The sequence below is a fragment of the Eschscholzia californica genome, unplaced genomic scaffold (genome assembly GCF_041429995.1).
Source record: "Eschscholzia californica isolate CP2 unplaced genomic scaffold, dmEscCali1.0.p SCAF_2, whole genome shotgun sequence".
Lineage (NCBI taxonomy): Eukaryota > Viridiplantae > Streptophyta > Magnoliopsida > Ranunculales > Papaveraceae > Eschscholzia > Eschscholzia californica.
In genome coordinates this window covers 19630640-19774818 of record NW_028238309.1, presented here as the reverse complement: position 1 = coordinate 19774818, position 144179 = coordinate 19630640, and the positions used below count along the sequence as shown (strand labels likewise).

The 144179-nt window shown below is 36.2% G+C and overlaps 8 protein-coding genes, 5 long non-coding RNA genes and 1 other non-coding gene across 19 annotated transcripts; 9 read left to right on the top strand and 5 right to left on the bottom strand.

Moving 5' to 3' along the window:
• The first annotated feature begins 12427 nt into the window (after positions 1 to 12427).
• Positions 12428 to 20815, top strand: LOC147556750 (1-aminocyclopropane-1-carboxylate synthase 7-like). 2 transcript variants are annotated; one of them, XM_086657684.1, is made up of 4 exons: positions 12497 to 12647; positions 19103 to 19131; positions 19234 to 19538; positions 19656 to 20520. In XM_086657684.1, exons 1-4 carry the CDS (start codon positions 12497 to 12499, stop codon positions 20518 to 20520), a joined length of 1350 nt encoding a protein of 449 aa, XP_086513810.1. The 2 variants fall into 2 exon arrangements, with proteins under 2 accessions (XP_086513811.1, XP_086513810.1); XM_086657685.1 differs by lacking the exon at positions 19103 to 19131 and having other exon boundaries at positions 12428 to 12656; positions 19222 to 19538; positions 19656 to 20815.
• LOC147556751 (uncharacterized) lies at positions 17146 to 18791 on the bottom strand. Its single transcript, XR_015233553.1, has 2 exons — positions 18284 to 18791; positions 17146 to 17902 (listed from the first exon to the last, which is right to left on the bottom strand). It is a non-coding gene; the product is annotated as an uncharacterized LOC147556751 (long non-coding RNA).
• Positions 20816 to 68608: 47793 nt separating the features above from the next.
• LOC147556749 (uncharacterized) lies at positions 68609 to 69628 on the top strand. The gene has a single exon (XM_086658698.1). The coding sequence runs from the start codon at positions 68609 to 68611 to the stop codon at positions 69626 to 69628; it is 1020 nt and encodes a 339-aa protein (XP_086514824.1).
• Positions 69629 to 77228: 7600 nt separating this feature from the next.
• Positions 77229 to 80752, bottom strand: LOC147556748 (putative F-box protein At1g32420). Of its 2 annotated transcripts, XR_015235197.1 has the most exons (2): positions 79032 to 80466; positions 77229 to 77453 (listed from the first exon to the last, which is right to left on the bottom strand). XR_015235197.1 is itself a non-coding variant. In XM_086663953.1 (1 exon), exon 1 carries the CDS (start codon positions 80482 to 80484, stop codon positions 79153 to 79155), a length of 1332 nt encoding a protein of 443 aa, XP_086520079.1. In that variant the 5' UTR covers positions 80485 to 80752; the 3' UTR covers positions 78917 to 79152. The 2 variants fall into 2 exon arrangements, 1 of the variants encoding a protein (XP_086520079.1); XM_086663953.1 differs by lacking the exon at positions 77229 to 77453 and having other exon boundaries at positions 78917 to 80752.
• A 6003-nt stretch (positions 80753 to 86755) lies between these two features.
• On the bottom strand, positions 86756 to 87679 carry LOC147556747 (uncharacterized). The gene has a single exon (XM_086658697.1). The coding sequence runs from the start codon at positions 87677 to 87679 to the stop codon at positions 86756 to 86758; it is 924 nt and encodes a 307-aa protein (XP_086514823.1).
• Positions 87680 to 91083: 3404 nt separating this feature from the next.
• On the top strand, positions 91084 to 92642 carry LOC147556746 (uncharacterized). 2 transcript variants are annotated; one of them, XR_015233550.1, is made up of 4 exons: positions 91084 to 91267; positions 92119 to 92236; positions 92386 to 92444; positions 92548 to 92642. It is a non-coding gene; the product is annotated as an uncharacterized LOC147556746 (long non-coding RNA). The 2 variants fall into 2 exon arrangements; XR_015233549.1 differs by lacking the exon at positions 91084 to 91267 and having other exon boundaries at positions 92092 to 92236.
• Positions 92643 to 93805: 1163 nt separating this feature from the next.
• On the top strand, positions 93806 to 95625 carry LOC147556745 (uncharacterized). The gene is made up of 5 exons (XM_086657678.1): positions 93806 to 94713; positions 94835 to 94984; positions 95079 to 95328; positions 95421 to 95486; positions 95560 to 95625. Exons 1-3 carry the CDS (start codon positions 93847 to 93849, stop codon positions 95235 to 95237), a joined length of 1176 nt encoding a protein of 391 aa, XP_086513804.1. The 5' UTR covers positions 93806 to 93846; the 3' UTR covers positions 95238 to 95328; positions 95421 to 95486; positions 95560 to 95625.
• On the top strand, positions 95284 to 96574 carry LOC147556744 (uncharacterized). The gene is made up of 7 exons (XM_086658696.1): positions 95284 to 95328; positions 95421 to 95486; positions 95560 to 95625; positions 95698 to 95805; positions 95899 to 96179; positions 96270 to 96360; positions 96467 to 96574. The coding sequence occupies exons 1-7, from the start codon at positions 95284 to 95286 to the stop codon at positions 96572 to 96574; spliced, it is 765 nt and encodes a 254-aa protein (XP_086514822.1).
• Positions 96575 to 99205: 2631 nt separating this feature from the next.
• LOC147556743 (uncharacterized) lies at positions 99206 to 100906 on the top strand. Its single transcript, XR_015235122.1, has 3 exons — positions 99206 to 99994; positions 100174 to 100296; positions 100805 to 100906. It is a non-coding gene; the product is annotated as an uncharacterized LOC147556743 (long non-coding RNA).
• Positions 100907 to 102689: 1783 nt separating this feature from the next.
• On the bottom strand, positions 102690 to 102760 carry TRNAG-GCC (transfer RNA glycine (anticodon GCC)). Its single transcript has one exon. It is a non-coding gene; the product is annotated as a tRNA-Gly (tRNA).
• A 1321-nt stretch (positions 102761 to 104081) lies between these two features.
• LOC147556741 (putative F-box protein At1g32420) lies at positions 104082 to 105887 on the bottom strand. The gene is made up of 2 exons (XM_086658695.1): positions 104742 to 105887; positions 104082 to 104135 (listed from the first exon to the last, which is right to left on the bottom strand). The coding sequence occupies exons 1-2, from the start codon at positions 105885 to 105887 to the stop codon at positions 104082 to 104084; spliced, it is 1200 nt and encodes a 399-aa protein (XP_086514821.1).
• Positions 105888 to 117838: 11951 nt separating this feature from the next.
• Positions 117839 to 121305, top strand: LOC147556740 (uncharacterized). 3 transcript variants are annotated; one of them, XR_015233547.1, is made up of 8 exons: positions 117839 to 118208; positions 118286 to 118335; positions 118675 to 118783; positions 118872 to 118917; positions 119419 to 119522; positions 119628 to 119779; positions 120184 to 120325; positions 120919 to 121305. It is a non-coding gene; the product is annotated as an uncharacterized LOC147556740 (long non-coding RNA). The 3 variants fall into 3 exon arrangements; XR_015233546.1 differs by lacking the exon at positions 119628 to 119779; XR_015233548.1 differs by lacking the exon at positions 119628 to 119779 and having other exon boundaries at positions 117874 to 118145.
• A 1497-nt stretch (positions 121306 to 122802) lies between these two features.
• On the top strand, positions 122803 to 128691 carry LOC147556738 (uncharacterized). The gene is made up of 5 exons (XR_015235451.1): positions 122803 to 122870; positions 122963 to 123091; positions 123180 to 123296; positions 128435 to 128512; positions 128597 to 128691. It is a non-coding gene; the product is annotated as an uncharacterized LOC147556738 (long non-coding RNA).
• Positions 127371 to 128342, top strand: LOC147556739 (uncharacterized). Its single transcript, XM_086664262.1, has 2 exons — positions 127371 to 127480; positions 127578 to 128342. Exons 1-2 carry the CDS (start codon positions 127424 to 127426, stop codon positions 128340 to 128342), a joined length of 822 nt encoding a protein of 273 aa, XP_086520388.1. The 5' UTR covers positions 127371 to 127423.
• Positions 128692 to 144179: the final 15488 nt, after the last annotated feature.

Sequence of the window (144179 nt, the reverse complement as noted above, 5' to 3'; positions counted from 1 at the left end):
TGATTTATAAGGTCAATTGTAAATAAGTAGGATAACCAACTAATGATGTATTAACTTAAGTTGTAATTTCATCAAACGACCCCATTATTGATAAGAAGTCGTCAAAATCGTCTTTTACCTTGTTTAATGCCTACAACTTACGGTAGACAAATTAAGAAACAAATCAGAGTTATGCTCAAGATCCAAACATGTGACATTGTAGGTGCGAATGGGTGCAAAATTGTTAACCTATACAACTACTGGCCTCCGGATGTGACCAACTCACTAGTTTAGCTCAACAGAAATGTAAATGGTTATTTCTCATATGGCCCCCAACTTTGTGACCAGCTTCCTGTCTGGCCCCCTAAATTAGCAAAAATACCCATATGGCTCCCTTCTTCCATTATCTTTAACTTTCCGTTACTCTCTCTCCTCCATCTCCCAAGTCACCTATCACGCCACATCATTATCTTCTCCGGCAGGGGTCGCCGGCCGGCGACCTTCAAACATTAAAAAAAAAAAAAAATTATTTTCTCTCTCCTCTCTCTCTCCAATTTTTTTTATCTCCTTTCTTTCTCTCTCTATATCTGGTTCTTGAAGAACCAGATCTAGAGAGAGAAAGAAAGGAGAGAGAGAAAAAAAATTAATTTTTTTTTGGAGAGAGAGAGGAGAGAGAAAATAATTTTTTTTAAAAATTTGAAGGTCGCCGGCCGGAAATTTGACCGTCCGGCGACCCCTGCCGGAGAAGATGATGATGTGGCGTGATAGGTGACTTGACAGAGAGAGAGTAACGGAAAGTTAAAGATAACGGAAAAGGGAGTCATATGGATATTTTTGCTAATCTAGGGGCTAAGCAGGAAGCTGGTCACAAAGTTGGGGGCCATTTAAGAAATAACCCAAATGTAAAACACCTTTTCTTTAATATTTTTTCTTTCAAAATTCTCTATTCCTTTGAACCAAAACACTTATCTTTCTCTCATATATTGGGTAAATGTGCCTAAAACTATCTGAACGACCATACCAACTTTCCATTTATTCAAGATAATTTCTAATCAAATAATTACATCTTAAGAAATTTCCAAGTGCTTTTCTTCTGTTTTTTTTTTGTTGAACTTAAGTGCTTTTCTTCCTTATTTGGAAAGGTATTTTCTATCTAACTAGGTTTTAGTGATAAATATGAACTTTCCTAAGTAGGTTTTAGTGATAAATATGAACTTTCCTAAGTAGCTTTTAGTCCAACCCAACTAGTTATGTAAACTACCCCACATTTTCCAAAACATAAAATATGATCATTTATTATGTATGGATAGAGATAATTATTCTTCAAAAAACTATTATACACTAATAAAAAATAGTATATTGTTTTGAATTTTCGAGGCATTCCATCACATAATAAATTTTAATATTTAATTGTCTCTTAATTAAATTATTTTCATGATTCCCAATGGGAGAAAAAAAAAAAAATTCATGACCAAGCGTGTGGGTGGGTTGGCAAGGAGCTGGAAATTTATATAAAAATAAAACTTCACTATAAACTCAAAAGAAATAAGATTTTGGATCTTCTATGATGGAACCAATCTTACATGTGGCTACTCATGAATCACATCTTAATCTCTATCAACTACTAATTTTTCTAGAAAGATTCCACAAATGAAAACAAGAAAGAACAAAAAATCAAATAATATATTTATGTCAAATATAAGAAAAAAACAAGGAACCAAGCAAAATGAAAATAGAAAAAGCAAAATGAAAATAGAAAAAATATCGCTTTTTCTTTATGGATTTCGTCAATTTGAAAAAGAAAAAAGAACCAAAGATCCTTTCGAAGATCCAAAGAGAGAAAATTAAAGGTCTAATAAATAATTTATTATCACATTTCTTTTTCTATATATATATATGAATGAATGGTAAAAATGTTGACTTTTATAATGATCTCATGAGTTAACTAAGAGAAATCACTTGCCAAAGTAAAGTAGTAAGTTAAAATAAACTTAGATTCCAACCCATTTTTCTTCGTAACAAAAAAAAGTTAAAATAAACTTAGAAAATAATCAGACACGCATGGAAATAGACCGTACCGTTACTTTGTCCTTAATTTTTTCCATAATTATATTAAATGTTTAGGAACTTTCTAAGCACATACTTGGTTAAGTACAACCTTAATTAGTCAAACTTAGTAAGTACTTAGCCTACAGCTTGTGTTTGCCCAAAAACACAAGCTAAGAATCTTTTATAGAATTGTGTTTAAGTGCACAAAATTAATATATTAACCTAACATATTACACGGTCGTGATAAGCACTTGATTAGTATTAGCCATCCACATGGCATTTTCTTATAATGGCAGTGGACATAATTCATTATCCTCATTAACTAGCAACTAATTTTGTCCTAAACATTAATTATTGATTATTAGTGAAGTATATAAGTAGTTCCCTAGATGGAATATTCATTCTTAATGAAGTTTATGAAAATTAACTTCTGGGGTTAGGATTTGATCCTACATTGGTGGATCCGGTGCGATCCCATGGGAACGCATGTTTGATTTTGGTGTCAATATATCAATTAAATCGATTAATCACCGTCTTTAATTTATCGTCATAACTTGCACACTAGCACATGCCTAGGGGTGGGAATCGGATGGGTATGGATGCCTGCGGGTAGATTTGCATCGGTTCGTGCAGGTTCGGGCGGGTCAGACAAGTTACGAGCTTGGCTATTAGGATAGTCGGGCGAATCAGGGGAGTACTTTTGAAAATTATTCTGCCCATAGCCCGCCCATTCACATTAATAAACTCGGGCGTCCCAGGTTCGAGTCAACCGGACAACAAGTTGATCATTGGCAATAGGGTTTAACTAGCCTTAACTTGATAAATGAAAGCTTTACGCTCCTACCCTTATATAAAAGCCTTCATTCTCATTCTCCCTTGTAAATGAGTGATATGAGACTATGTAACTTAAGTTATCTTGAATTTTTTTTTTTTGGTGAAGGATAATAACATTACTGAACAAGCAATTACATAGTTTTTAGCGTAAATCAGTAATAAAATAGGGTATTACATTCCACACTTTCTTTTGATCATTTCTTCTGCCCCATTTTGCTAGTGCATCTGCCTGAGCGTTGCAATCCCTAGGAACGAAGGTGAATATCATACCGTCAAATTTGTCTTTGAGTTCTTTCACTTGTTGCATAATCTTTTTGGATTGACAGTGAAGGCCAACATTTTGACCGTTGATGAAGAATATTAGAGCTTGGTTATCACTTTCGATATGCGCATGGGTGATGTTCAACTCTATGGCCCATCTAACGCTGAGGAGGATAGCGATACTTTCACCTTCTTCCGCATTCTGACATCGAACTGAGTCTGCCGCTGCTATAATAAAAGCAGAGTCTTCATCTCTGATGATACAACCTATGCCGGCTGGTTCTGTGCTATTGGAAAAAGATGCGTCGACGTTAAGCTTTATGAATGGTGTCGATGGAGGTCTCCATGTTTGTTGCTTAGTTTTCCCCTGCATTTGTTAGTGATAATAGATTCAATCTTAAGAGGCGTAATAGAGGTGGTATTTATCCTGTCTATCATTTGTCTCAGACTTTGTTTCTTTGTGGTGAAGCAATTTTCACAACGTGCTTTCCATATAAACCAAAGTATTTTGGCATATAGTAGGGTCAGTTCTTCATCTAGATTGTTCCATTGATGGATCCATTGATTGGTAGTAACTATTTGATCTGTTTTCACCTGAAAGTGAAACCATATTGCTTTCGCGAAGGTACAGTGAAGCATGACATGATCTAATGTTTCGTTTTCGTTACAATTAATACAAGAGAACTGGTTTCCAATGTATTTACCTATTTTTGCCTTTACTGGTAGCCCATTTGTGCAGCATTTCCACAGAAATAGTTTTACTCGAGGGATAGTATTCATATTCCATATAAAAAACCAGTCGTTTTGATCCTGCATAAGATTTGTATTACCTGTTCTCAAAAAATTATACATAGATTTAATCGAAAAATTACCTGATTTTGTTAGCGTCCACGTGAAAACAAAGAAGAAATCTTGTATGAAATTGGAGAACCAATTACCCCAACACTAGAATTCTTAAGAGGCATTAATTCAATATAGTGGCTTCTTGAGATGTGAAAAATAGCTCCTAGTTGGCTTATTTAATCCCAGTTATTGAAATAATAGACCAATTATTACGGGCGTCTGTCGGACATTAGCATGCAGGCTCGGGTGTCGGTGAAGGAGATATATTCTAAGTCTGAAGGTATGACCTGCTTGGTAGAAATATATCCTAAAGGTCTGAAGGTATAACCTTCCGAAGGAGTGTCCTTCGACCAAGATGGGAATGCGTACGATTTGGCTTATAGGATAATGATGACCTTATTTGGAAGATCAATCAATCTGGTTCAATTAGGAGTCGTAATGCTTAGCTAGAAGCCGCTTACGATTGTCAGATCACTTCGGTTATCCACGGCTAACACAGACCGGATCCTACAACGGGTTACACATAAGAGTGGAAACTTGAATAGTGAGAATAGACTGATGGAAACTAGTATATAGATGGATATGATCCAGTCTGATAATACTTCAGAGATAGAAAAGAATCGGGCTCGAAAGAGAAGCCTGAAAAGGGCAAAACCCACTTTTTGGGCCAACAAGGGATTCCCATAAGGGGAGATCCCTGGCCGGCCTAATAAAAGGGGTGGGCCGGATAGACTAAGCCCATTGAGGGCCAGTCTGGCCGACCATAGCATAAGGAAACCCTTATTAGGGTTTTATCCCTAAATAGGAGTTTCAGTTAGATTAAACTCTAACTTATGCTAATCTTTTCTGAGGGACTTTTAAGATTCCTTATTTGAGTAGAACTCTACTAAGGTAATGCCTATATAAGGACCAGTTATGACTTTAGAAAAGGTGTTGAATTTTCTTAGAAGGAAATCATTCTCTTCACACAACTATTAGAGAGAGAGGATTTTTAGAGAAAAGCTTCCCATTCTATCTATCAAGTCTAGAAGAAGGAGTTCTTCATCTCTACCTTCAAGAAGGTCCTAGCTGAATGAAAGGAGGGAGGTCAAGTTATACATTCGGTGTCTCAAGTAGAGGAGCTACACTTGAAGCTCTTTATCTTCTGATTACTGGTCAGAATTTAGTTCGAGGGAAATCGAATAAAGGTATTCTTCTTCCTTTTAGTTCATAGGTTAGTTCATGTATAGATCCTGGACAACATAGTGTTAATCATATGATGATTGAGATTCCGCTTACAACACTAGTAACTTGATTAGGATATGTATTAGATACATGTAATTCCCAACTGTGAGTGGGGCTCAGGTAAGTCTTTTCACCCGAGCCCTCTCCCCAAATTATTACGTGCACCCGTCGGACATTATCATACGGGCTCGGGTGTGGGCGGGGGCTCGGGAAAGCCTTTTCCTCCAAGCCCGCCCACTAACGTTCGTCGGGTTGGGCGGGTAATGACCGTCTCGGGTATGGGGATCCACGGACCAATTCAGACACGACGCCCATAATGGGTAGCGGGCTCTCGGGTTAAAATCCCACCCCTTGCACATGGACTTTAGCTCAACCAGGGTGCACACCTCATCCAAAATCCAAGAAAGTTGGGGGTTGAATTCTTGAGACTACAACTTTACCTCTCGACAAATTTCAAGTATTTGACCAGAAGATTCATCCAACTATCTTTTACCTTTAAGTGTGATTAACACTTCCTATGTCTTCTCGATGTTATTCTTAAGTAATGATTTGAATAAAACTCCTAGCAGTGTAGCTTGATGTTCCATCATCTTGGAGAGTGCACTGTCACCGTGTTCTCCGCTTTAGGTATGTTAGTAACAGAATTTTATTTGAAAATCTTCGACGCTCTTATGTTGATTAGGTATTTTATGAGGTCACCTCATTTAGTTTCATAACAACCCAAAAACTTGATTTTGAACAAATTGAGAATCAATGAAGACTTATACCTTTGTTGCTTTCGTTCACTGAGCTAACTATACTCCCGCAAGCAGAGGTTCTTACTCAGTTTTGTTATTAGTCACTGAAAAGTCAAATTATAGAGTTTGGTAGGTATGATTTTTTCACTAGAAAAATTAGCATGCTTATGCCCCCTTCAGTGCTTCGTCGGATGCATCATCTACGTGTAATTTTCAGATCGCCTCTGGACCCGATTCTGTCATGTTAACTACATATTCTAAGATGAAGTCTTCTACTGTCTGCCCCTTGATGACTCTTCTCTGAACAAACTCAATATCAAACTCGTTGAACTCCACTTGCCACTTGAGTGGTCTTCCTGCTATATCTAACTTGTGACTAATAATTTAACCAAATGTAACTTTTTTAGAAGCGGACAAATACATAATCAGAATATCCCCTTGGAAAGGTTTCACTAGTAAAAGCAGAGACATCAAGTATTTCTTCAAATCTTGGAACTGTTGTTTTACTTCGAGAATCCATCGAAAGCACACAGCTTATTTCAATGTTTTGAAGGATCCTCTTATGCCCTTGGTAATGAGGTGTGTCATTTGCTTCGGTTGCCAGACATAAACAAAAAGATAAAAGATATGAATCAAAAGAGAAGGTTTGAGAATCAAGGTTAGGAATAAGAAATCGAAAAGACGATAGTTTTGGTTGAATGGTTCGGAAGCCCAAAAGAGTTTAGAGGCCAAAACGAATGTTATTTATAGAATATTAGGGATCCATTAGAATTATGAAGACGGATCGCCTCTGTCAGACGAAGTGTCTAAGTTGTTACAGTATGGAGAGGAAGCAAATCTAAACTATAACATTGAGGGATCGTTAGGGTTAGTGCTGTAGATCTTAGAAGAATATTTAACCTAAAATCTAGTACGCTTCTGAAGGTTGGCAGCTGTCGTAAGCATGTTAAGGAAGCGTGCTGAAGAAGCTGAGCTTGTATGTATGCCACCAGCCGATCCTCAAGAAATAGATACTGTTGAGCAGGGCAAAGCCTTCTGGTCTACTTAATGCATCACTTACTATCTATATTTTCGATTAACACAATGCTAATCTTATGTATTCGTTAACATTTTTTCACTCATGAGGGGGAGGCAGACTCGTCTTAGGGCATTATTGGGTCAACTTTGATCAAGTCAAGATGTCAACGGATTGACCTTAGCTGCACGTGTCCATTTCGTTGGCACGTACGAAGAATGACCCATCAATAGAGCTAAAAACAAGGGTGGACCAGGACAAACTCTACCGTCGAAGCCTTACACTTACCAGAGATCGGTATGAGTCTCCTAGGCTCTATGAACTCTGTTATAGTCTAAAAACAAGGTGGATCTGTGTAAGCTCTGCCACTGAGCTGTGATCAACCCGACATAACAGCGGCTATGCGGAAACACCTGATAACGCCAAAGTTTTGCTTTCCAAATTGGAGTCATTATTATACGATCGCGTTCTATGATTCTTCCCTTGCACCATGTCATGTGGTTATCTATTAACGGTGGTCGATCACCACCTCACCAAACCTATAAGTATCACACAAGTTTGCCTTACAAAGAGATTTGAATTCAATCTTAACGATCTTTTTGATTTTTATACATGCATACTAAACTGACTTGAGCGTCAAAGTGTCTTTGCAAGTACTTCTATCTCAAATCTCCATTAGATCAAGAAGAAGGAATTATCAAAGAGTTTCAGGATTACTTTCCTATGATGATGGAAAATCACTTTTCGACATTATCAATTTGGCACTAGAGGAAGGGGTGACACTTAAGCAACTCATCAATATTCGTTGAAAACACACAGATCATACATCGTCACAACTAAAAATTATAATTGTACTGATTAAAAAAAACATAAATTAAAACTTAAAAATCAAACAAAAAAAAGGGGTCGACTCATACTAGCCACACCCCATTTTGGTATGACACGAGGAACAACTGTGTCGTGTCAGTGGGTCGAGTTCTAGCTTGTTAGGCTTTGGTAGTCTGGGTATGACATGACATAGTAGGGCACACTTATTAACCATGTCTGTCATGTTCATGTTGTGGCTGGCACGACGCGACCTTTCCGCGGCCACCGCTCTATGGGGCACGGCTATGTTGGTGATATACTGATATGTATGTAATCAAGGAGTTTAACTTAGGTAAGGCAGGATGACACTTTATTAAAATTATCTATATCTCCTATCTTGAAGGTTTATAGATTATATATAAAATACCTAAAAACTGAGTAGCATTCAATACTCTTGACTTCTCTATATATGTTAGACAAGCTGTCTTGGTGATTCCCAACAAATTGTGTTTCATAAATAGTTCATTCAAAGTTACAACTACAATACAAAACAAATGTTGTCATTTACATGCAAGTTTCTGCCAAAATTTCAACTAACCAATCTTTAGCCAATATTTGTCTATCAATCTATTCATTTCTTTCTCTAGAAAATTATTATTACAAGATGAGATTGTTGAATTAGCTAGAATTGGACCTTGAGGATCATGATTCATGAGGGCCTATTATATTCAAATGAAATCACAAATATGATATATATCACACAAGAATACAAGATTACTTTTAAAAGGATCTTAAAAAGTTAAACACATTGTAATATATCTTTGTGTATGCCCATACACTGGAATCTTCATCATTGAATTAATTATTTAGATCAATCAAGTCTGATAAAGACTACTGTTTCTGATTTGTTTCATTCTGATTGGCTAAACAAAATCAATAATAGTTCTAAATATTAACATTATTATTGTTGTAATTGGAAATTCCATTGTTGTTCACCACATGCACCTTATTAATTCTACCCCATGCAAGTGATAACTAAAATTATATAATAATTTTTGAATTGTATATAGAATAGAAATATTTAGATGATAGATTGTGACAATTCGATACAAAATAGTTCTTGATGTTGTCCACAGTTTTCATGTGCATACCCATGCTTAATGAGTACAAGATTTTGTTATTTCTAGTGGATATTGTCAATAAATTTGGTATCATTTCTACATTCAAAATATGATCGGTTTAGGCTTCTAATTGTGTTTTTTTCTGTTAAATTTTGGTTACGTGGTGTGTATGTCAATGACACATGCGACTCAGGATGATATTACGATTTTTCTTATATCAACCAAGATCATGTCTTTCACCATCAATCACCACTTTCACCAACCACCACCATCTTCGCCTACATGATAGGGCCGGCCCAAGTATATCGGAGGCCCCAAGCAAAATTAAAAATTGGGGGCCCATACAATGGATATGAGAAAAAAATTAAATAAAATTTCGGCAATGCAAAGAGTAAGAATAGAACCCTTGACCTTTTACCCAAGATCTAAACTCTTTACCACTAAGCTAAACCTTAAATTATGTTTGACATTGATTTAAAGTATAATTAGTTTTTCGAAAGTTACATACGAAATAAGAAACATGAGGCCCTTGATTATTTGGGGCCCAAAGCGACCGCTTTGGTGGCTTTGGTCACGGGCCACCCCTGCCTACATCATCCCTTCTCATCTTCAAACTGTTCACCATATTTATTTGCATCACCTCTTCATGAAGATAATGGTGGCCGTGCTCGGTGAAGAGGCTATAAAGATGATGGTGGTAGTGATTGGTGACGGTGGTGATTTTTTTTTTGTTGAAAGTGGTGATTGGTGGTGAAGAAAGATAAGGTTTGGAAAGAAATTGTTGATATAAAGCCAGGTAATTTAGTTATGGCTGGCATGTGTAATTGGCACACTTACCACTTAAACGGAATTTAAGAACAAAACCCGATTGGGGTGTAAACCACTCATATTAAAAATTGAATGTGAATGCAAAACATCACTAAATAGTTGGAGGTCAATGGAGAGCTAACTCTTAATTTTACTACTTTACAGTAGGTACTTTGTCTCTCTAGTCAGAGCAGGTTTTAGGGGCAGAACTTACTCGGATCTATCTCTTCGCTTGCTTCGATGCATATATCCCAAGGTGCTAAGAAGAATCGTGCTGGCCTCCCTATAATCTCTTTGGTTACAATATTGCTTAGGCGGTAGAGCTCGTCTAACTCCACCTCTCTATTAGTTTTACCAGAGGCTTGTTCTTTGTACATATGGGCAAAGCTGACCCACGCTGGTCAAGTCAATTTGTTGACATTGCTTTTGAGATAAAATTTGAAAGGGAGATTTTATAGGGCCCCCTCATTTTTGTTAAAAGGCCTCCCCTTAGTGATAATTTAACAAGTAAAATGGTTCATGGGGAGGCCTTTTAACAAAATTGGGGAGGCCTTATAAAACTTCCCAATTTGAAATAGACAAATTGATAATATTTCTAAATATCTCACATGAGTTTGAGAAAACTATTAAACGTCCAAAAAAGTTGTCTGATTCAGCTAGACCAACTAACTGAGTGAAATCAGGCCAAAGCACTGCATTAACTTGGTCGAACATAATCCACCAAAGTCTTGATTGGTGATTTGATCGATTCTATTGAGCCAAAAATAGTGGGGACACCCCTAAACAGGACTATCACATTAATTCTTAATTAATATGAATTCGGAAGTGCTAGAATCGCAAAAGATTTTGACAAAGAAGTTACCCAGCTGATGTGGCTTTTGGGATATTCATCTCTCAACGGTCCAGATTTAGTCAAACTTTCAAACCACAACTGCCACAACTGGCGCATCAGCTGAAGATTTTTTTTGTCAAAATCTTTTGTGATTTTAGGGGGGGGGGGGGGGGGGGGGTAGTGGAGCGGGACTTTCACAGACTTTCACAGACAAAATGTCCCGTAGACATTTCAAGACATTTCGGATGAGTTATTATAGACAACATGTGTTCATAGACATTTTCAAGACATTGAGAGTTTGTAGACAAAATGTCTTTATAGACATTTCAAGACATTTGATCCATAGACAAAATGTCCTGGGGACATTTTAAGATCTTGAGTCCATTGACAAAATGTGTAATGCATATTATATTTGTGCTAATCAAAAATATATTTTTCGACTTTTGTAGACATCTGTGAATATTTGTGGACATTGATGGACATTTGGTAGACATTTATTATTTTAATATTATTATTATTATTTAATCACATGAAATAATATATTAATACTAACATTTCAAAAATATATTTTTTGACTTTCGTAAACATCTGTGAATATTTGTGGACATTGATGGACATTTGGTAGATATTTATTATTTTAATATTATTATTATTTTTTAATTACATGAAATAATATATTTATACTAACATTTCAAAAATATATTTTTCGACTTTCGTAGACACCTGTAAATATTATGGACATTGATGGACATTTGGTAGACATTTACTATTTTAATATTATTATTATTGTTTAATTACATGAAATAATATGTTTATACTAACATTTCAAAAATATATTTTTCGACTTTCGTAGACATCTGTGAATATTTGTGGACATTGATGGACATTTGGTAGACATTTATTATTTTAATATTATTATTATTGTTTAATCACATGAAATAATATATTTATACTAACATTTCAAAAATATATTTTTCGACTTTCGTAAACATCTGTGAATATTTGTGGACATTGATGGACGTTTGGTAGACATTTATTATTTTAATATTATTATTGTTGTTTGATCACATGATGGACTTCAAATGTCTCTTGTTTTTTGAAAGACATTTTGGCTTCCAAAGTTGTCCCAAATCCTTCACAAATTCATCAAACTGTGAAGTCCACCAAAGTCCGGGACATATTTTATCTACAATCGAATGCCTCGGACTTTCATAGACTCTCAAATGTCTGGATTTGAATGCCTCAGACTTTCGTGGACTCTCAAATGTCTGGATTTGAATGCCTCAGACTTTCGTGGACTCTCAAATATCTGGATTTGAGAGTCCGCGAAAGTCTTGCTCCACTACCCCCCTTAGTATTTCTCATATGAATTTGATCAGGTCATTAGTATCACATGAGAAAGTGAGTAAAACTTACTAGGGGAATTTAAAACAATTATAACATTGGGGAACAAATATGATAGGTAAAGATAAAACAGTACTTGTAAGTTATATATATCATCATCATCAACCACCATATATATGTGATGTGGATCTTTATGAAGATTGTGACAAATAAAAACTTTGAAGACTGACATCAAGGAAAACACAGTTGTCTTAAATAAATAAAAATAGATTTAACTACTACATCTGTAAAGGTAAGATTTGGTTTAGCTTCATCAGATTCAATCATTGATACTTCTTTTTATGCAGAGAATTTTTTTTTGTCATTTCCAAGTAAAAGGAGAAGACTTTTTTTTTTTTCTTTTTTTTTTTTTTGGCTTATGACTTCCTATATATACTCTTCTTTTGCCTATACTTCTCTTCAACACTTCCCAAGTCTTCTATCTTCTTCTTCTTCTTCTTCAACTCTCATTTTACACACTTTGTACATCTTTTTTTTTTTTGTGTGTGAGTGAGAGAGAAAGCATATATATATAGAGAGAGAAGGGCTTTAAATTTTTTGGAAGTAATTTTAGCAAGCTACCCATCTATCTTAATTTATATAAATGGCTATAATTGAGCTTGAACAACCATTAGCAACAGTTGAGTTATCAAGTGTTGCAATTTCTGAAACTCATGGAGAAAATTCTCCTTACTTTGCTGGATGGAAAGCTTATGATGAAAACCCTTATGATGAAACTACAAATCCATCAGGTGTTATTTGTTGTTCTCTGGTTATTAATCGATAAGTCGATTTCTCTCTGTCTTGGCTTGATTCGGACAGAGTTTCCTTTCTCTAACTTTATAGAGAGATAAACTATTAAAGAATAAAGATAAGTCAATATTCCTTCTTTCGGGCTAACCGAGATAGGTGTTTAATGTAGTCGAGGCAAGAATAAATTCTCTTTCCTTAAGACATTTTACACCCCCGTAACAGTACCAAACGTTAGGGTGAATGCCTTCGGGATACAACGACTAACCTTTCAGATTTTAAGATGGTACTTCTATATTCTGAAAGCGGGCGAACCTTTGTCAGTATTATGAGCTCTTTGACTGATGCGGATGATCTTCTAGATGCTTTGGAAATTCAGATTTCACTCGAGACTTCTTTCTTCCTTTTCCAGATATTCTAGTCTATCCAGAACCTCTAGAAAATACTTCTTTAATTAGATATTCTAGGCTAACCAGAACCTCTAATTGTTAGAAGGGAAGAGAAGAAGAGAATGAATTGAATTGATGTTCTAGACGACCTATGAAGAACTTCTTTCTTCCTTTTCTAGATATTCTAGTCTATCCAGAACCTCTAGAAAATACTTCTTTAATTAGATATTCTAGGCTAACCAGAACCTCTAATTGTTAGAAGGGAAGAGAAGAAGAGAAGAGAATGAATTGATTGAAAATTGGAGTGGATTTGGTTGGTTTATATAGGAGTTGAATGGATGCATAGTGTCTGTTGGGTTAAAAGACATATCTGTTCGGAATTAGGGACCAAACAGGAAGTATAACTGATTGTTGAAGTCGGTTATAATCTGGGACGTCGGATCTGGATGAAAATCTCGGGTGGAACGCCCACCGTCAGATCAATACCGAAATGTGCCCACAGATTTGGATGCGCGTGGTATTCGCTCAAACGACCCCTGATCTAACTTGTCCCGTTTGACGTTTCAGACCCTGACTTAACCGTTTTTTCACCCAAACTTCAAACTCGAATTTCTCATTCATCCGGAATCGGATTCGAGTAATTCTTTGCTCTAAATTTAAGAGCTCGACGAGACGAACGCAATGGCGCGTTCGGTTTCTGAATTTGACGAGTCGGGTCGAGCCAAAATTGGCTCCGATTCCAACAATCCCCCACATGAATGAAAATTCGAGGTTTACTATATACAAACATACTATACTGACATACTGACACTAAAAGAGCTCATATGCGGAACTTCGCTGCATCGGAAGAAGGTAGTCTTTCGACTTTGAACCTTTCCTAGTGAATAACTACAAGGTCTACAAGGACGGCAGTGAACTTATCGTCTTGAACTGAGTCCTGGAAATTGTAAACCTGAATAGCTATCACACAGCTAATCCCTTACCGACTTAGGTTCTCGGTTGTGTTCATTTCGGCCCTGAACATTCCCGAATTCATGTGTGCTTTAGAGAAGTCGGCCTAGACGACCTTCCCACGGAACCGGCATCAATTCACACACATATAGGTTATCCTTAATAAGGTATCCTGCTATACCTCACGTTAGAATCAAGTTCTAAGTTTTCGGATTCATTAAAAGCTTAATGCTTAGCCTCTCAATGCAGGCAACACTGTTATCATCCTAGGAATGGGTAAGAGATAGAAATCTCTTACAGTGTTACTGTCGAGTCAGGATATAGCTTCAGTTGCCCTTTGAACCTAGATCGTGGGATCTCCAGTCATCTAGGTAGGGTTTCACCATGCCTTTACTCATTTACTTTAGGCGTTTTTGCCACATTCCCCTTGATGATGCAATTTCAACTCTCTTGTTCACCCTTGTTCTTTACGGATCCGCCAGGTGACGTAGGATTGAGCATAATTAATTTATGCATTCCTTGAGAGCAATTGCTTTACGGTGCTAGTCTATTTATTTTGAATTCTCTAGACTTACCGTATTAGTGCCTACGCAACAACTACTTAGGTTTATTGCGTGCACTGGCTTCAATCACAAACAAATATCCTCCAGGAAGTTCACCTACTTCCTTTGCTTTCTCCAAAACAATGTATCCATCAAGGCCTTTAGGATTACATTATTGATCCAGCTATGCACGTCTGCCTCTGAGAATTTTGTGATATCGTAGCCCTTAGTGGTTTGTCATATCCACTGTTTTGTATCTGAGATTCGAGTGTTGTCCACATATCTTCGTTTTCTTTTATGATATGTACAACCAATTAATACGAGTCTGCTCAGATACCTAAGAACTATTTGATACTATGATAACTCTTTCTTGAATTTGTTCAAATTCAAGTATTTATGCTTATCGTGGTTTTTGAGTGGTTATTCTACCATTCTCTGTCTAACCTTGCACTTTAGATTATCAATCATGAGTAATGATTCAATCTGGAAAAACATCGAATCATATCTTCTTAAACACTTTCTTATTCCTAACTAGTATTGTCTGTTCTTTTGAACAGATGATTCACGGTTGAATCTCGTTACTTAGTTTAGGATTAGGAAGAGAAGTTCTTTCCATTTGTGTTTTTCCCAGATTTGTTGAGTGAATTTGGACATTCACGTCATCACTTATATTCACACACTTGATTTCCGACTCTTGTCACAACTTAGTGAATATAACTATAGTTCTTAACTCAATTAAACCTTATTGACCAACATTCTTATTGGTTAAATCTGGTTTCCGAGGTACTCTATAATTTCCCTCTTTTCACGTCCATATGATGTTGTATCGTCAGGAGAATATAGAGACTTTTATGCCATTTATAATCGGCATTTTGGTTCCTTTTGGTTCCCCCCACATTTCAAGAGTATTTTCTCTTATTCGTCAATTTGGGTGGAATTTTATAGTATTCCATATAGGGTACTGTTCAGATATGTAACAATATCTGCCCCCACAGTTCTAGGGTAACCATTGGATTCTCCTCTTTAACAAAACTATTTTCGTACACAATTTCTTTAGTGTAGTGTCTTTAGTTTTGTTCTATAACATGATGATTTATGATCATTAAAACCTTGAGATATAATACAAGGCGAGTTTCTCGTTTAACTCTTTCTTAAGTTATATGTCTTAATCATATATACTCGTTTGATAGACTATGATCATCAAAGTTATCATTCATTATTTTGTCCTTTATCGTCTCTAGATTTCGTTCATACTCTTGAATTGAAAATCTTACCAAGACCCTTGAATTTACTATTCGAGTCACGTCTAGACCGAATGATGTAATATTCAACTTTACGTCTTATCAACCTTAATTCTCTTGTCTATCCAAGAAGATTAGGTTGCCATGAGGATTTATAAGGACTATTCTGTAATGATACAAAACTAGGGACCTCCTTACAAAGACTTTAAGGATTTATTTATAATAACTCCTGATTTTGAGATCTTTCAGCCAAGGTCCTTCCATTTAACATATCTGAGGATTCCTTGTAATTCTTAGACAGGCCTAAGGACCTTCTAGAGAATTATTTACCGCCTGAATATGTTATACGAAATAACTTACTTTCTCGAAGACAAGTTTAATTTCAGAATTTTGCATTCTTCGTCAACTTTGTATTCGAGAGTGTTTCACGGAATTTTCCATTATCTCAGACCGATGATTTCTTTCGAACAGTTTATCGTCTCGTAGCTATTTGTATAACGAGAACATTCTGTCATCGACCTTGTCTAACCGTTTAGGTTTTGACATTTGTCTTGACATACTTTTCCGCTAACTTATGCGGTTGTCATCTTCGATTTGTCATCGAATTGAATCTTTAGGATCATGTATTCATCATTGATCGCTCTATGTATTCTCGATATACGGTTTCACACCCAGGATTTATGTCGATACTTGGTGGTCAAGGTGTCGCTTAGTTTTTCGATGTCTCTGTTATCGAGAAGATATTTTAAGAGTCATCAACTAAGTCAACATTTGTGGTCACCATGGGTTGAACCTTATTTCTGTTCTTGGCTAGTAGTAGAATTTTAGTGAAATACTTCACAAAATTCATCGAGATTAGATTGATCATCGATTTTTAATCTCCACTGATCGAGTTTTATCCCTTCTAATGTTCTGTGCTTCCATTGTACCAAAAGAGTCGCCGTTTGATGAACTATGCCATTCTTGGCGTATATCTCGGCGAAGGGAGATTCATACTCTCCATCTCAGTCGTCTCTCAAAGCCTCAATCTTTTTACAAAGTTGAGTTTCTACTTTGATTTTATAAAGCTTGATCTTTTCGATTGCTTTATCCTTATGTGTTAGTAAGTAACAGAACCAAGTGGAGTCATCGATAAAGGTAATGAATTGCCTTTTCCACCTTATGTTTGAACCGTTCTTAGGTTATAGGGTTCATTGTGAATTAAGTCTAAAGACTTTGAACAACGTTTTAGTCATTTTTGACTATACACATGTTTGACATGTACGTCTTGAGTAAATTTCGAGTTTCGGAATTTAACTCCAAGCTCATTAATGTCTTTAATGACTTATTATTCACATGTCCTAATCTTTCGTGACAAATATTGGAGGACTCAATAATATACGCATAATTATTAATTTTATTAATAATAGGTGCCTTCGGCATTACATGGGTAACATTTAATTGAAATAACCCCCCACATAAGTGGCCCTTTCCAATATACATCATTTTCTTAAATATGATAACGATATCTGACAGAAAGATTAGTCTGAACCCGTTCTCACTTAAAAGAGAACCAGAAATCAAGTTCTTCTGATTGTCTGGAGCATGGAGTACATCGGTCAAAGTCACCTCTATTTCGGAAGTGAATTTTAACACGATCTTTCCCCTTCCTTTGACTTGGGTGGTCGAGCCGTTTACCTTGAATAAGGTTTCTCCTTCGGCTACCTTTGTATAGGAAGAGAATAGGCTTTTGTCACTACAAACGTGATGATTTGTCTTAGAATCGACCCACCATCTCTGGTTGTTAACCAGGTTATCTTCATGTGCCTCTGCACAGAGGTTCATTTTATGAAGTAGATCAAACGCCTTTCGAACTCAGTAATCATTAGACGGTGATTCCGATTTTCGGTGTCTTTTGCTAATAAAGCTTGGTTATCGGCTTTTTCCCTTTGACTGTCATATGTGGAGTGACAATCTTTGGCTAGGTGGCCTCGCTTTCTACATTTGTAGCATTCGACAGGCCTTTGCCTTTTCCTCGACTTGCCTCGCTTCTGCTTCAGAGCGAAGTCAGTTCCCTTGAACATCTCTGGGTTTTCCACGTATGTGGTGTTAGGCTGAAGAACCCGTAGGGTGGTTCTTGTTCGTGCCATTTCCTTTTCTGAAACACACAGAAAGTAAGCCAAATTAATATCTTATAACCAGAGAAATAATCGCTATGTAAAATGTCTTAAGATTGTTGTTCTCTGGTTATTAATCGATAAGTCGATTTCTCTCTGTCTTGGCTTGATTCGGACAGAGTTTCCTTTCTCTAACTTTATAGAGAGATAAACTATTAAAGAATAAAGATAAGTCAATATTCCTTCTTTCGGGCTAACCGAGATAGGTGTTTAATGTAGTCGAGGCAAGAATAAATTCTCTTTCCTTAAGACATTTTACACCCCCGTAACAGTACCAAACGTTAGGGTGAATGCCTTCGGGATACAACGACTAACCTTTCAGATTTTAAGATGGTACTTCTATATTCTGAAAGCGGGCGAACCTTTGTCAGTATTATGAGCTCTTTGACTGATGCGGATGATCTTCTAGATGCTTTGGAAATTCAGATTTCACTCGAGACTTCTTTCTTCCTTTTCCAGATATTCTAGTCTATCCAGAACCTCTAGAAAATACTTCTTTAATTAGATATTCTAGGCTAACCAGAACCTCTAATTGTTAGAAGGGAAGAGAAGAAGAGAATGAATTGAATTGATGTTCTAGACGACCTATGAAGAACTTCTTTCTTCCTTTTCTAGATATTCTAGTCTATCCAGAACCTCTAGAAAATACTTCTTTAATTAGATATTCTAGGCTAACCAGAACCTCTAATTGTTAGAAGGGAAGAGAAGAAGAGAAGAGAATGAATTGATTGAAAATTGGAGTGGATTTGGTTGGTTTATATAGGAGTTGAATGGATGCATAGTGTCTGTTGGGTTAAAAGACATATCTGTTCGGAATTAGGGACCAAACAGGAAGTATAACTGATTGTTGAAGTCGGTTATAATCTGGGACGTCGGATCTGGATGAAAATCTCGGGTGGAACGCCCACCGTCAGATCAATACCGAAATGTGCCCACAGATTTGGATGCGCGTGGTATTCGCTCAAACGACCCCTGATCTAACTTGTCCCGTTTGACGTTTCAGACCCTGACTTAACCGTTTTTTCACCCAAACTTCAAACTCGAATTTCTCATTCATCCGGAATCGGATTCGAGTAATTCTTTGCTCTAAATTTAAGAGCTCGACGAGACGAACGCAATGGCGCGTTCGGTTTCTGAATTTGACGAGTCGGGTCGAGCCAAAATTGGCTCCGATTCCAACATTATTCAAATGGGTTTAGCTGAAAATCAAGTAAGAATTAATTACTAAATATCACTTCATCTCTCTTTCTCTTTTTATATCTTATTCAATTTCTTTAATATATAGTTTCTGATATTAAAGTTGATGAAACAGGTATCATTTGATTTACTAGAAGATTACTTAGAACAACAACATTCATCAGAATCAAGCAATAATTTTTCAAATAAAAGTGGGATATCTAGCTTTAGAGAGAATGCTTTATTTCAAGATTATCATGGTCTTAAAAGTTTTAGAAAAGCAATGGCAAGTTTCATGGAGAAAATAAGAGGAGGAAAAGTAAAATTTGATCCTGAAAGAGTAGTTCTTACTGCTGGAGCAACTGCTGCTAATGAACTTTTAACCTTCATTTTAGCTAACCCTGGTGATGCTTTATTGGTTCCAACTCCATACTACCCAGGGTAATTAACCACATCTCTTTATACATAATCAAATACATTTTCACTTTAACCACAAGAACATTGATTTTACAATAATGGGTTTAAGATTATAACTAATTTAATGCTATTTTTGTGCAGATTTGATAGAGATTTAAGGTGGAGAACTGGTGTAAAAATTGTTCCGGTTCATTGCAATAGGGCGAATAATTTCCAAGTTACTACTCAAGCACTAGAAGATGCATATAAAGAAGCCGAATCAATGAAAATTAAAGTTAAAGGCTTACTTATAACAAACCCATCTAATCCATTAGGTTTAGCAATCGAACGACCTGTACTCGAAGAAATTCTCGACTTTGTTACACGAAAAAACATTCATCTTGTATCGGACGAAATCTATTCCGGGTCAGTCTTTTCGTCTACAGAATTTGTTAGTGTTGCGGAAATACTTGAAGCTCGAAACTATAAAGATTCAGAAAGAGTTCATATTGTTTATAGTTTATCAAAGGATTTAGGGTTACCAGGGTTCAGAGTTGGAACTATATATTCATACAATGATAGAGTTGTGACTACTGCAAGAAGGATGTCAAGTTTTAGTTTAGTCTCATCACAAACACAAAATTTATTAGCTTCAATGTTATCAGACACAAAATTCACAGAGAAGTATATAAAGATTAATAGAGAAAGACTAAAGAAGAGATATGAATTCATTATCAATGGATTACGAAATGCGGGTATCGAATGTTTGGAAGGAAATGCAGGATTATTTTGTTGGATGAATTTGAGTCCATTTTTGGAGAATCAAACAAGAGAAGATGAATTGAGTTTATGGAATTTAATGGTAGAAGAAGTGAAGTTGAATATATCACCAGGATCTTCATGTCATTGTGATGAACCTGGTTGGTTTAGGGTTTGTTTTGCTAATATGAGTTTACAAACTTTACAAGTAGCATTAAAGAGAATACATGATTTCATGGAAGTTCAAAGAAAGATGAAGAGAAATTGATTGAAGAAAAAACCCATTCAATTATGTAATTCATCCTTTTTTTTTTCTTTTCTTTTTGAGATGAATTAATAAGCCTCATCTTTAAATACTGTAATTAAAAGATTTGTCCACTATCAACCAAAGAGTTCTTAATGTTGTGTTATTGATAGCTAATTCATCTTTCATACATTAATTAATGTTTTTCTTATAGTCATTTTAGTAATTGCCTCTATACTCAAAATTAATTTCCATTACAAGCTTGTAATATTTTATTATATGAAATAATGAAACTAATGAAATATGAGAAATTGTTCAATCTCTCTCTTTCTCTCATTAAGACTATTATGCCCTCATTCTTCCTTGATTAACAAATAAAAGTTCAAAAGTTCAAGGTTGTTTTACAAAATATCCTAAAGATTTTTGTAAATAAAGCCATAAAGGGTATATAATATATATAGTTCTAGCCATTGTTCAAGAAATGTCTAAGTATATTAAATATTGGGACTACTCTTTTAATACTTAATCAACAACTAAGACATTAATTAAGAACACACCTTCTGGAAATTAAAATTTATACAACAGCAGTACGCGATCAAAGTTAATTGATTATAGTTTACTAATATTTCCCCTGAAAATTCAATCATAAATTTGATTTTATTTGTTTTGAATTTATGTCTAACGGCTTACAAAAGGTCACTTTTACCCATTCCAGAGTCAAATTTTCTTGTTATTTGTATTAATGATAGTATATAATCAAACAAATACTTATATACTACACTATAGTTTAACAAGTCATGAACACAAAACTATTTATTAAGCTCTATTTTTTAAGGAAATTTGGTCAGACTCCTATAAATATTATGCTTTGGTTTGAAAAATAATTAATAATTTTTCTGGTCTTCATCTTCCTATGTATTTTCGTAATTTGCAATTGGTTGCAAAAGAAGGTATTTGCTTGATGCAAATAGGTGATTGTTCAGTAAATATATGGTTCACACTTATTTGTTTTGACTTATGGTTGAAAAAAAGATGAGTTAATTGATCAATACAAACAAATATTTGTTCGATAAACACTGGTGCTTGAGTTTGTTTGAAAATCGGTTATTTGCAGCATTTTAGTTAAAATGGTCTGATTCGAAAAACATGTAAAAACGAAAAGACAAAAAGAACAACAAAAATAACGGTAAAACACGAAAATAAACTATTGAAAAACATCTAAAAAACAATTGAAACCTACAGTTAGATGTTTTCGTTGCAAAAAATTAGGTCATTATAAATCAGAATGTAATGTTTTCAAGAAACATTCTGAACATGCTAACTTTGCTCAAGATGACGTAGAAGAGGGAGACACTCTTTTGTTAGCTTGCAGAATTGATGAAGATGATTATTCGGTAAGAAATGATGAATATGGAGTTTGGGATTGTCCTGTTAAACAAAATCATCAAATAGAAATTGATATTTGATGATGAGTCAATAACTTTAGAATCCCAAGTAATTGAGATTACACTTATTTCTCTCAATAATCATAATAATTCAAATACAGAATTATGTCCCAGCTCAACTTGTATTCAAATTATGTTGTCAAGGTTTAATGACTATGTTGTAAGCAATGATAATGATGGGTCTAACGAGGACTTTGCAAGTTTTGTAGCTTTTGCAGATTGTGTTCCTACCGATCCTATCACTTTAAAGACGCAGTAAAAAAATGTGGGTGGTTTTCAGCCGTGGATGATGAAATTCATTCAATTGAAAAAGTGATACTTGGGAGTTATATTCTCTGCCCGCAAGAAAAAAGTCAACTGGGGTGAAATAGTTTTTCAAACCCAAATACAAATCAGATGATTGTCAAATAGACAAATTAGTTGTGAAAGGGTACGATGAAAAATCAGATTGATATGAAGTTGTAAGTTGAAGAACAAATGGCTAATATTTTTATTAAGCCATTGAAGGTCCATTGATTTTTCAAGTTGAAGATCATGATTGGCGTTATATCATTGGAGTTTAAGGCAGGGTGTTACATTATATGTAAACTCAATTTTAATTAGTAGATTAATGTTAGTAGTCAAGAATTAGTTGGTTAATTTAGTGGTAAGTTAATGGGGTTAATAGATAAATTAGTGCGTTTCATGAATAAGTTTGTGGGATCATGTTAGTAGTGGTCATAGTTAGTGGGTAGATTTTGGTCTATTAATAGACCAGTCTTTGTAGTTTATTTTCAATGAATCAAGTCAAGTTAAATAATCAAATTCAATTCAGTTAAATATCTTCTTAATTCTTCTTTGTCTGTGCAAAATTAATTTTTCTTTATCAGTCGAAAATTAAAGTATTTTAATTTCCAACATATGCTAATTGTAAAACTATTCAACTAATTCAATTTCAATCACAAACAACACAAACACAATCTTAGAGCATCTCCAATGCTAGACTCAAACTCTAAATCTTAGAGTGCCACATAAGATTATTTAGAGTTTCTCTTTAAAATCCATCTCCAATGCAACACTTAACTTGGATCTCTATAATGAGATGGCGGTAGTTATTTTAGAGATCCTTAAGAGGACACTCTAAATTTAGAGTGTTCTCTTGAGGAACCTTAAGTGCCACATAGGTGAATCAATTAAATTTACATCAAAATATAGGTTTTTAGAGTTTCTCGTGATTGATGCATTGGAGAAGGTTTTCCGATGGAGTATCTCTAAAATCTAAATAACCAAATAGTAAAGAGACCATTTAGAGATTCGTTTTTCACACTTGACACATATGATTTTTAGAGTTTTTTTTCGCGTCTTGCATTGGAGATGCTCTTAGTTAAGATTTTTTATTTTCCTAACTAATCTAGGATGGTTACAAATATCTATCCTATTAGATTATTACAAGGGATATCCTAAATACATGAAACTCAATCTTTTGGATTCTTTTTTGTTTGAACTGTAAAATATTACTCCCTCCGTCAAATAATTAAGAGTCCCATTTCAAAAATGTGATTTTTTTTTTTCACAATTTTTACTTTTTCATTTTTACCCATATTAATTTTTAACATGTTTTTTGGAATTCAAAAGGATTAGCACTATATATAAGATTAGTTTCCATAAACACAAGTTATTCTTATCTCTCTCTAAAAGATTACGAAAATACGAATTCTTTTAATTAGGTAATAAATACATTATATATTGTCAACACGGGTATAATTGGAAAAATTAGGGATTTTATATGATAAAGGAAGAATGAGACTCTTAATTTGGGACAGACGAAAAAGGAATACGGGACTCTTAAATTTGGACGGAGGGAGTATTAATCTACAAGCGTTCGATTACAATACATATTAACTAAAAAGTAAGGTACATTTTTCCATGTCTTCGATCTATTTTTCTTGCGAGCCCATTTTGCTAGTTTGTCGGCTTGAGTATTTAGAGATCTCTTTGTGTGGTTGAATTTGACACTGTCTAATCTCTTTCTGATTTTTTTGTTTTTCTGGATGTGGAGCTTCGATTGTCATTGTATCTTGTGTTTAGGATTCTTCAGATGATGAATAAGGTTGATGTTGTCGCTTTCTATTATGATTGTTTTGTGGTTATTTTCCTCTCCCCAGGTGAGGCCATGAAGGATAGTAATGGCCTCACTCTCCTCACTGTTTCGAGCGCGGGTCGAAGTTACTTTAGCTTCTACAAAAGTAGATTGAGCATTATGAACTATCAGGCTAGTGCCTATATTAGTATTAATATTAGTAAAAGAAGCATCAACTTTGATTTTTAAGTAGGGTGTCACATGATGTTGCCATTTCTCCTGACTAGCAGTGTCAGGTTTTGCAAGAGCTTTGATGTGTTTAGGGAATGCCAAGATCATATTTATCACCGATCTAGTATTATTAATTGTATGCTGGAAGCAATGATTACATCTAGTTTTCTATATGTGCCAAAGAATGGTAACAAAGTGAATATCATTTGAAGTGTAACTGGTTTGCTTTTGATCATGCCAGGAAAATATCCAATCTGCTAATGGTTCAATATTAGTAGACAAGATATTAAAGTAAAACCAAATATTTTTCGCTTAAGGACAGTGTAAAAGTGCATGTTCAATAGTATCTATCTCAGGACAATTAGGACAATTATAATGATTACCTATATATTTACCTATTCTATCACGGACTAGGAGGGCTTCGTGCAAATTTTTCAAATGAACAGTTGGGTGCGAGGTATCGTAGGGTGAGACCATATGAAGTTCCAATTGATAGGGGAAGGGGCTTGAGGTTGATTATTGAGGTTGAGATCGTGGTACATGGATTTAACCGAGAAGTTGCCAGATTCAGTGAGAGTCCATTTCATCTGGTTAGTAGCTTCGTTATGGAAGGGAATGGTTTTAATAAGGTTTTGAGTAGGCTCATCAAAATTAGCTCCGAGACTATCATCATTCCATTGGTCATTGGTGATGAGTTGAGAAACTCGATTAAGTTCGAATTGTTGGAGTTATGAACCGGACTAGAGGTGTCAGGGATCCAATTATCTGTCCAGATATTAATTTTATCTCCCGTGTGCACTTCCCAAGTGATAAGGTTATCAAGATGAGGGTGATGAATGCCAAACCCCCTAGTTTCTTAAGTAGACAGATATATGACCAAGCCTTGGTACATATACCTTTAGACTTTCTCCACCAGAAGAACTTTTGTAAAGTCGCTATGCTTTTGCTTATGCCTTTGGGGATGGCAAAGCATTGCATCTGGTATCGGGGAACAGCTGAAGCAACAACTGTAATAACCACTGTGCGGCCCGCTTGGGAAAGAAAAGAATGGTTCCATTTAGACAACTTGTACTTTATTTGATCTATAATATTGTTAAAGACCTTAGTTTTTTTAGCTCCGATAAAGAGCTGGCCTCTTAAGTATTTTTCAGAGGTGGAGGCATACTTGACTTTAAGAGTTCGCATGATGAGTCGCTTAAATCTTTTGGATATTCAAATATCTTGAACTTTTGCCCATTGTTGGATCTTCGTCTTCTCGATCCATCACGTGATCCACGTAGCAAAATTTCCACCCCCATGGTAAAAAAAAAATATTCAACTTGGCGTCATTTGAATGAAAGCTGCTTACATCATCTTGATTGCTTGATGGAGATGAATGAACGATGATAAAATCACCAAAATTTTATTAAATAAAATGTTGAAAATTTTCAAAAGCTTGAATCAGGGTCGCAATTAAAATTTGTTGAGATACCATGTTAAATTCATATTAGGTGAAATCAAAGAGATAAACTGAAATACTGACATGATAATTTAACGTGATTAAGTGTAAGATCCAACTCATATTTATAGACAGGGGCGAAATTAGATGTTTTTTTTCGCCGCGGCTTTGAAGAATAAAGAAAACTTTCTAGGGAATAAAGACTTAGTCAATCAAAATTGACTTAGAGGACATATTTAATTTTAGTCCAAAAATTCAATTCATTGAATTGTACCACCTAATCATCTTCTCCTTTATTCTTCCCCTATCTCTCACTGATGCTCATTACCTGTCTCTCGGTCTCTCTCTACCCGCTGTCTCATGCTTCTTTTCTCTCTCTCATTGCTACTCTCTCTATCTAGACTCTAATAATAGCTTTTTATTGTTGTTGCAGAATAGTTGTAGTAATTTGATCATGATGACCATAATTTCAACTCCAACAAGTTCTATTCAGTCAATCCCCTATATCTCCACAATCTCTTCTTCAACATCAAACTTTAACATTACACTTCCTTTATCATGTCTTGTTCTTCTTTTACAAGGTTGTTTTTGTTACGGTCTAAGAAAGAGTCAAAATTAGGGCTTCTCCGATTCAGAAGACTCGATGAAAGTTGGGGTTTTACAGAGATTGATCAGACTTTGCTCTCTGAGACTATTTTGAAGTCTGAACTTCCTGTTCTAGTTGATTTCGTCGTTGATTGGTTTGGTCCATCTAAATTGATTCTCCCGCTATTGATTTTATCTTTTATATAAGTTCTGAAATTCCTCCCCATTTTTTTCTCTTTATTACTAATTTCAATGCAAATTTTGTGATTATCTAAAGATTGGGAACCAGAAACGATTCGTGGTGAAGTGCAAAAAAATCGAAAGTGAAGAATACGGTGAGATTTTATTATGGCTGAGAGCATCTCCAATGCAAGACTCAATCTTAAAATCTTAAGTGCCACCTAGGACTTTAGAGTTTTTTTTTGAGAAAAAACATCTCAAATGCAAAACTCAATTGAGATCTTAAGATGATGTGGAAGCATTAAGTTTTAAGATGTCTCAACTAGAAACTCTATTTTTGAGATCTCTTTTGAGAGTCTTAAGTGTCCTAGTCATCAAATTTAATTTTTGGACCAATAGGAAACTTTTCTTTCTCAACCACTTTTTCCTATTAAATGTATGTGTGACATGTGTATCTATTAGAGTTTTCTAGAGTGTTGCATTGGAGAAGGACTTGAATTAGAGATACTCAAATTAACCACATAGGAAAGAGAAACTCAATTGAGACTTAACACATAAGCCAAATAGAGTTTATTTTAAGTTTTGCATTGGAGATGCTCTGAGACTACAAATCTCGGGCATAGTATGTGTGCAACTTGTTTCTTTAGATCTCATTTTGGAACTTCTAATGTAGATTTGAAGTTTTATTTCCACCAACAGTTCTGTTATTTTGCCCCGTATAAAGCCTAATATTTTGCAGGAATCATTAGGAAATTACAGGGTATATTAATCAGAAGGATTGGATGAGACATTCAGTAGAGAGAGAGAGGGCCAATAGAGAAAGACTGTAACGGTGAGAGAAAAAGGAGCAAGAAAGGAAGAGACCGAGAGTGGGTGAGAGAGGAAAACAGAAAAGAGAGGGGTGAAGAAGTGGAAATTGTGGTCGGAATGGCGGTGGTGGGATGTTGTGGTGGTGAATGTGATAGAGAAGATGGAGATTTTTTTTTTTGATGAAGGGAGAAGATGGAGATTAGTGAGCAATGTTTGATAACGTGAATTTTTGGCCTAAAAAAAATGCCCCCTGAGAATGTACAAAATAACATGGATTCCATAGAGAATTTATTCTCCGGAGGTTATTCTTTATGCTCCAAAACCGCGGCTTTTTTTTTGTTAAAAGGTGAAGTTAGGATTTCATCCAAAAAGGACTAGCTTAAAGTTTTGGAAAATGATATTTAACCTATAATGAATATGTATTTCCAAAGGTAGAATTTATTTTCTCAAGTATTTTATCTTTTGGTATCATGGTGAATTCTCGCATAATAGATAAGGAATTTGTACTCAAAAGTGTACAGAAAAATTACACAACTCAATTAAGTGCTTTAATAGTGATAAGTTTTGACAATCTTTGTGAAATATTATCTAAGCTTTTTAGGTTTGAATTGCTCTATAACGTCTAACAAAGAAAAAAAACACAACAGGATGTAAAAAAAGAGAATGTGATAAAAGTAAGGGTTATTTCAGAAATAGCCCTCAACTTTGTGAACAACTTCCTGCCTAGCCCCTACTTTGTCAAAAGTACCCAGTTGGCCCCCTTTTGGAGTTTTCGTTATAACTCCGTTAACCAGTCATGTATTCTCTCTCCTCCATCTCATCACCTCTTTTTGTCACCTCATCTTCTCGCCACCTCGTCTTCACCGACCGGCGACCTTCAAATATAAAAAAAAATTTCCTCTCTCTAAAAAAATGTATATATTTTTTGGTCTTCTCTCCTCTCTCTCTCAACAGATCTAGAGAGTGAGCGGAGAGAAGACCAAAAAAAAATTTAGAGAGAGGAATTTTTTTTTAATGTTTGAAGGTCGCCGACCGGAAAAGTTGTCGGCCGGCGACCTTCGTCGGTGAAGACGATGAGGTGGCGAGAAGATGAGGTGGTAGAAATAGGTGATGAGATGGAGGAGAGAGAAATGATGACTGGTTAACGGAGTTATAACGGAAACTCAAAAAGTGGGCCATCTGAATATTTTTGACGAAGTAAGTGGCTAGACAAGAAGCTGGTAATAAAAGTTGGGGGCTATTTGGAAAATAATCCTAAAAACAAAGATGGGCTTAGCTGCATTCCTCTTCTCTAATTTGTCACAAAAACCAAATAAAACCAAAATATATAAATAGCGACAAGAGTGTTCTAGAAAATTAGTAAATTAGTACTACTAACAAGACATTTGTATTTCACAAAAAAAAAGACATTTCAAAGTCCAGATTGGACAATTGCCCGGTTTGGTCTCCAGTAAATTATGCCGCTATTTATAGAGTAAATTGGGGTTTTTGTTTCTAAGTTCCATACTAATCTAGGAAGTAAATAATACTTATCAAATAATAATGGGTTAATTCCGTTTTGGCCCCAGATTTGTGACCAACTGGCCGTTTTGGCCCCGAATTGTGTCCGGCAGTTCGTTTTGGCCCAAAAAATTTCTAAATGGCCCCAAATTTTTTCAACCTCCCAATTCTACCCCCATGGCATTTCTGTAATTATTTTTTTTCTTTTTCTTTGTCCACCTCATCTAACAATCACCACATCACTCTGTCCACCTCACCCTTCTTCTCCGGCGAAAAGTTGCCGGCCGGAATAAAAATTCCGGCCGGCCACCTTTACCAAAAAAAAAAAAAATTTCTTCATCTTCTTCATTTCTCTCTCTTCTTCATCTCTTTCTTTCTCTCTCTTCTTCATCTCCTTCTTTCTCTCTCTTCTTCTTCTTTATCTCTTCTTCCTCTTTCTAACCCCTCTCTCTCTCTCTTTCAATATAACCGCCCCTTCGCCGGAGAACCAGACCGGGATCTGGTTGTAGAAACCAGATCCCGGTCTGGTTTGAAACCAGACCGAGTCTGGTTCTCCGGTAAAGAAAGAGGAAGAAGAGAGATAAAGAAGAAGAAGAGAGATAAAGAAGAAGAAGAGAGAGAAAGAAGGAGATGAAGAAGAGAGAAAAAGAAGGAGATGAAGAAGAGAGAGAAATGAAGAAAATGAAGAAATTTTTTTTTTTTTGGTAAAGGTGGCCGGCCGGAATTTTTTATTCCGGCCAGCAACCTTTCGCCGGAGAAGAAGGGTGAGGTGGACAGAGTGATGTGGTGATTGTTAGATGAGGTGGACAAAGAAAAAGAAAAAAAGATAATTACAGAAATGCCATGGGGGTAAAATTGGGAGGTTGAAAAAATTTGGGGCCATTTAGGAATTTTTTGGGGCCAAAACGAACTGCCGGACACAATTCGGGGTCAAAACGGCCAGTTGGTCACAAATCGGGGGCCAAAACAGAACTAACCCAATAATAATATTAGATAATTACAAGAGACATCATATATACATGAAACTCAATCTACTGAAACTTCATATATCTTGAAATATTTTAATATACTTTGATTTTTTGTTGATCCTCAAGTCTTCTTATTATTGATCTGAAAGTTTATTCACGTAACTTCAATGATATAAATTCAAATTAAGAGAAAAAATTGGGTGTTATTTTTTATCGAAGAAAATTTAGAGGTCTAGCGAACCACATCATATAATCAATTTGAATTATTAGGAAGGGGTCCCAACTCTAAAGAAGTAGAAAAAAGTCTAACGAGGTGCGGAAGTTCAAATACTTCCATTATAAAAAATTTATTTAGATATTCTCAAGTCTAGGATCAGATGCGAACGAACATAATTACAAGTATGTCATAGTTGAAAGCGATAACCAAGGAATCATCAAATACCTCCAAGGACATCAAATGGAGCAGCATTGACAAGTACTTCCTTATATGTGAACGATGAAGACACTTTTTCCTTCGTTTCACAGCATCAAGTTTGATCACATTGGGTGCAACAATATAACAATAATATACCAGTGTATTTACTAGCTAAATGGGTAAAGAGTCACAACTGTGATCATACATGGTCTTATATTCCTCCATTTATCTATCACCTGTATAATCATCATACTGAGTTATTAATTTTAGGTCTCTCTTTGAACCACAAAGGTCTAGGACCAGATGCCTACAAACAGGGACTCAGAACGGTAATGGGTGGTTGACATCCGTCATTTTGTTCTATAGGGCCGGTCCTTTAGCTGACACATACTTAAAGAAATTAACAAAAACTTACAGCCAGCAGGAAAACTAAGTAATTTTAGTAGGTTATTCTAAGTGTTAGTCAAATTATCTGATAGGGAGATCTACTTAGTATATTAACATAGCCTTTTAAACTACAGGAAATTGGGCAGGAGGCCCAATTTCTTGTATTTTTTTGTTAAAAAGACAACCCATCTTTTTAACTAGCTAGGCCCCAAGTAAGTTATAAAAATAGATTTGAAGGACATTTTTAAAGGCACCAACTTTTTAAGAGTCAAAAATACCCTTCATTCAATTAGAAATACTTAGTAATAATCTAACTAATAAATCAGGAACTTGAGTTTTTCTCATGAACGAACCGAGTTGGATTGTCGACGCCGATTAAAATTTCTGGGGTTTGAATCGATTTGGCTATAAGATAGGTTAATGTTTTTAGGTTTTGGTGATTTAATCTATTTGCTTGTTGTTTGAAGAGGCTTTTAAGGGGTTTGATTTAGTTTTTGGTTCTAAATTCTAGAGAGAGAAAGTTTTATATACTTTAAATGGAAGGAGAATTTGATAGTGTTTCAAGGTATAATCCAACTTCTTCATTGCTTTATTTTCATTGAGTTATGAACGATGGATGACAATTTGTTAGTTTTGATGTTTATGTTCAAACTTATTTGTTGGATTTATATGGAAGTTGTGAAAGTATAATTGATGCAAGCAATGTGTTTGATAAAATTTAGAATTTCATGAAAGCTTTGGAAGTTTTTCTTGGACAATCATGATTGGTATTTATGTTCAAATTTAGAATTTCATGAAAGCTTTGGAAGTTTTTCGAAGAAAAGTAAAATGATGGTGCTAGAGCTTATAAAATGACTATTATGAATTTGTAGGGGTTTTAGCTAGTTTTTCGATACAACATTTTATTAGACAAAATATAATAATTTGTAACAAATTTTATGTTAAATCAATTCAAAACTAATTTGCAAACCATTTGCATGGCATTGCAAGGTGTTTGCAAGGCTTTGTAAGGTGTTTGCAAGGCTTTGCAAGGCTCTGCAAGGTGTTTGCAAGGCTCTGCAAGGTGTTTGCAAAGCTTTGCAAGGCTCTGCAAGGTGTTCGCAAGGTTGTGCAAGGTATTTGCAAAAGTCATGCAAGGTGTTCGCAAGGCTCTGCAAAGTTTTTGCAAGGCTCTGCAAGGTGTTTGGAAGGCTCTGCAATTTGTTTGCAAGGCTATCCAAGGTGTTTGCAAAAACCATGCAAGGTGTTTGCAAGGCCCTTCAAGGTGTTTGCAAGGCTCTGCAAGGTGTTTGCAAGGCAGTGCAAAGTGTTTGCAAGGCAGTGCAAGGTATTTTCTTAGACTAGGGTTAGGTTGGTCTTTTTACTGAAATTGAAAATTACATAATTGCCATTAGGGAGGTGAAGCCTAAAAAACTTTGATGAATCCTTTTTAACCAAAATCATAATTTCTTAGGGAGTTTTGGCCAAATTCCCCTTTAAACTACTTAATGGGTTTTCCAATTAATTATGTGTCTAGGGCGAGATGATACGAAGTAAACTCATTATTTTAATTGTTGGAATCGGTAAGATTAGGGAAGAAAATTGAATTTAACTTGTTAATAATAGAAAAGATATATTACCTTGTTAATAAATGACGGAGTTACCTTTGAACTTATTCAAAAGTTATTAATTAAATTAACACATGATTGACCTTTAATTTGAAATACACTTGACTTTTGAATATTACATATATTCTTCCATTTTATGGAAGAGACTACTTGAACAATAAGATTCAATGAAATTGAATAGATTTAGTACATGATTAGTGTAAATTCAGTGTCGTTATGCTGCATCTTAGAGGTACCTATACATGTTGAAACTCAAAATTATCTATTAATATTACTTACAATTGTCATGATCACCTAATTAGTTTTAGTTTAAGGAGTCATAATAAGTTAATAACTGTCTTAATTTCTTAATATATCGACCATTTTTGCTTGGACTTGACCATACCTTTGTATATATAAGTAAAACAAAAAGAAGAAACATAATATAGTTAGAGATTACTAAATATACGCAAAGTCAAAATTTTAAGGTGGGTATCCAGGTTGAGTATAATTTATTTGATTAATGAATTTATGTACATTTATATCAATTCTAATTAATAAGGATTAATTGTTTATACAAATGTAATAAAAAACCGTTTCCTCAAATGTCAAATAAGATTACAAGGTTGAATATGTGATGGTCACGCATGTCTCTTCCAATTCTTTTAATTGGAAGAGACATGCGTGTCCAACTCCCACTTGCCTAAGGTTATGGACATTATCAACAATCTAGGTTTACTGGATTTGGGTTACCAAGGAAAACCGTATACGTGGAGTAACAAGCAGTTCGGAGAGCATTTTATTCAAGAGAGACTTGACAGGGGGATGGCGAACCTCCAGTGGCTTCAACAATTTCAATCTTCTGGTGTCACCCACCTTGATACGGTGGGGTCAGATCACTTGCCAATTTTTCTTGACAATAAAGACCTCATCCAACTTAGCCCTAAACCTTTCAAGTTCATCCGAACTTGGATGACCCACCCGGACTGCCATAGTTTCATTGCAGATAATTGGAATCACATTAAGAACACTCAGGACCTTAACAACATCCAACATGATCTCAAAAAACTTAGCAGGAAACTCACTAATTGGAACAAGAAGGTCTTTGGTAACATTGAGAATAACATCAACCGGATCATTAGAAAGCTCCAGAATAGTAACACCAAAGAGGAACACAACCGCCTTAATCACAATCTTGAAGAACTCTACAACCAACAAGACCAGCCTTGTAGCGAAAGCCATGACCAGGGGTCTAAGGATATGTGCTAGTTAAACTAGTTGTGCTCAAGCCAACGAAACCAGCCCTGGTAGCGAAAGCCAGGACCAGAGGTGCAAGGAGAAGTCCTAGTTAAATTAGTTGCGCTCAAGCTAACGAAACCAGCCCTGGTAGCAAAAGCCACGACCAGGGGTTCAAGGAGAAGTCCTAGCTAAACTAGTTGTGCTAAAGCCAACGAAAAACAGCCCTAAGAGCAGCAGCCATGATCAGGGGAAAAAATCCAGATCCGAAAAGCATTCAAAGCTATACAGTTACACTAATTCGGGTTCTATTTTGCAGAAGGAATTCGTAAGCCTAGGTCATACTAGAATAAACCTAAGTTGCTCTTTTTGCAGGGGAGATCATTTGGAGCTTGCGTAGTAAGATTAGGGAAACTGCATTAGTAAGCATAGAACTAATCAAATTGACTGCTTGTTTTGCTATATACATACACATATATATAAAAAATAAAAAATAAAAAAACAGGGAAACATCATCCGTGAACAACTATAGCACATCGGAAGAAAAGGAAGGAGCAACAGGAGGACCGCCAATAACCACCGAGGCTTTGATAATCACGACAAGTAACCGACCACCCCCACGACGGCGAACCAAAAACCTGACGATCGAAAAAAGAGCAGGTTCAGAGGCACTTGTTACGCCGATTAATGAATAAACCAGGGGATAGAGAGGATGGGCTATGACCAACGCAGAAAGATTATCATCATCCAGAAGGTCTCGAGGACGAAGGATCTCAATGAAGCCTTCACCAGCCACCTCCATGCACAAGTTTTCAACAGAGGAATCATTGTTATTCAGAACCATGTAGAAAGAAACCTTAAAGTCGCCACCGGGAAGAGTTCCATTAACCATTAAGAGACTCATGGCGAGAATTGCAAGATACTCGTACTGAACTTTAAGACATATTTATAGCACGAAGGGCAGTTATGAAGGGGCACGGCCACCGAAGAGTCACGACGGACGTAAGTGAGTATAAGGCCAATAGATAGACGCGCGAAAAAGAAATATCAAGAGAAACAACATAAAGGCGAAAATTAATTCCATTAATTCTCGAGGCAGGACCTATTACAGAAGAAATTGCAGAAAAGGACACCGAAGCTAGAACAGGTAATTAGGTCTATTACAGGAGAAATTGCAAGAAGTAAAACCCTCAAAAAGAAGTCGAGGGCAAGGAAAAAACCAAAGAACGTGAGCGGCTAGAAGAGCAGTCACGCGTTTCGGTTGGAGAAAAGTTGAGAAGTTACCAGATACCCCTTTCCAAAAGAGCTGCCAAGGCAAGAAGACAACCGAGGAAAAAATAACCCTCTTGTCATCATCACCTTGCTTACAGCACCCCAGCTGGAGGCAGCACTGGTAACCATACTTCTTAGTGGAATCTACCCAAATGGGACATGGGGTTACCACGGTCATTATGGAGAAGTCCAGTCTTTACCGAGGTCATTATGAAAAAACCTCCCCCAAGCAGGTAGCTAGAATGAAGTCAAACAGAGGCCTCATCTCGGATCTTCAATGAAAACAGAAGGTAAAAAACAAATTTGAAAAGTATTTGGAAAGGAAAGACCTTCTCTGATTTTTTATGATGAGGAGTTAAAGAGCCAAGGTAGGTTATTTATACTGGGAAGGAATAGCCAGAAGGCTTCTCGAAAACAGACAAGGGGTCATTAAAGCAAAGACCGAACGATTCTCGGGAACGCAATGACTAAAAGATACGCACAACTCAAGGCGGGTCAGATTCGTAGGCATATCAGTGGGTTTCGAGGAAACACGTCAACTCCCCCACTGAGAGAACGCGACACATCCACGCATGATGACGGAACTGTCGTGCGCAGTTACCTAAAGGTGTATCGCCAAAAATGCGTGATCAGAAGATCGAATCTGTGACGTCACAGAATCGCGCATGAAAAGAAAATTAATTGCTCGAGGAGAAGTCGAAACGTGTCCCGGGAGAACAAATCACGCGTCCTTCAATACAAGACTTGAGTCCCTTCTGCTAAAAACAGCCTTAGAGAAAAGAGGTTTTACAATCATCAGCGTCCATCAGCCCAAGCCAAACAAAGCTTGAATCAGTTCTGTTTTGGGAAACCAAAAGGATGACCGAGCTTCACGAAATTGCTCTGTTCTAGGTAAAATCCTCGACTTCAGGGTCTTCAATGTTTAAAACACACGAGTTACTTCTACTCGTCAGTCTCATTACTTTCCACTAAGGAGTTGCGGGACTCATGATGATGCATAAAATGTGCAGACGTGCTAACGTCTGAAGAGTCAAGATCAGACCTGAAGTCTACTGGGTCAACCCGGCTTAAGGCAGCAGGACCGCTGAGCTCCTGATGGTCCACCCAATGTTCCCCTAACTGGGAGGTCGACCAGAAGAAACCGGCCCTGCAAGATGCCCTTTGTAGGGTTTTGTGTATCATATACACTAACTAGTGTTGTAAGCGGAATCTCAAACATCTCATGTTTAACACTAGATTGCCCAGGATCGTTATGCATAAACTAATCAATGAACTAGAGAGGGATAAATACCTTAACGCGTTTTTCCCTCGAACCATTCCAATCGCATGCAAAGATCGAGAGCTCCAACTGTAGCTCCTCTACTTGAGACACCGAGTGAATAGACTTGATCTCCCTTCCTTTCAGACTGCTAGGACTTACTAGAAGGTTGAGAAGAACTCTTCTTCTTGACTAGATTGATAGAATGGGAACTTTTTCTCTATATTCCTCTCTCTCCAATAGCTGTATATTCAGAGAGAGAGAGAGCTGTATATTTTTCCTTAGAGAAAAGTCCACACCTTTTCTGTTCTCAACTGACCCAATATATAGACAAACCCTAATTAGAATCTCATTCAGATTAGGTTTTCTATTTTCTGGGTCACAGAAAAGATAATTACCAAAATACCCTTTTTGGGGTATTTTGATAATCCCCTTAAGTGTGGCCGGCCAGGGCAGCCCACCATGGGCCTTATGTGGCCGGCCCACTTACTCTGGTCGGCCATCTCATGGCCGGCCCAAAGAGCCTTCCTTCTATCTTGTCCCGAATCTCCATTCGGACCCTTTCGGCCTTTCCAGTTGAATCCCATCCAACTTTAGCCAGTTCTCGTCTAGTCAATTCTCTCCGATCAAGTTACCACTCTTATGTGTAACCCGTTGTAGGATCCGGTCTATGTTAGCTGTGAATCAACTCTTTGATCCGACGATCGTAGTTGGCTTCTAGCAAAGCATTACGACCCCTAATTGGACCGGACTGGATGATCTTTACGTGTGGTCATCGTTATCCTAACTGACAAATTGATCGCATTGCCACCTTGGTCGAAGGACACTCCTTCGGAAGGACATCTCCTTCAGACCGAACGGATAAATCCTTCAGTCTCCCACTTGTACTTAGAACAAGTGCAATGCTCGATTCCCATGTCGCTTAGTATCTCATCTGATACGTCACACCGTTCAGACTTTCTTGATCCAGAGAACAACTGTCAATTCAAATGATTAACTCTTAATCCATTTGAGTGCGGCCACACATTTTCCAGTTGCTTCTCCTCAAGTGGCCCGGAGATACTTATTCCTAACTTAATAGGAGGACATCATCCAGTCTTGTACTCCCACTTAACTTCATGTCTATCCTGTCTCCCCAGTATGCTGCCTTTATAACCTCCTTTTATGGCGCGGCGTTTGACAGTACCAAAGTTCGACATTCCTTACATAAGATGAGTGGAGCACTCATGTTTACGGAATCTCTCCAATCATCTTGCCTATGAGAGTTTGTGACGCCTTTTTCAACTCCTTGAAAAAACTCTCATCTTTGGGTTAATCCAATGTAGATTCCCCAATCTACATCCATGTAATTGACTTAAATACCATATTCCTATAGCCCATGGAACTGCACTATCAGTCAATTCCCATGCTAGTCTTCTTAAGTCATTGTTGTCCATGCAATGACCTGGACTAGGGACTCTATAATGAATCCATTCCATGTTCACTTAGTAGGGTTCCATTTACCAGATCACGTATTTGATAAACCTACCTGGAATTCCTCATTATTTTGGACCGTCATTAAACACTAAACCATTATTTAACGACAGAAATAACTCCTTTATTTCTTTTTATTGAATGTAGCTAATTGATTACATGAAAACCCCTTTTCATTAATCCAATTACAACTTAAAGCCATTCATCGATGCGCTTTATACCTATGCCCCTTCTATGACTCTCATACTTGGGCTGAGGCAGTGGTTTAGTTAACGGATCGGCAACGTTGTCGTCCGTATCGACTTTGCAAATGACCACATCCTTTCGCTCAGTGATTTCCCTAATCACGTGGTACTTCCTTAGGATATGTTTGGATTTCTGGTGTGCCCTTGGTTCCTTAGCCTGGGCGATAGCTCCATTGTTGTCACAATACAGAGTAACCCCATTTTCTATGCTAGGAACTACACCAAGTTCGGAGATAAACTTCTTTATCCAAACTCCTTCCTTAGCTGCTTCCGAAGCGGCAAGGTATTCTGCTTCTGTGGTAGAGTCTGCTACAGTAGTCTGCTTTGAGCTCTTCCAGCTTACTGCTCCTCCGTTTAGACAAAAGACATAACCCGACTGCGATCGGAAATCATCTCTGTCCGTTTGGAAGCTCGCATCCACATGGCCTTCCGCGATTAGTTCGTCTTTCCCGTCATAAACCAAGAAGTGATCCTTAGTCCTTCTCAAGTACTTTAGGATATTTTTGGCTGCGGTCCAGTGTTTCTCACCTGGATTAGATTGGTAACGACTACACATACTCAAAGCATATGAGACGTCTGGGCGAGTGCAGACCATGGCGTACATGATAGATCCTATTGCCGAAGCATAAGGCACCTTCTTCATGTGTGCTAGCTCATCAGGATCTCGGGGACACTGAGTCTTGCTAAGCGTCGTACCACGTGTCATGGGTAGGAATCCTCTCTTAGAGTCTTCCATCTTGAACCTCCCAAGAATCTTATCTATATAAGTCTCTTGACTAAGTCCAATCATCCTCCTCGATCTATCTCTATAGATCTTGATGCTCAATATGTATTCTGCATCTCCTAGGTCTTTCATTGAAAAACACTTCCTAAGCCACTCTTTCACGGAGTCAAGCATAGGGATGTCATTTCCAACGATCAGTATGTCATCCACATACAGGACCAAGAAAACTAGGTTGCTCCCACTAACCTTCTTGTATACACAAGATTCCTCTTCATTCTTCAGAAAACCAAACTCTTTGATTTTCTCGTCGAATCGAAGATTCCAGCTCCGACTTGCTTGCTTCAACCCGTAGATGGACCTTTGAAGCTTGCAAACCTTTCCAGCATTCCTGGAATCCTCAAAACCCTCAGGCTGTGTCATGTACACATCCTCTTCCAGTTTACCGTTCAGGAAGGCGGTTTTGACATCCATTTGCCAAATCTCATAATCGTAATGAGCTGCAATTGCTAGAATAATCCTAATGGACTTAAGCATCGCGACAGGGGAAAAGGTTTCTTCGTAGTCTATACCCTGGACTTGTCTGTAACCTTTTGCCACGAGTCTAGCTTTGAAAACGCTCACGTTTCCATCCTTGTCTGTTTTCATCTTGAAAATCCATTTGCATCCTATGGGTTTTACCCCATCGGGAAAATCAACCAAGTTCCAAACTTGATTCTCAGACATGGATTCCATTTCGGATTTCATGGCTCCCAGCCATTTTTCGGAGTCTGGGCTCGTCATAGCTTCTTCGTAGGTGCTGGGTTCATTATCCTCCACCAACAACAACTCTTGTCGTTGAGATAACTCAATCAGCCTTGCGGACCTACGCGGGGCTTGAACAACAGGTGAGACACTCTCAACTCCTTGAGGGTTCTCCTGCGAATCACATTCGCTCTGCGCGGGAGGATCTCCGAGATCTACCATCTCATCCCCTCTTTCCTCTTCTATTGGCTCATAATAGTTAGGAATCGCGACTTCTGACATCGGTGCAACGGTGCCAGTTTGTTGCTCAGATCGAACCTCTTCGATCTCTATATTTCTCCCACTTGTCTTCTTGGAAAGGAACTCCTTTTCAAGGAAGACACCATCACGAGCAACAAACACTTTGTTCTCTGATGGGTTGTAGAAGTAATACCCCTTTGTCTCTTTCGGATAACCGACGAAGAGACACTTGTCTGATCTTGGTGCTAGTTTATCTCTTTGTAAACGCTTTATGTAAACATCGCAACCCCAGACTTTGAGAAAAGACAACTTTGGAACCTTTCCAGTCCATATCTCATATGGCGTCTTTTCTACAGCTTTTGACGGAGCTCGGTTAAGTGTGAAAGCAGCCGTTTCTAGAGCATACCCCCAGAAAGTGTTAGGAAGATCGGCTAAGTTCATCATCGATCGAACCATGTCCATCAATGTTCGATTCCTCCTCTCGGACACACCGTTCATCTGAGGTGTTCCTGGAGGAGTTGTGAAACTATTCCACATCTCCGAAGATGATCCTCAAACTCTTGACTCAAATACTCACCACCTCGATCCGATCGAATGGCTTTTATTTTCTTGCCAAGCTGATTCTCTACTTCATTCTGGAATTGTTTGAACACTTCAAACGATTCCGACTTATGCTTCATTAGATATACGTAACCATATCTAGTGAAGTCATCAGTGAACGTTATGAAGTAGCCATAGTTACCTCTCGCAAGTGTACTCATAGGTCCGCATACATCTGTATGTATCGGTCCTAAGGGTTCACTCACCCGATCTCCTTTCCCCTTGAAGGACGATCTTGTCATCTTGCCCACTAAGCATGGCTCACATGTATCGTATGATTCCAAATCACACGACCCCAGAAGTCCATCTGCATGAAGCTTCTGCATGCGTTTCATGTTAATGTAACCCAAACGACAATGCCAGAGATAACTTTGGTTAGAATCATGAGTACGAAGCCGTTTCGTGTCTATGTTCAGGATTTCGTCTTCTATGTTCACAACATAAAGACCATTACGCAGCTTAGCACTGGTATAGAACATCTCACCCTTGTATAAAGAACAACTCTTGTCCTTTATTATAGCGTGATATCCCTCTTTGTCTAACACCGACGCAGAGATGATGTTCCTCGATATAGTCGGTACGTAATAGCAATTACGTAGCACTAATATCAACCCAGTCTCTAAACTGAGCTCGAAAATTCCTACAGCCACAGCAGCAACTCTTGCCTTATTTGCGACTCGTAGAACCATCTCGCTCTTTGTCAGATACCTGACCTCCTTGAGCTCATCTAATTCTGAAATTATATGTGCTCCACATCCGGTATCATATACCCATGAGGGAGAGTCAGCCATATCTGCCAAATTGACCTCTATAACATAGGCACCGACTTCCACTTCCCTTTCTGGTAGCTCTATTACGCTTTCTTTCTTTGAAGCATCGAGAACTCTTCTCTGATCTTCCTCCCAATCTAGAAAGTCGTATAGATCTCTATCTAAACGTGAACTAATACTATTTGCCATCTCTACTCTACAGAAACAAAATAAGGATTTTGCTAAGTACTACATTCAATGTTTACGCAAAAACTCTTTTTGCCATATTATTTAATGAAAACCGTCCCCCTATGAATAATACGATTCCAAGATCCCATTCCTGTGAAGCTAAGCGTACTTTGGCACTGCCCTTAACTTCACCCTCCTGGGTGAGTAACTCCTTACTGATCATATCTCATATGACTCTTGGTTGATGAATAACACTTATGTGTTAAATTCATCCTTTTGCCTCGAAATCCAAAACTCTTTTGCTGACTCGTTGAGAATAACCATTTAGACATGTAGACCTCTTCATAGGTCTACCCGTATTGTCCCGAGGTAAAAGATGGCACCCTGCTTTGGCATGACCCACCATCGATGAACAAGGGCGCAATAGGTGTCTTAATCTGGGTAGGCATTACTCAAAATTCTTTTTGGGGACTCTTACGTTTTTGTTTGCATGCATTACTGTGAACTCTAACATAATCATACACCACACAAAACGTAAATAAGTAAATGCGCGCGAGAAAATAAATCAAGCAGACATGATCCTAGTATGGCCCCTAACCTAAAAGATCTAATCTTCTTAGGTTCTTTGCTTGTTTAGCCTCCGTTCGCCTGGATCTCCATCCTCGAACATCCATTGAATTCTCCCACTCGAACCACGATCTCATCCTTTGGCTCTTCAATGGACTCTATTGTACCCTTAACTCTAATTACAAGACTCAACGATTCGCAGATCGTATAAAACTTGAAATTAAATTAATTACATCGGGCACCCATCCGTGCTTAAAAACAAGATAGAACAATTCTATGGCCATACTAGAACCCGCATTCACATCCATACATACATAATAATATGACAATCATAAAACACCCAAGTATGTATGAGATTCGCTTACTTAGGTCGAATCTAGGTTTGCTATGTTCTAGATAGCTTTTCGGGAGATACTACCGACATCTCTATGTCTAACGTGCCTTAAGTCTAATTATCTCATAATTCTGACTAATGGCTCGCTCTGGTTTTATCCTAAAAGATTTTGAAATCATTTTGGAAAAACTCCGATTCAGGTTTTGGTTGGCCCGGGTCGCTTTCGGAAAAAATATGGTCAAAGTCGGAAGAAGAAAACAGAAACCTCCCACTTAAGTCAAGGCCCAAAAGACCCGAGTCTAACTCCAAAGACTTAAGTCAAACTTGGTCAAGGGACCCTTTGACTAGACCCAGTCAAGTCTCGGTCAAGGTCCAGACCAAGGTCGGACCCGGATTGGCACGTCCCTGACCGTGCCAAGTCCCTCGGGTGGACGCGTCCTGGCCCTAGGCCAGACGCTTCCCAGCCCCGCAGATGCGTCCTAGACGCTCTGCCCAAGCCTGTGCTTCTCGGACTCCCAGTCCGAGACAGCTTCTTGATGAGTTTGTTAAAACTCAATTATATATTGTCAATTTACGCTTGTTAATTCCCAAAGTTGATAAAATTAATGGAGTTAATTGATTTTTCAGGAATAGCTCAAAGATGCAAAGAAGCCAATATTATGGGAAATTGATGTCTAATTTGATATGCAAATGAGTCGGTTCAAGTAATGTTAATTTGGGGATGATTTTGTAAATGAGTTAGTTTATAGGGGTTATTACTAAAGGAACCTAAAATTAATTATCAAAGACCCTTTAAATGGACCCCACGTGAACCACAGGAATAGGTTTTTAGACTGGAATTGGATGGTGATGTCATCCAATTGATTTGGTTCAAATGGGTCCCACGTGAGAATGATGAGATAAAAAAGGAAGACTCCGACTTTTGTTATCTAATGGGCAGCCAGGAATGGATGCTTTCCAAATTTGGTCCTTGGTAATCGAAAATTTGAGGGAAACATTCTCTTCCCTGCTGAATGGTTACAGTAGAGAATATAGAAAGTGATTGAAGGTGAACAAGAGAGATGGAGCTGCTGTATTTAGAGAGAGAAACTCATGAAAATTCTTTGAAGATTGATGAAGATAATTCTAGAGATTTGCCTGAGCTGAAGATCGATTTAGAGAGAGAATAGATATTTTCTTTCATCATCTATCAAGTTGCATTAACATAATGTTTGAGAAAGGTAAGAACACAGAGAGAGGGATTCGATTGATAACAACATGGAAGTTTTAAATTGAAATTCAAAGAGGTAAGAAGAAGATATTTTCTATATATTAAACAGAGAGAGAGAAATCACAGCAAGGCTAGTAAGGCAAGTCTCATCCCTTTTTCTCTTTCTTTTATCTCTATCTTTTTGGAAATCAAATTATTGACAGTAAAGAGAAAGAGTGAGCTGGAGATTTTGAAGGAAACATATTAGATTGAAGAACTTTTAGAAAGAAATATAGAGAGAGACAACCAAGAGGGATTGTGAAGATTTGAGAGGGATTGGGACTGCCTTTCTTTGGCTGATCTCTGCTGGGTTGGATTGATTTTTAGAGAAATAATTTCAGAGCTTGATTATATCTTTCTATAAGTGATTGAGGAAGATTATACTGGAAATTGGAGACAAATCAGGAAGCTTCGGTTTCTTCTATCTATATATAACAACAAGAAGATGACAGGGAAGCATATCTCATCTTTGGGGAGAACAAAAACAAGGGGGTCGGAATAATCTTTGAGGCTCTGTCTTCTTCATCTTCTCTAGAGCTTCAAGGACATAATTTTTAGAGAGAGATAGATAGAATTCATAGATTTATTTTTCTTCTTCTTTTACTGTTTTATTAGAGTTGAGAGATTACATGACAGAGAGCTTTATAGAGAAAGCAGAGCACTCATCATCACTTTTCTTCATCATTTTCTTTTCTTTGTGAGAGAGAAGAGAGAGTGTTAGTAGAAATAAAGTGAGAGAAAGAGCTTAAACAGAGAGAGTGTTGTAGTTGCTATCAACATAAACATGTATTCATCTTCAACATCTTGGAGCATCTTCTAAAGGCATTACTACTCCTTTGTGATCTTCTTTTGCTTGTCTTGATTTATATTCTTTTCTGAAATTTGTGACAAGATAATAATGAAGATCATGTTTGTATTTATGGCCATGTTCAGCTAGAATTCCTATCTAGGGTTAGATGAAACCTTGATCAAGTTTAACATATTTAGCCTTTTCATCAAAATATTGTTGTTTAGACTCGTATCATAATTTTAGTGATTTTCTTTCATTGTTTATGCTTCTAGACTTGATCTATCATTATTAGGTTAAGTTCTTTTATGATTGATACTTGTTAGTTGATAAGCAATAGTTAGTATCCGTAATATGGTGAATGAGTTCGATGTTGATAATGTAGTTTTCATGGTTATACCTCCGATTTGATCCACCATCATTAGATTAAATTCTTTTATGGTCGATGCTTATTAGTTGTATTTCATTAGTTGACTTATTATCATTCGAGAAACCAAGCTTTGTAATGTCATTGATGATTAGGTTATGAACGTATCATGACAAGGCGGATTCGAAACCCTAGCTTTCTCCCCCATTTGAGTTCATCTCTTTTATTTTCGTTAATCATTTTAATATTTTATTATCACCAAAACAATTCTCAAAAACAAAAAACCGTCTTACTTCTAAGTCTTAGAATAGGTTTCACTTAGTCTCTGAGGAACGAACCGGTCTTACCGGAATTATCACTTGACGCCCGTATACTTGCGGGTGGTGACCTATTTAGGGCAACCTTTCTAGGCCCATCACTTCTGGTCTCACCAGACGCGTCCCAGACGCGTTCTGGAAGGTCCAGTCCTGGTCGCGTCCGGATTCTCAATCCGAGACGCGTCCGGATTCTCAATCCGAGACGCGTCCGGACTTCTCTGTGTGGTCGCGTCTGGAAGACGCGACCTCAGGTGCTAGACGCGGATCCTTCAGGATCCCTGTCCGAGACGCTCTCGGACGCGTCTTCTGTCCGAGAATAGCTCGGACGCGTCCTAATCCGAGATGTTCTCGGATTCCCAGTCCGGGAAGGACTGGGACGCGTCCTAGTCAGTCCGGTCTCCTGGACAGCACCATGTTTTCTTCCAATTTTCAAAAAAATTCCATCTTTTTGCTGTTTTTGATGAATCTTCATCCAAAAACCCAGCAATTTGAAAACTCTTTTCAAAAAACCATCCACTTTAAAATTTTATTTTGAAAATTCTTTTCAAAAACACCAAATTTTAAAGTCTTCCCATTGAAACTCTTTCAATTTTCTATCCGATTTAGTCTAAATCTAATTTAAACTAATCAATTTCATGTCTAAATCCCTATTTAAACATAAAATCATCTAATCAATCAAGCTCGAATCTAATTCGACTAGTCAGAGATAGTTTCATGCAACCGGCTCGTGATGCCACTGTAGGGTTTTGTGTATCCTATACACTAACTAGTGTTGTAAGCGGAATCTCAAACATCTCATGTTTAACACTAGATTGCCCAGGATCGTTATGCATAAACTAATCAATGAACTAGAGAGGGATAAATACCTTAACGCGTTTTTCCCTCGAACCATTCCAATCGCATGCAAAGATCGAGAGCTCCAACTGTAGCTCCTCTACTTGAGACACCGAGTGAATAGACTTGATCTCCCTTCCTTTCAGACTGCTAGGACTTACTAGAAGGTTGAGAAGAACTCTTCTTCTTGACTAGATTGATAGAATGGGAACTTTTTCTCTATATTCCTCTCTCTCCAATAGCTGTATATTCAGAGAGAGAGAGAGCTGTATATTTTTCCTTAGAGAAAAATCCACACCTTTTCTGTTCTCAACTGACCCAATATATAGACAAACCCTAATTAGAATCTCATTCAGATTAGGTTTTCTATTTTCTGGGTCACAGAAAAGATAATTACCAAAATACCCTTTTTGGGGTATTTTGATAATCCCCTTAAGTGTGGCCGGCCAGGGCAGCCCACCATGGGCCTTATGTGGCCGGCCCACTTACTCTGGTCGGCCATCTCATGGCCGGCCCAAAGAGCCTTCCTTCTATCTTGTCCCGAATCTCCATTCGGACCCTTTCGGCCTTTCCAGTTGAATCCCATCCAACTTTAGCCAGTTCCCGTCTAGTCAATTCTCTCCGATCAAGTTACCACTCTTATGTGTAACCCGTTGTAGGATCCGGTCTATGTTAGCTGCGAATCAACTCCTTGATCCGACGATCGTAGTTGGCTTCTAGCAAAGCATTACGACCCCTAATTGGACCGGACTGGATGATCTTTACGTGTGGTCATCGTTATCCTTACTGACAAATTGATCGCATTGCCACCTTGGTCGAAGGACACTCCTTCGGAAGGACATCTCCTTCAGACCGAACGGATAAATCCTTCACCCTTGGCATGGACAGATCAGCCATGGGGTCTTCAAAGGAGTGAGGGGGGTCCACACAAGTTCGACTAGTGTCTTACGCCCAGAACTGGGGAGGCAGCAGCGCCAAGCAACCTACCGACTTAATCCCGAAACTTCGAGAAGGATCTCAGTCGGTCATACATCTCAAACTGTTTAAGCCAGTTTGGACTCCACGGATCTAAAGGAGGAAACTTCTCCTTTAGAGTCTGTCACACCGGCAAGATATGTATGGAAAATCCTTGAACTTATGAACTTCCACTTATCAATTATCTGAGATAGACTCCAAAAGAAACCCTAAATACTGAAGGGAGGAAACTTTCCCTTCGGATTGACGGCAACTGCCTCACCACCGCCACAAATCACAGTGGGCCTAATATCGCCTATAAAAGGCCCCCCACATCGTCCTTCGCAGGACACGATCTCTTTACCCAAAAAAGATCACAAGAAACTCAGAGTTCTCATAACTCGCCCCCCAAAAGGATCAATCAATATACATTCTTTTACAGCAAAGAGCACCCTGACTGGCTTGAGCGTCGGAGCGTTTTTCGAACCCTTTGCAGGTTTCCCCCCTGTGGAACAGACGAACGGGAGCAAGGAGCTGGAACAAGGAGCAGGAGAAATGAGCGAGAAACAGGAGCCAAGAGCTAGAACAAAGAGAAGAAGAGCAGGAAGCAGAGCTTAAAGCAGGAACACAGAGCTAATCAATCCCCAACATAACGGAGGATTCATACATAACGGAGGCTGTCAGGCATCAACTCCCTATTTCATGCTGATCTAACGGAAATCATTTTTTGACATCAGCATTCCTCTCTCTCTCTCTCTCTCTCTAAACACTCCTTGAACAAACCCGATCTGTTCAAGAACATATCGATAAGGTATGTTTAAGAACATATCGTGACGGTCTATTCTTGAACAAACCTAACTCCGACGAAAGGGTTTCCTTCACTTGAGTGTTTAGAGAGAGAGAGGAGAGAATTTAAAAAGACAAAATTTAGAGAGAGATATAGGAGAGAGAAAAATATTAAGTTTGAAGGTTGCCGACCGAAAATTTGACCGGTCGGCTACCTTCACCAGTGAAGACGATGATGTGGCATGATAGATGAGGTGGGAGAGAGAGGTGATGAGATGGAGGAAAGAGAGTAACAGACATTTAATGGTAACTGAAAAAAGGGGGTCATCTGGGTATTTTTGATAAAGTAGGGGGCTAAGTAGGAAACTGGTCACAAAGTTGAGGCTATTTGGGAAATAACCCGAAATGGTTTTAACTGGGATTTTTCTCTCTAGAGGCTGCAAAATGGTCGCAGTAAAGAAAACGGTAAACTCTAGACCTTCATAATTTTGGGTTTTTAGAGTTTCATAAATATTTCATTATCTTGATGTGAGATTGATTGCTTTTTGCAGAAAAAGGCCCATGAGAAGCCTTTACAAACTCTTCCTCTTTAGTTTGAAACAGTCGAAGAAGAATATTGTTTTTTTTTTCCATTTTCCGGGTGCGGATACTGCATTTTCCAATTTTGCGGGTACAGATACTCGAGTTTCATTGTTTGATTTGATTATAGGTGAGAGGTAAACTAGATTCAGATTCGTTTGATTAAGTAAGGGTTAATAAGACATGGACTCCCATTTATTTAGTGATATTAGGACTTCACCTCCAAAATCAAAAGTGTTCTGGGGTTAACCCCCAATTGCCTTTTTTCCGTCATTTTCTTGTTAAATGGTTGGCGTGTGAAACACACACGTGGTTCGTGACAAAAATACCCTCATCTAATCCAACGGTGAACAATCATTCTCGTGATCAACCGTGGTAAAATGATTATATTTCAACCCTGATTTTGGGAGAAATGATTTAGCTGATACTGGCAAAGGGTAATTCCATCACCAAAACGAAGTTGACAAATCTCAATCCTTAGATCAGGAGCAAGAGCTTTGTTCAATTCGAAGATGAAGTCTCTGTAATACCTAACAGATTTCCTCAATGGAGCATCAGGTGGTGCTACCACTGATCCGCTCCAAAGGGTATTATCATACCCAATCACTTCTCCTACCTTCACTTAATCAATTAATCTCTTGTGATAGTTGAGGTAGTTGTCTTTATCAGAATCTACGAAGATGAAATCGTATGACCCATGATTCTTTTCCTGCAAATATTGCAAATATTGATGAAGAATGAAGCAATTTGGAGAGAGAGAGAGAGAGAAAAGGGTTGTGAATTTCTTATCTCTTCAGTCATTTGGTCAAGAACAAGCAAAATAGGACCTTCTCTGAATTCAATCTTGTGGGCAACTCTTGCTTTCTCAGTGGGGATTCTGCTAAAAAATGGTGATTTTCTTGTAAGAAAAAAGTTAAGATTTTGAAACAAAAATGGAGATTCATTAAGGTAAATTATCCTACAAATTCAAAGTTTATCTTTTGTCTTTTTTGGTTGCTTTAATTACCTTTCCATCTTTAGGGAGAGCAAGAATTGTGGCTAAGAGAGAATAACCAGTGAAAGCACCAATTTCCATGGTGTTGTTAGCATTGATTAGCTTAAGAAGCATACTCAAGAATTGTCCTTCATCAGCAGAAGTAGGCACGAGGTTCTTATTTGTAAAATAACAGAAGATTAGAACCAAATAAAAACAGAATCATGAAGAAATAAAAAAAATTCAATTAAATGATCTGATAATGAAATCATCTCACTATAGGTGCTTTGTTGTTATCTCCCTAAGCTCTTTCATGGACTCTGGCTCGTTTGGGTAGACACTGGTTCCAAGTATGTGCTAATAGAACCACAAATAAATCGATTTAGAATAACAGAGTAAGAAAGTGATCTAGAGAGAGAAACAAAGAAAGTGGTATTTTGTTAGAGAGAGAAAGAGAAGGAGAGAGAGAGAAAATTAATTACGTAAGAGCTTCACTTTGGAGAAGACTCTTGTGACCAACTTCTTGATGTCTACCGGCAGGAGTTTGTTTTTTTTTTTTTTTTTGTTAAGAGGTTCAAATAACATTAAGAAATTAAAGTGTTATTACAATACAAAGGAACTAAAAAGTAAGGAATTCTACTCCAAGATTCAGATTTGTTCTTCTTTCTAGCCCGCTTCGCGAGCTTGTCCGCGGGAGCGTTAAATTTCCTGCTAATGTAGCTAATTTTCACTCTATTGATCTGGTTTTTGACTTCATGAATTTTCCGGATGTGAACCCGCGATTGCCAGTGAACCTCATGCTTGAAATTCTGGATGTTTTGGATGATATTAATGTTATCACTTTCTCTGATGATATCTTTATAGTTATGTTCAGCCGCCCAAAGAAGGCCATTTAGAATAGCTACAGCCTCGACTTCTTCACTGTTTCTATTCCTGGATATAGACGTGTGAGCTTCTATGAATTTTGCTTCAGCGTCATGAATAATGAGACTTGTATCTGTTATTTCGTTCACATTTATAAACGATGCATCTACATTGATTTTCAGCCAAGAATGTTCCGGAGGATTCCATCTAGTTTGTATGGGTTTGTTTTTGCTATTATTTCGAAGCACCTTTTTTGGAAAGTTTTTAATCATTCTGATAATATGGGAGAGGTCATTAATTTCAGATTGAAAACAATGATCGCATCTAGTTTTCCATATAATCCACATGATTGTGGCTAAAAGGTTCTGATAAGCCACGTCACTAAATTGAGGGGTGTGTTCCCATGAAAAGATCCATTCTGTTAAATTCACAATATTTTCAGAAATAATATTAAAATAAAACCAAATATTCTTGGCCAGAGGACAATGTAGGAGAGCGTGCTCTATAGATTCAATCTCATTACAATTAGGGCAAAGCAAGTTATTGTTAATAAATTTTCCGATTCTCTTCCTAACTGGGAGAGCTTTAGTACAGATTTTCCATATAAAGATTTGAATTCTTGGGACAGTGGGGAGTTTCCAAATAAATTTTCAATTTGGATTAAGTATTGTGGGGGAATTCATACTAGTGCAAAGGTAATTATACATAGATTTAACTATGAATTTACCCGATTTGGTCAACTTCCACATCCTCTGGTCTTCTCCCACCGTACTGATAGGGATTGATTTGATTAGGTTTTGTGTCAGGTTATCAAAGATACTATTAAGGATCTCGTCATCCCATTTATTATTATTAATTAACTGTGCCACCTTCGTGATATCAACTTCGATATTGGTATTCTGCGGAAGATTGTTGTCTGGGATCCAATTATCCGACCAAATATAAATCTTATTACCGTTATGGACCTCCCAAGTCGTTAAATCTTCAATCTGATGTAGTTGTTTACTAATTATCTTCCAGAGCCAAGAGTGATGGGGTTTTACTGGGCCTGGGGACTCTGTGCGAGGAAAATACTTAGCTTTCAGAAACCGAACCCACATTGCATTAGGTTCTGCCTTAAGTCTCCAAGCTAATTTACTGAGCATAGCTGAGTTGTCTAGCTCAGTACGATGTATACCCAGCCCTCCCAAGGCTTTAGGAAGACAAATGGACGACCACGATTTCGTACAAATGCCTTTAGACTTACCCCACCAGAACGACTTTTGAATAGTCGTAATGCTTTTGCTGATGCCTTTTGGTATCGGGGTACGGCGACTGCTATTGTCGAAATAACAACAGAGCGCCCAGCTTGAGAAAGGAATGAATAATTCCACTTCTCTAGTTTATTCTTAATTTGCTGGAGGATATCCTTAAAAGCATTATTTTTATTGGCACCAATAAAGAGTTGCGCCCCAAGATATTTATCTGAAGTAGACGCGTTTTTAACTTTAAGCGAGCGCATTATAATACGCTTGAATTTCGGGTGAGAGTTCTTAGAGTAGAATATATTGGCCTTATTATAATTAATCATCTGACCTGATGAATCACAGAAAATATTAAGAGTGTTTTTAAGTATGTGTATGTTATCCAAGGAGTTTCGACCAAAGATAATGCAATCATCAGCAAACAGAAGATGTGAAATGGTAAGGTCAGTATTATTTGTAGGGAACCCCATAAAAGTATCAGAGTCCTGATTAGCTTCTAACAGTCTACTCAGACCTTCCATAGCTAAAATGAAGAGGAATGGGGAGAGGGGATCACCTTGTCTAATACCTCTAGTCGGATAAAAGGTGGGCCCGGGATGACCATTGATCAGAACCGCCATAGAGGAGGTAGTGAGACAAGTATTAATCATCCTGATCCAGTGCTCTGAATATCCTAGCTTCCTCATAATGTCTGTTAAAAAGTTCCACTCAATTCTATCGAAAGCTTTGGACATGTCTAGTTTCAATCCAAAGTATCCTGTTGCTCCTTTCATCTTTTTCATGGAATGTATTATTTCCTGTCCAATGATGATATTATCTGAAATTTGTCTTCCCGGGAGATAAGCCGCCTGAACCGGAGTAATAATGTCGTTAAGAGTTTCTTTAAACCTATCAGCTAAAATTTTTGTGATGATCTTATAGGTTGTATTAAGGAGACTAATAGGCCTGTAGTCCGCCGGGATCTGCGGTGTAGCAGTTTTTGGGATAAGACAAATGTGTGTGTGGTTGGCCTTCCCTGGAAGAGAAGCGGATAGAAAAAAGTTATGTACCAGTTGATGAATATCAGGACTGACAGTATCCCAATTGGTTTGAAAGAAAAAAGGTGGGTAACCGTCAGGTCCCGGAGCCGCTTCTCTCTTAAGACCTTTAATTGCATTATTAATTTCATATTCATCTGGTATGGCATTAAGTTTATTATTCTAATGGGTGGAAATAATCGGATGAAAAAGATTAAGGATGCTAGGTGCAGTAGTGGTATGATCAGAAGTGTTAATATCCAAAAGATGCGAGGTAAAGATATCTTGAATAAGATCTATATTATCCTGCCAGTCTCCATTGCTATCTTTAATAGCCCTAATCGTATTGTGACGATTACGTTGAATGGCCTGTGAATGAAAGAATTTGGTATTTTTATCACCAACTGTAATAAAATTATTTCTGGATTTTGCTTTCTAGATATTTTCTTGGTTTAAGAACAATTGTTCTAGTTGTTCATTCAACCTATTAAGCTCCTCTTTATTGCTACTATTTTGAATTCTTTCGGTAATAATCTTAATATTACTTTCTATATTACCGAAAACCTTTTTATTCCATACTGTTAAGTGCTTACTTAACTTCTTAAGCTTCCCTTGAATGTCTTGAATGGCATTCCATTTCTCCGCTATGAAATCATGACACTCTGGATGATTCATCCAAGTACGCATGAACTTGAAGGGTTTAGTCTTACTATGATTATTATTACTATCAGCCAATAGAATGGGGAGGTGATCCGATCCCACTGAGTCTAGATGAGTAATACTAGCTAGTTGGTAATTCTTAAGCCAATGAAAATTAAAGAGAGCTCTATCTAGCCTTTCTTGGATCAGCTTCTCACCAAATTGCTTGTTACTCCAAGTGTACGGGCTTTCGTGGAATCCCATATCTGTTAATTCCAGCTGACTGATGATAGATAGGATCCTAGACAAATGAGAATTTGTGGCTGAGGAGCCACCTTTTTTCTCCGCTTTATCTAAGACGCTATTAAAGTCTCCTATAACCGTCCACGGCATATTCTTGTCTACCTTAAGGTTAATAAGAGTTTTCCAAGGTTTTAGTTTATTTTTGTGATAAGGGCAGCCATAAAACCCCGTTGATCACGAGAATGACTGTTCACCGTTGAATTAGATGGGGTTATTTTTGTCACGGACTACGCGTGCGTCTCACACGCCAACTATTTAACGAGAAAAGGATGGAAAAACACCGATTGGGTTTTTTTTTTTTTTGTTAAGGATAAATATATTAAGAACTAAGCATTCAGAGTGGCATTAAAATACATATGTAAAAAAAAATAGGGAATACAACTCCACGTTTTTTATCTCTCCTTTCTTCGAGCCCATTTAGCGAGTTTGTCCGCATGAGAATTTGCATTTCTATTTGTGTGACTAAATTTAACCTGTAGGATATCACATTTGATGTTTCTTATACTGCGAATATGCGCCGAAGATTGCCATTGCACTTGATGCCTGGGGTTATTAAGGTGTTTGATCAAGTTGATGTGGTCGCTTTCAATTATGACCTGCATGTGTTTATTTTCTTTAATCCAAATAAGACTATTGAGAATGGCTAATGCCTCACTTTCCTCACTGTTCCTGGCTCTAGCTGTATGCACGCTAGCAAATACAAATTTTGATTGAGAGTCATGTACTATGAAACTGGTACCGATGAGTTGTTCAACATTAACAAAAGATGCATCAACGTTTATTTTAATGAAAGGATGAGGAGGGGGTTGCCATCTGGCTACAGTCGCAGGGCGAGCCTTTAACTGAGCAGGATTAATCCTGGGAAAAGTTTTAATAAGATCTAAAATAGTGTTAACATTGTATAAGGTTTGCTGAAAGCAGTGATCACACCTGGTTTTCCATATGTGCCATAAAATTGCAACAAAATGTGTATTATCCGCGGTACAACTAAGTTGATTCGGATTCTGCCACGAAAGTATCCATTCAGATAGAGAGGGGATATTAGTCGAGATAATGTTAAAATGAAACCAAATATTTTTCGCAAGGGGGCAGTACAAAAGAACATGTTCAATAGTTTCTATTTCTAAACAATTTGGACACTTAAACATATCACCAATATACTTACCTATCCGCTGACGAACTGGAAGCGCTTTAGTGCAAATTTTCCAAATGAAGAGCTGAATGCGAGGGATGGTGGGAATAGACCAATTCCAGTTCAATTCCTCAGGAGGAGTAGACTGGTTAATCGAACTCAGGTGCTGATACATGGATCAGACAGAGTGATTTGCTGATTTAGTTAGATTCCATTTCATTTTATCGGTTCCTTCAAGCTGAATAGGAATAACTTTGATGAGGTTGCTGATGGTTTCATTGAAATTTTGTCTAAGAATGCTATCGTCCCACATGTTATTACTTATAAGTTGAGACACAGTAGTCAGGGTAGAATTGTTAATATTTTCAATTTGCTCGTTAACTCCAGGGATCCAATTGTCTTTCCAAATGTTAATTTTTTCCCCCGTCTGCACCTCCCAAGTGATATGACTTTTAATAAGATCATAGTGTTTTCTAATTACTTTTCAATTCCATGAGTGATGGGATTTGGCCGGACCCGGAGAGTCCGTCTGAGGAAAATATTTGGCTTTCAGGAATTTAACCCAAATGGCATCTGGGTCAGACTTGAGTCTCCAGGCTAGCTTGCTTAGGAAGGCTGTGTTATCTATATGAGGATGATGAATACCTAGCCCTCCTAGTTTTTTCGGGAGACAGATGTACGACCAAGCTTTCGTACAAATGCCTTTGGGCTTTCCCCACCAGAAGGACTTTTGCAAAGTCATTATGCGTTTGCTTATGCCTTTAGGAATGGCAAAGCATTGCATCTGATATCGGGGAACGGCTGCCGCTACAGCAGAGACAGCTATTGTACGACCGGCCTGAGAAAGGAAAGAGTGGTTCCATTTAGATAATTTATTCTTAATCTGATCTAGAATACTATTAAAAATTTTTGTTTTGTGGGCTCCGATGAAAAGCTGCGTTCCAAGATATTTTTCTGAAGTAGAAACATATTTGACTTTTAGAGTTCTCATGATTATGCGTTTAAATTTTGGGTGGGAGTTTTTGGAGTAGAATATATTAGATTTATTGTAGTTTATAGTTTGTCCAGAAGCCGAACAAAAAAGACTAAGGATGGTTTTTAGATTATGCACATTCTCTAGAGAATTTTTACCGAAAATAATACAATCATCAGCAAAGAGAAGATGGGAGATGGTTAGATTCGGGTTGTTAGTGGGAAATCCTAAAAATTTATTATTGTCGGGAGATGATTCTAGAATTCGGCTTAGTCCTTCCATGGCTAGAGTGAACAGGAAATGAGACAAGGGGTCCCCTTGCCTAATGCCTCTGGAAGGATGAAATTTTGGTCCTGAGTGACCATTTATAAGGACAGACATAGAGGAGGTAGAGATGCAGTTGGAAATCATGTTGATCCAATGCTCAGAAAAACCAAGCTTGTGCATAATATCAGTCAAAAATGACTATTCAATTCTATCAAAAGCCTTAGACATGTCTAGGTTCAGGCCAAAATATCCCTTTGCTCCTTTCATTTTTTTAAACGAGTGGATAATCTCTTGACCCATAATGATGTTGTCAGATATTTGTCTACCTGGAACAAAGGCTGCTTGGAAAGGAGAGATGAATTGGTTTAGGTGGATTTTAAGTCTCTCTGCAAGAATCTTAGTAATGATTTTGTAAGTAGTATTTAGTAGACTAATAGGCCTGTAATCTGCTGGGGATTGGGGCACGGCTGTTTTGGGAATAAGACATATGTGGGTATGATTTATATCTGGAGGAAGTTCTGCTGTTTGGAAGAAATTTTGAACTAATTGGTAAATATCCTTATTGACAGTATCCCAGTTGGATTGGAAGAAAAAACGAGGATAGCCATCAGGACCAGGAGCAACATCCTTTTTCAGCCACTGGATAGCAAGATCAATCTCAGTTCTGTTTGGGATTGCTATCATTTTTGTATTTTGAGATTGGGTTATGATGGGGTTGAAGAGATTAAGAATGGTGGGAGAGCTACTACAATTGGAGGTAGTGTTAATGGTGAGCAGGTGGTCAGTGAAGATGTTGAAAATATCATTAATGTCATCCTTCCACTCCCCATTTAGATCTTTTATTGCCAAAATACGATTACTACGATTTCTCTGTATGGCTTGGGAGTGGAAATATTTAGTATTTTTGTCCCCTAATGTTATGAAGTTATTACGAGATTTTTCCTTCCACAGACTTTCTTGTTGCCTGTAAAGCTCTTCTAGTCGAGTTTTGAGATTAATAAGTTCATTGTTATTTTTAGAGTTTTTAATGGCTGCTATGGTGGTTTTTATTTGCAGGTCTAGGTTACCAAACACTTCCCTGTTCCACTTAGGTAGGTGTTTGCCTAAACTAGATAAGTTTGTTTGAATGTGTTGAGGAGAATTAAGGTTGTTACTATTCCATTTACTTGCTATGAAATCATGGCAATCTGGGTGCGACATCCATGTTCTGATGAATTTAAAAGGTTTAGGTTTAGGTTGATTAATGTTTGTGGTGTTAAGGAAAATAGGATTGTGATCTGATCCACTAGTGTCTAGGTGAGCTAGGTTGGAGTTAGGGAAGGATTGAAGCCAAGCATCATTGACGAGAGCTCTATCCAGTCTCTCTTGAATAAGGTTTCCACCTAATTGGCGATTGGACCACGTAAACGGGTTACCCTGGAAACCTAAATCAACCAAACCTAACTGCTGAATGACGTCTAATATTTTGGGGAGGGATGAGTTAGACAAGTCCTTTCCGCCACACTTATCTTGTGGATCGAGAATGCTATTAAGATCACCTATGACTAACCAAGGGTGGTCTGAGTTCATGTTAAGGTTTGTTAACATTTTCCAAGGGCGAAGTTTATTTTTATTATAAGGGCAGCCATAGAAGCCCGTTAGATAAGTGTTCATGTTGTTTGCAGTATCTTTTATTTCTGCATGTATAATGTTGGGGTTAGATTGAATGATTGAGAGGTTTAATTGATGCTTCCAGTAAAGGGCCAGGCTTCCAGCTCTATTGGTTGGCTCTACAAAGTGACTGACATAGATTTTACTTATAGGAATATGTTTAACAATATTACAAGATCTATTCTTTGTCTCTGAAAGAAAGATGATATCAGGTTGCTTATAGGTAATGAGGCTAAGAAGATATTTGTTTGAGATATAAGTGGAGGTGCCTCTAATATTCCAGCTAAGACAAGAGAGGCTGGTGTTAGAATTATCTATAGCAGCCATGCTAAGGCCCACTAACACGATATGAAATTTAACATTGACACTAACAATATATAAGAGTAGATAATCACCAAAACTATAACAGATAAGAAAGAGAGCGAGAAAAAACAATAGTACTAACATTAATTAAGAGAAAAGTAATACTAGCCGAGACACTTACATATAATGAAAAAGCATGATGAATGAGATTATAAATGGGAAAATCAAACTATCTCTAAGAGGACTATAAACGGAAACTGAAGAAACCCAACAAACCCAAATAAACAACAGAAATATCTTAGAGCTGAAAACACACTTATATAATTTAAGCCAAAGTCAATACAAGCAGGAAATATGATGAGACATGAAAATGTCCCATCTGAATCTCTTAACTCGGGCTAGTTAGTCCAATTCGAGCCGTTACTCTGATGAATTGTTTGTTTTTCTTTCTCAGGTGTCTTTTATGCAATTGAGCACGGAAAATAGTTAAAAACGAGAGAAAGACACACAAAAGGGTAGTTTGGTCATTTGGAGATTCTTGGCGCCGCTGCCGGGGACTAAGTTTTAAATTTGTTCTATTCTTGGAAAGTTTTATTTTTGGTAAGTTTTGATTTTTGGCCACTTTGACTTGCTTCTCTATTTTTGGTATGTAGGACATTAAGGAGCGGAGGAGAAGGCGCAAACAAGGAGGAGGAGTCAAAAAGAAGAAATTTACATTTTTATTTTTATTTTATTTTGGTGAGAAAGAGAGACTTTAGACTTTCTAGTTTTTATTTTTGGATTTAAGTTTTGACCCTAATTTAAAGGGCTTTATTGTAATCGAAACCAAAGAAGCCTCGGGTTCGAACACTCGAGGGAAGAGTGGCCCGGGGTCGTCCTCAAAGGTCATCGCCCGTCTTGAACGGGAGGTAATTTCTTGATCACCCACGGATCCCCTGTAAGTGGGTACTTTTGTGCTTGTTTTCCTATATGATCTTCGTATCGTCGTAGTGATTCCTTGGTTTTGAAAAAAAAAAAAAAAGTTTTTTAGAAAAAGAAAAAAAAAAAAAAAAATGGTTCCCTTGTTACCAAAAACTCTAGCAAATGACCCGTTGGAAGCACTGTTGGCCCATTTTAACTTAGATTTTGACGAGGAGAGCAGTATCAATGAGGTGAATGCTTTATTGGATTCAACCCCATTGCTGGATACTGCAAAGTGGGAAGCTAAAGCGGAACGCCTCATAATCTCAGAGCCAATTATACTGTCACCATTAGAGGCACCTCAACCATCATCAGAAGAGGACTCCGGTCTGCCTAACCTAGAGTTGTCTCCATCTATGGAGAAACTAACAGGGTGGTCTATGACAGACCAGAAGAGTATAAGTTCACCTGACCCTCAGAGTCCTCTAGATTATTGTGAAAATAGTCCCTTGGGAATATGTCTAGATGTTTTTGCAGTTCCTCACCCAGTTTTTGATTTATATATAGACCCTTTTGATCAGGTCTATAATCTTTTGGGTGTAGTACCAAACTTAACGACCTTAATGTCGTCTAAGTTTGGGGATTGTTCTTCTTCCGTGATAGTCTCACCTATACTATCACCAAATTACTCAAATGTGAGACTACCGTTCACTGAAAACTTTGTTTTTTGGGTGGACCCACAAATGTATCGGTTATTGGTTTACAGTTAGTCACATATCTGTAATCCAGTAGGTATAATTCTTTCAATTTTCGAGTCATCTATTTTCGTCTGGCTGAAGACGTTAAACTTAGCGCTTTCTGGGAGGCAACCCACGCTTAGGACTTCCGAATCAGGTAATATCTTTCCCTTCACCCTGTTATTTTTTTTCCATAGTCTTCAGAACATTGAGGACAATGTTCGGTTTGGGGATAGGGGAATGAATTTTTTTTGCTAAGTCCTTATTTCAAAAATTCAAAAGGGTTCAAAATTTTACATTTTTGGATTGAAAATGTGAGTCTAGTTATTTTTTGCTTGTTAATAGTTATAGAGTCTAGTTGGTTGTACTACACTTTTGCTAAAGGTTTTTCCACGAATTTCGAGTCTTGAGGTTGTCTATGCACTAGCCATGTGAGTGTTAGATAGGTGAAGAGTTGACTTTTCTAAGAGAACTTAATCGATCATTAGTGGAGACTTAACCTATGTGAGATTCTGAGCCTTTCTTGTTGTTTTGAGTGGTTTCTTCTGAGCTAATTCCGAGTAGAGTGAAGAGCTACTCAGCCTCGCAATTTCGAAAGAAGAGTTCAAATTCTCCAACCACTAGGGATGCCATCAGGAAGCGAATTTTACTCTTGTAGTCTGAGAAACTTGAAAACAGTGTCAACTAGAGGAAGATAGAAATCCATTTGTTAGAACCCTGAGAATAAGGCATGAAGCAAAATGAAGAGAATTATACCCAAGGAAAGAATAATGTCAAGAAAGTTCTTTGTGTATTTGAGTTTGATTACCAGAAAAGTACTATGACAAAAAAAAAAAAAAAAAAAAAAAAAAAAAAAAAAAAAAAAAAAGAAAAGAAAATAGAAATAGAAAAAGAAAAAAAAAAAGAGAAGAAGGTGTCTGATTAGTTTTGTTTAAATGTTTATCCCTTGAATTAGTTCTTGAAGATTTGAAGACGTCGAGTTCTCAGGAGTTCTAGTCACATCCTCATTAGAGCCTATTGACTTCTAGGAAGCACTCTTAGATAGTTGATCAGATAAGAAGAGTTGGTAAGCTTCCCCATCCCGTATTAGTGGTTGTTTCCTTCCTATGAGATCAGTCGTTCACGAAAAAAATTTATTATAGTCCGTCTTTTTCATGTGTTGAGTTTTCCTTTCATATTCATACTCACACATCGAGTGAACCATTTCTGAGTGACTTTAATTTTTGAGTGTATGACTGTGAGGCAAAAGTCGAGGCGAAATGTATTGAGAAAGTGATCGAGGTCTTGTCTGTTCGGAACTGAAATGATGCTCATATTGGCCGGGCACCTGCACTTCGGGTCTTGATTACTAGTGAAGGAACTTTTAGCATTTGTATGGTTTGGTCGACTTAGATTTCATTTCTATTAACTTTCGAAAATCTACCGGATAAACATTTTTAGTCCATATCATATTTAGACTCTTCTGGATTTTTGAGATTTTTGAATTTTGTGGGTAGATTCACTGAAAACCCTCACGAGACAAAACTCGTCCTCTTGGGTAACCTAGAGGTTTAACGACTTGTTGCACGTGCTAAGTGCAATCGTGATTCCCTACGAAAGTGGTGAAATGGGTTTAGTTTTATTTTTCTGTTTTGCTCGAGGACTAGCAAAATCTAAGTTTGGGGATGTTTGATGAGACATGAAAATGTCCCATCTGAATCTCTTAACTCGGGCTAGTTAGTCCAATTCGAGCCGTTACTCTGATGAATTGTTTGTTTTTCTTTCTCAGGTGTCTTTTATGCAATTGAGCACGGAAAATAGTTAAAAACGAGAGAAAGACACACAAAAGGGTAGTTTGGTCATTTGGAGATTCTGGTATTTTAACCAATGTTGATGTCGGGTAAAAAGTAAAGTCCAAGATGAGCCTGTGGGTGAAAACGGAAGTCGAATCGGAGTCCGGACGGGAAAGATAGAGCGAGTCAAAGTTCGGGTTAACGTAGAGTTTTTTTTAAAGGACACGTGGCGTGCAATCTGACGCAAGATGAATTTTTTTGGTACAAGCTCGGGCTACGCGGGACGGCATCCGGGACTCTCTTAGGACGTGATCTGGTGTGTCCCACACTAGAGCTTCCATGCTCCCCTCATGAATCTAACAGACCTAAAACACGTGTTGTCCGATCGAACGGTTGGTACATCCTCTTATGTTGCTCCATGGTACAGAGAATCATCTCTTTAAATCTCCACCAACTCACGTTAATTGGGGCCAAACAGTTAGGATGCTGTTTCTTTTATCTTTCCATTTCTCTCATCTCTATTAATAGTAAACAGTAGAGAGAGAAAGGGAAGATAAGGAAATACTATTAATTAGAAAACCAAGAGAAGGAATTTTCTCTCTTCATCTTGTGAGCTGGAATAAGATTATACAGTAGAGAGATAAAGGAAAGAGATGTATTCTCTTGAGAAGATTAAGTTGGTATTTTTAGGGAGATCAAAGGAAGATTTAGAAAGATTGATGGAAATTATCTCATGATTTTATTTAGGAGATAAGATGGAAAGATTTAGAGAGCTTTCAGGAAGAAAGATGGATGAATTCGGTTGAACCATTTTTAGAGAGAGACATAGAAAATCTTTGTTATTCAGAAAGATTGAAGCAATTTGATTGAAGATGATCGACTGGATTTTCTATTGAGAAGGAGATATGGAGATTGGAAGCAGAGAAGGAAAGAAGACAAGATAGAGGATTTTATTGATTTGGTTGAAAATCATAAACATAGAGAAGATATCTTCTCTTATCTTCAGTGATGATTTGAGAGAAAAATAGGACTGCCATTAGACTCGGCTGCCTTCTTCTCTATATATATAGATATCACAAAACTGAAGTGAACATCTCATCTTTGGGGATCAAATCCTCTTTGAAGCTCAATTAAACAGAAATATTAGAGAGAGAAGGGGAGAGAGAGTTCCGAATTGTATTCTTATTCCTCTTTTCTAAATCAGAGAATCATCATCTTCTTATCCTTCTTCTTCTGTTTGTTTCTTTACTGTTTGTGAGAGAGAGTGAGAAACAGAGAGTGATAGAAAGAGAGAAAAGAAAGAGATTTTGTAGAGAGGAAGAGAGATTTGTAACAAAGAGTTGAAAACAGAGAGAGAGAGAGATTCGGTTCTTGAAAATAAATTATATTCTTCATTTTGTGTTCGATTTTCCTTTTATGTTCTGTTTTCTTGGTGAGAGAGAGATAGAATATGTAAAGAGAAAGAGATTACAAAGATTTATAGTAGAAAGAGAGAGAAAAGTAGAGAACTTAGAAACGAAATACAGTGGGCAAATAATTTTCTTACATAGAATTCAATTCCGAGAAGATGAGGAAATCATTTCCCTAAGGCCCTGTTTGGTTTGGAAATAGCGAAAAAGTTAAGTTTTCTTTCATTCTCTTTTATTATTCATATTTATTTAAATCTCGATCATGATTAGCTAAGACTCTCCATCTAGGGTTTTACGATGAAACCCATTTTTGATCTTTTAGAGATATAATTTTTATTGATTAACTCTTGATTAATGCTTCATAGTTTAATTCGTTTTAGTTTGATAAATAGATTTTCTTTTCACTATTTATACTTTTCGATTTGATGCATCGTGCTTATGTTAAATCATTTGACGGTTCATACTTATTAATTGATAAATAGTAGTTTAGAGATTTATTTATTTAAAATAAAATGATTACATTGTTATGTTTTATCGGGTTTTAACGAAAACATCTCCCGGAATTAGGATAGTTCATTATCCGAAATTTTGAGTTATAAAAAAGAGAATTAACCATTTTAACTATTTGTTTCTAAAAGTGATTTTATGTGGTGGAATCCTAAACCCTAGACTCCTCTCCCCATTTGAGTTCATTTTCATTTCCGTAATTTTATTTTAATATTTTATTCATTTCAATATCAAAACAATTTTCAAATAAAAACCGATTTATTTCCAAGTCTTAGAATAGGTTTCACTTAGTCTCTGAGGAACGAACCGGTCTTACCGGAATTTATTACAACTTGACACCCGTGCACTTGCGGGTGTAGACCTATTTAGGAAACTTTTTAGGCCCATCAAAATACACCCTAACCACTATGATCCAGGAAGGATAATTAACAAAATATAATAATAAACACAAAAGGTCCTGAAACCACTTACCGGCTAGAGAAAAACTAACGCAAAACTAATCTTTTTTTTTTTTTTATGGAAACGCAAAATTAATCTAAACTGACCTACTAGCTGTAACCAAATTTAGAACCTAATAAGACTAACCACGAACTACACCAACTAAAATTATAGCATATAGAAGAGCATGTCACATAAACCCGAGTCTGCTAATCGCCTGAACTAAGCGGACCAATTAATATATCCTATACCAACAGGAACCTATTGTTAAGACCTATAATAGCAAATAGGGGAGAAAGGCAACCAGATAAACTCTTTATCCTCTAATAATATATATATATATATATATATATGATACTTTTTTCTTTTCTTTTTTTTCTTTTTTTGTTTTGGGAGCAAACCAAAAGAATTAGATTAATATTTACAGTTAAAAAAACTATGAACTAGATAATCAAGACAACCAATGAAACCTATCTAACCGGAAGAGGAGATAATATACACAGTTAAAAACTAAGATGGGATACTAGCTAATAAAACTACTATAGTTAACATGAATTAATACTGAACTAAAGAGAGATTAATAGTTATACTTCCCTGAAGAGGTTGAAGGAAAACCAGGTTGGTTTAGATTTACTCCTCTACCATGGAAGAAACATGGTTGTTGATGTTTGTTTCACCTCAATCATAGCTGTTAAACTTCCATGAATGCAAATGAAAACGACTCAACTTACGTCTAATGGGATATCATCATTGAATGGATCCCCAGTCCTTCTCGAAGATACTCTAAGAATCGGTAAAACCCTAGATCTAACTGGTATAATTTTTGGTTGATTAAAGTGGGGAGAGAAACTTCAAATGTGTAGTAGTTGCTATGGTGGTTTTATGAGGTCAAATCTAGTTGAAATAGGTAGTGATTTTGCTGGTTGTGATGGTTTATTGTGAGTGATTTGTGATTTGAAGTGTAAAGCTGAGGGTTTACTTGGGGTTACTCTATTCTGAATATAGAGAGAGAATAATGGAGGCAGGGTGTTGATTTTTGGTATGTGGAGTTATGAGGGTAGGTTAGAGGAGAGGATGTTATTGCATGTAAGATTTGGGTGGTGGATTAGATGGATTTGGATGATCTTGTAGTGGTTTAGGGTTTGTTTTGGGGAAAAAAGAGAGGGAAGAAGCTAGTTGCTTGCTCACATCATGTCAGACTTTCTCTCTCTTCAAAAACCCCCTTTACCAATTTGGGGTTAACGCCAGAACATTTTTGATTTTGGGGGCGAAGTCCTAATATCACTAAATAAATGGGAGTCCATGTCAAATTAACCCATTAAGTAATTACATTCATTTACATGATTTTATTATTTTTTCTACGTTCGTTGTATATGTATGAAATATATTCTCCATTTACATGAATTTGAAGGTGTGAGATTTACTTTTTTGGTTTGTTTTAGGTTCAAGGATGTTGGTATAAGACATCGGAAGAGCTTTAAGAGTCAAGAAAATTCTTTAGAAGCAGTTCTTCCACTAGGAGTCATCTCAGAAATGCTTTGTGTTATGGCTGCTCGTGGGAGGATATGTATACTAAGAAAAACCCATTTTCCTAACCTTTCTTCAGAAATTTTGCTTTTTCTTCATGAATTGTTTATATTTGACGAATTTTTGGTTAATTCTTCAAGGTTTATTTATATTTGATGATGGCAATTAGAAGACACTAAAGTTTTGGTACACGTTATATAACACAGGATCAATTTACATGAGGTAGACGAGTTTTTTTTAGGAGAGAGAGTGTGGCCTGATGTCAGCAACTCTTTGAGTTTTTCCCCTTTCTCTTCTTTCAACTCGAGAAGGAAAACCCTAGCTACCAATTTGAATCTGATACTCGATCCAGCACAGCTAGTAGAAATCTTCATTAAGCTATCACCACGATAACATCATCTTGAATTTCATTTTTGGTTCATATTTACAATATCCAAAACCTAGACCCAGACTTTCATCATGGAGTCATGACTACTTTGCTTCTTTTTCTGATATGTGATTTTTCGAAGCAAGAAGATAAAATCAATCCCCAGTAAACGAAGAATCCGATTCAACAATTGCATGTGCGAGAAGGAGGAAACCTTCATCAACTAGGGTCCTCAACAACCAAGGTAGTCTTTTTAAATTAACTTGCAACACCCTTAGGCTTTTGGTTCTAATTCAACTGCTATTGCATGAACTTTGGTTCTAATTTAGCTACTATTACATGATCTTTGTGTTCAGCTTTGTTATCGCCTTGGTGGATTGGTTGAATATTAAGTGGTTTATGAAGCTTTTATGAAGTTTCTAGGTGTCGACTGTGTGTTCAGGTCTCTTATCTAGTCTTGCATGTGAATCCCTTTGGTTTCAACTTATATCTCATCATCCCTCTCTTTCTTGTATTAATTTTCATCTTCCCTATTTATCTAGTGTTTTTAATTTTGTTTTAGATCTGGTTTAGATCTCATGTATACCTAAATGAACTAGATCGTTTATCTTTCCTTTAGTATTAGTCTATTATATGCATCTTGGATCATCACAAGATTCTAATTTTTCTTCTTCTAGTATCACTACTTGCTATGTTATGTATCTTGTTCTCTCCGGAAAATCTAGCTTGTGTTTACTATGTTATGTACCTGCCTTCTCTGGGTCTGCGATTAGGTAGCTGCGATTATGGTGTTGATACTTTGGTCCTCCTTGTTTAATCTATTATGCTAATCTTATCTGTTTTGGCTTATGTAGAGTTAATTTTATTTTCTTTCTAGTTTTTTTGTTGTTCTTTTTCTGTTCTAGTTGCTGCTTTCCTTGTCTGTTCTTTTCCTCTCTTTTGTTCTGCCGTGTTCGAGCCTCTTATCCCTGTTCCTGTTCTATTTCTTGGGCTTTTTTGTGGGGTGCCTTTAGATTAGTTTTATGGACCATCCTAAACCAGACCTATCCATTTTAGCCTGGAATATTCGTGGTTGTGGGCAATACTTAAATAGAAAGCATCTTTATCGGCTTATTAAGAACCACAAACCTGACTTTATCTTTCTCTCTGAGACCAAAAGCATAACTAACCACCTTAATCAAATTCTCAAATTATTTGCCAATTATAATCTGGTAGTGGTTGACCCAAAAAATAAAGCCGGGGGTCTTGCCCTGTTTTGGACCAAGGATTATGAGGTCAATACTATTTATGTCAACGATAATATGGTTCACGCTAGATGTACCCACAATGATCATGGAAATAGTTTTGTTCTGACTGGCTTCTATGGAAGCCCTTATCGGAAAAACCGTATGACCCCCTGGAACACTCTTAGTAATCAGAAGGTTGAGACCACGGTCCCATGGGTGGTCATGGGCGACCTCAACACCATCTTACACCCGTCGGAAAAGGAGGGTGGTCGACATGAGATCACTAGTCAAGTCACTAAAATCAACCAGGTAATTAATGACCTTGGTCTCAGGGATGCGGGTTATAAGGGCACCACCTTTACTTGGACCAACAGACAATTTAAAGGCACTCTCATTAAAGAAAGATTAGACAGAGCCCTCACAAATCACTCCTGGCTTATTGACTTTCCTTCTTCCCTTGTTACTCATCTGCCGGGAGTTGGTTCTGATCATATTCCTATACTTCTGACTACCTCGGCTAATGCTAATCTCGGTAAGCGCCCTTTTAAATTCATTAGAACTTGGATGTCCCATCCGGATTGTGGCGACTTCATCCGAGATCACTGGCCCCCCAATCTCCAGTCAATCCAACCGAAGCTTAACCACTTAGCGATTAAGCTGGCTAGATGGAACAAGCTTGTGTTTGGTCATCTCGATACCAGGATTCACAATCTTACTGAGACAATTCAGCATGCGGACAACCATAAGAAACTTCACGATTTAAATCAACAACTTGAGGAAGCCTACAATCAGCTGGAGAGTCTTTGGAAGGAGAAATCCAGAAACGACAATATCAAACTGGGTGATCAAAATACCAAGTTTTTCCATGCCAAAGCTATTAATCGGAATCGGAAGAACCGCATTACGGCAATTAAGGACACTAATGGTATGTGGGTCCAGGAAGACTTAGATATTGCAAACATCTTTACTACCAATCTCTGTAGTATCTCCACTACTTCTGAATCGGTTATCTCTGAAGAATTACTTGACCTCCTCTCTGGTCAAATCCCTGACTCTTCTAATCTTGTCCTTATTAGTGTTCCTTCGGAACAGGAGATCTTTGCTTTCGTGAAGTCTCTTAAAGCTGATTCGGCCCCTGGGCCGGATGGTTTTCCTCCTCTGTTCTATCACACTAATTGGGACACGGTAAAAGCCGATATCATCAAACTCATCTCGGATTTCTTTACTCATAATTTTCTTCCTGAGCAGGTCAACCATACGCATATCTGTCTCATCCCCAAAACCAAATCCCCTCAGACCACTTCGGACTATCGCCCCATCAGTCTTATGAACACCACCTATAAAATCATTACCAAGATCATGGCGAATCGTCTCAAACTTGTGCTTCCTGATATCATTACGCCCTTTCAGGCGGCTTATGTTCCTGGTCGACAGATTACGGATAACATCATCATCAGTCAAGAACTTGTTCATTCCTTCAGAGTTATTAAAGGATCGAAGAGCTACTTTGCGCTGAAGCTTGATATGTCGAAAGCGTTTGACCGGATTGAGTGGAGTTTCTTAGAGACCATTATGCAACGTTTGGGATTTCACTCTAAGTGGATTAACCTCATTCATACTTGCATATCTACGTCGACTATGGTTGTTCTGATTAATGGTCGTCCTGGTCCTACCTTTAATGTTAGTAGGGGTATTAGGCAAGGAGACCCTCTCTCTCCTTTCCTGTTTACTCTCGCCATGGAGGGTCTCAGTCGTCTTCTGGAGACCAATAGGGTGTCCACGCCCTTTCAAGGTTTTCCTATCCCCAATACCAATATCAATATTAAACATCTTCTTTTTGCAGATGACTGCATCATTTTTGGGCAGAACTCCCTTGTTAATATTAATTCTCTTCAGCATATCCTTGACACTTTCTGTTCTGCTTCGGGGCAGATGATTAACTTCACCAAGTCTACTATTTTCTTCTCGAAAAACACACATCCTAAATTCAAACGTATGATCATTCGTAACTTCAAGGTTCATCAATCCTCCAACATGGACAAATATCTCGGAACTCATCTGTTTATAGGAGCGAATAAAAGAAAATTGTTCTCTGCCCTCACTACTCAGATTCAGAACAAACTCTCCAAATGGCAGGCTTCTCTCCTCTCTCCAGCTGGCCGCTCTGTTGTTATTAACACAATAGCAGCGGCTGTTCCCCGATACCAAATGCAATGCTTTGCCCTCCCTAAGGGTATAAGCAACCGCATTGAAGTTCTTCAACGAACTTTCTGGTGGGGAAAATCTAATTCGATTCACACCATTAACTGGTCTGCTATTTGTCTTCCCAAAAAATTGGGAAGTCTTGGATTTCGTTATCCGGCTCTTGACGACCATGCTTTTCTGAGCAAGCTAGTTTGGCGTCTTTTTAAAGATCCTGGCTCTCCTTGGACGAATATTCTTAAAGCGAAATACTTCACCAAAGATCATCAACCTAAGAAGGCTAAGAATCATCACTCGTGGCTATGGAAATCCATGTCCAAACATGTTGACAAAGTTACCAAGTTAACGTTCTGGGATGTTAATAAAGGTACTAATATTAACATTTGACATGATTATTGGATCCCTAATCATCCTCCGCCTATATGTAACACCACCAATAGTAACCTCACAAAGGTTTCTCAACTTATTATCAATAACCATTGGAATACGACTATAATAACTCAATGCTTTAATGATGATATATGTAACTCTATTTTGAGCATAAACTTACAGGATCAAATGGATGATATTGCACGATGGACACTTACCAAATCAGGTAAATTTACCATTAAATCCATGTATTATTATTTACATACTGAACATTATGATTATGAAACAAAGGAATGGATCTTCATTTGGAATCTACCTATTCAACCAAAAATTAAACTATTCCTGTGGAAATGTTGTACGAACAGCTTACCAGTTCGCGGTAAAATTGGGAAGTTTATTGGTCATAACTATGAATGTGTTTACTGTCGAGCCCTTGAAACATTGATACACACACTTTTACATTGTGAGCTGGCTACTGTGGTATGGTTTCACTTTAATATCTTTTCTAGCAACATTACTAATCTTATTGACTGGATTATCTCATGGAATGATATTGATGACCAGATTAGTGGTCTTTTTCCTAACGTCCTTTGGCAGATTTGGAAAGCGAGGTGTGATAGCTGCTTCTCTAATGCTAAGATTCTACCCATGATGGTTATTGATCAAGTCCATAGCACACCGAATCTCCTCAAACATCCTATGCCTCATCAACAAATTGAACGGAATATCCAATGGTCTCCGCCGATAACACCTTACATTAAGATCAACGTCGACGCTTCTTTTATGGATGGAAAAGAAATAGCGGGGATCGGATGTATCATGTACAATGACAAAGCCAACTTTCTCGCTGCCTCGGCAAGTAATTATAGAGGTCAAAATGCAGAAGAATGTGAATGCTGGGCAATTGTCAAAGCTCTCCAATGGTCGACATCAAAGCATATCGATTATCTTCATATTGAAAGTGACAATAGTAATATTGTACAATCTCTCAACAGAGAACAGGCAGATATTAGCTGGCAAGCAGGCAAGCTCATTGACAAAGTGCGGCAACTAGAAGGAAACTTCATCAAAGTTATATACACTCACATCAATAGGTCCGGAAATGCGAAAGCTGATATCCTAGCTAAATGGAGTCACAGAAATATGGGTACCTGGATTTGGCGAGCTATATCGGATCTCCCAGAGTCTTTAATTTCTTTTTTTAGTTAGGCGCAGTGGTTTGGTGTTAGGTTTTATCTCAACAAAAAAAAAAAATTTACATGAGGTAGGTATACCTCCCTCAGTCCTTATGCCTACAGGGCATAATTTTGGTGGAACAAACATGAGGTGTCACTCTCTATATTATATCATGATCTAACTACTAAATAGGATTCAATGAATTTTGGAAAGTAAGGATGTAAAATTTTTTAAAACACACATTAGATTATTAGATTTTGTATATTTTCAATGAAACTATCATCCAAAATTTGATTTCTCTTTTATTTTATTTTATTTTATTTGTTTCTTTCAAATTTTTTAGTTCTATCAAATTAAGTCAATGAGAGAAATTTGAACTTGTAACAGGTTGTATTCAAATAAGAGTTTGATAGCTTCATTGGGTTTCTTTGTTAAAAAATTCATTTTTGTGTCGTAATCATTGTATAGGATTTTTACGAGGATTTGCTTGAGAACATGAGCAAATGATAGCCTCAATACCCTTGACAATATTACTGATAACATGGTAACCACAGTTTTCTTTCCTAAATTGTTTCAACAAAATTTGACTAATTGGGGAGAAGTACTATGAGCAACAATAACATCAATGAGGAGGATATTATAGCTGATCTTACAGGTGACGTTTTCCTTTGATGAATTGCAACATGGTAACCAAAGTTTTTTTCCTCCTGTAGTCGCTTCCCAAAAATTTTTATACCGAGCTCACTTCATGGCATTTTATTCCAATAACTTTTCTGAAATGATTGATCTATTATTTTCTTCTCTATTATCAAATCCCAAGTAATAGCACTTTAGTCTTCTAATTTAGTCTAACCGCAGCAAACCACCTGATTCCGACACAATTGCCTATTTAATCCCTATTTTGGCTTAGCTGATTGGAGAACAACTAAGTTATTCCCTTCTTTCGTCGGAAACCCAGGATGTTACAGTATAGTAATTTTTAAGATTTTCTTGAGGCCATGTTTGGCGCGCGGAAATGGAATGTGATTCCACATTCCTATAACGCGATTCATGGGAATCAGATTATTTCAGTTCAATGTTTGGTTTGACCAAGAATAGGATTTCGATTCCTAATAGATTCCTAAACTAGTGTTTGGTTCGTACAGAAATAGGAATGTAAATTTTTGTAAAAGTATTATTATGTCCTTTTACTTAAACTACATAATAAAACGTCAAATTTGTTATATATTTTAATCTATATAATCTAGTCAAATTTGTATATATGAAATAGTAACGCGATACATCAATTTAAGTAGTATATAAAAATTTATTTGAAATAAACAAGGGTCTCGGCTAAAAACTTTTCGTTTTAAACGTTATGAAATCAATTAAATTGAAAAAAGAACAAGAGAGAAAGAATAAGAACTAGAGAGAGTTACGTTCGGGCGAGGGAGAGAGTTGCTATGGTGGTGGCTAACCCTAAGTTTTTAAATTTTTTTTTAGTTGTGATATTATGTGGGGGGATGTTTTTAATACTGGACATTCAAGTGTTATATTAAGGATAATTTTGTTCATAAATATTGAATCAAAGCATCCCCGGGAATGGAAATCACAAACACACCCCCTCCCTGGATTTGCTGTTACACCATTTAGGAGGAATCCTAATCCTTCGGGAATAAAATTTCCGCTCCACTCCCGCAAGCCAAACAATAATCAGGGTAGTGATTCTGAAAAATCAGATTCCATTCCAACGTGATTCTCGCGTGCCAAATATGGCCTGCGAGTTTTAATTCAATGCCAAAGTTGAAGCACGAAGTCTTTTGTTGTTTATAGTTAGGTATGGTGGAATATAGATTTCAACATATTTTTGCAGATTGTCTTCCCTGTAAAGTTATCTATCGTTGTGGTTTCTTACGTAATTTTCACAAATTTGTGCAGGTTAAAGTACCATGTTTCGTAGGATGGGCATTCAATGATACAAAACACTTACAATGAATTTGTGTATTGATCTTTGGTACGCCGTCAGCGGAGTGAATTAGCAAGATATAGCCGTCATGCTTTTCGAAGAAAAGGTTAGTTTTTTTACTGCTTCTACGAGACATAATTTTTTTTTTACTTTTATTAAAACATGATTTTATAATCTCAAGTTTAGACGAAACTTCTTAGAGATACCAATATCGAGAAAGTAGGACAAAATAGAGGTAGTGGTTGAACCACAATTTTATTCGACTGGTCAAATTTTAGGTGTATTTTTCTTTCTCTTCCTTAGATTCTTTCCCAATAGAAATGAAAATTAGTCAAACAATCAAAACAAGCAACATTAATAATATTTTCATGGTTTAAGTCATTTTTCTAATGATGAACAAATGAGAAAGAAATCGAAAAAGTCTCATGTTTATTAGTTTGAAAATGTTAATGAACTACACTATGTTTATATCTATTGAATTTTGAATGTATATCTGGACGGATGAACATTTTTTTTATTAGGTAATTAGAAAAACTAAATGTTATTTTGAATCTTGATAGTAAGCAAAGAAAACTACAGTTCCTGCAACACAACTATACCAATGGAGAAGATGGGCCTTAGAGAGTCAAAGTTAGGGTTGATAGAATATGTCTGTTGTTTTCCGTAAGTGGTTATGGAGGTAACTACGAGAAAGGTCAGAAGATGATCACAATTATCTATCAAGGGCCTAACAAGCAACCAATTTCATTACCACAACATCTTTCATTGAGCTTCATTGATCAACTACTCATGGAAATTTCTAAGATCAAACACCAGCACATGCCACTTCTTTCTCACATTGGTTGGCTTATTCTACTTATTCTTTGGTTAGTTTGTTGTGGGGTTGCTTCATCTTATGATGATGCATTTTCACGTCTCTTTAATTTGGGGAAGATAATTTTTGTTTTTTTCAACCCTAAAATGTTAGTTTGGCAGGTGTAATTCAAGGTCTTTGTACATTTATTTGGAAGAATGTAATGGATCTTATTTTGTGTATTATTCTAGTTGCATTTCATTGGCCAAATTCTTTCGTCAGTAGTGTTCGTCTTTTCAGGTAAACATTCCGTCTAAAACTATAAAGAACAAGGGAAATCTAACCTAACAACTAACAAATGTGTAGAAATGAAACTTTTGAAATTATTTCAAATACAAAATTATGCTTAAGCTTCTCTATTATTTACACTTTGTCCTGCAGGTCAAAGACATAATGCTTTGATTAATAGTTTTGAAACCATTCACAAATAGTACCTTTTGAGCATCTTCGGAAGGGGATAAAGCTACTTCTTTCTCTCTTGGTAATGAAAATGCAATTAATGATTACGATGTTGTATGCACGTAAGAATATTTCTGCTGACAATTTCATTGTCAATTTGGAGGCATATACTCATATCAGTTTAAAAATGTGTTCATATGATGTTTTTCTTCTTTTGGTTTGGGTGGTGATGATGCAGAACTATGAATGAATTGTACAAGTGGATCAAGATCACCCTTCACACTTACCAATTGAATAAGGAAAAAATCTTATATTAGTGAAGGAGATAATTGAACCTACCAGTTGTTATGCAGAGGTTGTTCTAGACTCAAGGAAACAAAACAATCGAAGAAAAATATTTGAAAAAGCAAATGCCTGAGCATAAGACTTCGAAGAGAAAGATTAACGAGTTTCTTCGCTCTTACTTAAGAACAGAGTCATGTGATGGAAAATAGTAGTTAGGGTGTAGGTATAAACCTGTCAAATTTGGTCATGAAATCATCCAATTCCAAGAACCAACTAATGTACGATATATAAGTTCAATCTGTTTGGCCATGGAATAATATTAGCTCTGCTGGTGTAATCTTACAAACTAATGTACAGTAAGTTCAATCGTTTTGGATATTAATGGTAATTTCTTACCCTTATTTGCAATGTTAGGTACAAAGATCTCATAATCATCTTTTGCCTTGTATTAATACTAGATATAGCCCGTGCCTTCGGCACAGTGCAATCCATTTTCAAGATATAATAAAATACGACAAAATCAAATATATCGTAAAACATCTAATGAAAAATCAAGGATGATAGACTGGTCGCAAGGTCTATAAATAAGAAAACATATTGAAGAAATTTGAGAAAGGATAACATAATGGAGAAACTAAAGAAACATGTGGTGTTAAAAGGGTTTAAATTGTTTTGGAAGTGGAGGGATGTAATAAATGTTTACGTTCTATCTGATTATAATGTAATTTATGTGATCTTATTTTCGTGTAGATGCCACACCAATTTACATAAAAAGATAAAATTAAGATTGCAAAGAAATGAATAGACTGGAAAGGTGTTGTTCTTAAGGTATAAGCAAACGGACAACCATTTACATGGTTAACATATAAAACTATCGTTGTCTATTCATCATCATTTTTTATGCATATATCAACAGGACTAAAAGTGCCAGAACCCATCAATAGTACAAGGATTTACAAGAGCACACTGGTCTACCAAGGCTAAACAAAACTCCCAAAACGGAAAAACATAAGCTATAACTCAACCCCATATTTAATGAGTTCCAACAATATTAGCAACTTCAGTGTAGGTATAAGACAACAAAAGCATAATTGCATACGTCTTTTGTTAACTCCTCTTCTGATAACCTGTACTGCATACATCATTTGTTAACTCCTATTCTGATAACCCCTGCCCTATCTTTATCTATTATCCTCTGTCGCTCCACATTGAAATTAGATGGTAGCAGCCCCTCTTTTCCTCTAGCTGGTATTCTTTCCTTGAACACCTCAAATACGAATGTATTCAAGGGAAAACAAAGGGCAAAACTCACACGACTCGCTCCGCCTACTCGTACGTGTCCATCACAACTTTGACTGTACGTATACCACCCATCATCCATTGAACATCAACCGTCCAGAACAATCAACCTAAAGACAAGAAAGTAAAAAGGTAAAGAGAATGACAAAGGCTATACTTACTTCGGATCATAAACGACATACTCATTATACTCTAAAGGTGTCTTTGTGCTGATAGGTGACAACTCGGGCATCAAGCTCTTTAAAGTCACCCTTCCATATGAAGTGTTCTGATTCGTCCATTTTATTTCTCCCTGGACCTTTTGTTTTTATTTCATTTTCTTCCAACAACTTCGTATCATGTTCTTTCAAAGATCAACCGATATTGACGAAGTTGTAAATGTTGAATTAGAACATCAAAGAATAAAAGTCAGAATAAAGTAATACCGAGGCACTTATATTTTCACTCGCAAGGCATGAAATAAGTAACAATCCCTATATTTTTTTTTTTGATGAGGGAAACAATCCCTATATTTTCCGTCACTAATAACAAAACTCGTTTATTGTCGCGTTGGTATAGATATTCATGAAAAATAACATGGGAGACAGGTTATTAAATATCCTTAATCACACTAAACGTAAATATTTATACTGTATGTAGCAAAATAAGATCGAAGAAAAGTTTATATAATAATTAAACGTAATTAAGAAGTCCGACAATCATCAAGGTGTTATGCGTTCATTTTAGTTGTCTAATTTGTTCCAAAAATTAAATACTTCCTCAAAATACAAACCCATGATATATGGTAGTATAGAAAATGCATAAGAAAGCTGTCATGCTTTAGTTAATGTTCTTTAACCATTGCCTAACCAGTATTTCTCTGGAGATCTCTAGTTCATTAACCAATAGATCTTGCATAGAAATTACTACCAAGAACTTTTTCAGAAAGTGGGTTATTAGTTTTTCATCAATGGGATGAAATCTAAAAGTATGTAATGATAAACCCATTTGATCATTTCCAAAAACCTTTTCCATTTATACAACTTGGAAACATTTTCCAGCACCTCTTAATTTGGATACAAAGCAATTTCCTGGACAATTCAAAAGTTGTTTGATATAAATCAACCCCAACAAAACCTGATACAATAGTATTCCAAGATGCTTCATTTCTCACAGACAATTGATCGAACAAGTATGTGACAACTTCTACTTAACAAATTTATATTGATTAAATCCAAAAAAAATGGGACAATAAAATATTGGGATGCAAAACTACATTAACACAAATTAGACAAACATATAATGAGATGAAAAACTACAAATCTGAAATCGAACTAAGTTGATGGAGGAAAAAAACTCATACCTGGAAACAAGGAGATGAAGATGAAATCTATTATGAAAAAGAAAGGGTGGAAAGTTCTGGAAAGTACCTGCAAATGAGTATTGCATAATCAAACACACAAACCAAACAAATGGAATAATCAAATAGAGCTTGAACCTACTTGTCTCACCAGAATCTAGTTCCTGCACAAAATTCCCGTATGTTAGCCACAAATAGGAATGTTCATAAAGTTGCGATCTCACACAAATACAAAAGTAGAAAAAATTGAACAGATAGTAATCAACGAACAGAAGAAGATTAATAAGGAGAATAAAATTGAAGATATAGATTAATGAGGGGAAAGAGCCTCAGGGTTCTTTTTTGAGAGAAGAAGAATCGCAAAGGAGCTGAAGCTGAGATTGTTCATATAACCTATTAATGAGATGGAGCTATAGTAATGAGGAAATTATAACAATTTCATTGAATGAAGAGTGGGATGAATGCGTTGTTGGAGGATAGGTGAAGAGATAGAGGTTTAAGAAACCATTACAATTCCAAATACAAGTTGTCTGATTGCCTAGTCAGCTTATCCTAGTCAACTTCAAATAAGTGAGTTGTCCTAGTCAGCTTGTCCTATTCACAACCTTTGTGTTTTGTTATATAGATTAGGATTATTTTCTATTTGACCCCTAGTTTGTGACTTGCTTCCTTTTTGGCCCCCTAGTTTTCATAAATTCAAAAATGGCCCCTTTTTTTCTAAGCCGTCAGTTATCTTTAAGTCTTGATATTTTTGTTTCCTTATTTACCCTTCTGAAAGTTAATTTTCCCTCTTCTTTTTCTTCTTCTCCTCTCTAACCCTAGTAGATCTGGGTTAACTAAAGGGTCATTAGTGAATGAGGAGTCAAATTGTATTTTCTACTTCCATATTTGTTGTAATTTGGGAGATATGGAGAGGGCAGAAATATTACTGAATAAGATGGAGTCTACCGTATTCTTCCAGACCACTTCTCTTGCAACCACCGTGAAAACCCACATCAAGATTCAATATACAAAGATAACTCAAACCCACATGAAAAATCAGAACACCCAAAGGAACCAAAACCATTTCTGCAATTTTTGTTTTTGTCTAATTAATTTAAGAATTGGGTGCCAAATATGTTTAAATGTTTTAATGGTAAAGCTGTTACTTGAAGAATCACCCAGATCTTTAGATGTAAACTCCTAACATTTGTAGTTTTGCTTCTTCATATGCTTGCCACGACATAGTGTCTCGTCTGGTTGCAAACCAGATCTCGCCTGGTCTGGTTTCCAGACGAAACCAGAGAGGCCCTTCGCCGGAGACGGAGAGGAGAAAAAAAAATAAAAAAAAGGAAGATGTCGCTGGAAATGGTGGAAGTTCGTCGGAGATGGTGGTCGTAGGTGAAAGGAAGAAGAAGCTGAAAAGTATAAAAATTTGGTTGTTTGGGGGAAACAAAAAGTTCTAATTTTTTTTTGTTTCCACCAAAAAACTTCACACCCCAGAAAGTTTCTTTATTTCCATGTAACACCGACCAAAAACAATACTGGCAATAAGGGAAATTGAACAACCGACCACATCAGTAGAATGCTCTCGTTTTACCAATTATGTTGTCAAAGTCTTTTGTGAAGATGCTCAACACAAAGTAGAAGTTAGTGCGGGAACCCGGCTGAGTCCACCTGTAGCTCCATCAATTCTATATTAATCTATGCACAGTGAACTTCTCCAAATACATTAAACGTTGACAACCCCAAATTAACCCTGTTTTCTCCACCTTTCAATACCCAAAGTAACGAATATTCATTCTACTTACATACCAGTTTTTAAACTACAAACAATAGGAAAAGATCAAGGTGTAGTATTGAAAAAGTAACTGTTAAGGTATCTCACCAAACCATCCCACCGAGCCCATCAAGAGAGGTCCAACCGACCTCATGCAAGGCCCAACCGACTGACCCACGTGCCTAAAAGGAAGTTGTTATTACGGAAGTTTCTCAATTTCCCTAGATTACTGCTATGTGTAACTTACTTGTAAAACCATAAATACCCATGTAAACCTATGAATAAAACACGCACAGAATTCTTCTCACATATCTCACTCTTTCTTTCTCTCTCTCTCTCTCTCTCTATCTCCCACGTCTCCTAAATGGCACATTCGTTTTTCCCACCGTCTCATCTCCATCTCCTCATTCGGGTTCTCCTTCATCCTCCTACGACCGGACGGATGTACCTATCGGTACACCTTCACGGGTTCAACACATCGCCCCTGCCGCTACAGGCACCTCGGGGCAACCGTCCTTCGTTCCCTTTACGAGCACCTCCGGGCACAACCCTGATATGTCTACTAGCCCAGCTCGTTCACCAATCGGCCCCACATCAATTTCTCTTGAGGCACCCTCACCGCCTGAACCGGCTACATCTTATCGGCCTACACGCGTCCGCCGCCCACCGTCAAATCTTAATGACTATATTTGTCACTCTTACCCGAATTCTAAAGCTTTATATCCTCTTACTGAGTATCTCGATTTTAAGATACTTTCAGACTCTCACCAGGTCATTCTCAATTCGGTTATCACTACAGTTGAGCCTACTTCGTTTTCTCAGGCTGTTAAATCACCTCATTAGCGTGAGGCAATGGAAAAAAAATCGCCGTTTTAGAATCCAATAACACATGGACCATTACAGACCTTCCCTCGGGAAAGAGGGCGATCGGCTGTAAATGGGTATATAAAATCAAATTCAAAGCCGATGGCTCTATCGAACGATATATAGCTCGTCTTGTAGCAAAGGGCTACACCCAAATTGAGGGTCTCGAATTCCATGACACCTTTGCTCCAGTCGCAAAGTTGGTTACAGTCCGAGTCCTTCTCTCAATCGCAGTTGTTAAAGGTTGGTCTCTTCACCAACTAGATGTCAACAATGTCTTTCTCCAGGGTGACCTCGATGAAGAGGTTTTCATGAAACTTTCTCCTGGCCCAACCGACTGACCCACATACCTAAATCGGCTAGGGTTAGATATTGAGGAAGATGTTATTTTATGTAATATTCTTGTATAAGGAAGTTACCCAATTTCCCTAGATTACTGCTATGTGTAACTTACTTGTAAAACTATAAATACCCATGTAAACCTATGAATAAAACACACAGAGAATTCTTCTCACACATCTCTCTCTATATATATCTCCCACGTTTTCTCCCTATATCTCTCTCTCTCTGTTCAGTTATTTATCATTATTCAAGAGGTGATTTACCTCTTCACAGTAACATTATTCATAACCACTCAATAAAAGAGACTGCAAGTACAAATAAAGGCTTACAAATAAATTACCAATCTATTACATCCCCTACGCATATATTCTTATCTTAAAGATTATATGCATGAAGAGAATAAACAAACAAAAAAAATTACTTCTCAAGAAAGAGTGAGTTCATCAATCTATTACAATGGGGTATAAGAGAGTTACGGAGGCAAAAGACTTTCTGAGAAAGTAGTAAAAAAATTGTCAGCGCATAGATGTGGAACTGAAGACGGCATTCCACTAACTTCAAACTCTGTCCAAGTACGCTTAGTCCAGTTATAGCAATAAAAAAATGCACATTTTTTCCTCACTTCATAATGACAGGCATATCCATCGCATAATGTTAAGATTACCTTGTCATTTGATCCAACGAAAGTGTGAAACTTAACACGCTGACACTTTGTCAACTCGAAAGGAATTGTGATACTGCACACTTCACTCCAATTCCCACTTCTGTGATCATCTTTATACATATAGATTTGGTAGATCTTGTCATTCATTTTAGTACACATACATAAATGCCCATCAACTTCAAACAAATCAACAACCCTACCATCACCGGACGAATATGGATTTCTAACATAATTAACTGTTTCGTAAGGATCCGGAGGGAGATCAAGAATGAAATCAGGGATTGTGATTGTTTTGAACTTCTCACTTCTTACATCAAAGGCCACTATGCATGATGGACGAAATTTACTTCCCCACACACCATGCATTAGTGCAAAAGTGCTCCAGTAAATAAAACCATTCACATAATTAGAATCATCTGGTAGATCATAAGGTGGGCACTCATCGATCCTTCTCCATGTATTATTACCGTTATAACCTTGGCGACCAATGGTTAAAACGTAACAATAAAACCTGACATCTTGAGATGACAATATTTTCCACACACAGACCAATTTGTGTTCATTTGAGGCAGGATCAAACCCAAACCCATAAGTGCATGACATAATTCTTTCGTCCAAACTATAGCACAGTTTGCCATGGTCGTCAATTTTTACTACTATATGTATAGGTTCAATCCATGGTGATACTTCTCCAGTACTGATATTGCATATCCGAACAACATACTGACACTGTGAGTCAATGAGACAGATCAAACCATTTATAGGTTTAGAAATCAAATTGTAAAAGAACGACGAAGAGTCCATCATCCTCGCTGTGTCAACCACTACTAAGCTTTGCTTGTCTTCAAACATTATGTCAGCAGTAATGAAAAACTCCTTATGAGGCCAAGTATCAATCTCTAATTGTTCCATGACGTAGTCATCCTCTGGTAGAGGAACTACCATAAATAGACGACAAGGGGGGCGTGTTTTCGAATGGGTAAGGTGTATATCAATGAAGTGTTCATCATGTTGAATTAAGGAACACAAACGCTTAGAAACACTCTTGAAACGGAATAGGGATTTCACTGGGAGTCTTGTTAGTATCTCGCATACCATCCAATCATAACCAATAACACTACTAATACTACAGAAAGCCATAACCAGCTTGTAGATCAATCGGATTCGAATTTAAATACTTTAAAATTCTGATCATTTCCAACTAGTATTAATTCTCAACAGTTGATTTTTGAAGAATTTGGTAAGAAAAAACCCTAGAAAGAATAGCATTATTATATGAGACTGGAAAGTGGGTAGGGGTATTAAGACTAGAAAATACTTACCAAGATAAATAATACCATATTAGCTGCTTCTTTCAATGTGGGAGTTGCGAGGAAGAGAACGTGGAGAGACAAGCTTTAGGTTTTCTGTGAATATTTGTTTTGCAATTGATCTATGCCCATGTGTAAGGGACTTCTGGCCCTATTTCCAACGGCTGGGATTGCATTAAACCTAGATATTAGGGACCACTATGTAATTTTTAGTGAAGGACTACAACTTTTGGCTATTTGAAGTTCTATAGGCACCTCTCAATTAGACAATTATGCTATAGGCTCTGGTCCTCGAGCAAAAAAATATTCAGAAATGCTGCTTGGCGTGAGTCGTAGACATATAGAAAAGAGACAAAATCAAGGAATGATGCGTAGCTAAACACGTGAAAGAGTTTCAAATTTTCGGAAGTTCCAAGTTTAGTCCTTCAAACTTGCGCGTGTAGAGACCGTTCCCTATGCAAATTTCAGATCTGGACCGTTGATTCACTCAACAATCCAGAGCTAAAAATAGATGAATCCCTCAGCAAAACAACTTCTCTCATTTGAAATTTCATATTCAAACAATCCAGATATGATCCTAAGTTAGAATTCTAAATCGTTCAACAAAAAAAAGTTACAATTCTAGATGAAGAAGAAAAACAAAATTATGAATACCTAAACTTGGATTTTTAAGAAATGAACTGAAATTTTGAAATCTGCAACTCTGGTGCCACCACCAACTTCAATTCTGGCCGTCACCACAATCTCCCATTCCAGTTGTCATCAGCATTCTTCCTCTCTCTCTACCTTCTTCTTCTTCTTCACTCACGCTCTTTCTCTCTCTCTCTCTCTCTCTATCTCTCTATCTCTCTTACTTTCTTTTCTTTTCTCACCTTTGCACCGAGCTAAAGGGCATCACTCTGTCTGCTTAATCTCGAAAATATAGGGTCTTGGATCACTTCATTGAAATAGGGATGGATTCTCACAAAAAAAATATGCAGCAAAATTGTTTTGCTTTTATAATATCAAGTGTTTTAAACTTAGCAATTTTTTCATGTAGTTTTAATGGCAAAAGAAAATATTTTCAACCTCAGTTCAATCAGAAAATGAGGGAATTGTCCAAATTTTGGCCCTTCAATACGCGTTCAGTCCAAAGAAGGACCGAAATGCGTTTTAGGTCCAAATGTCAGGGACAGCTAAGAGTTTCCTGTTTTTCAAAAAATTTATACCTGTTTTGCCCCTCCGATGGAAACGCAAGTGTTTACTATTCGCCCTTGACGCGTTGTCAGCGTGATGGTGAGGGAGCATTTAATTCCCTGCCTAGATTTGACGTTAATTAAGTAATTTAAACCCTCAAATATCTCCAAATCTTTCTAAATATCTCTAAATCCCACGAATTTCTCTGGATCATTTTTTTCTCTCTAAAAACCGCTAGTTGTCCAGTTTTTAGATTCAAAATTTCAAATTTTTGGAGTAATTTTTGCCGAAAATTAAGCCACCCGCCCAGATTTTTGAAAGTTTCCATCTTTGTTCTTATTTTGCAGTAATCCCTCTCTTTTCTACTTCTTTCTCTCTCCAAATCCTTCTCAAAACATCTTGTTATCTCTCTATTTCTTTCAAATTTCAAATTTTTAGAGAAAATTTTTGCCGAAAAATCTTCTTCATCATTCTTATTTGGTTCTCATTTTATCTTCTTTATCTCTTTCAATCTCTAAAAACATTAAAGTTTTCTGTTCTTTCTCTCTCTAAAAGTTTTATGTTCTTATTTATCTTCTTCAATCTCGAAAAACAACAAAGTTTTTTGTTCTTTCTCTCTCTAAAAGTTTTATGTTCTTATTTATCTTCTTCATCTCTTTCAATCGATTTATTTATTTCGTCATCTCTTTCAATCTCTAAGAACATCAAAGTTTTATGTTATTGGTTTCTCTACCTTTTTTGAAAGAACTAAATCTGGAAAAGTTGGTGAAAAAAGTTCGAAATTAGTTCATGTACACTGAAAACCAGATGATTTCCTGAAAACTGGATGATTTTCTTGTACACGTAACAAAAGATGTCCAGTACACAGAACAATTCCCGGTACACAAAATTCTTTCCAGAAAACCAGATGATTTCCCTACAAACTGGATTATTAAAATTTGAGAGAAAACCTGATGATTTCCTGAAAACTGGGTGGTTTCCTGAAAACGGGATGATTTTCCTGTACACATAACCAAAAATGTCCAGTACACAGAACAATTCCCGGTACACAATTTTTTTTCTTCAGAAAACCAGATGATTTCCCTGAAAATTGGACAGTTAAAATTTGTGAGAAAACGAGATGATTTCCTTAAAACTCGATGGTTTGCTGTAAAGTGAATGGTTTTCCTGTACACATAACCAAAAATGTCCAAAACACAAAACAATTCTCGGTAAGCAAGAAAATTTTCTAGAACATAAATGTCTAATACATAACCAAAGAAAATTTCCCAAAACAAATATGAAAAGAAAATAGGAATTGGAGAGAGAAAAATTAGAAATTGGTTCAAAGTTGGAGAAAAAAATTCGAAATTGGTTAGAAATTGGTTAAAAATTGAGAGAAAATAGGAATTGGTTAAATAAATCTGGAAAGAGAATTAGAGAGAGAAAGTAAAATAGTAGAGAGAGAACCAGAAAAATCTCTTTTCTTTTGATTTCATCTTATTCTCTCTCTCTAAAAGATTGTTGAACCAGAAAACTCTTTCTCTAAAAGATTGTTGAACCAGAAAACTCTTTCTCTCTCTAATACGATGCTCAAAGATTGTCTAATACAGAAATATGTTTCTTGTACACAAATTTATTTCCTGTACACAAATCAATTTCCTGAAAATTTCTAAATAAATTTATTTTCTGTACACAAATTTACTCAGAATAAATATTTGTATCACCTGACAACATATTATGTGCAACGTAATATGAACATGGAAGTACATTTGGTATATGTATTATTTGAAAGTGCATTTCTGGTTGTACTAAAGGATTCTCCTCTAAACCCAACATTCTTTCATGTACCCAACTTTCTTCAATGTACACAACTTTGTTCCCTATACATAAATATGTTTCTTATACACAAATTTATTTCCTGTACACAAATCAATTTTCTAAACATTTCTTTTTTTATTTGAATTTGTCAGCGGGAATAAAGGGCCCGAACCCGAACAAAGAGGACTAGAAAAAACTAGAGAAAAAGCAATAAAACATCAAAAAGTCAAGAGAGAAACAAATAAACGAATAAACAATAAAGAATAGAGCAAATGTTGTCTTGCTAACTAGCTACGTCGTACTCTAATAACTCCTCTTTTGTCGTCATCTACAATCTTCTGAAGGTCAGCAGGTAGATTATGTGGTAACATCTCTATATATCCCGATACTGGCTTCATTTTCGATAGGTAATCTGCTGCTTGGTTGATTTCTCGGTAAACATGTTGAATAGAGCATTCGTCCATTTGCCTCCATAACTCCCATATTTCTCGGACTACACGGATAAGTTGCCAGGGAGGCTTCTTCCCCTCATAAGACAAAATCGTAACAGCAAGGGAGGAGTCCGTAGCGATCTTAACTCGTCTTTTACCAAATTTCGCCGCTAGCTTTAATCCTAAGCAAATTCCCTGCATCTCATGCATAATTACCGACCTCCTCTCTGACCATGCTGCTGCTGCTATTATAAGCTCACCTCGTGAGGTTCTCAAGATCGCACCATAACCTCCTGAGACTTCATCAAATGCCCCATCGGTATTGATTAGAATCTGATCCATACTAGGGCCTGCCCATTTACAAGTTTTCGATACTTGAATTGATAGTGGTACAGTCAGATTCCATCGTTCTAAGATCTGTTGAGCACCATCCAACCCATTCGGTTTACGTTTCCACGTCATTACCTTTATTTTGATGTCGCTGACTATTTGCCTGAATAGGATTTGTTCTGTTTTTTCCTTGCTATGAAAGACTCGGTTATTGCGTTCGATCCAAATGTGATAGAAGAAACCGTTAAATACCATGCTACCAAGTCGTCCTATAATGGAGTTGCCTTTGAAAGTGTTAACACACCATTCAATTTCGTCAGCCCAGCACCCTGTTGCATTTTTCCTAATACCCATTAACATTAGAAGATCTGTCCATACCTTAAGAGAATAATAGCATTGAAAAAAAAGGTGTTCATCGGACTCTTCAGCTACTTTACAAAGTGGACATACCTCATCTATATCCAGCCCCCATGATTTTAACTTTACTTTGGTCTTTAACCCTCGTTTCATGGCGATCCAGGTTATAAATGAATGTTTTGGTATCCCCTCCGGACACCAAACTAATTTTGACCAGGGAACTAGCTGCTTTTTTCGCCTTATAAAGTTGTATGTATCTCTAACCGTGTAGTCGCCCGTATTAGTTATCTTCCATACCACCGTATCCTTTTCAATCCCTCCCACCGCAACTTCATTTAGAGTATTAAAAACCTCCTCGAAAACATGCCCAATCTGGTCAGAGAACTCCCAACGACCCTCTAGTAAGAAGTCCGATACCAAGGCGTCTTCCCTCATATTGTAAACAAATCGACCATTAGCTTTGAAATAGTCGATAAGTGATCCCATAGGGTGCCAAACATCTCTCCAGAAAAAGGTTTTTGTGCCATCGTGTATCAAGTATTGAACCATACCTCTAGCCAGATCCCTACAACCAAGTATACGTCTCCAACACCACGAACAACTAGTAGGGACTTTCATGGTCCAGAAACTCTTTTTCCGAATCAGATTCTTCGTTACCCATCGGACCCATAAAGTATTCTTCTCACTGATTAAGTCCCATATGTGCCTAAGATTCATTGCTAGATTCATAGTTTCTATATCTCGGATACCAAGCCCTCCTTCACATTTTGGTAAGCAGACATCAAACCATTTCACCGCAGGCCTATTACTCCCCTCCTCGAGTCCTTTCCATAGGAATCTGTTGAATGTACGATTAATTTCTTTATAGACCCTCTTTGGGAGAACAAAGACCGAAGCCCAAAAAACTAACATGCTGCCTAAAACCGTCCGGATCAACAGTAGACGACCTGCATAAGATAGGAATCGTACTTTCCAAGACTGTATTCGAGTCTGAATTTGGTTTAATAACGGAATACAATCTTTGTAAGCTAGTCTGGATGCTAGTAGAGGTAGCCCCAGGTACCTGATCGGTAGGGTTCCCAGCTGGAACCCAAGTACTGCTCTAACCACCTCCTTCTGCTCCTCTGACATACCTGCGCAAAAGATTGAGCTCTTCCCCACATTTACTACAAGACCTGTTCCTTTTAATAAGTTGTTCACTACCTCTTTTAAGGCTTGAGCTGACCCTACATCTCCTCTCATAAAAACCATTAGGTCATCGGCGAAGCATAGGTGAGTTACTATCGGGTCTCTACATCGGGGATGCAATTTTAGGCTGCCTCATTGATGTTGCTTGTTTATCAGGACAGAGAACACTTCCATCACCATGACGAATAAATAAGGCGAAAGTGGGCAGCCTTGTCGTAGCCCCTTCTTTCCCTCAAAATACCCGTGCGAGCCACCGTTAACCATAATTGAGAAACGAGGAGTAGAAATACATTCTTCGATCCAACCAACAAATCTGTGTGGTAACCCGAACTTCTTGAGAAACTTAAAGAGAGCTAACCACCTGACTGTATCATATGCCTTCCGTAGATCTATTTTCACGGTGCACCTGTCAAGACCCTGGGCTTTACCGTAATCTCTGACAAGTTCATGAGCCAACATAATGTTATCTTGTATCAACCTTCCAGAGATGAATGCTGATTGATTTTCACTCACTAATGAAGATGCATACCTCTTTAGTCTGATTGCCAAAATTTTGGTAATACACTTATATATGACATTACAACATGAGATCGGTCTGAAATCATTCATTGTCGAAGGGTTAGATACTTTAGGAATTAAAGAGATTAAAGTAGAGTTTACCTCCCTTAAAAGTCTGCCTGATCTGAAGAAGCTTTGTATAGCTCGAGTGAAATCATCACCTACTATACGCCAAAGCGATTTAAAAAACATAGACGAAAAACCATCCGGACCCGGAGCTTTATCCGAACCAATAGATGAGAGTGCTGCTAAAATTTCATCTCAGGAAGGTATTCCATTGAGTTGCGATGCTGAATCAGGCTCAAGGATATTTGGAAACACAATTTCGGACAGTACATCATCTTCTTCTATATTCGGTGAATCAGTGCCAAGTAAACCTGTAAAGTATTCCACGAATTTAGTGGGTATAATCTCTGCATTTGTAATCTCGGACCCATCTGTGTCGAAAATCTTTGTTATATTATTTCGGGCTCTTCTCTCCTTTACCGAACAGTGGAAAAAATTCATGTTTTGGTCATCTAGAGTTAGCCATTTAACTCGACTTTGCTGTTTTGCCATAGAGCAATCGGTCGTCATCTTCGTTACATAGTCATGGACTGCAATTCTCTCAATCCTGCGTAAATCTGGATTCAATGGGTCTGCAAAAAGTTTGTTCTGCCGCTCATGCATGATCTCTCTAGCCGTCTCCACTTGACTGGTTCTATTAGTATGTCTTGTTCCTTTCCATTGAATAATCCGGTTCTTCACAGCTTTTAGTTTCGAAATGAGTTGAAACATCGGACTGCCCTCCACTTGAATCAACCAAGCTGAACTAACCATGTCTAGAAACCCCGGCTCCTCCAACCAGTAATTATAGAATTTAAACGGTCGTCGTCCCGAAGATTTAAAAACCTCAAGCGATACTACCATAGGAGTATGCTCAGACCAGCCTGGTGCTAGAAACTCGGCTTGAACACCTGGAAATAGGTCTAATAGATTGACATTCATAAGAACTCTGTCAATTTTAGATAGTATATTCCGGGATCCCTCTTGTGAATTCGACCAAGTAAAGTGAAACCCCGTGTACGGACAGTCCAAAAGATGGGCATTTTGAATACATTCATTGAAATCAGAATAGTTACTAGGTCGAACCGCATCACCTCCAATTTTGTCTTCTGCGGAAAGAATAGAATTATAATCTCCCATTAGTACCCACGGTTGGTCGTAGGTTATAGCCAATTCCTCAATGTCTGCCCATAAGAGAGACCGCCCTGCTGAAAAAGTTAGTCCATACACAATGGCCAACATGAAAATTTTGTTGTTCTATTCAACTCTAGCAGCTATAAGTTGAGTCGAGTTATGTACCTGCTGAACCTTAACAATGTTCGGATCCCATGTGAGCCATATACGACCTCCACCCTCATTACTATAATTATCTAAGTAAGACCAAAAGGGATTTATACTATATTGTATCCTGCTACAATTTCTTTGAAGTACTTTTGTTTCCACAATACCACACATGCTCAATTTTCTTACCCGAATTAGATTCCGTACCTCCATGATCTTCCTATCATCATTCAACCCTCGCACATTCCAGCAACCCACATTAACCATCTATAAATCTTGATGGTTTTCGGCCTTTTGATTTCCTCTCCTCGGTAGTCCGAACACCGAAAGGGTTACTTCTTGGAGTTTTCAGATTCGCGTTTCTAGGGGATCTTGATACCCGAGGGGTAGCTCTAATAGTTCCATCATGAATATTCTCCGGGTTATGCTCTTCACCTGAATCACTCTCACTTGTAGTGTCCACCATTCTGCTAGAGATGTCCTGTTTGGTGCTCGGTTTTTCCTTATAAGGTATCATTTTTGAAGTTTCAAAGTTCTTCTTTCCCTCCAAGGTCATGGTCTGAACACATTGCCTCTTTGCTGAAGATTCAGTCGAGTGGTGGGATTCCCTATCCTTAGATCCCAGGGAGTCATCAACACGCTTTGTAGGAGACTTTCCTTTCTTCCTAGTAACAACGGACCAGTCCCCTCGATAATTCAGTTCTTCAGTGGAGTCAGCACCAAAGCCTGTTTGAGTTATTTGTAGTGGTTCGGTGGTTGTTATTTGAAGTTCACTATTTTGTTTACTCGCTATCGAGTTAAGTTCAGCAGGTTGTCTCCTAAGTAATTCTACCTCTCCAAACTTGGGTGGACCTTGACTTTGCTCTCTACTAGCCGCAACTTCTTGTGCCACTTGGACTGACCTGTTACCCCCGTCGATAACCATCTCTGTTCCCATGTCTCGATCCCCATCACCAGCATTTGCATATGAAGAACCTACATTCTGCTGTCCTGGTGTCTCTGAGAGATTTTCACAAATAGTTGATGTGCAATTTCTAGCATTATGCCCAAAGCCTTTACAAACAGCACATTTGGTTGGTTTCCAAAGATATTCAACTCTAATAAGAATTTCCTTTGTACCATTGATTCGTATAGGGATTGAAGAAACTAATTCTTGATCTTTACTTACCTCAATGCACACCCTTGCATAGCTCAACCGTGATTGTGATTCTGTGTACTGGTCCATCGATAACAATTGCCCTAGAAAACTAGCAATGAGGGAGATTCCTTTCTTATTCCAGAGAATCAATGGCACATCATGGAGATTGACCCAAATTGGAATCGATTTCAATTCTGATATCTCCTGCTCAATGAATAATTTCCAAGGTCGCACTAAGAACAATCGATTTTTGATAAAAACTGGTGGACTTAGAAGAATCCTAGCTCTGTCTTCTTCCAGAGATAACTCAATAATATATGCCCCTTTCCCATGAATGGTCAATTTCAATTCTCCTTTAGGTTGCCAGATTCGAATTAAAGCATTGCGAACTATAGTGTAAGGAACCCTATCCCCCACAAAAGCTCCTACCAGCAGGGTCTCACACCTTCTCTGTTCCTCTTTGAAATTCTGGAGATCAACCTCCATGAACCTCTCACCAGCAGAAAACGATGGCTCTGTGTATTCATAAGTTTTCGTTGTTGATGAAGTATCCGATTTAAACAATGCCGCCCAGTTAGGTTTATCACCTTGCCCAATCCGAGTCGTGTTTGTATGGAGGGAGACTCCCCCCTCATCTGATTCCATGGCTCCTCTCTCTCTCTCTCTCTCTCTCTCTCTCTCTCTTCTATATACTTTATCTTGAAGAAATGTTGTGAAACTCTAACAGAAGAAAACAGGAGGTTACATCAAACCAGATTCTTAGTAGTTAGTTCTAGTCAATTTGGCAATTTTTCATTGTTGTAACATTCATTTTGATATATTTTCTAAACATTTCTGATTGTACTAGGAGCAGTTAGAATGTAATACAAGTATATTACACATAAATGATTGTAGTATTAAATTTTCTGTACACAAATCTATTTCCTAGAAATTTCTTATGTATTGCAAATTAAAAAAAAAATTACATTTGGTATACATATTATTCAAGAAAAGAGTTGAATTTTCCGGCACTACCAGTAAGCTATCATCTTGTGAGACCTGTAAAAATTACAAACCACTCACATAAGAAAGAATTGAATTTTCTGGCAATCATCTTTGTGTTTCATAAAGAAAACTTAACTACGGTAACCATTCAGTGTACACGAAATCAACTGGTTTACTGCAACTATTTTGTTGTACCAGTACACAGTTAAATTTTCTGCGAATTCTTCTTTGTATAATATACAACTTTATAAAAAAAAACTACAAACCACTCACGTAAGAAGAGTTGAATTTTTTGGAAATTATTTGTGTCTTACATACAGAATACTCAATGATGGTAACCATCAGTGTTCAGGAAATCATCTGGTTTACTGCACCTATTTTGTTGTATCGGTGCACAGTTAAATTTCCTACGAATTCCTCTGTGTATAATATCTTACTTTATAAAAAAAAGATTACAAACCACTCACATAAGAAAGAGTTTAATTTTTTAGGAAATCTTCTGTGTCTTACATACAAAATAGTTTATGAAACATAAAATAATTAAAGTTTTTAGTTACATACCTTTTTTCTAGGGCTCATTCTTCAACTTACTTGTTCTTCAAGAATAGTTTTCGATCTGAGGGTATTTGGTTGGTCCAAATTGGGATCTGACACAGAGGACCTCCTTAAAAAATTTTCCGACTTTGGATTGGGCCCTTATTTTGGGCCTTACACCCATTCCCTCCCGTTCAATTCTTGAGAAGAAAAAATTTGAAAGGGAACAACTTCCTAAATTCGGAGAAGAACCTGAAAATTACTCTCATATTCGAAAAGAAAGAAAACATCTTAGACTCATTCTCGTTGTTGACTGCTTCCTTGCAAATTTTTTTTTTGTGCATTTTATAAAAAATTCCCTTGATTGCTAAAAAGAACTTGGGTTTCTGGTTGGTGTAGGGAATTATTCATTTGCTTGTAGGGGTATAAATGTAACAAATTTATTTTAGATTTAATAACTCAAAATTGAAAAACAAACATGTTAATTGGGAATTTTGGTCAAATGACCTTTGACTGGGTCAAATTTGTTAAAATGACCCTCATTTTGAAGTATTGGTCAAATGACCTTATTTTAGCCTTAAACTTCCGTATTTGCCCCTCACTATAAAAGATTGTCTAAATAATCTAGACTATCTAATTTCCCCAAAATCAGAGTTTACTCTCTCTCTCTCTAGTCGACCGGAAAAGTGAAGCAACGGGACTCTCTCATCTTTCTCATTCTCGGGCAATCTCTTTGAATCGAACTCTCTCTCTCACGCAACACTCTCAATCGATCACTCTCTTTGATTCAGGTATTCCTCTATCTCTCTTAAAAATTGGGAACCCTAACCCCCAAATTTAAATCCTAAAACCCTAGATTTTTTTGGAGCAAGCTCTAATAGGGTGTTAATGGAGGCTTCTAGGGCAAAATTTGATCTTCATCTCTCACATATTGTACGCAAACATCCCTGACACCGAATTTGACAAATTATTGTACCTTATACCAAACGAGTCAAGTGAGTCACAATACGGAGTTAAGAACGAGTTTGTGTTTAAGTAACTCGTCAAGTTAGTATCAACCCCTCGTTCAGTTCCAACTATGCTTTCCACTTCTTCTTCAATCCAACTACCAAATTTCTCTGAATATAATGATGGAACTGAATTGTTGAATGATTGATTTTTATTGTTTGTGGGCTGTTTGATTTTATGGGATTTTTATTGTTTGTGGGCTGTTTGATTTTATTGTTTGATTTTATGGGATTCTCTCAACTATGCTTTCTACTATAGAAGAAGTTGTTTGTGGGTGTTAATGGAGGCTTCTAGGGTAAAATTTGAATTGTTTGTATGTATCACTACTTTTATACCGTTTCTAGGGCAAAACCATAAACACATGAATCAGTATAATTTATACTTAGAGGATATACAAATCACTGTGATGGGATTCTTTAGTTTGGGTTATGAGTCCGACTATGGTGTTTGTATGTATCGCTATTTCACACATTTACCCAAGAACTAAATTAGGTTCTCTAACTAAACTTCCTCGATTTTGCTTGCTCTTTTGGTGTTAAACCTCTATTATAAGAGTCCGATTATGTGCTTTATATTTGATTGATGAGTTTGGTTTTATTAGGTGTTTGTTAAGTGTGTTATTGTTGTCATATAGGTTCCAGGAAGATTAAATATAGTATTGGAGTATTGTAAAGGTGGAGATCTTTCTAAGTATATTCAACGTCACGAAAGAGTTCCAGAAGCAACTGCCAAGCAATTTATGCAACAACTAGGTATGTTAACGATGTGCCAATGCATCAGGAGATGCCTATTTGGTTTCTTCTTTTTGTTGTCATTGACTTATTTCTTATCTTATAGGTTTGTCTTAAATCTTAAATGATATCTATGTATTGAGATTGTATATGGTCTCTTTTTTCAACAGCTACTGGACTACAAATCCTCCGACAAAACAATCTTATACATCGGGATCTAAAGCCACAGGTTTGTTCTCATTTCTCTCAAGGGACTCTCTTTGTAGTTTGTAAACACTGCTATTTGACATGGTGACAAAATATGATTCTGATATTTAACATTTTCTGCACAGAATCTCCTCCTTTCGTGAAACGACAATCACTACGTACTGAAAATAGGGGATTTCGGCTTTGCAAGGCTAGATCGCAAGATAAATATCATTTTACATGATTTATAAATTTAGTATGACATCTTAAGAACCCTTGAGAGAAAAGAACTGAGTACAAAGTAGGAATGTGAAAGGATGACTGTCGAACCGGGAAAAACACTTTTGGGTGTGTAACATTTCTGAACATAACAAGGATGAAAAAGAAAAAGAGAGTTAGAGAATATGATTTTTTCCCTCAATGTCAATACTAGAAAGAAAGACAACTTGATTAGAAATGGAAGTGAATTACGAGGATGTCAAATCCTTTGGCTTCAGTGTGCTCTGTACTCTCATCCTTCGTAAGAGTTTTAACTTCATACAGAGAGTGTAGATACTAGCCTAAACTCTACATTGTCATTGACTTCAATTAACAGAATTATGAAAAAGAAAAAGAGAGTTAGAGACGGCTGAAATGCAAGGTTTATCTTGTATTTCTTGTATGTTTCTACACTAAATACTGTCCGTCCTGTCACTGTCTAAATAGGTCTGATGATTTATTTCTTAAACTGTGCTATGTTTGGGTTGATATAGTTTGCCTGTTTTCTTATTTGGGGTGCTTGATTGACTCTGAGTTGCACATTTGTAGTTCATTAATATAAATTATTTTCTTTGTTAAAGACGGACTTCTTTTTGAAACTTTGAATCGAAAGAACAGAAACTTTGATTTCTAACCATGAAGGGAAAATCCTACTGTTCTGTATCTCAGAGTCAATGAACTACGAATGTGCAACTCAGAGTCAATCAAGCACCCCAACTAAGAAAACAGGCAAACTATATCAACCCAAACATTCCACAGTTTAAGAAATAAATCATCAGACCTATTTCGGGCAAGTGCATAATATCATAGGCGAAGGATTAATTTATCTCCATATAGATCTGAAATAGACTGAAAATCACTTGCTAGCTATGGGGTTTACTCGGTTTAGAAAAGGGAGGTATTCTGAAAGAGACTTGGGTGTTGTATGTTTGTCTTGCATTCTTCAAATCAGACTCGTCTTTATCTGGATAGCTGGATACAAACATTCATTATATATTGTTGTTATTGTATTATCTTAAGTAACTCATATAAATACATAAAGCTATATGGTCTGATCTTAAGCAAAGTGTGTATAATGTTCATAGTTGTTCTTAAGAAAAGTGTGGATAACTCCCATTGAGATTGCTGAATTATGAAATTGTGTTATATATGCTTCTTCACATGTTTATTATATTGTTCACTTAGACATGTTTCTTCATAGGAATCTATTGTGTTTGAATGCACATCAATATCTGATTGTAAAATGGTGTTTGTTTAAATTTTGTTTGGGTAAGTTATATTTAGTACTAAAATTGGAGGTTGACAATATGATTTCTTATTTGTTATGCAGGATGACACGTAACCTACCATTAAAGACTAAAGAAGCACCTCGTGCGAAAGTGACATGCATTTCAAGGATCGAGGATATGATTTATGTTAAAGATAACTTGAAAAATGATAGACAAAAGCAAATGTTTAAAGAAAGTTGTTTTGGACATCTTTTAGATGTAAATGACCTTAAGTTTTGTTATGTACTTGTGCATAACATGTTGCTGCGTGAAACTAAATCATCGGATATGGATGATGGTTCGATGAAGTTTTTCGTGGGTAAGAAGGAATTGAAGTTTTCAGTTGTTGACTTCTCTGAGATTATGGGGTTGAAATATGAGAAAGTAGATGAAGAAGACACGCTTGTAGAAGACATGGAGGAAGATCTTGACGAGGTATCATTGAGAGAGAAATACTTTTCAGAAGAGTCAAGCATCAACAAGGAAGTCTTAAAGAGATGTATTGAAGACTGTGAAGTTGATGTAGATAAGGTTAAGCTTTGTTTATTGTTGTGTCTAGACTATTTTTTGTTAGGTAAAGATGCTCGTAGGACGAGTGTGGATACAGAACATATAGAGTTGGTGGATAATATAGAGAAATTCAATAAATTTCCATGGGGTCCTAAGGTTTTCCAACGCACTTTATCTTGCCTGAAGAAGGCATTGCCTCGTGCAATGGAATCAAAGAAAGAGAAGAAGGAAAATGGAATAACTTATTATTTGAGTGGCTGCCCATTTGGATTTCTGGTAATGTTATTTGATTTTATTTTCTAACTTTTATTAGTTTTACACAATGAGTTCAAATCAAATAAGTTTTTAAAATTAAAGAATAGCTTTGTGAAATTGTCTTTGTTCTAATTGATTGCAGGTTTGGGCATACGAATGCCTACCCACAGTTGCAGAAGAATGCGCAAACCGAAAAGCTGGAGGGAATGGCGATCCTCCCATCGTTAAGTGGAAATCCAAATGCAAACCTGCCACTTTTGAATCATTAAGGAAAAAATTTGTAGATCCAAATGTAAGATGTTTGTCTCAAATCCTCTTATAATTCACGTATTCTTTGTAACCCTATAATTACTTATACTAACATGTTCATCTTCCAATGATTTTAGGTGGAAGTGACACCTTATAGTAGAGAAGGTGGAGAAGATAGAGAAGATACTTCAGAGTTAGAGAGGCCACAAAGCGAAACCGAGCTACTTAAGAAAGAGATTTTTGACCTTAGAGAAGATCTTCGTCGACGTGACGAGATAATAAAAAATTGGGAATAAAAAAAAAATATGTGTTTGTGGTGGATTACAGAGATCTGAAGAAGATATGGAAGAGAAATCACAGAAGCTTATGTCCGAAATGGATAGAAAGGTACTTAATTAGTAGTAGTTTCCTTTTTTTGTTTGAACTATATTTAGATTACATCATACAAGGTATTTATACAATAAAATTGCTTACCGTAGGATGATGTAGAAGACACCAATGCAGAGGAGAACCTCTCAGAGTTCCATGACCGTTTGTCTCTGGAGGTAACGTTATTTGGTAGTGTAGTTGCATAACTATTTCATTATATTGAGGAGTTTGCATATCGGTTTATTGCAGGAGACTCTAGGCGATAATGATGTAGATGATCGTCTTGATCAAATGGAAAATGAATGCTCTACAAAGGTAATATATATGTGTGTATTAGTATTTGTAATCATTTGAACAAAGAAGGTATTTATTGAACAAAATTTGTAGGGTGCGACAGATGTGGTGGGAGATGATGTTGATGGAGTGAAGAAATTTCCTTTGTCTGAGATGAGAGAAGGTCAATCCGGCCCCCAATTGCAAAAAGATTTGATGGAGGTAATAAAATTTATGCAACGCTAAAAGTTTATGTTTTGAGACTATTATAATTGGTTCTTTTTGATTCCTCTACCTAATTTATTTATATTTTAGGATGCGACCGAAGGGTCATTAGACACGATATATAGCGTGTTTAGTGAGGTGTTTAAGGTAGATGAAGATGCAAATGGTGTTAACGATGCTCGAGTGAAGGAAGTAGACGATTTATTAAAAAAGTATCCGTCTGTAGCCCTAAGACCTCCCAGAGAATGCATTCAAACTAATAAATCACCTTACGTAGGGATGAAAAGGAAAAAATGTAACGTTCGTGAAACATTTGACGTCAACGATACTATTAGATTTATGTCGTGGGTAAATGCATGGAAGAAGCACCAGTAAGTACCTATTTTAGAATTTACTATAATATGTATTTTCTCTTTATAATTATAATAGCTATATATCTGACTCATGAGTACCTTTGACAGAACAAACCTACTTATAAATGTTGGCATTGCAACCGTAGAAGGTAAATGGTTTAAAGAGCTACGGATGCAGAACCATTGGTTGACATGCGAGGTATAGGACTATTGGAGTTATGTTTTTGTTTATATTTATACAATTTGTAGTCTAATTTAATGAGAGAGTGAAAGACTTGATTATCACTATCATTCATATGTTGCAGCAAATCGATGTTGGGTTGCATTACTACCGTACAAGAAGAAACTGTGACCCTTCAAGATTCGGGTTGGATTGGACAACGACCGACTGCTTCTTTTTTGTAAGTTTGTGATTATTATGTATTACGAAGTGTTTGTATCTTGTGTGTCATCTTTTATAACCCTTTGTTTCATTCCTTTTGTCAATCTCTTGTATCCTAGATTTCAGTCTCGTTAGGGACTAAGTGTTAATGCTTAGAACTTTTTATTTAGTTTAGCAGTATTGCTGGTAACTTTATAGTTCTTTGTGTGCCCCTTTCGTGTTTTGGTTATCTTCATTGCTACTCTTAGTAGTTTGGTTATAAATATGATCTAATATTCATGACTAATATTGTGTTTTCTCCTCTTTTTGTCGAAGCAACTACTACAAACTCGTCACGAGAAACCCCGTTTTCGGAAAGATCCATTGTCGGGCGAAGAAGACAGATGTTTGAAATATTTGAATGGAGAACTTCCACTAGCAAGCAAATCATGGAAGATGCTGAACCAAATATATTTCCCGGTTAATTGTAAAGGTGTTCATTGGGTCCTAGGTGTTGTTCACCTTAAAGAAAGAAAGATCGTAATGTACGACTCAAATCGTGGAGAGAGACGATGGCAGACCAGGGGTATGAGTTTTTTAAAGTCTATGTTGCCATTTTTAATGAAAATGTTGGAGGACAACGAAGAAGAAAAGAAAACCGTGAAGAAGAATCCATGGGCAGTCGAACACGCTGATTTTGTCCCGCAACAAAAAAACTCGTAATGTTTATCTCACAAATTGATATTATTATAAATGATATTAGGCCACTTAACAACTGTATTATTACTAATTATGAATGTCATATTTGTACCACAGGGATGACTGCGGACTTTATTTACTCAAGATACTCGATTGTCTAACATCTGGAGAAAATAAGGTACAAATAAGGTACAAATAAACTAAAATATATTATTATAAAAAAAATTAAATAAAAGACATAAATAAATGTATAACTTGAAAACGCTGATAATTGAAGAAAATATAATCAAAGTTAATAAAAAAAATGTTAATAGATTGAAAAAGCAAATAACTTAAGTTTACTTTTCATGTACAAGTAAATTTAAGTTCGACAAATTTGAAACTTGTGTCTCATTATCCAACTTATTTTACTCAAAGCCTAATTATTTTTATTTATATTACAAATCTTATATCTTTTATTATTATTATTTTTATTAATTTATATATAATGTTGTATTTGTTTATTTATTTTTAATGTTTTATTAACCATTATATATTTCATTAAATTTTTTATACCAAAAAACATATATCTAACTGACATACTATTATAAAGTAATACTTGAAACTCTAATTTGTGTAACTTAATATTGTCTGGTGCTTTAGGTGACTGATCTCTAGTTATTGATATCCGTACAAAATTAGACCACATCATTTGATTTTAAACTAATTTATATCTTTCTTTAATTTTGAAGTTTTTAAGATTGATAATGGCTATTAAGATAGGCATGTTTATAACTTAATAATGTCGGGCGTTTTAGGTGACTGATCTCTAGTTAGTAATTTGATATCTTTACAAAATCAAAACAAATAGTTTGAGTTTAAAGTAATTTATCTTCGTTTTTTTTTTTATTCTGCAGCTTCTAAGATTGATAATGGTTATTAAGATATGCATATTTGTATAACAGTTGTAAACTCTTTGGATGGGCTGAAAAATGAGCCAGTAGAACAATTTGGAGGTAAAATGTTAACTCTTTTCTCATTTTAGTAGTTGACTTGAGAGCTCAAGTTAAATGTTGTTGTCAATTATTTAAATTTAAAAATACAAGTGAAAGACGCTACATTTATATGAAACTTGATGATTAAATTTTAATAATAAATACGAGTTGTCTCGATTAAGTGCAGTTGTAATCGGTAAGTTTATATTTATATGTACCAAATTTCCTTATGAATTTATGTATAATGTTTTTGTTTATTTATTTTCAATGTTTTATTAATTATCATTGGCATACTAAGAAAATTGTTCCGATAAATAATTGTTTACTCTTTATTTGAGGTTAACTTTTTCTTAAACCTTAGTCCAATTGTTTGTTATTATGAGTAATCTATTATATAAAACGCAAAAGTTTTTGCTGACTGGGAAAAACTGAAACACAAATCCGGCCGTCTGTTGCGATTTTGATAGGTTTCTGACCTTTAGATCTATTACCCACCTTGATTTATTGACCTACTCAAAGAAGAAAGTGACTAAACTCTTTAATGTGGTCGGTTATCTTTCCTGGCTCCTTATCCCTCTTTCCCTTCCCGCGTTACAACTCTCCAGACGTTCCAACATTGATGAAGAAATTGATGACCTCATGTTACAAAATTGGATGAAGAAATTTATGGAATTCCTTATCTTCTTATCTTCTCCTTCACTCTTCTTCCATTTCTTCATCAATTTGTTTTCTTTGATTTTAGGGTTTTGTTCCTTTCTTTTTAAAGGTTCCCTTTTCAGGTTAAGGTGTTTTGATGAATCATGGCAGAGGATTACCAAATCGAAATGGTGTTGTAGGGATCATGTTCATTGGTTCATTGTTACAGTGAGTGATCTTGTAACTACCTAAACCAAATCGAAATGGTTTTATTTTCATGGTGGATGGGTTATTCATCAATTTCTTTTCAAATTCTTTTCAATTTCTTTGATTTAGGGTTTTCTTCCTTTCTTTTTAATGGGTTTCTTTTCAGGTGTTTTGATGAAGCCTGGCAGAGTGATCTTGTAAGTACCTAAACCAAATTGAAATGGTTTTATTTTCAATACTTATATATGGTGGATGAGTTCTTCTAAAACGCAAGTCTTGTAAGTACAATACACCTAATTTGATCGAAAGGGTTTTATTTTCAATACTAATATATGGTGGATGAGTTCTTCTAAAATGAAAGTCTTGTAAATACAATATACCTAATTTGATCTTGAATAGACCAAGATCCTTCGATGATAAGTATTGAAAATAAATTACAGGTTATCAACCTCTTGGTTTAGGGATTTAGAGATTTGTTCGTGTTGGTTGGTAGTTCGATTCAGGTTTAGGGATCTAGGGCTTTGTTCGTTTGTTTTTAATGGTTTTCTAATGATTTAGGGATTTGTTCCATTTGGTTGGTAGTTCGATTTAGGTTTAGAGAAATTTTGCCACTCAAATTGCCCGGGAAACGCGAAAAAATCTGAAAATTTCGGCCAGAAGTGATTTGATCTGACTGCATCCCCATCACTCTCTCTCCCACGCCTTTACTCCAGCAAAAACCTCTACCAAACCGTTCCCTCTTCCAAAATTTCTTTAATCAAACCACCGTTCCCTCTACCAAAATATCGTTCCCTCTCTCAAAAATCACCCGTCATTAAAGAACAGAAGTCGTAAAATCAACCCTCTTTCACCTGATTTCAGTTAAAAAACAAAACCACAATCCTTATTTATTGAAGAAGGGAGTTGCAAGAAGGAAACCCTAATTCCAACTGTGAAGTTTTTTGAAGAAATCAAAGGTAGGTTTTCTCTCTCTCTGTCTATCCTTATATCATGAACATAAGTTCTTGTTTATTTTCTCTGGTAATTTTTCTTTCAAAAAAGCCCTAATGTTCTAATTTTTCTCTCTCTATCTATCTCTATATCATGAACAACTAAGAGATTTCGTTACTGTGTGATATTACATTGTTTTGGACAGATGGTAAAGCCTACTACATCAAAAAAATCAAGTAAGAAAGTAACGATTGATGAACCTAGGTCTAGCAGATCGAAAACTGTTCTTGAAGAACAAGTAAGTCGAGGAATGAGCCCTAGAAAAAAGGTATATAACTAAAAACTTTAATTATTTTATGTTTCATAAACTATTTTGTATGTAAGACACTGAAGATTTCCTAAAAAATTAAACTCTTTCTTATGTGAGTGGTTTGTAATCTTTTGTTTATAAAGTAAGATATTATACACAGAGGAATTCATAGGAAATTTAACTGTGCACCGGTACAACAAAATAGGTGCAGTAAACCAGATGATTTCCTGAACACTGGATGGTTACCATCATTAAGTATTCAGTATGTAAGACACGGATAATTTCCAAAAAATTCAACTCTTTCTTACGTGAGTGGTTTGTAGTTTTTTTTATAAAGTTGTATATTACACAAAGAGGAATTCGCAGAAAATTTTACTGTGTACTGGTACAACAAAATAGTTGCAGTAAACCAGTTGATTTCTTGTACACTGAATGGTTACCGTAGTTAAGTTTTCTTTATGAAACACAAAGATGATCGCCAGAAAATTCAACTCTTTCTTATGTGAGTGGTTTGTAATTTTTATAGGTCTCACGAGATGATAGCTTACTGGTGGTGCCGGAAAATTCAACTCTTTTCTTGAATAATATGTATACCAAATGTAATTTTTTTTAATTTGCAATATATAAGAAATTTCTAGGAAATAGATTTGTGTACAGAAAATTTGATACTACAATCATTTATGTGTAATATACTTGTATTACATTCTAACTGCGCCTAGTACAATCAGAAATGTTTAGAAAATTGATTTGTGTACATGAAATAAATTTGTGTATAAGAAACATATTTGTGTACAGGGAACAAAGTTGTGTACATTGAAGAAAGTTGGGTACATGAAAGAATGGTGGGTTTAGAGGAGAATCCATATTTTCGAGATTTATTCATATCCATAATGATTCTTCAAAATTAGTCTAGACCTTTATTTATTTTAATAAATCTTTAACTACAACTTAAATTAGTGTATCGTGTTACTATTTCATCTCTACGAATTTGAATAAATAATACTAGGTCACTATGGTGTCTTGTCATGCACTTCACATAGTTAGGCGACTAGACAACACTTTGGATGACTCGGGATTAACCGATTTAGACGTTTGTTTGATTAAGTATGATCTCCGGATATACGTAGTACTTAGAAACATCTACTTTAGGAGTCGAATATTGATTGTACCTCGACACATTAAATCGGTCCTCACGTAGTTGTAGGTTTATCATCACGGATTCCCGAATTTCAACACCTCTCTCACTTATTTGTTGTCTCCCGACTCTTTTTCCTCCGACTCTCCTCTCGAATCTCTCTCGCTCATTTACTTTGATTATTGAGTTTAGTTTTACTTGTTCTATTCTCTTATTGCTCATTCGATCAAAACCCCTCATATATCTTTGTTCCTTTCCTTTTTAGTCTAAGTTTTTTATTGATACCTAGACCGGTGGATAAGACCCTTCGTTATCCGAATCACCTTCCTATCCTTAGATCGATCCCGGCTTTGTCGGATTACTACTTGATACCTCCACTTGGGTGAGCAACCTTTTCGGGTGCATCACTAACTTTCATGTGACAATCTCGTAAAAAAAACTTTCACGTGACAAACCTTCTATGATTCCTTCCAAAACCATGGTTGTATGATTTTTACGATAATAGATATTTAATTTCGAACTTCCTTGATGGAATTCGAATCCAAATGAGTACTTTTGCAGGAGGTTCTTTTTTTGATCCATTAAGTGATCATTCGTATAAACCCTAAGTTGATCCGACAAACCTTAAAAATTTGTTTAAAAATGTTAAATATGTGGTCATCCAACTCAAAACCAATTGGCTATGAGTGAGGAGGACCTATACTTTATATTTTTGGTTGCTAGGTACCCATTCTTCCATGTGGGACTATTCTCACACGCCCCCTCACTTGTGGCGTTCTTTGAGCCTAACACGTGTGTTTTTTTCTTTAAGGGTGACGTGGAACACGTGTGGCTTTTAAGCCTATCACGTGTGGGCCTAGTTCTGATACCATGTTAAGTTTGTGGCCATCCAACTCAAAACCAATTGGCTATGAGTGGAGAGTACCTATACTTTATATTCTTGGTGGCTACCCATTCTTCCATGTGGGACTATTCTCACAGAAAAAAACTTAATCAAAAATTCAGAAACTCCTAAGAAAAAAAAACACAAGATTCAATATGCTTAATCTAATTAGCAAAATGAACAACAACAACAAATTAAGCAAGATCAACAACCAATTAATAGTAGCAATTCTTCAAGCACACGCCCCATGGATTAACATTTACAACCGTTCATTATAAATATAATTAGTCTTACTCACACAAATTCCTAAAGCACTTGGAACTTGAGCATCAATTTTCAGGGGACTCTGTCTCAGAAACGTAAAAAATTTCCTACAGAAAAAATGGTTCAAAATGCACCAGCCGGGAATCGAACCCGGGTATGTACCGTGGCAGGGTACTATTCTACCACTAGACCACTGGTGCGAGTTATTTTTATATTTTCGGTATCTCCATCTGTTTATTGAATAACTTGATCAGCATATATGTATTTGAACAGACTTTCCTCGTAAGAAAGGACTTCTTTTTTTTTGTTGAAAGTCGTAAGAAAGGACTTGTTCAACGAAAAAAAATAGAGGGAAGGAAGTACTTGTTATCTACAGACGCACGATTTGTGCACTAGATTTCTCATTGACTCCTTCAAATTTACAAACAACTCGGTATGCCATTTTTTGGTCGAATAAGAAAATTTTCCCGGAAAAACATATCAAAGAGTGGAAAACTAAAAATGTTCGCAACCACACCCTCTATTTTATGTCATCGATATAGTCGTCACTCAACGAAACTCGCTGGAGTCTCATCTTCTCTCTCTTTCTTCTCTCTTTCGCCTCCCTATCTCTCACACACTCTCTCTTCTCTCTGTCTTCTCTTCTCTCTGTCTCTGACGAAGGGGATGAGCCCCTTCACCGGAGATACAGAGAGAAGAAATAAAGAGAGAGGAAAAAAAAGGGAAGATAAGAGAGGAAGATGTGTTGTCGGAGATGGTAAAGGTGTCGCCGGAATTTATCGTGGAGATCGCCGGAGTTGATGGTGGTAGTGGGTAAGGAATAATAGGGAAGAAGCTGAAAAGTATAAAAGTTTTGGTGTTTGGAGGAAACAAAAAGTTCCAAATTTATTTTGTTTCCACCCAAATTTTTTCACCCGAAAAATTTCTTTATTTCTCCCTAACACCGACCATCTTCTTTTTGGATATAGACAACTATACTTATTACAAGACATTGATATATCATCAATGATAAGCTGGATAACCGCATAATTAAACCCTTAAAGGCCAACCTAAAGAGCCTAAAACACAATAAATCTTGGATTTACACTTCCACGAGATCAAACTTAGAACCTCCGTATTGCGGAGTGAGTTTCCATCCAATCCGCCAAGAGGTGGTGAAGCCAGTATACCATCAATAACAGGCAAACTGGAATTTCAGTTCGAGATGCAATTTCTAAACTCAAATCCATTTTGGGTATTGGATTATCATGTGCATCCGAAAATTTATTAAAAAACTCTATCATCCAATAAGTTTGATCTAAAACAACTACTTTCAAAAAATTTAAAGAAAAAAAAGATAGCAAAGAAGTATAATACATGATAACTAATATATTTTCGAAGATGGCAAAATCCCAAGTAAATACAAATGATCAAGGATTTTCGCTATATATACCTTGACAAAGAAAAAAAGAAAACTAGATATGTTTTGTCTACAGATTATTCTAAAATAGTCCCATATTAAAAAACTATATTTCTAACACATCACCAAAAATCTCCCACATTAGAGAATTCTACATCTGTTATTTTCCCCATTACCTGTTATAACAACATTCAACTTTTAACGATTTAAAATTTAAGCATAACAAAGAAGTATAGTACATGAAAACGAATATTAAAATTTTTAGTAAATACAAATGACGGAGTATTTTCAATATATAAAGTTAACCCTAACTTCAAGAGAGAAGAACTGCATGTATATATCAACCCATGACATCCACTACTACTCATATTTTCTCCTTGTTTTATAAGAAAAACTAACCCAAAGTAGCATAAATATAAATTAAAACAAGCTTACCTTACTTTTCATAAGGACGGAATGAAGTTTGATCCATTGGCTACACTATGCTAGAAGAGAGCTTTGTCATCGTTAACCGGTAGAAGGTTCTCCGAGAAAGTAGTAACAAAACTTCTGTTGCATAAATGTGGAATCGTTGAGGGGATTCCGTTTAATTCAAACTCTCTCCAACTACCCTTCTTCCAATTGTAAGAATAAAAAGACACACATTTCTTCTTCCCCACTTTTTTATCACAGTCCCATCCCTCGTATAATGTAATGATTATCTCGTCATCTGTCCCTACAAACTTACAAAACCTAACAAAACAACTCTCCCCCAAATTAAAAGGCAATGTGATACTACTCGCCTTCCTCCATCTACCATTGTTATTGCTTGAAAAACTACTACCACTAACAATAGGCGTTTCATTGATCTCTTCCTCCATCTTGTAATCATCATCTTCATATATATACATCTTGAACATACAATGGTTCATTCTAACTAACATAGCTAAACGCCCACTCACTTCTAATAAATTAACAAGATCAAAACAGTGTTCAGGTGGAGTTTGATCAAGGATGAAACGAGATACTGTGACTTTTCTGAACTTTTCTCTTCCTATATCAAATGCCACTAGGAATACTGGACAATATTCACGACTAGAGATTGCGTGATTAAGGTCAGAACCGCTCCAATAAATAACACCATTCGCATAAACAGAATCCTCCCCTAAATGATAAGGGACCTCTGGGATCTCTTCGATCCGCCTCCATCTATTATCACCAGCACTACCTTGATGCCCTACCGTCAATACATCACAAATCAAGTATTGGCGTAAAAAATCTTCAGAATAAACATTCCATGCACATACCAATTTGTGTTCATTAGTGATAGGATCAAAACCAAGTTGGTATTTGGGCTTTGTATCGGGAACACGCATCCTCCAGAAAGGTATCACATCACTTTCTTTTTCTTTAGGGTACAATGATGAATCAAACCATGGTGATAATTCTCGAGTACTGATATTGTATATACGAACAGCCCACTTGTAATATGACTGAATCTGACATATCAAACCATTTACAGGGTTCGAAATGCAATTGTACTTGGTCGAATCCACCTCCCTTACTGTGTCAACTAAAGCGTCTCCTTTGTCATCACTAAACAACATTAAATCAGCTGTAATGTATGACTCCTTATCATGCCCTTTGTCCCACAAGGAGAAGATTTTAGGGCGCTCATCTTGCTCTTTTTGCGTCCTAGGTATAAGATTGATGATAAACAGACGACGAAGGCGTGAACGATCAAGAAGGTATGAATGAATAAAGTTTTGATCTTTTCGAATTAAAGAACACCATCTCTTGGAAACAGCCTTAAAACGAACAAGGGTTTTCACCGGGAGTCTGGTAAGTATCTCAAATATCAACCAATCAACATCATAACTTGATGATGAAACAAGATCAATAAGATTAAATTTCTTCAAAAGAACATCCTCAATCTGTGTCGGAATCATTCTTCAACCTTTCCTATCCAATTATATATTATATATATAATAAAATTGAAATTCAACAACCAATAATATTAAATAACACTAGTTAGAAGAAGATGAATAGGTACGGCGAGAGACTGTGAAGGATGGATGATCCAACAACTTCAACAGATGAGATGAGAGATAGAGAGGGGTTCTGGTTTGTATGGAGTTGAATACATTCCCAACAAATACATTCAGTGGTGCTGGTGGTGGGGTGGAGAAAGGTTGAAGAGGAATTATATTAGTATTTTCAACATAATTAGTATAATAAATTCACGATCTTTAGGGTCTTCTTCGTGATCTTTAAGATCTTCTTCGTGATCTTTAAGGTATTCTTCGTGATCTTTAGAATCCTTAATTTGTGATATTTTTATTTTATTTTTGCAACCTTATACTCATTTTTCTTCATATTGTCTTTATTTTCAGAGATTCATATTATAATTTGCTTTAGTAAATCCATTTGTGAGTGAGTCAAAAACATCAAAACCGATTGTATTCTAATAGAGATGATAGAGAGAGATGATGTAATGAGAGTGTAATAATGGTGTAAAGGGAGTGTAACTCGGCTTAAGTAGTGAGTGCCCATATAGAGGGTTATTTTCGTCTTTTTAAGCTGAAGAAAAAGTTTGTTATAACAAACTTTCCCTCCAACTCTTTCTCTCTCTACTCGAGCTATATAAGCCTGAATGTATTGATCTTTGATCATAATAAGAAATACAACTTCTAAACTCAATCTCTCTTTCTCTTTCTCTTTCTCTCTCAAAGCTCTCGAAAACTCACATGGTATCAGAGCTCTAGGGTTTCTTCGATCTAACAATGGAGGAAACAAGTTCACACTCAAATCAGACTTCATCTTCTAATTCAAATCATCTTCCATCCTTTAATGTTACAAATTTCATAGCAGAAAAGCTTGATGAAACTAATTTTTTGCTTTGGAGAGATCAATTCGAAACTATCCTGATCAGTAATGATCTAATTGGCTACGTCGATGGATCTATAGCTGAACCAGAAGCTTCGATCTATGAAAATGATAGAGAGATTCTAAATCCAGCTTATCAGATCTGGAGAAAGCAAGATAACTTTGTCAAATCATGTCTAAAAGCTACTTTTTCTAGATCTGTTTCTTCAGATGTGCTTGGATTAAAGACTTCTCGACAAATTTGGGAGTATTTGAATACTGTTTATGCAGAAGAATTCGAAGCTAAGCAAGATCTTCTTCGAAGAGAGATTCAAAATACAAGGAAAGGATCAGCTACAATCAGTGAGTACTTACGAAAAATCAAATCCTTATCTGATTCCTTAATTGCTGTTAATGATAAGATCTCTGAAAAAGAGATAATTAGAATCGTTTTAGCTGGTTTAGGAAAGGATTATAGTCAATTTATTGTTCCTATTGATAATAGAACAACTAGAATAAACTTTCCTGAACTTAGATCTCGTCTTCTTCATCATGAGCAATGGCTATCTGCTCAAGAGAAGTTTGATGAACAATCTGCCTATTATGTGAAGAATACAGATTATCATAAATCATCTACATATAATCAAAAGAACAATTATAACCAAAACAAGTCAAATTACTCAAAACCAGGCTATACCAGATACAATTCAGATCGAACTAATACATCAAATCAAGTAAAACCTAGAAACTCTTCTCAAACAAAGCCTCAAACATCTGAAACACAACATCCACTTCATAACCAAAAAGCTGAGAATTTTGATTTCTCTAGCATTCCTTGTGGAATATGTCACAAGTGGGGTCATAAGGCTAGCAAATGTAGATTTCGATATGCTCCTCCTTCTAGACCTTCAGATTCACCTTCATTTGCTGGACTTCATATTGGAGAATCATCAAAATCTCCTCAAATTGATGGTGATTCTGATCCATCTCAAGAGGAGTGTCATATTGCTGTAACAGAAGAAGGATTCACTGCTGGTGTACTCTCTTCTCCTAATTCAAAGTCCTGGATAGCAGACACAGGAGCATCAAGTCATATGACACATGACTCAAAGGTACTTACACACTCTACTCCTTATCTTGGTAATGAATCAGTCATGGTTGGCAGTGGTAACACCATTAGTATTGCTAGTACTGGTAGCTCCAAAATGATGTCTGCCTCACAAGAATTTGATCTTCATGACATTCTACTTGTACCAAGTATTAGAAAGAACCTACTGTCTATTTCAAAATTCACTAAAGACAATGATTGCTCAGTAGAATTCTTTCCTTGGGGTTATAACATCAAGGACTTAGCTTCTCAATCCACATTGCTAGAAGGACCAATGATCAATAACCTATATCCTATTGAATTTACACCATGGTCCATTACCCAAATTGAGGCTCTATCAGCCAACTTAGTAGCTTCTCCATCTTTGTGGCATCAAAGATTGGGACATACTGCTCATGGTGTTCTTGAAAGTTTACATAAGTCAAAACTTATTCAGCTAACATCTGAGGATACATCTAAGCTGTGTGATTCATGTCTTTTGGGCAAAAGTAAATGTCTTCCATTTGAGCCATCTTCTAGTATGACTGCAACTCCTCTTCATTTAGTTCACTGTGACATATGGGGGCCTGCTCCTATACCATCAGCCAATGGATTTCGATATTATATTCTATTTTTGGATGACTATAGCAGATTCTTGTGGATTTACCCATTGAAATACAAAAGTGATAGCCTAGCTTGCTTCAAGAAATTCAAAATCACCTCTGAAAACTTGCTATCTACAAAGATTAAGCTTTTTCAGACTGATGGTGCTCCTGAACTTACAAAAGGAGAGTTCAAGAAGTTTCTTGATGACTCAGGCATTACATTAAGGATTTCTTGTCCCTATACTCCTCAGCAAAATGGAAGAGCTGAGAGGAGAAACAGACAAATCACAGAGATAGGAAATACTTTGTGTTTTCAAGCTTCCATTCCTAAAGAATATTGGTTTGATGCTTTTGAGTATGCTTCTTATATCATTAACAGATTGCCTACTAAGATTCTAGATGGAAAATCACCTTTTGAGGTTCTCTTTGATAAAGCACCTGATTATTCTACTATAAAAGTTTTTGGCTCAGCTTGTTATCCTCATTTGGGAGCAATAAGAAAGGACAAGCTTAGCCCTAAGTCTGTGAGGTGTGCTTTTCTTGGATTTAGTCCTCTTTATAAAGGATATAGGTGTCTTGATGTTCATTCTGGAAAATTCTATGTCTCAAGACATGTAGTGTTTGATGAGTGTTCTTTTCCTTTTGAGGATTTTAGCCTCATATCTTCAAATACAATTCCATCTGCACCTTCTACTCAGGTGATTCTTCCTATCCCTTCATCCAACAGTTCTATATTACCACAGTTTCCTTCTATTCCTAGTACCAATGTTGTTCCTTTTGAAAATTCTGAACACACAAATGGAGAATCTAGTTCCTCCTCTTCTTCTCCTGTCTCTGTACCTCTTGCTCCTCCACCCATTCATCATATGACTACTAGAGCAAGGGCTGGTGTTCATAGACCCAAAATTCTTCCTGAATTTGTCTCTCACCACACCATATGTCATCCACTTCCACAAGCTTTTGTTACTCTTTTACATCAATCCATTGATCCCACCTCTTATACTCAGGCTTCTAAGTCTCCTGAGTGGTGTCAAGCAATGAATGAAGAAATAGAAGCTTTACATAAGAATCACACTTGGTCACTTGTTCCTGTTCTTCCTTCTATAAATGTATTGGGATGTAAGTGGGTCTTTAAGACAAAATTGAAGGCTGATGGGACTGTGGAAAGGTACAAAGCCAGACTTGTGGCTAAGGGGTTTCATCAAGTTGATGGATTAGATTACACAGAGACTTTTAGTCCTGTGGTGAAAGCTACAACAATTAGAGCTGTTCTTACTGTTGCTGTGTCAAACTCATGGGAAATTAAACAGTTAGATGTGTCAAATGCCTTTCTCCATGGCATTTTGGAAGAAGAGGTGTATATGAAGCAACCACCTGGTTTCTCTGATCCTAAGCTCAAGGATCATGTGTGTCTTCTTCATAAGAGCTTATATGGTCTTAAGCAAGCACCTAGGGCCTGGTTCACTAGGTTTGCTGGTTTTTTACTTGATTATGGGTTTTAAAAGAGCCTCACTGATCACTCCATGTTTGTATACACAGTTGGTGATGACACAATGGTTCTTCTCCTCTATGTTGATGATATTATACTCACAGGGTCTTCTACTGCTCTTCTCACTACTCTGGTTTCTCAACTTAGCTTGGAGTTCTCAATGAAGGACCTTGGATCACTTCATTACTTCTTGGGAATTGAAGTCCATCCTGACAAATTATCTGGTGGTTTGTTACTTACACAAACCAAGTACACTCTTGAGCTCTTACAAAAGGCTGGTTTACTTGAGAGTAAACCAATCTCAACTCCTGTACCTTTTGGTCAGAGAATGTCTGCTCTTGATGGTGAGTTACTTGAGGATCCTCTATTATATAGAAGTCTTGTGGGAGGTCTCCAATACTTGACAACTACTCGACCTGACATTGCATTTGGGGTCAATTATGTGGCTCAGTTCATGGCTGCTCCTCGAACCTCTCACTTTCAAATGGTAAAACGAATTCTAAGGTACCTAAAGGGTACTGTTGGATCTGGAATCACCATCAAGCCTGGCAATTTGTCTTCTCTTTGTGCATATAGTGATTCAGATTGGGCAGGATGCCCTGATTCTCGTCGATCAACTGCTGGGTATGCTGTGTTTCTTGGTTCTACATTGGTTGCCTGGTCTTCGAAAAAACAACCTACTGTGGCTCGATCAAGCACAGAGGCTGAATACAAGGCTATGGCCAATGCTACTTCTGAATTGCTTTGGATATCCTATGTCATGGATGAACTGGGTTATTCTCTTACTCATCCTTTCGTCTTGCTTTGTGATAATATGGGTGCTAAGCACTTAGCTGCTAATCCTATTTTCCATGCTCGCACCAAACATGTGGAAATCGATTATCACTTCATTCGAGAGCTCGTGACTTCTGGCATTTTGAGGATTGATCATGTTTCTTCTTCCTCTCAACTTGCAGATGTGTTTACCAAAGGTTTGGCTAACCCACTCTTTACTTCTCTCTTATCCAATCTGATGTCCCTTGTTCAGATTGAGGGGGAGTAATAGAGATGATAGAGAGAGATGATGTAATGAGAGTGTAATAATGGTGTAAAGGGAGTGTAACTCGGCTTAAGTAGTGAGTGCCCATATAGAGGGTTATTTTCGTCTTTTTAAGCTGAAGAGAAAGTTTGTTATAACAAACTTTCCCTCCAACTCTTTCTCTCTCTACTCGAGCTATATAAGCCTGAATGTATTGATCTTTGATCATAATAGAAATACAACTTCTAAACTCAATCTCTCTTTCTCTTTCTCTCTCAAAGCTCTCGAAAACTCACATATTCCTTCTATGAATGAAATTCTGGTTTATATAAAAAAAAACAAATACATCCAATTTTATCTTTGGGTTATTTGCCCCCCTAATTTATAAACAGATTCTTATTTGACCCCTTAAAGTTTACAAATAACCCAAACTTCCAACCAAAACCCGTCAGTTGCACATTCACTTTCCATAAACGAACAAGCGAACGACAAATTAACATGAATCCACATCCAACCGTTGGATTTACGTCACTTTCTCTCTTGATGAAAACAGGATGTATCCAAGTTGTTGGATAGGGATTCGTGACAAGTTTAGTGTGAATTTGTCGGCTTCCGTATCCACGTTGTTCCAAAAATCTGTCTCTGGTCATCAATGGCGGACAAAGAGGAATTTCAGCGCAATAGTGGAATTTTTCTACTTCTCTATGCATCATCGTTTTGGAAACAAAAAATTGACATTGATTTTTTATTGTTATTAACTATTTTATATGGACTTCATTGCCTAGATCACTCTATGGTCTACAATCCCATCTCCCTCTTTCTATATTCCAACCTATTTAATCTCATAGAGTTTAATAAGAAGAGGAGAAAATGAGGATAAAATTTCCCAATTCAAAAGACAACCTATTTTCATGGAGTGTATATTGTGTATCTGAACCGATCAAATTAATCGGGTCCAAATAGATTTGGCAGTTTGCGGACTGATCTAATAGTTGGTTTGGATACTAAAAAGTCAAAACCAAGAGGTTTGTTTCAGTCTATATATGAATTTGTTTTTACTAGAGAAGAAGTTGAATATTTGAAACTCCAAAATGTCTACGTCTCTTGCCGACTTGGGTAGAGGAACAAAATTTAGAGAGAATTTAGCTTACCTATGTCTACCTAAACTGGAACAAAAGAATTCCTATTGTTAAACAAAAATAATTTACAAATCATCACAGACATAGGTCATTTACATTTATACTCTGTCGAGAAGATCAATGAGAATAGTTTGTACATCTAATTTTAAATATTTAATCTCGGACAATTATAATTTTGAAATAAGACTCAAATTCGGTCGTGATGTTCGGTTGGGCCTAAAGAAAGGGAATTGTACTTTAAGAGACTAAAGGAACACTAAGTATGATTGACCAACAAGAGACAACAATTTAATCTATCATTCGTTACAACTAAGAAAACTCAAGAATATAAATTTAACCCAAAGTACTTAGCAAAAAATTTTAACACGGAGTATGAATATAACCCAAAGTACTTAGCAACAAAAAAAAATTAACCCAAACTTATATAAATTCAAAAAAATAGTTTTTCTAAGTATGAAGTGAAGTTTGACTAATCTACTACAATGTGCTAGAAGAGAGTTTTGTCATGGTTAACTGGTAAAAGGTTCTCCGAGATAGTAGCAACACAACTTCTGGAACATAAATGTGGAAACGAGGAGGGGTTTCCACTTACTTCAAACTCTCTCCAACTATCCTTCTTCCAATTGTAAGAATGAAAAGAAATACATTTCTTCTTCCTCACTTCTTTATCACAATCTTGTCCTTCTGATGATGTTAAGATTATCTCGTCATCTAATCCTACAAACTTACAAGACCTAGCACCACAACTCTCACCCAATTTAAAAGGCAATGTGATACTACTCGCCTCACTCCATCTTCCAGTGCTATTACTTGAAAAACTACCATCGCTACTAATATGTTGGAAAAATTGGCGTTTAAGTTGAAATGGATGGTGGAGAAAACTAATCGATGAATAAAATCACGTTGATCACTAGACTTCAAAGCTCGATAAATCGATTCTTTTAGACAGTAATTCGCCCCCTTCTAGTATGAAACCACGAGTACACAACGGGTCAGGAATTATGCCTTCAGGATACGATGAAGCCCTTCAACAACTGCTTGGTTCAAAGTATGTACGCTTTGACCAAGACCAAGAACACTCTGTATTAATAAACTGATAATGCCAAAAATCGACTCCGAAGATTGCCAAATGACTTTATAGATAAACCCAAAATAAAACTTCACATTTGATACAAAGTAAAAGACGAGAGCAAGACAGAGAAAGAATTCCTTTGGATGTTCTGTGTGTATCAAGTGGAGAGCGTGTTGCTTATTTATAAGCAACCAATAGGTGCTATATGGATCGGTTCATCCATACCATGGGATGTGCCCATTAAATTAAGTGCATGGCTACTGGTGGTGAGGGGTTATACCCATTCACATTTCAATTAAAATTTGAAAATCTCCAACATTCCCCCACTATTTTCAAAATTTAAAAGCGCAACAAAAACAAGACATTAAAGACAAAATAAAAACAAAACAGACAACTTTGGAATAAAAGACGATTTTGGCATTATCGTAGAAACTTGTACATAAATGATAGGTATCTTATGGATTTGAACCTTCACTTAGTGCAAACAACTCAAAGTTTTATCAGAATGCTATGGTGAACGTATCTTGAACCAAGAATCCTTAAATGATAAAACCGGAATCATTGCACATACTCGTTTCAGAGGACAGGGTGTTCATACTCCGCACGTTGATGGCCATGTGCAATATCCTTTTCATGAGTCTTCTTCAGAAAACGGTCAAACGGCCTGATCTCCACACTCATTTAGGTAAGTCCACTTGAGGTGTTTCTGCGACACACCAATTTAAAATTAGGACTTATTAAGGATTTATCATCCATCCTTTGTCTTGCAGAAAACCAATAATAGCTTAGAAATGGGAAATATAAAATGCTAGTATTCCACAATCGCGAAAGCTTTAACTTGTTGGTACCCGTTGAACTTTGCCTATCTATTTCAAGACATAAGTTGGGTTTCCGTTAAAGGCGATCAACCTTCATTCACAGACCTGAGTCCCATTTCTTTTTCTTTAGAGATAAGTTCTCTAGATAATTCTGAAATCATTAGAGAATATTTGTCTAGATAACAACATTCGAAAATATTTCTCTAGAAACAAAATTGACTTAATACATCCAATCATAACTTTACATGAACGACAATTGATGGCACCGGTTTTGGCCAAAACATTTTATGAGCAATAGTTTCTCAACCGTCTACTATTTGTCTCATGTAGCTTACCCAAAATATTCATCACTGAGCTTCTTTCTAGCGCACATGACTAGAGAAATCAAATAAGTCAATTTAGTGAAATTATATCACCACTTGTTTCTCGGATGCCCAAGACAACAACATCTCACAACATGAGGATTTATGTATGGACCCCAAAATGAATCCACCAACTTGTGTAATTTTCTACTCTTAATACAATGGGATTTTTTTTTTGAACCAAAAAATATCATGTCACTTGAAAGTAAATATTCCAAAGGAACTATATTGTACTCTTACGCAATACAATTTCCATTCATTATATTCTTCGCTCAAGAATATGATTATTCATTTCTTAGAGTTTTAATTCTAAGATCACCATTAACTTTTTCATCATGTCAAAGACTCAAAGTTAGAAGTTACCATTCATTTCTTCCACGAAAATGAATTATAGTTTGACGAACATTGTTAACCACATGTTAAATATCTTATGCTACAAAATAATATCCGTTATTCCGTAAACATGAATTTCTCAAATGCATATCATCTTCTAAATCTTAATTAGAAGGTTTCACATGTTCATAGATAACAAAATGATGTACCCATAACATGAAGTAAAAATACTTTTGTCTTCCGAAATTGAGCAAATATAACTCACACATGACATATATCTCGTGTACCAAAAAATCATATTTCACTCTCTCGTAAATGGCTAAAGTGCACTTTCACCAAACACAAAGAATAGTGTGACCAGAATCACTATTTTCTTAGGCTCATAAATACCTCCTCAAGTGGGTAACCACTTGGATTCCTCAACAAAATAACTTTCACGAACTATATAATAGACCAACCCTAATGTTAAGGGTCCCATGGTAACCAAAAAAAATCACAACCAACCTTAACAATGTATTATGGTCAAAAGATATTTTAACATAGCATGATTAATAAAAGATATCAAATCTACTTCATTTTATCACATAAAATCATGCATCAAATTTAACTGAAATACTTACAGGTGTTCCGCTTATTTTCTCACTCGGTTCGCGTGATCATATGGATAGATGTTACTGAAATAACTTCCATTTCAACTACAAAAATTTACTGTCTAAAAATTGTTGGAAAAATTGGCGTTTAAGTTGAAATGGATGGTGGAGAAAACTAATCGATGAATAAAATCACGTTTATCATTAGACTTCAAAGCTCGATAAATTGATTCTTTTAGACAGTAATTCGCCCCCTTCTGGTATGAAACCACGAGTACACAACGGGTCAGGAATTATGCCTTCAGGATACGATGAAGCCCTTCAACAACTGCTTGGTTCAAAGTATGTACGCTTTGACCAAGACCAAGAACACTCTGTATTAATAAACTGATAATGCCAAAAATCGACTCCGAAGATTGCCAAATGACTTTATAGATAAACCCAAAATAAAACTTCACATTTGATACAAAGTAAAAGACGAGAGCAAGACAGAGAAAGAATTCCTTTGGATGTTCTGTGTGTATCAAGTGGAGAGGCTGTTGCTTATTTATAACCAACCAATAGGTGCTATATGGATCGGTTCATCCATACCATGGGATGTGCCCATTAAATTAAGTGCATGGCTACTGGTGGTGAGGGGTTATACCCATTCACATTTCAATTAAAATTTGAAAATCTCCAACATTCCCCCACTATTTTCAAAATTTAAAAGCGCAACAAAAACAAGACATTAAAGACAAAATAAAAACAAAACAGACAACTTTGGAATAAAAGACGATTTTGGCATTATCGTAGAAACTTGTACATAAATGATAGGTATCTTATGGATTTGAACCTTCACTTAGTGCAAACAACTCAAAGTTTTATCAGAATGCTATGGTGAACGTATCTTGAACCAAGAATCCTTAAATGATAAAACCGGAATCATTGCACATACTCGTTTCGGAGGACAGGGTGTTCATACTCCGCACGTTGATGGCCATGTGCAATATCCTTTTCATGAGTGCCTCACCTCTGCATCATCTCAGACGAGCATCATGACAAATTATCCAAATATATTAGGTATAAACTAAGATCAGCTTCCAACTCAGACTTTGAATTCATTTTTAAACTACAAGAAACACTTCACAGACTTGAGCGCCGGAGTGTCTTCTTTAATTTTTGCAAGCTCTGTTTCATCAACCAAATAAGATAATTTCGATCTCTGACCATAAATCTCGAACGTCACGAAGATAACCGAAAAAACTATTTTTCGACATCATCACATATAATCAACTTTAGAAAAGAGTAAATTAACAAAAGAATTTTGTTTCAACAAAAAGAAAAACTAACAAAGGTACTCGATAAAATTTACTGGTTCATAAATTTTTCAGAAACAAATAAACTCAACAACACTACTACAACTTAATGAAACTCAAAATAGTTCATCTGACCCTTTAAATTGCAGAACCACTGAAATAAATTAACTGTGTTGAGTTAGTTGATCAACACGGGTACTCGCACTCGCATCGTTGTTGTGTTGTACCAGTTATATTGTTACAAACTCCTTTGCCGTTGTACCTGATCTCGCAGTTATTCTTACAATTTTCGTCACACGAAGGCCAAACATGATTACATGCTCTTGCTTCAGCTATTGGCCCCATACTTTCAGCTGTTCGAACAAAAAAAATAGTTAGATGCATCTGATTAAACGTTTAGTGTGGAAAAAAGATCAAATATGAATTCTAAAGAAATTTTTGTCTATAGTTTTGTTCTTTTTTTGTCATTCAAATTAACAGTTACATAATTGTGGTAAATACAGCTCAAAATTATTATCAACGTACCCAAATATGTTAAGGTAAAATAAAATAGAACTCTTGTATGTAACTAACATTTAAAATCAAGATAAATTCCTTACAAAAATAAACAAATCTAGGAAAACTTCATGAAAAGTTCATTTATCAACATCATATATTTTCAAACGTAGTACCGAAGGAATAAATACAGAGAGAGATGAATAAATATGATTCATTTCTTTGTAGCCATATTTGTGTGTAAGGGAAAATGGACCGAAGGCCCAACATTAGTATTTTGGTTTGTTAAAATCTAAATATTTGTATTTTGTTTGTTTAAAATTTTTATATTTTGTTTGCTTAAAAATTCAATATTTTTTACAACTCTTTCTCAACCTTTTTAAGCAATTTTACCCTTTTGTAAGTAGATGCAAACCTTGTTCGAAAAAAAAAAGTAGATGCAAACCTATGACAATTAGTTACAAATGACGAAAATATCTAAGTTGAAGACTATAACGAATTGAGAGATTTTTTTTCACCGAAACAAAAAATTTATACAGAATTTTAACTAAATTTGTATATATCATAAAAAAATACTTAAGATGTTTCTTTGGATTGAAAAGGTTTCTACAATTCTATTCAGTTGAAAAAAATCATAATCTATATAACAAAACACAAAAGTTGTGACTAGGACAAGCTGACTAGGACCAATAAAGAGATAAATTGCCAACTGGATTGGAAGATGAAACCATGCTTTAAATCTTAACCATTGAACTGGGATAGCTGGACATTTGGCGTTTTCAAATTCCATGTTTGTAACTGTGTTTCATTGGATCAGTAAAACACCAATCGTTCAATTTTCGTCCTTCCAACTCCTCACTCCCTTTGTCTTCTCTCTTCTGTTAACCATTTCTCTTCGCTCTCCCAACAAAATCGCTCACCCTAGGGTTCCACTACTTCTCAATCTCTTTATCCCATTTTCCCAAAGAGATTGGAAAACCCTCTCTTGTGTCTTGAATTAATATTATTGTTATAGTGTTTCAGATTTCTAAAGTAGGTAAATCTTGTGTTTTTTTCAGCTGTCAGACTAATTATTCCATCTTCATTATGTTCATCCTTGGTAAGCTTAAAACAACGAAAGTTTGCTTCACTTTTGGTGGTGGATTTGCTTCAATTCTTCTAAATTTTTCATTCCAGGTTTGGTTCTTCCTGAATGATGAGGAAATTGTATCAGTCAACGCGGGAAGGTTAGTATTTTTTCTTCTCAATCTTTCATTTCAGGTGTTCTCAGAATTTGTTTGTGCTTCTTAGAATTTTGATCTTTCTCAAAAAAAAATTTCAATTGAGTTCGACATGGTGATATGTTTCATTTAATACATGATGAGATGTTCTGTGCATACTACATGTTCGATGAAATGTGTATCTGAAATTTAATACATGATGGGAATACTGTTCTCATATACATGATGAATTTACCCTTCTCATTTGGATCTTCTCCTCCTCAAGCTATCCATGAGAGATTTTTGGATGTTGAGGTATTCATAACCTATATCTACACTCCTTATTTTTCATAACATATTTTTCAGAATCTGGGGTTTTAGTTCCAAAATAGATGGAAATCTGGTGGATTCAATGTGATTCTCAAAGCAGACTTCTCTGAACCCAATACAACTAAAAGGAAGAAGGTCGTAAAAGGTAGTCGAAACTGAATTTCCTAAAGCCTATGATGAGCTTATAAAGAAAACAACGTTTCTTGACATAATCTATTTTCAACTTGAATCAGATAGCGAAAAGTGAAGATCTTCCTTTGAGGAGCGTCCGGAAAGTCGGTTAGAATCTCTCATTTCGAATTGTAGAATACTACTTTTAATTTTCTATTTTTGTGAAATCTTAGATAATCTAATTGTTCATTGAGCTCTTAAAAAGTATATGATCTCTATAATGTTCATAAAGAAAGTGAATTTCTTATTATTTAATCTTAATTTGGGGGTGAGTTGTATAACTGTATGCTTTCATTGGACCTTACATATTCCCCAAGTTGTTTTGTTTGTTAAGTTTTTATCATGGATATGATTTTAGGACTCTGGGTTATCTCTGATTCTTTCGTCTTCCGGGTTTCTCTTTGTCTTGTTGATCTTCATTTCCAATTGAATATACGGCGCAAGGAGAGAAGAGACTTTACAACATCCCCTAAGTTGTTTTGATTACTAAATTTTTATCATGGATATAATTTTAGGACTCTGGGTTATCTCTAATTTCTTTCGTCTTCCCTTATTCTCTTTGTCTTGTTGATATGCATTTACAATGGAATATACGCCGCAAGAATACAGGAAAAAGCTTTCTAAGGCAGTAGTGGTGGTGGAGAAAACAGGACGAACAGAAAGATGAAGATTGATCCCCAGTTAAAGCTTTTAGTGAACAGTCATGCAAATCAGTTGAGTTTTTTCAAAATTTTCTTTTTTTGATCAACTTGTTTCGTATTTTGTTTTTGTTTTCTCTGGGGTTTTTTCATTTTTGGATTCATTAGAATCGTCTTTAGTGGACATATATCCATTTAAAGTTGTATGTCGTGATCTTTCATTGGAGTTGGGGCTTGAGGAATGGAAACTACAGTCAGGGGAGCCTTTGAGAGAGCATGTGCCAGGATTGAGTTTAATAAGATGTTGCCTGGTGCTCTTCATACCCCACTAGGTAGTAAGGTTGCTTGTTATCTTATTGGTAATATGATTTCTTAATATTGAATTTTGAGTTCCCTTTCACTGGCTTGTCTATTTAATAAAACCAATTGCTTATGACTAAGATGAAGACAAACTCCAGAACTGATTCATCAGTAAACTTAAAGTTTCTCTCTATATAGAAACTTACACATTTTATGAGATATAGCTTCAGTGGAGAGCAAAATTGATTTTAGAATGCAAACCACGTATCGATCATCACCAACTCCACTTACTCTCTATCTTCTTTATTCTCAATTGGGCGTCATTGCAGCTTTTCCTACAATAGTCACCAACAATGGCACCATATAGAAAGTCTTACTTGCACATATTTTTTGATAAAATATCTCTGTTAAATTCTTTTCTTATCCTCAATTTCAGGTATCCTAAGATGGGATTTATTGCCAACGTTGAGCCCTGCTTCATAATTCCAACAACTGTCGTTGTAAACGAATCGTTCTTTCCTATTTTGATCATGGAAGATTGGTGATTTGGGTATATATGCGAATACAGTAATTTTAAGGTACCAAAATTATAACATTGCGTTTCTTCTTATATATACTTTGTAAAATTTGGATGTTTCTGTATTGAATGAGTTTCCTGGTGAAATCACAATACGTCGAGGTCAACTGCTTTTGATTTATATTGATCATGTTATGGAAAAATAGGGTTCATTATGTTGCTTTGTCATGTCCGTTCTAATAGCTTTGAGACAAATGTCTATTACGAAAAAATCGGTCAGTAGATCAAGAAACCCTTATAGTTTCTCTCTAATAAAAGCTCATACGAGTTTGATCACTAACAATTACTTATCGAATAGGTAAATGAATGTTATTTTATCTAAAGTAATCAAGTAAACCGTAATGACTTATACGAGTATATCTATTATGTTTTATCTCTTATCTTGATAAAGTAGAAAATTGTTCATCCGACGTTGACAAATTCATCTATTTTATGTACTAAATTTTGCAAACTCATGTGCAAATTTGTGTAATGACTTATACCAGTTTATCTCTATTCTGTTTTATCTCTTATCTTGATAAAGTAGCAAATTTTTCATCCGACCTTGAGATATTCATCTATTTTATGTACTAAATTTTGCAAACTCATGTGCAGGTTTGTGCGCTTACTTTGATGTTGAAGAATGCCGCTTAATCATTAAATGACATAGATACCACGAAACAAAAGCTATTTACGGGAGCTTATAAGTTGGCCTATTGGTTTCACTTCTCCAAATATATTCTGAAGTATCCTATCGTTTGTTAACTTACCTCTTGCTTGTATCAATGTTTATTTGTATCAATGTATATTGTATTTATTTCAATGCTCAAATTTAAATAGTGTTATCTATAAAAAGTAGGCATAAAATTAGGTGAAAGGACGATGGTAGAATTGGATGTAGACATTGTCGTTTCTTCATATGCACAAGGGGGAATCATTTATTAGTATTTATGTCTCCAACTATTTTTTGAATAAATTTGCAAGTACTTTGTCTTCTCCCTCTATTTCTTCTCATATGTTTCTTCTACCTCTATTGCTTCTCATATGTTTCCTTTTATGTTGACGGCGAGCTAGCGATAAAAAAAAGAAAGCGGAGGATGTGGACCTCCATTCGCGATTACTTTGAATGTTGATGACCTCCCCTATTATCACGGCTTATGGTGTCCGTAGTGGGAGGATATATGCTATCTGTTTTGGACTCTCTATTTTGTTTTTCCGTAGTAAAACTACATTTATCTTTTTCCAATCATTCGTACAAGTAATTAATTTAGTTGGGAGTGATAATAACAAAATTTAATAAATGTAAGAAGAAATCTTTAGTATTTGAAAATGAAAGGTCATTCATCTTCATAATGCTTCTAACCTTAAAAAATCAAAAAACATCAGAGTCCGTGCCGGAGGCACGGGTTATGCCTAGTTCTATACAAATATAAAAAAATGAGTATTTTCCCATTTAGAATTGTTTTAAACTTTTAACTAACCTGAAACAAGGATGAGGAGAATTAGAAGGCAGTAAGAAATTGGTGAGGGATTTGCCATCAAAGCCAAACAAGTGAAAGCACAATTTTCTACAAGAATGATGAGTAAGAAATCATGAGTAAGAAAGTCATTTGCTTTCACATGGAATTGAGTTTTTTGATGTTTGATAGGAGTGTGGGAAAACCAGGGGAGTGCTTTTAGAATTAGGATTTTAAGAGTGAGTTTCATAAATTTAGGGGTTCATTGGAAGTGCCTTTAGAATTTCGGTCATCATCTACCCTAAAAATGGAAGTGCCTTTAGAATTTTGGAGGTGCCTTTAGAATTTTTGGAGGTGCCTCTAGAATTTAGTGCATTGTTACTTTTTTTGAGTGCCTTTAGAATTTCGGCCATCATCTTCCCATAAAATGGATGTGCCTTTAGAATTTTATGGAGGTGCCTTTAGAATTTTATGGAGGTGCCTCTACAATTTAGTGCATTGTTACTTTTTTGGAGGTGCATTTAGAATTTCGGTCATCATCTTTCCTAAAGAGAAATTACTATAGAAGATCTTATTATTAACATACAGAAGATCTTATTATTCTTTTGACAATAGATCTCTTAACATGGCTGAGAGACAAAGGAAGAGAAATTACTATGGTCTTTTTAAAGACTCGGAGCCAAATCTCTCAATATAAGGACAGGTACAATATATGTTTTAGTATAATTGATTTTCACAATTTTGTTTGTTTGTTGGTACTAACAAATATATATTTTTTCTCTTAAATAGGTTGACTCCCACTTGGATGAAACGGTAATAGAGGTTTATAACAGTTGTAATTAACCAATCTCAATATCTTTAGGTACAATGCTACTATATATATATCACAATCTTATGAGAATTTTGTATAGATTCGATTGTTAACTACAAGGGGAGTGCAGGTCACAATCCACAATAAGGAGGTTTGGTATCTGAGCCATTTAATTTTTATTATATAGATTTTTATTTTCTATACTTAATATGGACATTTCATTATTTGAATAGCCGAGAAACATCACAGAAAATGCAACTTATATAGACAAAGGGAAGTCTGCGACGATAGCATCTGAGGTAGACTTTCAAGAATTTAAATTGATTCAGTTGTGAGCACAATATCAATTTTAATTATCATACTAAACGTGGAGGTTTCTTCCCTTAAATAGCCAACTATCTCCGTCGAGACGATCAACCTTTTACAAAAGAACAAAGAAAATATTGCACCTCAAGAATCATATGTAAAAGAAAAGACTAAAAACATAGACAAAGGAAAGGCTATAGCAATATCATCTGAGGTATATATATGGGTTAATGTTAATGGTTTCTTAGGTTGTTTTTGCTTCTATGAAGAGTTTCACTGATGTTTATTCTTTACTACGAAAGGTTTCCTTAAACATTGACACAAATGTCATATCAAAACGTACACTTGCTCAACGATTACGAAGGGAAAGGGAGAAATTGCAATGCATTCACAAAAAGTCTACAGCGATAACACCTGAGGTAGACGATAAACATTTAAGTTGATTCAGTTGTGAGCACAACATACATTTTTGTCATCATACTAAATGTGGAGGTTTCTTTCCCTAAATAGCCAACTAACTCTGTCGAGACGATAAACCTTTTAGAGAAAAACAAAAAAAATATTGCACCTTAAGAATCATATGTAAAAGAAAAAACTAAAAACTTAGACAAATGAAAGGCTATAACAATATCATCTGAGGTACATATGTGACCATATGGGTTATATGTTTCACTTCTTTACTTTTGTTAATGTTTATGGTTTCTTCCGTCGTTTTTGCCTCTATGAAGAATAATTAAATGTTTAATCTTTACTAATTTAGGTTTCCTTAAACATTGACACAAATGTCATATCAAAATATGCACTTGCCGAACGAATACGAAGGGAAAGGGAGAAATTGCAGCGGATTCACGGAATACAATTTACACCAATACACTTTCCCTTTATGACATCCACTGGAATAGATCTTCCACAAAGCAAGACGTATTCGGCAAACGACCCTCACCTGGGCATTCAAAATCAGGTACCCGCTGCTCAACTCGCTTTACCAAAGGCTACTACCCAAAGTAGACTTCCACATCTTGATTGTTTGGACATACATTCTGATCTTCAACCAAGGAACTTAGATTTCGACTTTGAAAGTGTCATAACAAGATCACTCACCCGTTCTCCTGTACATAATGTTCTTAATGAAGTGGATACAAGTTGCCAACATTCAATTTTTGAGCAAGGGGCATCTTCAACTACACATAACATTGTACGACCAGGTCCTACTGAAGTCAGTAATTTAAAAATGCTTCCAGTTGTACATGTACATGAAGAACGTCATTTCTTGGGTCAAATGGATGTTTTGTGTCCCTTTTGCAAAGCGTTGCACTGGAAAGATGAAAAATTAACAAAATCGTCTAACATAAGACCTTTGTTTGGGACATGTTGTTTGCAAGGAAAAATTAAATTACCTTTACTTATCGAACCTCCTGAAGCACTCAAAAACTTATACGATGACAATGATGCATACTCAAAACACTTTAGAAAATTCATTAGAGAGTAAAACGCATCAAACGCATTTACAAGTCTGGGGTCAACAATGGAGCCAAGGGTGTTAAATGGTAGGGGGCCAAAGTCATTCACTATACACGGTGAGCTACGACATCGTACAGGTTCTTTAATACCTGAGTTAGAAATGGAGGCTTCCTACGCCCAACTTTACATATTTAACCCAAATACTGCAATCGATTGTCGCAAATGTCGAGATCGACGTCTTGAAGTAGATGTTCTCAAAGTAATCCAAGATGTTTTGCTTCAAAATAACAAGTTTGTAAGAATATATCTTCGGGCCTATGAAATTTTAATGCAATCAAATGCATCCAAGGAAAACTTACCAGCCTACTTGCATTATAATTCGTCAACTGATAGACGTCGTTATAATTTGCCATCAACAGATGAAATTGCTGTCATCTTGCCAGGGGATGGTACTGAAAAAAGTGGAATGAGAGATATTGTTATCCACCTAAAAGGGGGCAATGGGTTGATGAAAATAAATGAATGTCATCCAGCTTATCTTCCATTACATTATGTTTTATTGTTCCCATATGGCGAGCTTGGATGGAATCCCACGTTAACTCAGTGGGATGTCATAAACAATAAATCATCAACAAGTCGATTAACTCAAATGCAGTGGTATAGTTACAGATGTTTCAATAGACCAACCGAGTATACAACAATTTTGAAGGGGGGGAAATTATTTCAAGAGTTTTTAGTAGATGCTTGGGATGCGACAGAGCAAAATCGATTGACATATTATCGGCCAAACCAAGCCCAACTTCGTGCAGAACTTTACAAGGGTCTCACTGATATTGAGGAATTTGGATTGGAACCACATCAAGTTGGTCAACGTTTTATATTACCTTCTTCATTTACTGGTAGTCCAAGAATGATGTTTGAACTTTATCAGGATTCATTAGCCATCACACGTTATAACAAGCATCCTGATTTGTTCATCACAATGACTGCGAATCCTCATTGGCCAGAAATCACGTCAGCTCTGCTGCCTAATCAGACTTCCCTTGATAGGCCTGATTTAGTTGCACGTGTGTTCGAGTTAAAAAGAAGACATTTGATGAAGTTGATTGAAAAAGATGGAATCTTAGGTCAAACAGTTGGCCATGTTTTTACCATTGAATTCCAAAAACGTGGGTTGCCTCATATGCATGCATTAATTTTCTTTCAACAATCCGACAAGGTACAAACTGTTGATCAAATTGATAGGTTGGTTTCAGCAGAATTTCCAGATCCTAAAGAAGATCCTCTACTTTTTGAAACTGTGAAGAGTTGTATGGTGCATGGGCCATGTGGTACTCGGGACAAACATGCTATTTGCATGGAAGACGGAAGGTGTACTAAAAGGTTTCCATGAGTGTTTACGGAGTCGACAATAGTAGACGTGGATGGTTATCCAATCTATCGTCGTCGCGATACTGGTAAAGTGTATACCGTGAAAGGGCATCCTGTCGATAATAGAGATATTGTACCTTACAATACTTACCTTTCCAAGTTGTTCAACTGTCATATTAACGTTGAAGTTTGTGCGGGTTTGCGTTGCGTAAAATATATCCATAAGTACATCTTCAAAGGATATGATCGTGCTACTTTTGTGTTGGGAAAAGTAGATGAGATTCAACAATATCTGGATGCACGATACATCGGACCACCAGAAGCAGCTTGGCGCATATTTGGCCACACTTTGCATGAGGAGAACCCAACAGTTGTGCGATTGGCAGTTCATTTACCAGGTATGCACCGTGTTCTTTTTAACCCTGATGATTCGAGGGAAACAATTTTAACAAGAGCAGAACAACAAACGTCAACTTTATTGGCCTTCTTTAAATGTTGTGTTTTAAATGAAGATGCACGTGCATTCACTTATCAAGAATTTCCAGAACACTTTGTCTGGAATAAACCACAACATTTATGGACTTCTAGAAAAAAAGGATTTGCAATCGGTAGAATGTATTTTGCGAGTCCAAATTGTGGTGAAAGGTTTTATTTAAGATTATTGTTGACTATTATAAGAGGTCCTCAATCATTTGAATGTTTGCGTACAGTAAATGGTGTTTTATGTGAAACATTTAAATTAGCATGTATTGCTCGAGGCCTTTTAGAAGATAATGGCGAATGGGTACAGTGTTTAGAGGAAGCTATAAAAATGAAAACTGGGCATCAATTAAGAAAACTGTTCGTTGTTATTCTCTTGCATTGTTTCCCTTCAAATCCGGATCATTTATGGAATCAGTTTTCACTTAATATTTGTGATGACCTGGCGCACAAGTTGCGTATAGTATTTGGAATCACGACACCGTCCGAGAATCAAGTCACAGACTATGGTTTATATCTTATAAATAAACTACTTCAACAGTCTGGCAAAGATTTAACTCATTTCAAACCTATGCCTCTTTCAACTGAAAATTGGAATGATCAACCTGGGAATAGATTATTACTAGAGCACAGAATGATTCAACATGAATGTCAGACAGTAGATGTACAAGTTAACGTCGATCGTTTAAATGCTGAACAATCTTCTGCTTATAGGGTCATTTTAAATTCGGTCACCAACAATAAAGGAACCGTTTTTTTTTTAAGTGGAGGTGCTGGTACTGGAAAAACATTTTTATACAACACGATTGCAACCAAATGTCGTAGTATGGGTCATATTGTTATAACTGTTGCTTCATCTGGAATTGCTTCGTTGTTATTAGTGGGAGGTCGAACTGCACATTCAACATTTTGTATTCCCTTAGATATTTTAGATAATTCGATATGTGGGTTCCATAAGCAGTCTATCCATGCTGAGTTATTTAGGGAAACTAAGCTAATTATATGGGATGAAGTACCTATGCAACATAGATTTTGTGTGGAAGCAGTTGATCGAACACTTCTAGATATTTGTGATAACAAAAACCCATTTGGTGGTATTACTGTTGTTCTCGGCGGTGATTTTAGGCAAATCTTGCCTGTAATACCAAAAGGAGTTCGTGGACAAATAGTCGCCGCTTCACTAAAACGTTCACCACTTTGGTTGATTATTGTTGTCCTGACATTGAGTCTTAACATGAGGTTAGCTGATTCAGAGCCAGGAAATGTTGATTTTGCAAAATTCTTGGTTGAGGTACTTCCTTACTTCTTCCAACAAACAATTCATTATTTTAATAAATTATGTGTTATTACAAACCTTCAAATGGTTGACATAGTTATATTTTTTTTAGATTGGAACAAACCCATGTGAAATTGTTCAACTACCACTTATTCACAGGTGTAAGAATCTACCTGAGTTATTGTGTTCAACCTATCCTGGATTGAATATATTAGGCACATCATCTCCAAAGTACTTGACAGAGAGAGCTATTTTATCTCCCCGTAATGATGATGTAGACTTTATTAATTTGGAGGCATTAAAAATATTTCCAGGAGAGGCTATTGTCTATTTAGCCGCTGATAAATTAGTTGAAGAGGGGGAAGACAATAGGTTTGGAGGAGATAATTATCCCAATGAGTATTTAAACTCTCTCGATCCTCCAGGATTACCTCCCTTCAAGCTTCAACTAAAAGTTGGTTGTCCAATAATGTTATTAAGAAATCTTGCTCCAAAAGATGGTCTTTGCAACGGAACTAGGTTGATTGTGGTTCGATGTGCTCCACGCATAATTGAAGCTCAAATTATTACCGGAGATAAATCTGGAGATTTAGTTTTCTTGCCTCGAATATCTCTTACAACATCTTCTGTAGACGTTCCTGTTCGGATGACAAGAAGACAATTTCCAATTCGATTGGCTTATGCAATGACAATTAACAAATCTCAAGAACAATCTGTTAAGTTTGTTGGAGTTGATCTGCGGAGTCCAGTTTTTAGCCATGGCCAACTATACGTAGCATTGTCAAGATGCACTGCTTCAAATAGATTACATGTTTTATTACCGGAAACCTCAGAAAACTCAACTACGAATATTGTGTACCCTGAGGTTTTATTATAGCTATAGGTAATCTTTCATGATATTTACTTCTTTTTTTCATTGTACCCAAATTCAACAAGTATTAACTATTTAACTTTCTTTTTCACTAATAGAGTTGGGATCAACAAGTACAAGACTTTGAGAGGCGAAATAAAAGATATATATGGGGAGAATGGAAGCATCGAAACACAGTAAGTGTATATTGCTTATAATTTTAAAGACCTTAAAATCTATCATTATGTCATCCTAACTATTGCAATGATATAACTTTTCAGATTGTTGTGCATGCTTCTCACTGGTCGTCACGGGTGCGTGTAGATACAATTACTTTCTTAAGAGTAATTCGAAGAGCTTACATGCCTATTTTGATTGAAAACTACTTTGGGTAAAGTTTTCCAACTCTATTTATTTTGTGATACTTTTTGTATAGAATAGATGATATCTGCAAATGAATGCACATTTCATATAGAAACTACAGCACAATCATACTTTTGTAGAAAGGAACAAACTTTGATGATTGTTTTTGTAGTTTAAATATTTTTTGTTACCATCAACAACTATGTATGTGAAGCTTTATTATGTGAAAGGAAACTATTTTATTTTAATCTATTTATGACTCTAATCTAACTATTATGACAATCTATGATAATACATTTACATCATTAAGGTTTAGAATACATTGCAGCAGACACTTATTGCGCATCAAGCACAATTGAAACAAACATGTTTGCGTCAGGTTATTCCTAAATTTATATAGATTCCACTTTTGTTATTTTTTGTGAGTTAGCTATCGTGACCTTTGTATTCGTTCATGCTGTAGACATTGACGTCATTGTGCGATTTGGAAGAGGTCAACCTTTAACTTCTCCGTGTTCCAAATCACACCAAAGGAACATTTTTAAGAGGTCAGTACTTTTCTTAGTCTAAAATTTGGTAATTTTACTAATTAGATATATTCTGAATTTATTTTATTGTGTCCATAACTATTCAAATTGGATATTGCTCAATCGTTCCTTTTAATTGGCAACAATGGTGTACCGTAAAGACGACATCTAATCAGGTTCTGAGCTCATTCTTTTATCTGTAAGTATTTTTACAAATGTCATTGATTTTTCTGTCATATTTAAATGTTTATGTAATTTTACTAGTTCTGTTTACGTGTTGTACCAAATGAGTATATTGTAGTGAGCATCCTTAGACTGGATCATCTATATTCCTATAAATTCGTATGTTATTGTGTCTTTATTAAAAGTATTATTTTTAGGACTATTTTCTCGCTACTTACATGGAACAAGTAGATGACAGTAACACTTGATTCTTTACCGGCTAAGATAGGTTATAGTTACATGCTCCCATTGCAATACCTTTTTAGATAAAGTATGTTGTGTCAGAGTCGTACATCAACACACTTTCTGGGTAATGATATGGTTACATGCTCTCATTACAATATCATTACTTTATGTGTTGTTAAGATCGTTCACTATGATGGTTCTACATTGACAGTGTGATGTTATATGTTACTAATTTTTGTGATGTTATTCAGGTACCTTAAACGCGATATTTGGATGAACATGAGATATTTTTCTGAAGAAGACCTGCGACCTCTTTTAATAGTAAGTCCTTATTCAAATATCCTATCAGTGTAGTAAACTGTGAACTGATATGACGAATAAATACCGAAACATTCATTCAGCTGTAACTTATAATCATCCACAATGTACTTGGTCTATAATGCATATGAAAGAACTGCACGGGCACGGGTTACACCCTCGTTATTTAACAATTAGCAAACGTAATCTATAATCACGAAACGACTGGTAGCCCAGTGGCCGAGGAAGGTGAGTTATATATACACAGGCAATCAGAGACCAATTCTCGCAATAGTTTAATTTTTTTGTAATAGCTTACACACTCACTTATCATACAAAATCAATAGTTTGAATACCATGTTGATTTTAGTAGTTTTCAAAAAAAAATGTTTATTTTAGTATATAATTAATCTTTTGTTGAAATAGATGATTGCATTAAACACGAAGATTGTCATTACAGTGTAAATGGGAAAGAAAAATTAAGTTGGTATAGTATGTACACATAATAAATTTTGGGTCAGCAAATCTCGTATCTTCGCTTTCTCCCTCACTCTCTCTCTTGCAAATCTTTGCCTCCGATACCTTTTTACTCTATCTTGCAAATCTTTGCCTCCAATACTTTTTTACTCTCTCTCCCTGTTCAATATCTCTTTCTTGCAAGTCTTTCTTTTGTCATCGACTTTCCTTTCTGTTTCGCCATATTTTTTTTCTCTATCTCTCAATCTAATTCCCTTTCTATAAAATTTATCCTTTTAAATTCTAATTTTAGTTTTTGTGGCGAAACACAAAATAAACTCTAATTTTGGATATTACGGATGGAAAAAGTAAAAGTTTAATCTTCCCATTAAGTTTTCAAATATTAACATCTCATCATCTCGTAAGAAAAGTATTTTCTTTTAATGAAGAAAATCAATCTTCTCATCCAATTGTTTTCATTCAAGGGAATAAAAAACACAAATGTTAGGTTTCTAGCCTTTTTTTAGATTCGATAATATATTTGGAGGAAACAATAGTCTTACCAAATAAGAAAACGAAAAAATGTTAAGTCGATTATATAACAATTTCATATGTCAAAGTTTCTCTATGGCCTCTAAATCTATATCATATGCAATCGGGAGAAGCTCACTACCCGTAATGGCTCACGAATGTTGTGGTGGTCTCGAAGAAAAATGACATGTGGCGAGTGTGTGTCGTTTTCATGATCTGGACAAAACTTGTCCCAATCTCATCTTCCTTATGTCATTATAGATCGTCTTGTAGATTTGACAGTCGGGCATGTTCTATTCATTCCATTTATGCTTTTGCAGGACCATAAGATAACCAAGCATCTGGTAGATCAAGAACACACTGACGACTGATAAGTCAATTGTATAGTTATCGGAAGATGTCATTTGACTTAATAAATGTTGAGGCAACTTACCAGAGACCGGTCAATAAGATCTTCTGAGAATACATATGAAAATCCATGGATGTTACGTGGATAATATGATTGTAAGAAAGCAAGGTAAAGATAGAAAGCTCATTAGCAGATGCAAAGCAAGGTAAGGATAGAAGGCTCATTAGCAGATGCAAAGCCTCAAGTGTTTTTTCAAGACTTGAACTGCATGTTCTACCTTCTTCCATATTTTGGAGAATGATAGTGTCTTATCTCTCATGTTGCTTATGAATCTGGACAAAGAGGCTAGTTAGGCATTGCACTTCCCGCGACTTTCTAGGGTTGAGCATCTCCAGCACTGCCACTTTAGTAGTTCAATGGCTCGGCGGCTTACCACAAAGCCAAAGAGTTTGCCAGAGGTTATTCCAAATGCCCACATCTCCGGGTTGAACTACATATCGTAGGCTCATAGTATGTTGAAGGCACTATGACGTTAGGGATAAATTTTGACATAATATCATAAATTATTATCACATTTGCTACACATACCCTTGTTCGAAACTTGAACTAGAAAAAACTTCACTTCGAGAAGAAAACACTTGAGAGAATCCTAGCATATCTGAACAACTAGGGAGCGATTCCGCGAAAAAACCCGGTCGAAAATGAAAAAATCATTGGAGTCGGTGGTGGAAGTCGTTTTTTGGGAAAAGAAAGTGTAGCGATATAGAAAAGAGTGGAACTTCATTTGGGAAATTAAGAGCATCTAGCTAGACAATCTAGACTCCTTTATAAATGAAGGGCAATTTTAACAACAAAATGGAAAAAAAATACCATTTGTGAATGAAGTATGGAACTATTGGGGGGTCATTTGACTAAAAATCACGTTGACGTAGATCGTTTGACCTAGTTTCTCATTAAACATTTTTAATGCTTGGCATTTAATAATAATCCCACATTAAAAAACATATCTGTTAGACGGACTTTAAGCCGTTTATTTCGTTGGCCTTTAGGCCAGTAGTTTAGTTGGAATATAAGTCTGTTTGCTTCAAAGTTTAATTCGACATTTATTGTGTTTATAACGTCTTTTATGCATCAAATGTCATTGTAATTACTTTCGTAGTCACTTTCACTGAAAAAAAAAACATACTCAGACTTAAAAGTTATCGAGGGTCTAGATTCTAATCTCAAAACCTCCTTCATAGTTCAAATTTACTTTGGGAGGCGCCTGAAAATTTCCTTCAGGGGCGCCCTTAAACATTCCCTTTTCCAAAATCCCTTGACACGATTTCTCCCATCTCTCGATCTCCTAAACCTTACCTCCATTACGAACAGATATTTCCGGCGGCCACCATCGTGAACCACCATTCACTCACGGCGGATAAAGGAATAATCTAAAGTTCTCACCACAACCTCTCCATCTACCAAAAATTTTCAAGGTATGTTTCGGAAATTCATTTCTTAGGGTTTATTTGATTTAGGGATTTCTTTCATGGTAGAGTATTACATTTTGATGTCTTATGTTGAAAAACTTTCTTAAATTTATTACATTTTGATATAGTGAATTAGGGTTTCATTAAATAGAATGCACAATTTCTTTAGAGTATTACCTAAAACCATCATTGAGCGAGACAATAATAACTACATTATATATACCCACCGTTTGACCTAGATCAAGACAATATAAGTTTTAAGTGTTTTTTTTTTTTTTTGTTCTTTTGAAATGGGGTTTTTGAATGCAAATGATAATTGACTGAAATAACGTGAAGCAGGTGGAATAATGGTTCAAATGGTGGAAGCTAGTTGCCTGACAGCATGGATGCCATGTAATTCAACTTGCGTGGAATTATGTAAACAAAATTATTTTGGGAGCCCTCCGGCAGTGCATGTGTGTAACACTCCAAATCCAGACTTTCACGTCGGCCGCCATGAAAACCTAAACTTAAAGCATTTCTTCGCAAAACAGTAAACATATACGATATACTCACCAAGGAGACAAATAGTATCGAACATGAAGCTCAAAAAGTAACAATAAATCAACTACTGAAACTTTACCAAGTTTCTCAAAACTCATAGGATGTCTCTAAATCATAGACACAAATGTCGGACAAGATAAAACATAAATAACACCAAGTGTTTAGGAGATACAACTCCAAATAACTACCTAAAGAAAGAAAGAAAACCACTAAATAAACTCCTCCAAGGCTAACTATGACTCAAGCAGGTGGCACTTCCCGATTTCCTTGTCCTGAAAAATAAAAGGTTGGGTCAGACCCCAACAAGTAGATTTCGAAACCTCTAAAGCCTCAATAGACGGTTTCAAGAGCTACCAAAACAAAAAGACAACCACTTATCATGAGAAGATGTCCAAGTATAGTATCCGAGTTGTGACCATTAGAAATAAACTGTACCACATATGTAACAAACAACAAAAAGCGACATGACGAGTTGGTGTCCACCTTATGTAAGAGTGTGGTCCACAAGGTCATCCATTGTGTTAGCGCCGACCCCATACGCTCCATACCTATATCACATCCGGTAGAGAGGGTCGAACCAACCACAAAACTCTTACAACCCTTCACCAACTCCATCACGTCACACATACATAATATCACACCATTAGTAATAAACAACCAAAAATAATATGACAAGTTGGTATCCACGTTGTATGAGAGTGTGGTCCACAAGGTCATCCATTGTGTTAGCGCCGACCCCATACGCTCCATACCAATATCACATCCTGTAGAGAGGGTCGAACCAACCACAAAACTCTCACAACTCTCCACCAACTTCATCACATCACACACATATAATAGCATCACACCACAACATCCATAAATCAAAATCATATTCGTTAGCATATTACGACATACGAGTTTCATATTTGTAATGTTTGTAAGTAATGAATCAATGATGATAATAGCCTAAAATTCGCATATCATGTTGACTTCTAGCATATGTTCATGTATCTATATAAAAAGTATTGTCCAATAGTGAGAGGCATCTAATTATAAGTGTTATATACTAAAATCATGGCAAATAAAGAGGTTTAACCCTAAATATCATTGTAATACATGAATCTAGCATGAAAATGTAAATGAAGATTGTGTGGTTCATCAAGTAGGTCATTATAGCAAATATCCTCAAAATCTAACACATAGATGAGATTCAAAGTGACCTAGAAATAAGTTTGTAGGAATATAAATCTACTACTTATATTGTATATATATTTGTGTCAAGAACCCTAATCTATGTTCAAGTAATACTAAAATGTAGGGTTAGTTGTGTTATCTAATTTGTCTAGGTTTTCTATAAAAATGGCTATTCAAACCCTAGAGAGATAGAAATCTACCTTAACCAAAGCAATGTAAGCCCCACACCAAGAAAAACAAAGAAAAAAATCACCAAGCTCCAATCCTTCCTTCCTTCTTCTTGGCTCTTTCTCTCTCTAGCACCTTCACTATCCCACCATCACTTTCCCACCAACTTTAACTCACCCCGTGCTGTCTAGTGAGGAGCGGAAAGTAAGTGGGGGAAATAGGGTTTAGGTAAAAGAAATTAAAGAGGTTTGGTGCTAAAGGCACCCCAAAAAAAATGATAGGGACACTACAATGTGTGACTATGTTTGTTGAGGATCCATTGTCATCCCACCTACACACTTGTCATCTCTCTCTTTTATCTCACTTCCCACCCATCCATCTATCTATCTATCTATCCATCTATCTATCTATCTTATGTTTGTTGGCAATCTATACACATTATTATGATTGATATATGACAATGAAATCTTGTAAGAGTGTTTATTTTGTTACCCAACTTGAATGAATAAATTAAGCAAAAGGAACAATGTCATGTTTGTGATAATTAATATAGGCCGCGGCTTTGGGGAATAAAAATTTTTTTCTGGAGAATAAAAATTCTCTACAGAATTGGTCAACCGAGATTAACTTTTTTATATATCTATTTGTTGTTATAGGGCTCCCAATTTTAGAGTTAAACAGAACTAAATTTTTAAAAGATCCTATAAACAAATTTAGAAAGAACTTTTATAAATTTAAGCAAAATCATTCTAGGGTTCTAAATCCTAAACTCTTTCCAAGTTTCTTCTTTTCTTCATCTTATTTTTCAAAGCGTTGTTTTCTTCTAATCACTAAACCCTAAAAACATAGGAGAACAACCTAATATGTTTAGAAGTGAATATGTTTTAGGGTTTCGAAATTAATTGATTTTTAGGGTTTATAATGTGTTTATCTTGGGGAGGATTAATGGAAGAAGAAACTTGCTTTGGACATCCCATGGAAGATGTATTAAGAACTTCAACATATTTTGTTTGATGACTTCTAGGGTTTAGAATATTTTTTTCCTCTTTATCTCTCTAACTTTGTTGTTGAATATAAAGAAATAAGGTTAGTATGTATTTGAGATTTGGGGAAGATAAGTAAGAGAAGTGATAAAGAAGGAAAAAAGATGAGATGAATAAGTTTTTTTTCCGGAGAAGAAGAAAGAAGAGGGGAAGAAGAAAGAGGTGTAAGTTATAAAAAAAATTGTGTTCCCCATAAAAAAATATTCCCTAGAGATTTCACAAAGAAAGATGGATTCCCCGGAGAATTTATTTCCCGGTGATTTTTCTTTATTCCCCAAAGCCGCGACCTTAATATAAGGGTTATTTTGTGACAACTTTTGTTAACACTCTGGTGATTGATCCATGGTAGATAACTATTCTAACAACAATTTTGGTTCTAGTTTCTAAAACGCCATATTTGCAAGAGAGTTATTCAAAGTGTGTTGGAAAGGTAGAAAAAAAGACATACAAATGATTTGGTGCGAAAACACGAAATGCTCAACTGTTTTCTACACGTGATATTTATTCAACATTTTTTCTATAATTTCCAACAAATATTTTTTTTTTCTGCACATCTAAACTACCATTGGTGATCCGTCCATCATTCTTTGGTGTAGTGTGCTCGTTCAAATTCATGTTGTATCGCATATTATATTCATATGATGTATCGATGTCATCCGAATGTAACGAATCTTGGAGTCCAATATCAAAAAAATTAAAATAAATAAACTACCCATCCAATAATATAAAGGGGAGTTTTATAGATAATGCCGAAAATCGTTAAAAACCAATGTATTTTCATCCAAGACTTGGTGAAAACAAGTCGACCAAATATGGTCAGAGACAATGCGCGTTCTCTTCTTCTCCAGCAGATAATCGTCGGTCGGAGGCTTCTTCTCTGTCAAATAGTCATCGGTCGGCGACCTTAAATCATATTTTTTCTTCTTCATTTATCTCTCTTCTACTTCTGCTTTGTTTTATCTTTCATATCTGTAAAGTTAATAAGAAAGGGGTAGGTTTTTGTTTCATTAGTAACTTCTCCCCAATTCAACTATCCCGTTATTTCTCTCCCTTCTTCTCAATCTTTACTGTTCCTTTGGTTTATTAAAATGAAAGTGAAAATTCAGAGAGAGAGAGGTATCGATCTTATAAAAATCACACTCATTATTTGAAATTTTTGAGTACTTTGATCTATAATCTCTCTTTAATGTGTTTTTTTAGCAAAATGTTAAACCAAGAGTTTCTGACACAAGTACTAGAAAATCAAAGGTATTTTTATTGATTATAAAAGATACATGAATAACATAATTACGTCATTACCTCCCCGCAAGTTGGAGTTGGGGAAGAAATCTGAGTCAAGCCTAACTTGAAAGTTAGCCGGTGGAATTGGTCAGAACCAAGAGGCTTTGTGAAAATATCAGCTACCTGATCTGCAGAGCAAACATGAGATATCTAGATAAGACCGCTTGCAAATTTCTCGCGAACAAAGTGGCAATCGAGTTCGATGTGCTTCGTCCGTTCGTGGAAAACCGGATCAACAACCATGTGCATAGCCGCTTTATTGTCACAAAAAACCTGAAAAGATCCTGGAATAGAAATCCAAAGGTCCTGGAAAAGGTATTTCCACCATTAGTGCTCGGAAGTGAGGAAAGCAAGCACACAATATTCTGCCTCAACAGATGATCGGGAGACGGTCGGTTGTTTCTTAGATTTCCAAGACAACTGACTCGCACCAAGCATTGTGAAGTAGCCGGTGGTGGAACAACGGGTAATGGGGCAACCAGCCCAATCAGAGTCAACGAAGCCAGAAAGTGTCAAAGCGCTGAAGATGAAAGGAGGATCCCATGATCGAGGGTACCCTTCAAATATCGTAAAACTCGAGTAACTGCATCCATATGTGTTGAACAAGGATGGTGCATAAATTGACTTAAATAATTCATCCAAAAGGCGATATCGGGTATCGTTAAAGTGATGTAGAGAAGTCGATCAATGAGATGTCGGAATGAAGTGGGATCGTCTAAAGGTGTACCACCTGTAGCTAACAACTTCAAATATTGTTCCATGGGAAATAAACTTAGTTTGGCTCCGAGAAGGCCAGAATCACGAAGAATGTCCAAAGTGTATTTTCGTTAACAGAGGAAAATGCCCTTAGGTGACCTAGAAACTTTTAGGCCTAGAAAGTATTGAAGTCGTCCAAGATTTTTAAGAGAAAATCGTTTCTCAAGAAGTTGTCGAAGGGAGTTAATTTCCTTGTCGTCATTGCCCGTAATGATCCTATCATCTACATCGACAAGAATGTAAATAACAGTCGAACCATTTAAATAACTAAAAAGTGAATGATCAGACGTAGATTGGGAAAAACCTTCGGCTTTTAAATCGGAGGAAATTTTAGCAAACCATTGCCTAGAAGCTTGTTTCAAACCATATAATAATTTGTTCACGCGACAAACTCTAATATCACCTTTGTTGCTAAAACTAAGAGGAATGGTCATATAGACTTCTTCTTCCAAGTCTCCTTAGAGGAAAGCATTATTGACATCTGACTGATGCAATGACCATCCCTGGATCGACGCAACGGATAAGAGGACACATAAGTTACCAATTTAGCAACTGGAGCAAAAGTGTCATGATAGTCGACACCTTCAACCTGGGTATACCCTTTGGCGACGAGACGCGCTTTATAAAGTTCGATGGACTCATCTGAATGATATTTAATTATATAAATCCACTTGCAATCAATGGGTTTCTTGCCAGGTGGCAAGGAAGTCATAGATCAAGTATGATTTGTCTCGAGGACGGAAATTTCTTTAGCCATCGCCTCAAGCTATTCTCGAGAAGCAGAGGCAATTTTGTAAGTTTTGGGTTCTTCCGTGGTGACAACAAAATGAGAAAAGCCTTATGAGAAAGACTAAAACAGCCGATATAGTTGATCCATGGATAAAGAGTACGCGAAGATGTCGTTTCTGAACTAGAAAGAATCCAGTCAACCAAATAAGAAGTCGGATTTCTAACACGAATTGGTCGTGTAGGATTATCAGGTCCCTCGATGGGAGAGTCAAGTGACGAGACATTACTGGTGGGAGAAGACAAAGGAGATGCGGAAGCAGGAAATTCTGGAGAAGAATCGATAGGTATCTCCACAGTAGATGGTTAGGGTAAATCCTCGTTGCGATCTAAAAATCTCGAATTAGAAGGAGTCAAACGTTCAACTAAATGAGGAGACAATGAATATCAACAAAAGGCGAGAACTCGACCAAAGGTGGGGATGGAAATATATCTGGTCGCGATGGGGACCAGAATGGGTGGGAAGAAGTCATAAGGTCATCCAAAATATTCAAAGGAGTAAAAGTTTGCGATTCAGATGAACTATCAGTAACCGAGATCAAAAGGAAATTTATGTTCCAAAAATGTGACATTTCGAGAGTCATAGAAGTTTTAGTCTCTAGGTCATAAATGGTGTAACCCATCTTTCCATAAGGGTAACCGACAAAAATTTCTGGTTTTGCTCGCATATCAAATTTATTGTTAACTTTGACATTATGAGCAAAACACAAACATCCGAAACACGGAGGGTCGAGTAGTCAGGTGGAGTGTCATATAAAACCTCATAAGGTGACTTAAGAGATAAAATCGGAGTTGGCATATGATTAATCAAGTAAGTTGTCGTTTTTGAAGCACTCACCTAAATAGGAAATATAATTACAAATATAGAAATATACTAATCCTAATTACAAAGAATATCCAAGTATTTTGAAAGGTTGTGTTGCCAATTCTTCTTTCCAAGATGACACCATTAGTTGTGTTGCCAATTCTTCTTTCCAAGATTAAGTCATACAAAATAAGACTTTCATAGATAATCATAATAACTGTTTTTTAGTACAAGAACAAACAAAACAAAAGGGAAATTCAAAGACAAATTACAACTATCGTTAACTGAAAGGACTAAATTTAAATAGATTAGTCTTTAATGTGCTTTTAATTGATGTTTTAAGTGATTTTCTAGTAAACCAGAGTTTGTAACGGAAGTTTACATAATTTGGAACTTGACAAATCTTGTATTAGGTTAGGTTCTTGCTGACTGGGACAAACACCTTTGCTTAATTATGTATACTAGGGTATATCCCGTGCCCTAAGGCACAGACACTTGTATCAATCAAATGTTACGAAATTTATTGTTATATTTTATCGAGAGAGAGAAATTTTTATTAGTTATTATTTTTGTGGATTTTTGAGTGAGAGGCCCAAAAAATGGAGGGTAAATAAGCATTACCCCCAGCCCAAAAAAAAAATTAGAACCCAGTCCAAATTGTCAGGACAGCTCACAGTTTTCTGGTTTTTATTTTATTTATCCCTCTTTTACCCCTCCACGGGAAAGTTCTGTGTTTTCTAACAATCTGACGGACGACAGCGAAGCAATTAATTCCCCGTATATGACGTCATGTCAGAGAAACATTCAGATTTTCTGAAAATTCAAAAATGGCGCAATTTTTTGACGAAATTTCAGCCAATTTTTTTGGATCCCTCCCATTATATTTTGTTTCAACTCCTTCTTTCTTCTTATTTATACATCCAAAAATCTTCTTCATCATTCTTATTTTGTTTTTCACATTTTATCTTCTTCATCTCTTTCAATCTCTAAAAACATAAATTTTCTTTTCTTTCTCTCTCTAAAAGTTTTATTTTCTTATTTTTGGATGTTCATCATTCTTTTTTGTTTCACATTTTATTTTCTTCATCTCTTTCAATCTCTAAAAACATCAATTTTCTGTTCTTACTCTCTCTAAACGTTTTATGTTCTCATTTTTGGGTGTTCATCATTCTTATTTTGTTTCACATTTTATCTTCTTCATCTCTTTCAATCTCTAAAAACATTAAAGTTTTCTGTCTTTCTCTCTCTAAAAGTTTTATGTTCTTATTTTTCTTCTTCATCACTCTTATTTGTTTCACATTTTATCTTCTTCATCTCTAAAAACATCAAAGTACATAACCAAATGTCCAGTGCACAGAACCATTTCCGGTACAGGAGAAAATTCCCAGTTCAAAAGTGTCCAGTACTAAACCAAATGGCCAGTACATAGAACAATTCACGGTGCACAAGAAAATTCCCCAGTACAAAAATGTCTAGTACATAACCAAATGGCGAGTACAAAGAACAATTCCCGGTACACAAGAAAATTCCCACTACAAAAATTTCTAGTACATAACCAAATGGCTTGTACACAGAACAATTCCTGGTACACAAGAAAATTCCCAGTACAAAAATGTGTAGTACATATCTAAAAAATGACCAGTACACTAAATAGTTCCCAGTACACAAGAAAATTTCTATATACAAATCAATGAAATACTACCAAAAATGAAGAAATTTGTTGAGATTGGAAAGAGATCAGAAATAAATCTGGAAAAAAAGAACGAAATTTGTTGAGATTGGAGAGAGAAATATGTGTGGGAGAAAATAAAAAAGAAATAAGAAATAAATCTGGAAAAAAGAACGAAAATGGCAAGTTGGTAAATTTTGTAATGGCAATTCTGTAAATTCGTGGAAAGTACAAGGTTTAATGTCAGGTGCGTCAGACTATTTTTCAAAAAAAATCGCATTTCCCGGGAATTTTTCGGTGGCAATTTTGTGAATTTATGGAAAGTACACAGTCTGATGGGAGGCGTGTCAGATTATTTGTCAGAAATTTTCGAGTTTCCCGGGAATTTTTCGATGGTCGTTTCGTAAATTTCAAAAAGAAGAAGGGTGTTTCGGAAATTCCACCCCTAGCCTGACTTTTTTGGATCTGCCCCTCATTCTTTATCTGCAGTGGGCCTGATACATATTGTTGGGCTGATTTTGGGCCTTTTGCCCAACCCCTCTATTTTTGTGTATTACTTTTTTGTTTCTTTTCTCTTAAACTAGTTACGTGTTATTCTATTGAGAGAGAGAGAGAGATTTCAATTTCTTTTTTTAACCCTTGAAATTTATTTTGTTTCTTTATTTCTTAAATTAGTTATTTTATTTCTAAAAGCATATCCAATGCAATACTCAAACTCTAAAATCTTAGAGTGCCATATAGGAATTTTTAGAGTTTTTCTTTAAAATCCATCTCCAATGCAAAACTCAATATGAATCTCTAAGATGATGTGTCAAGATTTGTTTTAGAGATCCTTAAGAGGACACTCTAAATTTAGAGTGTCCTTTTGAGTTTCTCTAAGTGCCACATAAGCTAATCAAGTAATTTTATACTAAAATATAGGTTTTTAGAGTTTCTCTTAAGTGTTGCATAGGAGAAGGCTTCCCAATAGAGTATCTCTAAATGGCCAAATAGGAAAGAGACAATTTAGAGATCCGCTTTTGACACTCGACGCGTAGGATTTTTAGAGTTTTTCTCGAGTCTTGCATTGGAGATGCTCTAAGAAGGAAACGATTATTGTTTTTTAAATAGGTAACTTTATTTCTACGAAGGACTATATTTTTAAATTTTGAGAAGGGCTTCTAGACAATATCCTTTATTACAAAAGGATGTTTGTCCCAGTCATCGTTTTCCCTTCTGTCCCAGTCATCGTTTTCCTATCATTGACTTATGAGTTCTAACATCCTACAATCGTACCGATGTCTACTAAAACTTACGGGCGGGTGCTCCGCAACAGCGGCAGTAGTGAACATTGCTACTAAAGAAATAACAAAAAGGTAATAGTTTCGGGCCGATGAATACGAAAACGTAGTATGTTACATTTACAAACAATAATAAAAAAAACATTAACGAACACGAAAATCTAAAACAAAAAATTTAATATATGTTAATAGTTTTAAAACCAAAAAGGTCTAAAATCGATTATTGGTGTTAAAAACAACACACAAATTTCATAGAAGTTTTCAAGTCATCTAGTGGAGGTAAAAAATAATTTTACTTTTACAAGAGGTAATTCGAATTGTTTAAAGAATCAATGAAAACATATATTTTAATTAAATTTAAAGAAGAAAATCAAGAGAAAATCTATAACAAAGAAAATCCCATTAAAGAATCACTAGAAAGATAGATGTGTACCTTCTGGTTGACATAATTTGTAAAGTCTAGTTAAAAGATCATAACACTACCAGCTACTTACTCATCTCAAAACTATTGAGAAGTAAAATAATTAATTTTAAATCGTAAAATCGAGAAAAGAATAACAATTAACTCTTCAAAAGAGATGTTCTTCAGATGTAGAAGAAACGATACATAAAGATTGTAAACAAAAATTCAAATAAATGATTTCCTCACTTGCGAAAGATTAACATAGAAAACACAAATATCATAGATTGATAGAGAAAGAGATACATGTAGAAAGAGATAATGAGAGATTTATCATTGGATTATATTTACAATAACATTTCAGTAAACTTATGGAGAATAGACCTTATCAATAAAAAAGTTATATATACTGAATTTTTGTATTAATCATACAGTCAAAACTTCAAAACTAAATGATTTCTTTAGTTGCGAAAGATTAGCATAGAAAACAAAAATAACATAGATTGATAGAGAAACAGATATAAGTAGATAGAGATAGAGATTTATCATTTATCACCAAGTGTATTTACAATTAAACATTTCATTGCACTTATGGAGAATACACAAAATGACTAATAAATGTTACCAAAATTAAGAAAAACTAATACTAAATCAACAAGATTTATGTATTAAATCATACAGTACTAATTAAATATTAAGAAAATTATTAAGAAAAACTAATACTAAATCAACTAAGAAAAACTATCAATTAAGAAAAATTAATTTCAAACTATTTTGTTGTCGACAGAGATTTCTTCTACTAACAAATGAGAAATGTAGTAAGAGAGATAAAGAGAGAAAAAAAATATAAGAAAGAAGGATTCTAGGATGAAAATATATATAGAAAGAGGAGTGAGGAATATGATCCATTAATCTTCTTCTTTTATAACCGAAGGACAATTACTTTTTGGGAGATTGTGGAGATAGAGAGGTTTTGAGAGAGATATCAAGGGACACAATATGGACTCAACACATAAATTTTCAAGGGACTCAAGAATGGTTCGCTCGTATGTGTGAGTGTAATCACTAACATGGACTCAACACATGGGTGAGGACAACATTTTGGAACGAATGATCTTCGAAAAGGAATTAGCCACTAAATAGAGTGGGGAAGCTCACTCACCCTTCTCACCCATTCTACCCTCTAAAAATGCATTCTAAAGTTTAACGGATACTAGAGATGGATGACGATGGAGGATTCCGAGAATGTCTGACTCTTCATGATAGAACCTCTTAAGCATTTCCACATTCGTTTCTTGCTTCAAATACTTATTTATGAACATGAACACAAACACATATATCAAACAAATTACTCACATGAGAGAGCTAACACATGCTCAAACATACACAAACTACTTTATTTCTTATTTCTTTTTGTTGTTTTTTTACATCACATTTTTTTTTCTTTTTTCCCTTTTTTTTCATAACACAAAATCACACAAATACAACTCACACAATACTCTATTCGTGGAATCAACTTTTCTTTCCATACTTGCTTTTGATATTTTTCATTCTTTT

Bases quoted from the DNA above. Each gene is read 5' to 3' on its own strand.
- LOC147556745 (XM_086657678.1), top strand. From the start codon at position 93,847: ATGTTTCTTCATAGGAATCTATTGTGTTTGAATGCACATCAATATCTG. The intron at 94,714-94,834 runs GTAATGTTATTT...AATTGATTGCAG, and splicing joins GCTGCCCATTTGGATTTCTG to GTTTGGGCATACGAATGCCT. The intron at 94,985-95,078 runs GTAAGATGTTTG...CAATGATTTTAG, and splicing joins AAAAATTTGTAGATCCAAAT to GTGGAAGTGACACCTTATAG.
- LOC147556747 (XM_086658697.1), bottom strand. From the start codon at position 87,679: ATGGGAGATTATAATTCTATTCTTTCCGCAGAAGACAAAATTGGAGGT.
- LOC147556750 (XM_086657684.1), top strand. From the start codon at position 12,497: ATGGCTATAATTGAGCTTGAACAACCATTAGCAACAGTTGAGTTATCA. The intron at 12,648-19,102 runs TTATTTGTTGTT...CCGATTCCAACA, and splicing joins AACTACAAATCCATCAGGTG to TTATTCAAATGGGTTTAGCT. The intron at 19,539-19,655 runs GTAATTAACCAC...ATTTTTGTGCAG, and splicing joins CCAACTCCATACTACCCAGG to ATTTGATAGAGATTTAAGGT.
- LOC147556748 (XM_086663953.1), bottom strand. From the start codon at position 80,484: ATGGCTTTCTGTAGTATTAGTAGTGTTATTGGTTATGATTGGATGGTA.
- LOC147556749 (XM_086658698.1), top strand. From the start codon at position 68,609: ATGGATGATATTGCACGATGGACACTTACCAAATCAGGTAAATTTACC.
- LOC147556741 (XM_086658695.1), bottom strand. From the start codon at position 105,887: ATGATTCCGACACAGATTGAGGATGTTCTTTTGAAGAAATTTAATCTT. The intron at 104,136-104,741 runs GCGAGTAGTATC...TTGTTATAACAG, and splicing joins ACAATGGTAGATGGAGGAAG to GTAATGGGGAAAATAACAGA.
- LOC147556744 (XM_086658696.1), top strand. From the start codon at position 95,284: ATGGAAGAGAAATCACAGAAGCTTATGTCCGAAATGGATAGAAAG. The intron at 95,806-95,898 runs GTAATAAAATTT...TTTATATTTTAG, and splicing joins TGCAAAAAGATTTGATGGAG to GATGCGACCGAAGGGTCATT. The intron at 96,361-96,466 runs GTATAGGACTAT...CATATGTTGCAG, and splicing joins ACCATTGGTTGACATGCGAG to CAAATCGATGTTGGGTTGCA.
- LOC147556739 (XM_086664262.1), top strand. From the start codon at position 127,424: ATGAGGTTAGCTGATTCAGAGCCAGGAAATGTTGATTTTGCAAAATTC. The intron at 127,481-127,577 runs GTACTTCCTTAC...TATTTTTTTTAG, and splicing joins TTGCAAAATTCTTGGTTGAG to ATTGGAACAAACCCATGTGA.